General features: G+C 22.4%; 6 protein-coding genes across 11 annotated transcripts; 2 read left to right on the plus strand and 4 right to left on the minus strand.

Annotated features, from left to right (window-relative positions):
* Positions 1 to 6,689: 6,689 nt before the first annotated feature.
* On the plus strand, positions 6,690 to 19,043 carry LOC129611485 (homeobox protein H2.0-like). Its single transcript, XM_055524663.1, has 4 exons — positions 6,690 to 6,786; positions 7,249 to 7,324; positions 18,531 to 18,735; positions 18,831 to 19,043. Exons 1-4 carry the CDS (start codon positions 6,690 to 6,692, stop codon positions 19,005 to 19,007), a joined length of 555 nt encoding a protein of 184 aa, XP_055380638.1. The 3' UTR covers positions 19,008 to 19,043.
* Positions 19,044 to 20,154: 1,111 nt separating this feature from the next.
* Positions 20,155 to 21,988, minus strand: LOC129611486 (acrosin-like). The gene is made up of 2 exons (XM_055524664.1): positions 21,264 to 21,988; positions 20,155 to 20,192 (listed from the first exon to the last, which is right to left on the minus strand). Exons 1-2 carry the CDS (start codon positions 21,937 to 21,939, stop codon positions 20,155 to 20,157), a joined length of 714 nt encoding a protein of 237 aa, XP_055380639.1. The 5' UTR covers positions 21,940 to 21,988.
* Positions 21,989 to 24,149: 2,161 nt separating this feature from the next.
* LOC129611320 (nuclear factor related to kappa-B-binding protein) lies at positions 24,150 to 31,513 on the minus strand. Its single transcript, XM_055524403.1, has 8 exons — positions 31,249 to 31,513; positions 30,240 to 31,170; positions 29,976 to 30,152; positions 29,177 to 29,876; positions 28,263 to 29,123; positions 25,088 to 28,194; positions 24,619 to 25,026; positions 24,150 to 24,552 (listed from the first exon to the last, which is right to left on the minus strand). The coding sequence occupies exons 2-8, from the start codon at positions 30,975 to 30,977 to the stop codon at positions 24,352 to 24,354; spliced, it is 6,192 nt and encodes a 2,063-aa protein (XP_055380378.1). The 5' UTR covers positions 30,978 to 31,170; positions 31,249 to 31,513; the 3' UTR covers positions 24,150 to 24,351.
* A 2,707-nt stretch (positions 31,514 to 34,220) lies between these two features.
* LOC129611334 (zinc finger FYVE domain-containing protein 1-like) lies at positions 34,221 to 43,290 on the minus strand. Of its 3 annotated transcripts, none has more exons than XM_055524426.1 (9): positions 42,190 to 42,297; positions 37,001 to 37,444; positions 36,724 to 36,934; positions 36,181 to 36,626; positions 35,949 to 36,112; positions 35,286 to 35,484; positions 34,991 to 35,186; positions 34,833 to 34,934; positions 34,221 to 34,759 (listed from the first exon to the last, which is right to left on the minus strand). In XM_055524426.1, the coding sequence occupies exons 1-9, from the start codon at positions 42,193 to 42,195 to the stop codon at positions 34,455 to 34,457; spliced, it is 2,073 nt and encodes a 690-aa protein (XP_055380401.1). In that variant the 5' UTR covers positions 42,196 to 42,297; the 3' UTR covers positions 34,221 to 34,454. The 3 variants fall into 3 exon arrangements, with proteins under 3 accessions (XP_055380401.1, XP_055380399.1, XP_055380400.1); XM_055524424.1 differs by lacking the exon at positions 42,190 to 42,297 and adding an exon at positions 38,854 to 39,008; XM_055524425.1 differs by lacking the exon at positions 42,190 to 42,297 and adding an exon at positions 42,863 to 43,290 and having other exon boundaries at positions 34,222 to 34,759.
* A 688-nt stretch (positions 43,291 to 43,978) lies between these two features.
* Positions 43,979 to 48,082, plus strand: LOC129611327 (uncharacterized). 4 transcript variants are annotated; one of them, XM_055524411.1, is made up of 5 exons: positions 43,979 to 44,045; positions 44,096 to 44,261; positions 44,325 to 45,459; positions 45,525 to 46,701; positions 46,755 to 48,082. In XM_055524411.1, the coding sequence occupies exons 3-5, from the start codon at positions 44,331 to 44,333 to the stop codon at positions 48,046 to 48,048; spliced, it is 3,600 nt and encodes a 1,199-aa protein (XP_055380386.1). In that variant the 5' UTR covers positions 43,979 to 44,045; positions 44,096 to 44,261; positions 44,325 to 44,330; the 3' UTR covers positions 48,049 to 48,082. The 4 variants fall into 4 exon arrangements, with proteins under 4 accessions (XP_055380386.1, XP_055380389.1, XP_055380387.1 ...); XM_055524414.1 differs by having other exon boundaries at positions 43,984 to 44,261; positions 44,325 to 45,275; positions 45,333 to 45,459; XM_055524413.1 differs by having other exon boundaries at positions 43,988 to 44,045; positions 44,131 to 44,261.
* Positions 48,083 to 57,154: 9,072 nt separating this feature from the next.
* LOC129611356 (activating transcription factor 3-like) lies at positions 57,155 to 72,809 on the minus strand. Its single transcript, XM_055524458.1, has 4 exons — positions 72,361 to 72,809; positions 70,901 to 70,990; positions 58,206 to 59,079; positions 57,155 to 58,131 (listed from the first exon to the last, which is right to left on the minus strand). The coding sequence occupies exons 1-4, from the start codon at positions 72,664 to 72,666 to the stop codon at positions 57,404 to 57,406; spliced, it is 1,998 nt and encodes a 665-aa protein (XP_055380433.1). The 5' UTR covers positions 72,667 to 72,809; the 3' UTR covers positions 57,155 to 57,403.
* Between the last annotated feature and the right edge of the window lie 71,370 nt (positions 72,810 to 144,179).

Consider the following 144,179-nt stretch of genomic DNA (forward strand, 5'->3'; position numbering starts at 1 on the left):
GATCTAAAGAGTGTCCCAAAATTCAGGCAAGAAGTAATTTTGATAGAAAACACAGGTTTATAATTAAAAATTGTAAATTTTTTAATTGATTTAAATACAATATACAGTATAGGGTTAGATATATTGTAATAGCATATTGGAAATCTTCAAGAATTTGCTGACACATACGCACTCTTTTGTTGAAATTTTTCATAATTTTTTTTGCATTAATATGGCTGAATTTCGTTGATGCAGCGTTCAATTTCCTCTTCCAAGACGTAGGTGTCTAATTCGAATCTCGTTTCAATTCGTTTGTCTATACTCAAATACATGGTGCATACATATTGCATACATAGCCTGCTTTCAAAAATTTTATAAACCGAATTTCAAAAAAAAACTAGCAAATTTTGATAGAAAATTGTTCGGCTCTTTCTATTCATAAATCAGCCGTAGAGCCAATTTTAATTTTTGAAAGATAAGATGATTAAGTATGGCTCATTTAGGGTCACGGTTAAAAACTTCAAATTCCTGAGTTTTTCATGAAAGTATAATCCTTTAAAACTGAAATATGGTTTGGTTATGGTCTTCATATCTCCATTACAACAATTAATAAGAAACATTCTTTAATCAGGATTTTGGCATTACAAACGAAATCAAAATTTTCATATACCACGTATTCAAAAAATTTTATTTTATTTTTTTTTTTGTATTTTGAAAATATGATAAAAGTTCTTGTTAAAAAAAAAATTTATTTTTGAAAAGTTTTCAAGGAAATTTTTATAGCTTTTATATTCTTTAATTAAACATTTTTAGTGTGTAACTCGAAAAGAGAAGACGTTTCGTTTCCCTGCATTAAATAATATCATTTAGAATTTTATTTAATCATTTTGTAAAGATATTTTGAGAAATAAATTCTGTTATATATAAAAATGAATAAATCAAAAGTTAAAAGAGTAGAATATGAATTAAGTAATAGAAAACAAATTTATTTATTAAATGGTTATAAATTTCGATTAAAACCAGAATTAAAAAGACCACAAACATTTTCAAAATCAATGTCAATTAGATTTCGTGTTACACCTGATACATTAATAGAATTGGCAACTGATGTTGTTAGAAAATTTAAATTACCAGAAGTATTTAATTGGAATTGTGGAAATGTTTGTAAATGGATTGAATCAATTGGATATCCAGAATATAAGGTACGTATATATTGATTCTTCAGGAAAGTTATATAAAATTTTATTTTGTTATTCCTATTAAATAATTTGAAATTTTTGATTTAGTTAAAAATCACATATAAATTTCAAAAATCCCTAATTAATTCCTAATTAAATTTTATGTCATATATAAGAACGATTTTCTATATAACAATTTTCTTGTATGACGTTTACATTTCATCCTTTGAACACTTAAATAAAGACCGAAAATTAATGTAACATTTCTGAAGAATCTTGCCAATATTAAGTGATTTTAAGCGAAATTATAAACTATTTTTAATTTTCTTATTAATTTTAAATATAGGAGGCATTTAATCAAAATTATATAAATGGTCATATGTTATTATTAATTGATGCATCAGCATTAAGTAGAATGAATATAAAAAATTTCTCACATATACGTCATATAACAAAATCAATACGAAAATTATATGGTATTGATATTTTAAATTATTTTCGTAATATTTTTATACCATTTCATGATTTATGGATAAAATATTTATTACATTTTGCTAGTAGAGCACCACAAAGTCAAAAAATAAATATTATAGATTTTTGGAAAAAATATCAAATTATAAAACCAATAAAAACATCAACATTGGATGATCATTGGAAAATTTTAGAAATATGGTTAAAAAATCCAAAATTATTAGAAACATCAAATCAATATTTTATTGGTTGTGGTATACGTTCTAATTTATATAAAAATACTGATTTAATAACAGGAAAATTTCAAAAAATGAATACATATGAAAATAAATATTTAAATTTATATGAAAATTCATTGAATTCATCAAAAAATAATAATTCAAATAATATGTTATTTGTTAGTTCATTAGAATATAATAAAAGAATTGAAATGATTGAAAAAGCAAAATTAATGAAAATCGTTAAAGAAACAAAAAAAATGTTAAAAAATCAATGTATTTGTGATGAAGATCCATGCCGATGTCTTTCATATAAAGATTATCGTAATTATATACCAATACAAACACAACCAAGAGGTTTTATATTAAGTACATTTACAAAAGAATGTAAAAATTTGGGACGACGTGAAAGTAGTAAACTGGCAACAAATAATAGTAGTAATGAAACTGTAAGAGAAAAATTATTAATGGTATTACCAACTATAACAGATAACGGAGATGATTAATGTAATTAATTGTAAGTATATATATTTAATGTAGAAAGTTTTATGATATATCTGGTTTTGCAACATTAAGTTTAAATTTACCGAATTAAAAATTTTTTAATTCGGAAAATTTCAAAATTACGGTAAATAAAAAAATTCTTGTGATTTGATTAAACTTACATATTTGATATTTGTAGTTGAGATAAAACAATTTTGAGCACTCGAAATTGCTTTATCTTTGAGTTTACCCCAAATTTATCTTTGTTCGCTATAGTCTCAAATTTGACTATGTGCAAATTGAATGACAAGATTTGTTTTTTGATTACAAGAGAAATTGTTCATTACTAAATTATTTTAATCATTAAAGAAATTTAATGTAAGATTGAAATAATATTTTAAATATTATACTATAATTTTCTGACCATATAAAATATTACAGGATCATTTATAATTAATTTTGCAGTTAAGTAGCAGCTTTTAAGAAATGTTTATTATGTCTTTCAATTCGAATTTTTAATTGAAATTTTGAAAAATTTTTATATAAAAATTAAAACATTATTTTTACTTATTATATATTAATTGTGTTTCCTTTTATTTATGTACTTTAAAAATTTCCTTTTTCTTATTTTAGATAATCATACAATAAATCGAATAGATGCCTATAACAGTTTTGGAGATAAACACTATTTTCTCATCCTATTAATATCAACAATTAAAATGCATCGTTATATTTCGAAAATTGTTATATTCAGCTAATGAGTTCCAAATCGTAAAATTATAAATATTATATTAATATTATAACATTAACAGGCACAAAATAAGAAACCAATGAATTTGGTAATATAAAAAAATTGCAGCACAATAGGCGCTTCTAATAATTCCATTATAATTTAATAATAATATTAAGTTTTCTTTTAATTACTAAAGAATTGTTATATAATCAAATGCAAATTGTAATTATGCTCAAATAGACGTACTAATTTAAAAATATTATTGATTATATGAAATTTATTATAACGAAATAATTATTTACAAAAAAAAATTTTTTTTTAATCATTCTTTTTTATATTTCTTAATTATCAATAAAATAGCTATTATAAAAATTATAATCAATTAAGTTTTTTTTGTCAATTCTCTTATACATGTATACATATATTTATTATTAATCACTGTTATAATAATTTATTATTATTTAAATTCATGAAGAATTTCTATATAATAAAATAAAATTTATTGACTTTTAAAAATTATTTTACAAAAAAAAAAACAAACAAGGAAAAAAATTATCAAATCACATAATTATTAATTTTTTTAATAATTTATAATTAATTAGAGAGATTTCTTCCTCTTATACCCAGATATAGTATTTGCTTATTTACGTATATAAATTTGATACGTGCTTATATACTCATAATTAATATCATATATACCAGACCATACCATAAATACCAAAAACTTAAGCAAAAACAATAAGAAAATAAAAAGAAAATGCATCAAAATTTAGAAAACTCCATTTCAAAAAATCTCTCACATTAATTTAATGACACACAAAAAAAAAAATAAGAAACAAATGATGTTAAATACACACAAAATCATATATAAGCACCACATGTACATATATACCAAAGTATATATTGTATTGTATATAACAATGTCTTAAATATATAAAATCTCTTAAAGTTAAAAAATTCGTATATACAATATTAAAATCTTAAGAAAAACAATTTAATATTTTTAGTCCCGCAGCTATAAATAAAAATAGCCAATGAGTATCAAATGTGTTAAACCAGTTAAACAAAGAAAAAAGTATATACGGCCACGCCTCTTATCATCCAATAAAATATTTATATACATATATGAAGCTGCGTTAATAAAATACAATATGAAAGAAAAAACAAAAATAAAAATAAGAAAAAATTTTTTTTTCCGTATATATGAATGAAAAATAATTTTAAATGCTGGGAATCATTGAATCACATTAGATTATAATAATAATATACATATGAATGTATGGATGTGTATAACAGTAATAAGCACATGTTATACATATAAAAATTTTTTCATTATTACTCTTCTTATTAGTATACCTATAGAGTTATTATTTAATCATTGTTTACTTATGCTTTTACTATAATACTTACTCTCTTATTGTTGCTGCTGCTGCTGCTGCTGCGGTCCATATTTTTGTATAATAATATGTATAAGAATTTTTATTTATGTTTATTTATCTTTTATATTATTATTATTATTATATTCCTTTTTGATTACAACATTCTTTTTTCATTTTCTTTGTATATAACAAATATAAATTTAAATATAAGAATATTAAAAAAAAGAAGAGAAAAGAAGAAAAATTCAATTTATATAAAATCAATTGGAAAATGATCAGTCTTACCGGGATATTTGAATCGATCAGTATAATATTGTGTATGAGTATAACATAGTGTATATGTTAATAATTAAGGGTATTTTCGAATGGGCAACATACATTTTTTTATATTATGAGTATTTGCTACGTGTAAATATGGAAATATTGGTTATTTAAATTTATAAAATTATGGATACTTATAAAAAGCAATAATTATATTAAATGGATATTTTAAGGAGTATATATATGATAATTGGATATTTAAAGAATTTATAAAAATTAGTTTACAATATTGTAATATACCAGTATTTAAAAATTAATTGTATTGCGTCGGATTAATTATTAATTTAAATACCCTATAATATTTAATGAAAGAGAAGATTAAAAGGATTTTCATTTAAATCGATTTTGTTAATTAATAATGATCGTATTAAAATAATAATGATATTATATATTTTTGAAAATTAATAACAAATATTATTTACCATTTTTTAAATAAATATTGTACATTCAAATAATTTATAATTTAATTAATATAAATTTTATATTAACACTATTAAATTACCGCCTAATATACGTGATTCATAATTATATTTGATTTTTAAGTGATTGATCCTGTAATTGTAATTAAAATTTTTTTTTAATTAAATAAATAATTTTAAAATAAAAACCGGGACATATAAAATTTCAACAATTAAATAAAAGAGAGAGCAAAAAAATTAATTTTCTGGTGTTTTTTAATGAAAAATATTTGTAATTATTAATATAAGTGTATCTATATATACACCTATATATACGTATATTGTATAAATATATCATATAAAAAAAAATTGATGGTGAAGATAAATTTATAAAAAAAAAAAAAAAAATTAATTTTTTAAAATAAATATTTACAATTATTATAGATTATAATTTATTGGAGACTTCAAAATTACAATATATATATATACATAATTTTATTATTAATATAAACTTTTATTGTATAAATACGTATGTATAAATGTGGTATATACAATATATATATATATATATATATAGATAGGAACGTCCGATTTATTTAATAGATTTAAGAAATTTTTCAAAACACTGCAGGGTGCACTTTACAAAATAAAAAAATAAAATTCTTTTTCTTCTTTAAAATAAATCTCATACATATATAAATATATAAAAATCTTTTGAGATACTATTTAACCGCATATATATTTATATACTCATATTAACATTATACTTGAGGATAAAATCAAATTAATCATTCATCAATCAACTTCTTCAGATTCTATATTATAATAATATATGTATAAAAAATTGGTATATATATATATATATATATATATTTATAAAATTAATGAATATTTAATATATTACACCTAATATACAAATATATATATTCGTATATGATAATGATATATGATAAAATATTCTTTGAAATCATTCAAATTAATATAGAAAAGTAATAAATTTGATTATAATAATAGACAAAAAAAAAATGTTAAATTATATACAATATGGGATCCTATATAAAATGTTACAGCAATAATAATTAAATGATATACTCACTTTTTGTTTATTTAATATTTATACATATTTGTATGTAAGTATGCGATACTTGTATGTGCATGAATATTGTAAATTTATAATATAAATATAATATGATTTTCAAAGATAAAAATACATGTATATGTAAATGTATAGAAAAAAAAACTACATGGGTGTTCTTATATTAATTAATTATCGACAAATGAGTGAAAATTATTTTAATATGATAAATGCAACATTAATTAAGGAAGAGATCTCTGATTTTACAGATGATTTTGAAATGAATAATAATAATAACACTAATTTATTACAAACAAATTCTCAATATCAATTACAATATCAAAATAATAATGATAATAATCTTATTATATCAAATAATAATAATAATATGATAAATAATATTAACAATTTTAATGTTAATAATAACAATAATAATAACAATAATTTAATAATAATGGCTACTGCTGCATCATCATCATCACCATTATCGGGAATAACCAATACATTAGCAACAACAGGAACAACAACATTAATAACAAAAGATCATGACAGTGATAATGATATTGATGATAATAATATTGTAGATGATGTTAGCAATAATAATAATAATAATAATGAAAAAAATATAAAATTAAGTTTTAGTGTTGATCGTTTATTAAAAACGGATAATAATAAAAATTTTAATGATAATCGATTAATAAATATTAATAATAATAATAATAATAATATATCATCAAATATAATTTGTCATTCAATTTTAAATAATATTAATAATAATAATGATGATAATATTAATTTTAATAATAATTATAATAATAATATAGAACAACAAATTAATTCAACAATAAATTATGATTGCTGTAAACATTTTGAGCAATTTAATGAAATTTTTAATAATATTAATGTTAATAATAACAATAATAATAACAATAATAATAATAGTAATAATATTAATAAACAAATAAGAGAATATAAAAAATTTCAAAATGATCATAATAGAATTGATGATATAGATAATAATAAATTCATAAATGATTTAAAATATATTGTAAGACCAACTCCTATAAGGATATCAAATAATATTGGTGAGTATAAATAATGATTATCACACGGAGCTTTCTTTTTTTATTAAAAAAAGGCATAATTATATTTTAATTTGTAAAATAAAATTAAAAATTACTTAAACTAAAATCCTAATAAAATAAAATAATATAAAATTAGAAAATTAAAATATTTATCAACGAAAAACCCCGTTAATTAAATAATAAAATTTTCTAAATAGCTTTAAATAGTTGCAAAATTCAAAACAAAATTATCAATACGTTTATATTGTCCACAAATCGAAAGGCAGGGTCCTTAGTTGATATAATTATAATACATAACTACTTACATTTACATAGTATAGGTGCAATAAAAGGAAAATGAATAAATAAATTCGCCCATCAGTATGCAATTTTTATTTACAATTAAAATATAACATATGTTATGTATACATAGTTCCATTTTGAATTAGATATTTAGAAAAGTAATTTAATACAGAAAAATTAAGATTTATAATATTATGATATGAAAATTATGATAGCCAACCGACATGTTAGCATAACAAAGCAAACGAAGTAGATAGACCTATATTCTTTGTTGAGATATTAAATTACATATTGAAAAATTTCTTAGATTCAAAATGAGCCAAAAATCACTATACAAGATTTCATTTTAACAGGAACTTGGAATTTGAACCCAAAAAACTATTTTTACCTTATCCAACAGGAAACTTCAAATCATAATAGAAATCGGAGTAAAAAATTTTGTTATATACGATACGACGATATAAATTAAATTCTCTAGATAGCTCAAAATATCTCGTAGTTCTAAATCAAAAGAAGAATTACTAAAAATGCCATTTATTACTAAAATTTGTTTAAACAAAGTACAAATAATTTTTAAGAGCACATGAAATATTTAATATCGAGAAGATTTCTATATTTAGAACTTAAGTATATATTAGTCACTAACTTTCTTAAAAAAATACACGCAATAAAGTACTCATTTAAATTATAATGGTAAAAATTTTAAATCAAAATTTGTTTCTTTTTTTTGGAAAAAATTTGATATTTAAAAATTTTTTGAGTAAATTTTGGATTAGATTAGATTAAATTAATTAATTGAAGGCCTGGTTCTAGTATTTACAAATCAAAGCATATCAAAAATTTTTATGATAATTTTATTTATTAAAATTAAAAGTTTAATCACAAAATGATAATTAAATTATCAAAGCTATTGATTATGTTTGAAATTTGACTATTTTTTCTTATTTAAATTTAAGTAGCCAACACAATTATCTAAAAATTGTGCATTTCAAAATAAATTGACTTATTCAAAAGGTTTTCCCAACCATATATACAAGGGGTCTCGTATCCAAGTGCACTGATATATTTCATTTAATAGGTCTTCATTAATAAGTAAATTTTTTGCATAAAGATAATGTTCACAGCTCAAAAGCTTCTAAATTCAGGGATTTAAAGGCAGTCTCAGCGGTTTTTTTTATATTTTTAATTTTTAAGTATTAGTACATTCCTGTGTCAGATGGTAAAGATATTAAATATGATATGAAAATTTCCTAATAAGGACTTTCTCGTGAATATCTACATTAGTTGAAATATTTCAAAATTTCACCTTCCTATTGGAAATATTAATTTGTACGAAAATATATACATATATTAAAATACGATTATGAAATTTTATACTTAAAATTAGTTTTATGTACTAATTTTTAACACGGCTGAGTAAGTTACGATTTCAATGGGCTTATAGATTATTAATATTATTAGATTAGTGTAAAATTTTTAGATAAATTTCAATGTTCTGCATGTAATAAAATTCAAGGATATGTGTGTAGTGTATTTTTTTTTATCATATTTCCAGAACAAATTAATTTCGGTCCGGTCCTGTTGTTTACAAAACTTATAATCTAGGTATAAAGCTGCAATTCTGTATACAAATACTTTGTAATCAATAAATTATTTCACTAAAACAAAATTTTTACGCTTAATCCCTCTCCAAGCTTGCAAATTAATTGCTATTTTAAAGGAGTTTTTTACAAATTTCTCTTTCATATATGGCATCAGGGATTACTCAAATTTTAGCAGTTTAAATATTTATCAAAAAAATTTTTATTTCATTATTTTCTCTATTTGACAATGTCGGTCCATAGCATGCTGGCTGATCCAATTAATTTTTATAACAGCACGGATATAGCAATGATCATCCCTTTTTCAAAAAAATATACCGTTAATCTGTAACTATGGTTTAGTTTTAGCAATAAGCCAATCGAATTCAATATTACGCTTTCATTCTATAGAAAAATAAAATTAATATGAATACAATATCATGAAATTATATTGTACAACTTAAAATTTTTCTATCCATACAAAGTATTCATAACAATATTTTTTGTTGCAGGCGTAAATGAATAAATAAAATTTTTTTAAAAAAATTACTTCCCTTACTTAATCAAAAAATAATTTTAAAAATTAATTTTTTGTAGTTTTTTTTCTCGTAAATAAATAAAATATCTTAATTTATATCGTGTATAATAACAATTCTGATTATAGTATGAAATACAAGAGCAATATTGTAATTTAGAAATAATATAAATATTAATAAGCAGATATAAGCAATATAAATAGTATGTAATAATGTATATATATATGTATATATACAAAATTTCCAATACATAAACAAATAATGTTGTGTGTTTATATAAAAAAAATCTTATTGGTTTTTTTTCTCTCTCTCTTATTCAAAAAATATTTTACAATATTAATATGTAGACAATTTATAAAGAAGAATAAAAGGAACAACACAACTATTTTAATAATATTTATAGCTTTACAAAACACTTTATTACAATTTTAATATTTGTATATGGAAAAAAAAAAGAAGAAAAAAAAAACAAATTTAACACTCCCACCCAAACATCTTCCTTGATCTGTAAATTGATTTCAATCATCATTTTTAAAATTATACTTGAAATATTTTGTACTATTTAAGAAAAATGTTTACACTTTTTATAATATTATAATTGAAACATTTACAAAATTTCAATAGGTATAAAATGAAAAATAAAAAATATAAAAATAAAAAAAAATTCTTTTAATTTTTAACATAAACCAAATGCTAAAATAATTTTCAACTATCTATGGTTTTAAATAAAATTAATGTATTCTTCCTTGTTATTATTGCAATTACAACAAGTAAAAATAAAGAAAAAAAAATTTTTTTTTAAACAATATTTTTTTTTCTTCAAATTAAGTTATTGTACTTAAATATTGCTTTTATCTTGTACACATATCCTAAAAAAATACGAGGGTAATTTAAAAGAACTCTTTGTATATACAATTTGTACAAAGTGAAATTCTATAAACATTGTTGCGTGTTTATAAAATTTTTCCCATTCACAACTTTTTCTGAAATTTGTTGGAGTCCTTTTAATAAATTAATTAAAAATGAGATTATCTACTAGTATATACGTTCCTGATTTTAAATCATGCACTTTGATTAAAAAAATTTCTGAATGAACAACAATAATTGATACATCATGTCACTATAATTGACATTAAATTGTAGTTTTGCAAAACAATTATAAAAGCAATTATGAATACTATTAAAGCAATTAATGTCTAGGAATTACTCTTATATAACTAACCATAAATAAATGACAAGCTAGCAAATTGATTCCTAATTCAAATTAACAGTTATCTCAAAGTATTTTTTAACAAATTTACGAAGCAATTTTTCTTCTACACAACAATTCGGATTAGTCTCAAATTTTAAACAATTGATGATAAACATTTTAATTTATTTGAATAAAATATTTTTGTAACTCCTTTCCCTCTAGATTTTTAATCCCAAATTTAATCATCAGTTTTCTATTTATTTAGTTAAGTTATAAAAAGAAGAGTTTTAATAGTAATCGTCCTGATATCCAAAAGTTAATCATTATATGCTTTAACAAAATTAATTAGAAATACAAATAGAATTCCAGAAAATGAAATTAGTATAAATTTTTCGAAAATTATAATATTATATACTAAAATTTCTTTCAAGTTCAAAATAATATGGTTATCCGAAAATTATTTCATTAAACTGTTATCATTATATTTAAACCTAAGGGAACTATTAAGGTTAACTTCCGAAATGCAGTAATACGGTATTACGGAATAAAAATATTCCTCTTTTGTTGAAAATTTAAAAAATAATTCAATATAATAAAACTAAATGTAAAGACAATTTCAAATTCTATCAATTTTATAGAACTTATTCTGTTACATCTTAGAAGCTACTGTGGAACAAGATGAGTCCTGGATTTGAAAAAAAAAGTAAAAAGATTTTAAAAAACACTTATATCTTCTACAGTTAAGATATAGTAAAAATGCTTAACGCTATAATATTAATCTCAATATCTTAACACTTATTTATTAAATTTTTAAAATTAGTTGCATTTTTTACCCTCTCATTTATATATTGATTGCCCCTCGTATTGATTTTTGTAAATTTTGTATGAAATTTTTACACCTTTTAAAATATACAAAGCGGAACACGTATATTTATAGTGATCGGATCATGTTAATTTCATATTACATGCATATATATTCAATAATTATCATTTTAAATTAATTATTTCACATCTGATTTTTTTTTAAATTACCATATTTTACATGTGGTAAAACTTAAGCTTAATTATATTTCTTATTCATATATATATTTTATTTAATTCTTTTAATATTAAAAATTTCAACAAAATATATATATATATACATATACCATAATATAAATAAACAATATATATATGTATATATATTTATATATATATGTATTTCGCCTTCAATTGATATATATATATATATATATATATCAATTGAAGGCGAAATCCGTTTAATATTCTAATTCATTTAAATTTTTTTTTTCAATTTTCTAATTAATTAAGAAAAAAAAATTTAAATAAACAACGATAATTATTATTATTTTAAAATGTAATCATGTTGTTTTTTGGTGCGCGATATATATAATTTTAAATAGAAAATAATATTAAATATATATTTAAAATCATTTGTGTACATATATATATATTATATTCTTGCATAGGTTATAATATTATAGGTATATATATAATGTGATATATTACATTTAAATCTATATGGTAAATAAAACAACTTAATTTGAAACGAAATGTGAATGTAAATAAACTTTTTATTCGATTTAATTAGCGATATATATAAGTAAATACCCAATATTAGAATTTTTATAATATTTATTCAGTATATTAACAAAGTTCATTAAAATATTTTTAAACAAAAAGAAAGTGTTTTGATAAAGTTTTTTCAATTGAATATAATTATGTATATATCTTATTTACACACATATATTATGTAAATTTATAATAATGGTTAATATTAAAATTTAAATACGATACACGTTTATTGTATATATACTTGCATGTAATAAAATATATTCACGCAAACAAAATGTATTGGTAAACAAAATTCCTATAATACAATTAGTAGCATTATTTATGTATAAATATTTGAAAAAATATGTAAATTAAGCATTCCAATTAAAATTATTTAGAATTTTTAAGATTATATATAACCAAGGGTAAACGCAAGGTCCGAATATTAGAGCAATTAACACTATTAAATAGAAGTCATATTTAAATTTGAATTAGAATAATGAAGTTGACTTTCACAAATAAATGTAGATAGGTAATTTGTATATAGAATTTGTATATATTAAAATATATACAAATAAATATATATATTTAGGTATATATTATATATGTATCATCATTTAGGGTATCAAAAATGAGTAAAATTTTTATTCAGAACTATAGGCGTCAAATCTCAACGGTTTACGAGATACAGGGATTTTAACGAATTTTCACGAAATTTCTATTATCTCAAGTTTTTTGCTAATAATATTAAATATACGATAATAATATTAAATTACTTCCCTTCAAAAAAAAGATAGAAGCTTAAAGCAAACTGTTTCTGAAAGAGCTATTAAAGGACTTTACTAAAAATTTGCTATAAGGATCACAAAACTTATTGAAGTACGAATTTATTTTACCTTCTGCTCAACTGAACTTATTTTTGATAAAAACCATTAAAAAAATACTTTTTCATTATTTGCTTTATATTTAGTAGTTTGCAATACAGTCGCATGCTGATAATTACCTCTCTAGATTTTTTAAAGAAAAATTAAAATTAATAGACATTTATATATGTCTTTCGATACAAAGTAATGAAAACCATTTTCAATTTTAAAATTCTAAAAAAAATTTTTGAAATGTGAACTTCAAAATAAATAATTTATTAATCGAAAATAATTTCATATGTTTTTTTGATTTAGAATAGTAAAATTTTACAATCAAACGGGAATTCATTGAAACGAAAAGTTTTAGATGTACCTATAATTTAAATACAGATAACAAATTTGCTATGCTTTTTGCAGCAACAAAACGAGTTTAGTACATATATCAGGAGATCACTGTAAATGTTGTTTTATAAGCAGACACCCAATATTTTCTAAGAAATAGTAATTTGTAGAAGAAATATTATTATAAAGTCAATAATGAATAATAAAAGGTCATTTGATATTATTTATATGAATTGAATTTTAACTGAATAAAAAAAAATGTAGTTAGAAGTATTATCAAAGACCTTATTCAGTGCTCAAATCCTTTTATAGGCCATTACATAAATTTATAACGTATATATTTATACTTAATGCTCAAATATATAATTTTAAAAATTATATATATTATATATATAACATTTATAGTAATAGATATATATATATATATATATATATATATATATATATATGTCATATATATGTCATATTCTATACATATATCTATGACATATGACATATATGTATATGTCATGTGTCATAGATATATATGTCATTCATATATATATATATTCATATAAATATACATGAAGTAAATAAAACTATTTAATATAAGGTGTTATATTGATATTATTGCTCATTTTATGTTAGATGTATCTACATGCTATGTAAAAGCATTGATTGAAATGATACTTTCATAACCAGTTAGCCACCGATATGATTGTAGCATGATAGCAAACCATTTCACAATAGAATGTATACAGATAATTAAAAATATTTTGAAAAAGAAATTTTGATTTTTTTAATATAACAAATAAAAATTTTGAAACACCTTTTAGAAAGTAAAAAAAATTTCAAAAATTTAAAAATCTTTTAAAAGCAATAACGAACAAGAGTTAAGTATACTCGGAAATTATAAATTGTAACAAATTTCATAATGTTTTTTAATATCGATAACCTGTAGTTCTGTATATACAATAGTAAATAATTTGCTTAACAGTACAGTTTAGTAATTTTACGAAATAAATTTTCAAGTACTATCTAAAAGAAATTGCCTATACTTTCTATTCTGAATTTTTTTAAAAATTTTAATAAAATATGTACTATACCATAAAATTACATAATATTCTTCAATATGAGATTGATTTCAATTTTATATACCATTTCATAATGTAATATTTATTATATTATATACATAATAAACTTTTTGTGTCTGTGTGTATGGTATCAATATACACACAATCGTTTTAAATAAACTTAATTCTATTGAATACTTACAATTATTACAAAAAATATTTTTGTCCGAAAAAAAATTAGATTAAGAAAACAAATAATAATATATAACAATAATAATTATAACAATAATAATAATAATTTTCAAATAATTAAAACAAATAATTATTATTTGTAATAAAAAGTAATAAAATATTATAAAAAATTGATTTTCAAATGATCAAAGAAAATAATATAATAGTTTTTTTTTCTGTTTATCAACATTAATGTACATGCACACACATATATATACGTAATTTACGCATAATATCGAACAAATTATTGTTAATATAAACGTATGTACGGTATATTTATACACTTAAGGTTGCTAACAGTTGGATTTTGGAATAGAAGAACAAAAGAATTAAAAAAAAAAGGATTTTTTATAATTTTTTTTTTTATTTTAAAATTATTTGTATAAACAAACAAATTTAAAATTTTCATATTAACAATAACAATAATATTTAAATATAATCAGGAAGAATCACTTACATATTTTTTATATGTAGAAACATTTTTGTCTTAAAATGCCACTTATAGAAATTTTTTTTGAAATATAATTGAATGCTATAATATTAGACATGTGAGTAGAATATGGTATATATTTTGGGATACTATACAAATAGAAAATAAAAATTATTTTATGATGACTGGTACCCCGACCACAAAAATAGAATTTTTATTTTCTATAATGTGTTATACACATATTTTTATAGAATATATGTATACGAGTACGTATATGAATTAGAGTTGATAATAAATTATAATTTATATTAAATTTTTAGATAAATCATATTATAATTAAATTGTATGTACGTTATACGTGGAAATAAAAAACAAAAAATTCTTACAATTCTTAAGAATGAAAATATTTTAAATCAAATAAAAATTGAAGGAGAATTGAATGAATTTGTATTTTTTTTACTTTGTTTATTTTTTTTTTAAAGTAAATTTTTAACTATAAAGGTCTTTTTCAAAATTATAAACGAGAGGTTTTCTTTCAAATGTTTATGTATACAAAAACTAATATAATAGGAATTATACAATAATTATTATTAGTTTATTTTTTATAAACAAAGATATAAAATGAATTCGACCATGAAATAAAAACAATATAACAGTTTTTTTTTGTTTTTTGTTATGGTTCTATAATGGCTTTAATATTTTTGTGTTGTAAAACAAATAAAATTTGAATTTGTGACTTAATACCCATTTTTAGGTATACACACCAATTTTAAAATCAAAGATCACATTAAATTTTTGTTATACATATATGTATTTAAAATAAACATTTTGGGCAAAAAAATTAAAAGATATGCTTGCTATATTGACACAGGATATAAAATATCAATTCTCTTTATTATTATTATTATGTTAATTAAATATATCAGTTAGAAAAAAAAATAAAAATCATAATATAATAAAATCATATTTGTTTATTTTTAATTTTATTGATGTAGACAAAAAAAAAATGTTATATAAAAAAGCAAATTTTGCATAAAATATTTTTTATTGTTCTAATATTAAAAAATACGAGTAACATTTTAAACAAATAAACAGTGAATAATATGGGCAATAATTTTTGATAATACTATATACATACATACATAAGTATATACATCGATCGATAGTAGTGTTATAATTAGATTTTTAGGGTTCTTTATTGTACACAGATACATCAAAATCTATATATGTACATATGTGTCACTATGTATAGAAAGTCTTATTTATGGAAAGGAAATTTTTAAAATTTAAATATTATTATTCTTAAAAATTTATATATTCATGAGTGTATATACCTAGATATAATATGTTACACATATAGATACTATAGACACTATATAGACCCAAGCAAAAATGACATTTCGAACTGATATCTCAAAAAAAAAAAAATAAAAAAAAAAAATTCAATAGGCACATAATTGATAATTGGTTATGAAAAACGATTTTTCTTATATTTTTAATTATAGCAATATATTGATATATATATATTGTTATTAATTTTGTTATATTAAGTTCAATATTATAGCCTGATCTATGGTTTGTAATACAGTATTATACAGACTTCTTTATGGGTCAGAAATGGTTGTATTTCTTTAAATACAATAAATTTTTTTTTCTAATATAATTAATAAATAATAAAATGCTATGTATATTAATTTTGAGGGAATATACGACTTCGAACTAAGTATAGTTTGTATAAGTCCAGTCCTATTTTATATACGTACATACAGAAAAATTCTGTTATACATATTACTATGGAAAAACTGTAACCAATATAATAATTTATATAATGAGGATTTGATGTTCATTTTCCATATAGAAATATGAAGTCATCTTAGCGGAAAAAAGATGCCTTACTTATGATCTCAAATACTCTTCTACACAATGTTATATACAGCTAGAATGTTATATATTTAGAGTAATTTAAAGGATTTACATATATAGTTTTAAATGGAACACAAAAGTTTATTTATACAAAAATATTATTTGTTTTTGCCAATATTCAAAATCTTTGAAATGAAATATTTTTTTGAAATAGTAAAAAATTCTTATTTAAAAATTAAAAATTATTTGGTAATAAGTCTATATATTTTTACATAAAATAATGTATGTATATATAAAAATAGGAGGCAAATGTATGTACATATAATTAATTTACAAATAATCTACAGTTTGTGAATATGTATAAGTAATATTTCAATTTTATTATTAGTATAACACTTACAAAATAATTCTTGTACTCTTATTAAAATTGATAGAACGGTTTTATTTTTGATTGATATTAATTTTTTTTTAATATTTATGTATGTTGGGAGATTATAATAAATATATGTAATTATAATTGAGAATTGGAATTTCTTATAGTGTTTCAGGTTTCCTATAGCTTTAATTTAACTATATATGTATGTATAATATACATTTAGGGACTCTATATGATTTATGATAAAATTTCCTAACGGCACATTCCATACCATAGTTCAATTTAATTTTGTTATATTATTAAAATGTAAAGAGAATTTTTAAAAAATTTATTAATAAATAATTTTTAAACATTTTTATGTATAGTTTACACAAAAACTCATCATTTTTGTGTAAACATAAATAATAATTATACTAAAAATTTTTCACATAAATTATAATTTAATATTAGAAAAATAAATAAAAAAAAAAAGCATTTAAATATAAAAATTTTTTAAAATTAACAATATTTTCTTTTTCTTTTCTTTCTTTTTTATTTCATTTTGATTTATTATACATATATATATGTATATATATAATAAAAAGCATCATCACATTCTACAACAACTGCCAATATTATAAATAATTATCAAACAGTATTAAAATTTCATCAGCTTGCAAATCAATTTAATATGATGAATCCATTACATAGTCTTAAATCACTTCAACCAACCGATATAACATTTAATAGATCAAATAATATTCAACATAATATAAAATCATTTACAAATTCATTACAAATGAATAATAATAATTGTCAAATAGGATCTACAACAATACAACAATCTCAATCAACAACATCTTCAACATTATCGAATTCATCTAGATCAAATTCAACATTAATAAATAATTCAATACATCATAATAATAGTAATAATATAAATCAACATCATCAGAATGGTGGTATAGCAACAAGTTCTAATAATAATAATAGTAAAAGGAAACGTTCATGGTCTAGAGCTGTATTTAGTAATTTACAAAGAAAAGGATTAGAAATACAATTTCAACAACAAAAATATATAACAAAACCGGATAGAAGAAAATTGGCTAATAGATTAAATTTAACTGATGCACAGGTATCTATATATAAGTATATGTATATATTTTGAATTTCTAAGTATTTAAATAATATTGTGTATTTATTTATTTGTTTTTTTTTAATTGATTTAAGGTTAAGGTATGGTTTCAAAATAGAAGAATGAAATGGAGGCATACACAAGAGAATTTAAAGAGTGGCCAAGAAAAGCAAGTAGAAAATTTTAAATGTAATTTAAGAAGAATAGAAGATACCAATAATAGAACATCAAGTGATGAAGATGAAGATGAAATTGATGTAGTAGCTGAATAAAATGAATATATGTATTTTTTTTTTTTTATAAATCGAATATTTTTTAAATAATTTAAATATGTATTAGAAAACAGAAAAACATGTTTTAAAAAAGTTATTTTAATTGCATTTCAATTTTGTTTTGATTTTATTGGTTTTAAAAATGTTTACTAAATTAAAATGGAGCAAAAGGCATTTATAAGAGCTTAAATTGTAGCCTTACATTATTTAAGAATAACTTCATGTTTTAAGTTACCGACGGGAATGTCATTTTGCAGGAATGTCATAATTTAGTTTTAAATTTATGTATAACTTCAACAAAAACCTATAGTAAAATCAGAAAATACTATTTTTAACCACAAGAATAAGTAAAAAAATTAAACTTATTAATTAATTTTTAAATTCCTAAGAAATATTTATCAAATCAAATACTTAATTATTTATTTTTGTTTTCTACAAAATTAATACCCACTTTCTTAAATTGAAAAATACCGAAAACTGCTGATTTGCAATTTTCAAATAATTATTAAAGCTTTATTAATGAAATTTTTCGAAAATTAAAGAATTTAATCATTATATATGTACTCAATAAATAAAATTATGCTGACCAAATATTTTATAAAAAAAACTTTAATATTAAATTAGTAATTCTAAATTAAAAATATTCTTTTGCTTTATTTTTATTCCACTTAATTAAAATGTACTTACATACTTTTTTAGTAATATAATAAGCTGATCGAATATCGTATGTTTTTGCTGATCGAAATCGTAACTAATTTATTTAAAGCAGTTTTTAATCCATGCCACTTATACCTTTATATACGATAATAATTGAAATGTTCCTTTAATTTTAATTATTATATCGTATATTGATATTTAATCAGCACGTTTCTACTTCGTAAATAGTTAAAGAAATAGAGATTGCTTATAGTAATTTAAATTTATTAAATTATATCTAATGTAAACAAATTTTAATACACATATTTTATTTTAAACTCTTAATTTAATTTTAATACTTTTTAGCTCTTAAAGGTTTAATTTAACTTAAATTAGAATTTTTACTTTTTCATTACACTTACGAGAAAAAATTGAAATTCATGCTATTGTTTGTTCATCTCTCTTTGAAAACTACTATTGTGGTTTACCATTCAACTGTCTTTGAAAACTACTATTGTGGTAATGGTAAAAGTGGATACTGTATTGAGACTGTAAATTTTAATAATTCTTTTTTTAATAAAATTTTGAGCGTGTTAGAAGACTCAAGGTGGGTACCAGCTTTTAATTAATAAGTACCTATTATTAATTTGCAATTTTAATTAATTAATGAATATACGAAAAATTATTGTGTTTAATTAGATTTAAAAGGTAAATTAGAATTTAAAGGTAATCAATAAACGTTTTGCGTTCATTCATATGCAAGAAAGTACATACCTAAGATTAAATTGAAAAATTTGCAAAAATAATCCCTGAAGTGCCCTAGAGTTTTGCTACTGAACTCAATTAAATATACTCGCAATGGTTTATAAAATATCTTTAAATTAAAAATGCCATCTCATTTTATCAGACCTGTGGAATAATCAGATCTGTGTATTTTAAAATTTGGTACCGAGTGAACATAAGTATGTACATATGCAATTCAGAAGAAGTTAAAAACCTATTCAAAGACTTATAAAGTTTAATTATTTAAAAATTTTTATAATTTTGGACCTTAAAAGAATAATTGGGCCGAATTCACTTATATAAATCATAAATAAAGTTTTACAATTCTTCAACAAATATTTTAATATTCTCCCTTTACCTTGTAGTTTTCATTACAGAAACTTATTTTTGCAGAATACAAAATATTTTTCAAATCATAAAAAATGTGAAATTCTTCAAAAGAACAATAAATACTTTTTAAATAATAAATCTATATAATTTTACTCTCTTAGTAATGAGAGTTAAATTTCTGTAGGTACTGTAGTTGAACTAATATAGGAATCAATAGTATGTTATTCTATATAAAGTCAAATAGTATGTTGTTCATATAAAGATGTAGAGATCAGCTATAATACAATTCAAACACATCATTAAAGGTTTTACTCATATTGAAATAAGTCCTTTACATATATGTAAGTGATATGTATAAAACAAAATTATATTAATTATTTTATAATTATTTTATTTAATAAATAAATTTCTTACATTAAATTCTCATTTCTTATTTTAATTATACCTAATTACATAATTATTACAATTAATTTAATTTTTGTTTTTCAAAATCATTTTTAACATTACTAATCCAATCTAAGAATGATGATACTTGTACAAAAACTGATATACTTTTATTATCCATTCTACCACATGGTGGACCCCATGAAACAACACCAACTATTTCTAATTCATTATTAATACTATTGTTTTTTACTAATGGACCACCAGAATCAGAACTGCATGCACTCATTCCCATTGGATCAACTGTACAAATATTTGTATCATGTACAAGTTCACCAAATACATCTTTACTTTTACATACTTCTAATGGTATTATTGGTAAATCTGCAGTTTGTAAAACATCAGGAAATTTACCATTTTCTGCTAATAAGCCCCAACCATATAATTTAGCACAATCAGTTGCAACTTCATTTTGTATCTTTGGTAATGAAATAGGTTTTACACCATCAGTCCAATTAAATGGTTCTTCAACGTGAATTAAAGCGATATCAAATGGTGCAACAACACTTCCACCAGGATATTTTTCATGATTTTTATAATAATTAATTTTTCTATGTTGTGCATATTCTTCATTATCTAATTTAATATGATGACGTCCAGCTTTTAACATTGAATTATATGTTCTTTCATCATCATGTAAACAATGGGCAGCAGTTAATATCCAATTTGAATCAATAATAGCTCCACCACATGAATGATGATATTTTCCATTTCCAATGTTTACTTGAATTGATACCATATATGGGGCACTATGTGGTTTTGCGTCATATCCTTGTGCAATACGTCCATTAATATTAAATGATTGAACAGAAACCAATAATATTAAAAATGAAATTATTTTGAAAATCATATTATTATTTTATTTGCCAATAATTTGTTTAAGTATAATTAAATTTTTTAAAAAATTTTAATTTTTACTATTAATAATAGTAATTTTTATTATGAATACAAATTGCATACTATTTTAATAAACGAAAATTACTTACTTTTATATTGAATTTATTCCTTGAATTCATAAGAAGAAAAAAGGGCAGTTATCATATTTTGAATATTGTTAAAAAAAAAATTTAATCTATGCGCTCGATAATTTTAGTCCGATTGGTATTGTCAGCTTTTATTGATAACTTCTAAATTGAGTGCGTAACATTTGATCATTTTGGATTTCCCTTTTTACGATTTAATTAAATTAATCAGAAAAGTAATTTGAAAAATTATACATTGTACTTTAAATTTTAGATAATGTACAATTTTTTTAACATAGCTTTTTAAGATTTCAAGAATATTGATATTAAATACAACTTAAAGATATTACAGATAATTTTTAATTCCGACAAGCTTAAAAAGTTATTCATATTTTATAATTATTTCCTTTGAAGTGTATGTAGATTATATCAAATTAATGTTAAATTTTATAATAAAATTTTCCATCTTCGTAAAACGTACTATACTTTAAAAATAGATTTCGCGTACGCGTTGAACAATTCCGATTATAAAAAAAAGATTTTGGCTATTTAGTAGAACCTAGATGGCAATCCAATGGCACGCGTGCCAAGACTGGCACGTTTCAAATTTTCCTTGGCACGCGAGAAATTTTCAACTTTTCATATCGAATTGAAAAAAAAATTTTTTCATCTTACTGATCCCATTACTTGAAAAATTTAAAAATAAACAACCAACCATTTATTATCTCACGAAAAAAAACTAACGCTTCAAAATTTCAACGGCTTCATGAAAAAAACTATCGATTTAAAATTTCAACGGCGATGCCCAGCAACCATTTCATATAAAATTGAAATTTAGTTTCCAAAGGAAATTTATTCGAAATAGTTAATTTTATTTAACTCATATAAAAATTGCTTTATAAGGTTGAAATATTCCAGGAAAACAAATATTTATTTTCATCAAAGTCATATCGAATTAATTTCCTACAATCGACATTGATTCATTTCATTAATTCATTGACCAAAAAAATGTTCTGACATTTTTTCGCTGAACCCTGGCACGTTTGAAATTTTATCAATTTTTTTTTCCAAAACTGGCACGTAGGTTCGTTGGGTCTTGCCATCTAGGTAGTAGAAAACCAGAACGATTTGGTTTTATTAGTAGATATGTATATATATATTGACTACACTTCAAATGAAAAGATGTACAAAAACAAGGCCAAATATATTTTTTATTGTATAGTAAGTTAAAAATGAGTATAGAATTTTAGTGTGCCACTAAATATGTCACAACATAACCTTTTTACACTCCTTATGACATTCTTTTTGTTCAAAATTATGATTATTTAAATAAGATAGATTGATTCGATCTTAAACATCAGTTAAATAGCAGATATTAATTTCACTTTCCAGATAAAAAAATTTTCCGGGTAAGTTTTAATTAAGTACCTAGATGAGTTTAATATATTAATTAAATATATTGTGAAATGCAAACAAGTAAACTGGAGTTTTCTATATCGCCGTGCAATACCGTAACTTTCATCACAAAGTTATATTTAGTTTAGAGTTTCACAAAGTTATATAAATATTATAATAAAGTAATAACAAAATCCAAATCCGTAATAAAATTCAAAAAAAAAAATATTTTGACAAATTTAGACATATTTTAACATATTTATTATTCGGTTTATATAATCATTATATTATATAATTACGCTTCTATATAATAACTTCATATTTCTATTTACATTTAATTTAATTGAGAAATACATAACTACAAAAAGAAACTGAATAAAGGTTAATTCTATAAAGAAGCTTCTTTAAAATATAAACTACTAACAAAAAAAAATGAACCTTGGTTTAACCTAATATTTATAATTCTAATTAATTTTTTTAAAGAAATTATTTATAATTTATTATTCATTATTTAATTACATATATATTTATTTTTTGAATATTTAAAATTCACATTTTGTTTTTTTTTTTATTTTTTTTTTTTTTTTGTAAATTAAAATTCAAAAACCAACTTATTTTCTAAATAAACTTAAAAATGAAAATTTATTATAAGTATAATAAAATTTTAAAATTTGTTTATGTACATAATATAATATAAATTTTTAATTTTGGAAAAAAAAAAAAACTAAAATTGTAATAAGTTTTATTCAAATTTTTATTTGTTTTTTTCTTAATTTCTAAATAAATTAATCAAGTTAATTTTTCCCTTTATTTTGTTGTTGAGATTGTTGGATAGTTTGTTGTTGATTTTGCTGTCCAACTTGTACAACTTTTAAACCTTGCAGTGATTTTAAATTAAGTGATCCACCTTGAAAACCAGGTGGCAGCAATATTTGACCACCTCCTTGTACGGCTAATACAACTCTTTGTTGACCTGTTGTTTTCAAAGGCGTACCCTTTGATTAAAACAAAAAAAAAATATTACATTAAAAATTATTTCAATATTTTAACCATATTATTACTTTTATTGGATGCCCTAAAATTATCTGTTGGTTTTGTTGCTGAATCCCACTTGAGTTATTACTATTTCCTATAGCAACAGTTTGTATTTGGCCTGATTGGACTCTTATTGGTTGACCGGTAGAGCCTAATACAACTGTTTTATTTTGGATACCGCCTGTATTTTGACTGATACCAGCCACGACAGTATTACTACTATTAACAACCATAGTTCCCGAATTTGTGCTTGCTATTGACGTTAACGTATTTGTTCCACTCAAAGTGTTCGTTCTGTTATTTATAGAGCTACTTATTATATTTGCAGCAACTGTTTGCCTGACATTTGGTGATTGAGCAACTTTAAGAATTTGATTACCTAACATAACCGCTTGAGGTTGTGACGAACTCTGATTTAAAACTTGAATATTTCCCTAAAATATAAAAATAATAAAATAAAACTATTTTAACTTTGAAGTAATTTTTGAAAATTACTGGTATCATGTTTCCTTGAACTTTGAGAGTTTGCCCACCGATTACAATATTTCCGGAACTAGTCGAATTCGCACTATTAACAACTTGATTATTTTGTACTAATTGTACATTTTGGGCTGTTGTGTTGTTCTGCTGAGTTCCTTGCTTATTAGTTATGATAACAGGTTTACCTCGTAAATTCGCTAAGTTCATTCTAATATTACTCGTATTATTTTTCCCCAAAACTTTCGCACTTACTATTTGTTGTGGTGTCAGTTGGTTGGCATTGATAATTTTTGACACACTTTGTACTGGAATTTGATTTCCCGAACTTGTTGCAGTTGAGGCGCTTATTGAAGAAACTGTTTTAACATTTGAAACTGTACTGTTAGCTAAATTTGTTACAACAGTATTTGAAGCTTGAGTTGTTATAAGTCGTTGGGGTGTTCCAGTCATGGAAATTAAATTTCTTCCTTGAGATACAACAGCGTATTGTGTTACAGGTTGTGTTATACCATCAACAATATTATTATTATTATTGCTATTTGATTGCTGTTGATTTGTTAACTGTATGATATTAGTTTGTCCACTTTTCGTTCCAGCAACTCGTAAAGTCGTCCCAGGTGCGATACCTTGCTTTTGCAACAAACTTTCAAGTGATATAATTTGTCCTGTATTATTTGTGATTACTTTAGCCATAACAGGATTTCCTGTGGAATTTTGTGTTCGAACAACATTTCCAACCGAAGTTTGAACAATTTGATTTGATTGTAATACTGGGTTTCCTACACCACTAGAAAGAGACTTAACAACCCTTGTTACTGTTTGCGATTGCTGTTGTTGCAATTGCTGTGGTGACGAAACAATTGTAAACTGCTTATTTTGCTGTTGAATTATATTTGAGTGCTTTACAATTGTTTGTGGCGAAGTTTGAATTATTGTTCCCGGGGCTAGTGATGATGAATTCGCAGTTATTATGTTAGTAGTTGTTAAAGAAGGAACATTTTTTCCAGAAATTTTATTAGAATTCGTTCCAATCGAAACCGTCCCAGTATTTTTGCTTATCCCTATGTTTTGCTTCTGCTGAATTTGCTGAAGCATTTGTTGTTTGATAATAATGGGTTGCTGCTGATTTCCTTGTGTGGAAATTGGACTTTGCAAACGTATATTTTGCGTCTTGAAATTAGGTAAAATGTTAGCATTAAATGTTTGTATCTTAGCAGTTCCAGATCCATTCGCGCTAGCACTGCTAGTTGGTGGGTGAAGTTGTATAATTTGGGGCGAAATTATGTTAGTTTGCCCTTGCGTAGTTGCAGTAATTAAATTTTGCAAATTTGCTGCCGACACATTGATAATTTTTTGAACTTGCTGTGTTTGTGCTGTTTGCTGTTGTAGTTGATGTGCTTGTTGAGATGTTTGTTGTTGAAGAATTACATTTTTCGTTTGAATTTGTTGATTTTGTTGATTACCAGATATTACTAAAGCGTTTTGTTGTAACAAGCCAGATTTTTGTAGCGGTTGCTTCTGTTGAACTTGTAATATTTGCCTTGGCTGCGTTATACGCACATTTTGATTGTTTATTAGAGACAAACCAGTTGTAAGGGCTGTTTTTGTTAGTTGAGGGCGAATCATTACAGTGCCTGTAGATATTTTTTGTTGGACGTTAGTTGCACTACCCTCTTGATTGAAACCAGATGAAGTATCCCCTGTATCAACCTCTAATTGTAAGTTATTTACAATTTTGGGTTGTTGATGAACGGTAATTTGATTTTGATTCAACAAACTTTTTCCAGCAGCTGAAGTTGTAGCTATTCTAATAAATTGCTGTTTACCAGTTATAGGATTAGTTTGTTGAATAATTGTTGCAGGTCGAGATACTGCAGTCAAAGCTGGAGGAGAAACCTGGTTTGCTGTTATAGTGGCCGATTTTAGCAGTTTTGGACTATTAGCTGAACTAGAAATCAGAGCTGATTGATTACTGTTAGAAGAAACTTGAGGTAGTTGATTAGAAATAGCTTGAAATTGATCCGAGTTCAAAGGAATTATGAACCCTTGTTGTTGTCCTTGGGCGTTACTTGGTCGAATTTGGGTTATTACTTGTTGACCATTATTATTAGTACTCTGAATCAAAATTGGTTTTCCAGTTTTATTAGTTTTATTCGTTACAATAAACTGAGTATTTGATGCAGATATGGTTTGTTGTGGTTGTTGAGTTGGACTTGCGAGTATTTGCTGTGGTAGCGACGAAGATATTGGGGATATAATTTGTGATTTCATTTCTGTTGTGCCACATTGTTGATTTATTACACTGTTTATCAAATTTGTTCCACTTTGATTCGAGCTTCCTATCAGTTTCTGGTTTTGTTGCAAGTGTAAGTGTTTTATTGGGGTATGTCCAGCAACATTTGGTGAAATGCTTGCTACGCTGATAGTTTTATTATTGGAATTTAACAATTTTTGCGAAAATTGCTTTTGTACCAAAAATGTTGTAGTTTCATTCAAATCAACTACAGCGTCATCTATATCTTGTTCTGTATCCAATATTAACTGGGGTTGAATAGTTTTCAAAGGCACTAATTCTGGTTTTGCCATATTTCCAGAGCCCTTTTGAGGAGAAATTTTCAGAGGTGCAACAACAGCAACTTGGGGACTGTTTTGAGAAATCGTTTGAGTTTTATTAGTTAAAGGATTTACGTTTTGAATAGAGTTCGAAATGGAGTTGGTTATTGCCTGTTGTGTTATATTATGCTGGCCTTGCGATATTTGAAATTGACCACATACAGACAAAGGCGGCAATATTGCCTGAGGTTTTGCTGGATGTTGATTTTGAATAAGCAATGAGTTTTCCGATTTCAATTGCTTATGTTTCAACTTTCTAGTAGTAGATTTCTTTTGATTTTTTGTTACACCTTGATATTGCTGGTGTACTCTTTCAAATTCCTCTTCCGTTCGATTGCGGTGTAAGTAAATCCAAATTTTTCTTTTCGCATCATAACGTACACAAGGGTCAATTTCAACATGCATTCTGTCCAAAGCTCCGCTAACAATAGTTTGAAGTATGTTATCGGATGCTTGTGGATTTATATATTGAGAGCATTTAAGAAGCTCGCAAATATCGGCACGTGTACCTAAAAGGTTTTAGATATATATACATATTTTATTAAAATTTATTATTTAATGAAATTGTGAAATATACCTTCACCGTTTGGTAACCTTGCTGTTGCATCGCGTACTAAAGTCAGTATCGTTACAAAGTTTGGACGATCTGCCGTTAACATATTGTGACCTCTCGCTTTTGTTAAAGCTAATATTTGTGTATATACTCCTTTTACAGGGCCAACTACACTTTCGTATCCATACATCCGATATGTGAAAGCTTTATGTGGATTTTCGAAGCGCTGTCGTTCCTGAACACGAAATTCTTCAATTTCTTCAGCATTAGCAGGTTGTACGGTCCAATTAGTGGGGCATCTTGGAGGAGGCGGGGAGAGTGGTTTTTCATTTATTAAATTATCTTCATACTCATATGTTTTTGACTCAACGGCACGAACTTTTTCTACTTTAGGTTTTGAAGGTTTGATGCCCATTTCATGTTTTCTGGACAACCAGTATTGGCACAAGTTCAAGAGATGAGAATCCGAATCACGTCCGGCACCTATCCATTGATAAATATTTAACTGGGTTTTAAATTCTATGTAAGGAACAAATTCTTCAGGTTGATCAGCAAATTCCCCTGATAAAAAGTGTATTGCTGATGGCAGTAAATTTAACCAATTATCAGCTTGATTATACCAATCATTTAGAGCTGTTATGGGGTTTGAGAGCCATAAATGTATTTTTGATTTCAATTCATCTAATTTCATTCGATGGTCAGGTGTAGAACAAAATATATCTCTTATGAGAGATAAATAGCAAGCATGTGTTTCCTGCATCAATTCTGGGCTAATAGTGATATTGGATTGTTGCTGGGGAATATCAGTGTTGCTGTCATGTTGTTGTGTCTGTTGTTCTTGTCGAGCTTTCCTAATTATTGGCATTCCTTGATTATTTTTAGTATCTGAAATAAATATTGATTTTAAACTTTTTTTTTAGAAAAATAGATATCTTTACCTAATGTGTAATGATTTGCATCATGCACAACTGTTTCTTCGTTAAGTACAGTATCTGTTAGACTGACTGGAAGATTAATCATATCTATTCCATCTAAATCGTCTATAGACATCGGGTGAATTTTTGTAAAACCATTATCCATACATTTCTTGTCAACGTCTTTATTTTCTATATTATTTATTCGCTGGTTATAATGTTCAGCGACTGATCCTGGTTTCTTGCAAACAATTTTTGGTTTTTTAATTAAATCTTCATTGGAATCGCGTGTTATATTTGGTTTTTGTTTCGGATTGTTTATACCCATTGAACGAATGGTTGGTGGATTTGTATTAAGCACATCCACATTGATTTCATTTTCGCTTTCACTTGAAAGTTGTGCGTTGGAAGTTATTTGTTCCTTTTGTGGTCTTACTGTATTCTTTTGATCTGTTGGTATCACGACACTTTTTAGCAAGGATTGTTGCTTATTTAATTGTTGATTACTGTTGCCGTTGTTTATTAGTTGAGATTTCTTTAATAAACTAAACTGATTTTTATGAGCAGTTATATTTCCTGAATTCATTGAAGGAATGGATTTTGTAATCACTTTTCTTATTTTCGGTGGAGCCAAAATTTCTTTTCTATAATTGCTTCCAGTCATTTCTACCCTGTTATTAATATCAATTAATCTAACATCACTTGTTTCAAATTCTGGTCGATCCTATGAAATGAAAAAAATACAAGAAATTTATTAACAACCATAAGGAGATAGGATAAAAATTTGGTTTTTATATATATATAATTTATGAATATAACACACCGGCTCCTCCATTTTTCTTCTTTTGTGTGTAAATAACATTTGTCTTAAATGATTATCGTGCATTGAACCTGCTGGTCTTACTTTAAAATCAGTAATTGAGGACCCATTAAATCGACCCCTTTTCGTCATTGTTCCGATTATTTTAAGTTCATTTGCTGGGTGAAGTGGGAAGTTTCCCTGGAATAAGATTCATTGTTAATTTTGTATCAAAAAAATGTTAAAAGCGAATAAGAAAAATATATTTTAGTATTTTTCAAAATATACCAAGTTTTTTTTAACAAAATTGTCTGCTTCTAGTAATTCTTCTCCTTCTTTTATCTCATCGTCTGAACAATCACTTAAACCAATTTGTTTTGCTAAACTAGTAATTTCGTCGTAATAACGTTTTTTAGCTCTTAACCCAGCAACATTTCCGTCTAAAATATTTGTAGAATCATGTAATGTTCTATCAACTTTTATTTGCTCTCCTGGCGGAGTATTATAGGCTGCCCTTAATAATTTCTCACGGGAAATCATTAAGGTTTTAGATAGTTTGCTAACTCTTTCACATTCTTTAAATTTATTTTCAATGCGCTTGGATTTTTCAATGCTTTCTCTTATTTTTATTAAATCCGGTCTATAATTTCCATCTTCTAAATTCTTTTGCAATATACTCAAAGGGGATTTGTTAAAACTATTGATTTCATTGTTAAAAAGCATTTTTATGGTTTTAGTTTGTTCCATTTCATTATTGGCACCTTCAGGAAAAACTGGTAAAAATTTGTTTTTCAAAAATGCTTGAAAATTTGAAGGAACTTGATTCCAAGTGTCTAATGAAAAAAATTCTTTGAAAATATCTTCATTTTCACACAATCCTTTTGGTAAATGCAATGTTTGGCCACATATTTTAGCCAATTCCAAGGAATTATCATTTTTTGTTGATTCAGAGGAACTTGAACTTGATGAAGTAACGCTACCGGAGGAATCTGAAAATTCAGAATCTGAATCTTGCATTTCATTCATCTTACAAATTGACGCTTAAATCACTCTAATTAAACGAATGTTTATTTTTTCAATACTACTTAATGGAATTTAAGATTAAAATTTTCAATTAAAATTGGTTTTTGCGAAAATAACATTTTATCAAGTATGTGTCCATTATAGGTAACTTATAATCAATGCAATAAAATTGTTTCATATTAAATTTCCTTTCAATCTAAAAATAAATATTTAATTTATTACAAAATGCTCAGTTAAAAAAATTCAATAATTTTAAAGCAAACAAAAAAATTACCTTAATTTAAAAGCAAGCAATACTTATTTAAACTTCGAATTATATTTTTATCTATGTTTATTTTCTTTAGCTTTTAGTGTCAATTGAATTTTTAAATTATTCAATACTACAAAATACGTATATATTTATCTCAAAATGAGCTCAGTTGCCACTTATTTCTGAAAATTTTATTTAATATTTGAATGTTCTTTGCAATGTTTTGATATCAACAAATATACAACATTCAATAGGTTACATCACATTTCCCTACTTAGTTTTACTATTTATAAAGTTGGGTCAAACCAATGGTTTGTATTGTAGCACTTTTCCCTTCAACAAGTGAAAATACTGCTTTTAAAAATAGTCTATGTATATCCACCACACTATTAAAATTTATTTTCATTTATAAACGAAACTATTTCTAGGATTGCATATATTTAGGATGAACCATTTATGCAGTCTTTAAAATAAAGCAAAAATTAATATAAACAGGGGTTAACATAATGCTCGATTTTAAGGGTTAATTGTGTGAGTTAAGAAAAATAATTATATTTTTTAGTGTCATGGAATTTACCGTTAACTTTTTGCGTTTATAGAAATTTGAAAAAGCTTGCGGTTTCAAAAATATAAGGTGTCAAAAATGCAAATTTTACAAATTTCAAGAGGCCATAACTTGAGAGGGGGTGGAGATAGAAAAAAATTTTCTTCTAACGAAATGAACTACTTGTTAATGTCTAAAAGCTCTTAAAATTTCAAGCTTCTACAGGCTGGGGTCTAGAAGAAAAACGACATCAAAAATTTGGAAAAAAAGGACTGCAGATAACGGTAAATTTGAACGGCCATTTTGTTTTTCTAAAGTTTAGCTATAGTATACCGCGGTAGGGGAAGCAAGCCACTGCCTTTCTGCGTTTGAAAAATTTCAAAAATGCTTATGGTTTCATTGCAATAAATAGTTAAAATAGGCCATTTTTAGTGCTTTAGGGGGGTATAACTTCTATAGGGGGGGAGATAGGTAAAAATTTTGTTCTACGAAAATAAGTATCTAGTAAAGATCTATGTACGTATTAAATTTCAGCTTTCGATCTTTAAGAATGTAGAAGTTTTGTAAACAGACACACGGACGGACGGACGGACGGACGGACGGACGGACGGACGGACGGACGGACGGACGGACGGACGGACGGACGGACGGACGGACGGACGGACGGACAGAGTGAAACTAATAAGCACTTTTTTTCAAAAAATTTTTGGAAAAGTGCTAAAAATAGAAGTTTATTATAATGAAACGATCATAATCAAACAATTTAATTTGTGTGTATCACAATACCCACTAAATATATTTCTCTGAATTATTGGTTCACTTAAAAATTATTGCTTTTAAAGAGGAACGCCTAAAAATTTTAGATATTTTTTAAGCTAATCAAGTGTCAAAACATGCTTTGTGTCAAAACAAAACAGATTTTAAGCGTTTATTAAAATACTTTTTAATACTTTTTTAAATCGTAATGGCGATATATTACAGAAATAAATTTATATTTCACGCGATGTAAGCTTATGCTTTATATTTTCTTAATTGCTCGTTAGAGTCGTCGCTACTTGAAAAAAAAGTAAAAATTTTAATGAAAAAAGTCGAATTTTTTCATACAATTGACAACTAAATGACGTTTGACGTTTAGAAATAGGAATTTTCAAAAAAAAATTGTGCCATCTATTGCTAGATAAAACAATTTGAACAAATTTATTCTCATAAAATTTTTTTAATAAGGGGAAAGTGAATTCCTTTTTTTTTTATACCGTTTGTTCATAAATTTATCCAACCGATATAGAACACTTAGTTAGTCAAATTCATTGTATGATACTAAATCTTTAACCTGAACTCTTCCACACGTGCAAAAATTATCAAACATTCTTGAAAACGAAAGACCTTTTGATTATGATTTTCACCTTCTTTATCAGAAAAAGTGGTTCAAATTATAGTTTGAAATTTTTTTTATATATACAGTAACACTTTGTAAATTGTTTTGCAAAAAATTGATAATACAATCATTTTTTGAGTATTTCCATTAGCTGTGGTTCCATATATTTAAATGTGTGTCACCAAACTTGCAGCGGGAATTGCAAAAGATTAGATTTTCCAAATGTTAGACTGGAAATGGGAACTAAAAAAGTATTTTCATTGTTTTATCGAAGCATCAATTATATTATTATTCGCTGTACCGACAAGGCGATAGCTTTGATCACTGCATACCGCTTACATCCGAGCATTTTCTCAACCAGAGTCGAAATCGAAAATTACTGTTACAATTTTATTAGCAAGTACTGTAGCATTATGCTGTTAATAAAAAGTACGCAATTTTGACATAATGACCATAGACTGAGTTGCCGTTTATGTTGTAACTACTAGTAGTAGAATTTTAATATTATAATTCGAATTTTCACAATATGGTTTCTAAAATAAATTACGAAATTATGTACAACAGTATGTGTGTATAGCATTGACACACTGCTGTGAACAGATTTAGTAATTCGTATCTGATACCATATGAAGTTCTATTAAAACTTGATAAGCTGTTTTTATGGAATAAACCAGCCTAGTTCTTTTTTAGCGTTATAATAAGTGTCCGGTCACACAGTTTCACTTCTTTTTATGAGCCATATTTACCGCATACGTGTGTATGTACCTTTTATATACAATATGGTCATCTAGTTTCATTAAAAATTTTGCAATATACACATATTTTGAAAAATTTATCGTACATGTTTCCAAAAACATTTTATAATTAGGCAACCTTAATTTTTTTGTGTTTTACTGATTAAACTGGTAATTACAGGAAATCATGTAATTTTTATACATATATGAGCTTTTATGTAAAATCATGAATTCTTATGTAAAAATCTAAAAAATTTAACCAAAAGAATTAGTAGTAGTTCGCAAAAATCTAAAAAAATCAAATTAGTTTTTAATTTTATATTTTTTTATCTCATTTTTCGTAAATAAAATGTTTGCAAATATATTTCTAATTTACATATCACATTATCTATTTTATCGTTTGAAATTTTAAATAAGCAAACTAGATAATAAGACTTATTTTTTTAAATAACACCATCACCTACTCTAAAAATCATACTGTGCTGTTTTTTAGTAACATTTTTTTATTTTTTTTTTTTCATATTTAAAAATGGAGCAACAATATAATGTATTTAATTTTTCAGGTTAAATTTAACTGTCAATTCATTTTTGCTTTCTCTTTATAGCACACATCACAAACACGAACATCACCTGGCCAGTTTCGTTCTGGTACCGGTCGCCGATTCATTGAACAATTATCACATACTGCTTCACCACACTGTCTACAATGATGCCGCCAGTTATTTCCAGGAATTTGCCTTACAGGCTTTTCTGCATTCTGACAATTTTTTGCAAATTTTTCCAGCTCTTCCGCAGTACCAAATAATATCTTACATATTGCACAATTTGGTGCATCAGAATCTTTTACCCAATAGGAAGGTCGTGCACTATCTTTTATAAAATCTATAAAACAATAATTGAATTTAAAAATAACATGAAAATAGAAACTAAATTATGAGTAATTAAGAAATGTTACCTTTCGGATATTCTAAAACTACTGCTACTTGTGATAAAGCGCTAATAACTGATTCCCCATATTTACGAACAGTTATATCATTTTCGTCACCATTTTGAGAATCTTAAAATAGATATTTTCATTAAAAATGTTTATGGTAAAAACAATTTGTTACTAACTAGATATTTTGGAGTCCCCTTTAATCAATTGTTGTCTGCATTCATCACATACACGAACATTTACATCCCCCCAGCCTCGATGAGGTACGGGCATTTTGTGCTTAGAACAATTATGACAAAATCCTTGTCCACAACAACGGCAATGATGTTTAAGTAAACCAGTTTTTTCAAAATTTTTCCGACAATTATGGCAGTGCTACAAAAAGATTAAACTTATAAAATCCTGTTTGTATATTTGTATTTGGGTAAACCTTATTTAATATTATGTATAAATTTAACGAATCCATATTCTTACCATGATTTCCGAATTTGGTATCCAATAACTCGGTGCAGTCTTGTCAGCTACCCAATCAGTAATAGCTTTTGTCGGTTGTTGAACAACATTACCAATAGCTCCACTAATGTAATTCACACTGTCAAGTAAAATTTGACCAGAAGGTACCTCATCTTTTGATTTGATACTTCTTCCTTTCCAAACATGAACTATTTCGGATCTAAATAGTTTAAAATAAGTAAGTTTGAATTAAGTAAATTAATATATATTGAAGTTGGAAAAATTAGAAAAAAGTTAGACAATAATTTTGTCAAACATTTTTATTGAATATTTTTTTTTATCAATAAAATAAACAATTATTTAAAAAAATATATACATGTATGTATATGTATATTTTTGCGTAGTATTTTTTTAAAAACATTTGCGTCATTAATATTATAATCATTATTACATAGGTACAAATAAAGTTAGCATGTATTATTTACATACTAAAATATATTTGTATGTAAATCATAAAAAGGAAATATTGAGATAATGTAAAATGATAGATTTTCATCAAAATAATACATAAATATAAAATACATATACATAAGTAATATACATATATTAAGTAATAATAATAATACATATATATATGTATGTAACATTTAAATTATTTTAAAAACTATACAAAGTTTTTTGTACCTAACTGCAATATCCTCTGGCGACTTGTTTCCATACCAATATTGTCGTGATCTGTAAATTTCTCCACAATTTGGACATTCAATTACAGCACCTTTCCATGCATATTTAGCAAGTCCTGTCCATGAACTCTCTGTGCTTGATTGGAGATTACTTGTTACAATAACCTAAAAAAAAGACATTTTTTAAATTAATTTTCTAATTCAATTCGTTTTCTAATTCAACAGTAAAATACCTTTTTACCATTTTTGTGACATTTTTTACATAAATATACTTTATTGTCCAATTGATGTTGATACACACACAATTGTGAGTTTTCATGTTCTTCTCCATCATTTAAATGACCCATTGAACGTTCGCATCTTTTATCACAGGATTCACATTTGTTATTACAAGAAAAATATTGCTCTGGAAATGGATTTATATCTCTATCAGCAATTTCCCCAGAAAATTTTAAATTTAATGCACGTATTGCTTTGAAAATAACCTTTGGTTGTCTATGAGATCTTACTGTTGTATTAGCTATTTCAGCTTTTATAACATCTTTTATTCTTTTATAATTTGTCGATTTAGTACCTTCAGTTTGAATACCTATATATTGTAATGAACTAAACGAATCTATGTTCATATTTAATTTACGAAAATTTGTCCTTATTTGATCCTCAACACTTTCACTTAATGCTTAAAATGTAAAAAATATTTATATAACATACTTTATTATAATATTTTTCGTACTATATTAATGTTTATAAAAAAAATAGATAAAAAAATTAATTACTTGATTCAAGAGGTTTTGTATATCTAGTTTCATGGAATATTATAATGCCAGGGCCTAATGATCTTGGTGATTCCGAAACATCTAATGATTGTAAAGCTGAGGTAAAATGCCTATGAAATGCTTTTGAAGCAGTGTCTAAAAACTGATACATATCGCGACGTAAACGTTCACAACGTGTTCGAAATATTATAATATCTGATATGGCTAAAATCTATAAGATAACATTAAGATAGAAAAATAATTTTAGTAAAATATTTAGTTTATATAAATAACTCACTTTGAGAAGCATTCTCTTTATACGATCAGGATTCGAATTTGTACCTAAGAAACCTTCAGTATCTATGCATAAAACACCCATTCGACGTTGCATTGCCGCCATTACTCCAACAGTACACGATGTTTGATCCGATGAAGTTTTAAAAATCTCTTCACCATCAAAAAATATATGATTCATGGTATGAGATTTTCCATCACCAGTATTTCCAAAAATTGTAACAACTTTAATCTTATCATTTTCTGTACAACGTAATTTATTATAAAATTCTTCTTCCGTTGTAATTAAAAGATTTTCATCACGCCCCATTAAATGAAATGATAATTTCATTTTACCATTACTACTATGAAGCGAATGTAATGCTGTTTGATCCGGTGGTAATATTGGTATTGAATTAAATTCAGCATCGTTAACAAGGTCCGGTTTTATTGCATCCGATATTTCAGTCTAAAAAAAAAAAAAGAAAAAACAAAATTATATTTAAAATTAAAAACAATTTCAAATTTTACGTTTTGTTTAATAAATTCCATTACAAATTCTAATTTAATTATTATATTATGTATAAGTATGAAGCAACATTTAAATATCATAAAGAAATCTGAAAGAAACCACGTAGTAAATTAAGACAAAAACTTAATATTTTCCAGATTTTTTTTTTAAATAACAATGAAATTTTAATAACATCATACAACACTATATATTTATATAATTATGAAGATCTGGAAAAATGCAACTATATGAATTATGAAAGGCAACTATAATATGGTAACATGTGAATTATTACTGCAATGATTTATTAGCCTATTTGGTAACTACAGTGTAAATTGAATTTTATTACGAAAATGTGTATTTAAATAAAAAAATTCAATTAACAAAATTTTAAATTAATTTTATTATATGTTACTTTCGAAATGCTCTAATAATAATTTTTAATATGCATTTTAGAACCTACATATGTACAAAACAAATTTTTTTATTTATCGAAATAAATTTTATTTCCTTTTCGAATCGATTCAATTACAGTAGTACCTCAATAAGCGAAACACTCAATAATTTACCTTAATTTTATTTGATAAATTTTTTTTTATCTCATTATAGAGCATCATAAATTAGCTCAAATTTTATTATTAATTAGAATTTATAAATATGAAAATTTAACCTATTCTCACTCATATAAAGGTTCGCAATTGTGTAAATTAAATTAAATAAAATTACAAAAAAAAAAAGATATTACTCAATCGTAAGTATATTAATTATAATACATATAAAAAATATTGAACCGGATTTTCAAATTTATTTGATAATAAAAATTTTAATTAGAACATTAATTGAAATGATTCAATTTGAATCATATATTAGAATATTCTAATTGAACCATTTTAATTTATATATTAATATCACCCATATTCCGGTAATGATATGTTATTCAAAAATATAAGAATTATCAGTATAGAATCTTAAATTTTGAAAAATTAATTTTATTGTGATAATTTATTATTGCATTTTTACGCAACTAAGAATCATATTACATCACATCAACAACTGAATGCGGCTCCAGAATAGTTATACATATGTGAATAATATTATATATTTCGAGTATTCTATATTTCGGAATCTCAGCGTATGATAGTTAAATCTTTTGGAGAATTAATTAATTTTTTAAAAAAATTTTAATTTTTATTAAATAATTGCATTCATTATATTTTGGCATACTTGTACATTTTGCTTCACATTATCATTTCTAAAATCGAATTAATCAAAAAATTAAAGAGTAACTCTAATAATAAAAAAGTTATTTAAAAAATATATTTTTCATGATATAAAAAAAATAGTGTATATATTTATTAAACAACTACCCATGTAAGTGGTTTTAAAAATGCCATATTACTTTCATCTTCTTGTGGAAAGTCTTTGTATTTTATGCTTTGTTGCTGTTGATAAGACATGTGCGAAAGAGAGTTTTTTTTTAGATTGTAAAAAAAAAAAAAGAAAAATTTGAAAACGTGATTTTTGTTTTTTTGTTTTTTTTTTTTTTTCAAAATATTTTCTATATATTTAAATAAGGGAAAATATAAAAATTATATATACATATAAATATTTGTTTATTATTATTGATATTTAATTATATTTCTTAATATTGTTGTTTTTACTTGTTTACAAGTAATTGTTGTGTAAGTTAAGTAAATATTCACAACACTATTAAAGCTTTTGTTTTTGTTTTCGGTGTTTTTTTTTTAAATTGCAATATTTTAAGTATGTTATTATTTTTAATGTGTTAAATGAAGAAAAAATTTTATAGTAATAAAAAAAAAATTTTTTTTTAAATGCGTATTTTACGATGTTATCACAGTTGTGTTTTTAAAATTATTTATTTTCTTGCTTTTTTTTTTGTTTCTTTTTTTGAAACAATGAAAGATTAATAATATCATCAATAAAATAAAATTATTCAAATATAAATGATTTCAAATATACCACATATGAAGTAGAAATTATCAGGAGTTTATTCTTATTTTATTCTTCTTCTTTTTCCTAACTTGTTCTTTTTATTTTATTTTATACCTATATTATAAAAGTACAGAAATTAAAAAAACTATGCATGTATTTACAAATTACATATACAAATATTTTTAATTAAAAAATAATTTTTTTTTTGATTATCAATAATAACATTAAAAAAAATATATATAAAATTTTTAATATTGAACTTGAATTTCTATATTCTATATTATTTTCTATCTATTTCTGAATTTCTATATTCTATATTTACTTTTTATATTTTTTAAATTTTTTTTTTATGTTTTGAATTCTAAATACCGTGTAATACAATTTAATTTTAAAAAATTATAAAAATATATTTGGAAATATTAAAATATAAAAAAAAAAAATCTTAATTCATAATTTCGATAAATAATTTCATAATTTTTATCAATTCTTAATTTATTAATTTTGAAAATATGTATTTCATGAAGAGATCTTTTGCCTTATTCAACACAAAAACTAAATTGAGAGAACATTATAATATCACTGACTAATTATTAACATTTTAAATAAAATCGCTAAACAAAAATTAAATCTATATAATATAGAATATTTTTTTTTTCTATATGTATAGATTTTCATATAATATGTATTTGTATTAATGAGTATATTATAAAAAGAATAAAATAATATACACAAAAACGAATTGGTTGTATATCGTATATACAAAAATGAAAAATATATATATGTATACGTGTTGTGTGCTTGCTCAAATATTTCAATTATAAAAATTTTGACAGGGATGCTAATTAATATTATTGTTTTGTTTAAATTTTTTAAATTTTAAAAAGTGTTTTGTACAATTTTGGATACAATGTAGTTTATTAGTTCAATCATAAAACTTTTAAATAATTATGTAATTATACATTTTTATAATTTTGTTTTTCAATATTTTCTAATTTTTTTTCAATATTTTTTTAAGATTTTCAAAAACAAATGAAGTACTCGTAATAAAAAAGATTTTAGTTTGTAGAAAGGTTTTTGGTTTGAATGTCAATTAATATTACTCAAAATTTATATTGCATAATGTAATAAATGAAAAAAATTACTTTAAATATTGATATATACCTATATTCTTTTTTGTTTTAATTGCCAATTCTAGTAATTTTAGCTTGAATAGCTGCTACAATTTAAAGAAAATTGACATATACCCAAGTTAAAAACAAAAGAAAGGAAAGTAAAAGGGAAATGTAAAAATAAAAAATTATTTCCAGTTTGATAAATTTTAGTCCAGAATTTTTTAACAAAAAAAATTTTTGTATGCAGTTTTTGCATATTTCATCTCATAAATATTTATTTTAAACTGTTATTAAATATATCTGCTTGAATAATATTTAAAAAAATTAATGAAAATATTCTGTTAATATTTAATAATTAAAACAAACTAAATTTCAATCAATTTATTTATAATTTCATTTTAAATTAAATTTTACAACTAAGGTTAAAAAACCTACCTAATCGAAATTTTTTTTTTTTAAATTAAACTTATTATAGTTTAAAATTACATAAAAATTAATGGTGAATAAGATTTATTATATCGTTTTTATATTTATCAGTCAGGATATTAAAAAAAAAAAAACATCCCTGAAAATTATCTAAACAAGCTATGTATAAGTATGTAAACCAATTTGATTCTGTAATTTAATAATGTGAATTGACATAAAGTCGGCGGCAGGTATGTACAGAAATTAAATAAATTGAATATATGCTTTACGTGTACATTGCATTGAGTACACGTAAAGTAATTCGGTAAGTAATAATTAAAAGGCACATGTACGCCAAATAATATTAAGATATATATATTTAATATTTAAACAATTATGCATTTATTTAAATAATATATTATTAATATTCAATTTAATACTTAATAAAAAAAATTACATTAAATTGAATATTAATTAAGTAAATATTCACTTAAAAAAACAAATTTTTAGAACAAAATAAATAGTGAGTCACATGAAAGTATAAAGATAAACCTATACTTATATATCTGAGTGCTTTTTTTTTTGTATTTTTTGGTTGTTTTTCTTTTTGTTTTATAGTATTATTTAAAGTACGTCGTAATGTGAAGGTACAATAACCTAAAAGAAGAAGAATTTTTTTTTAAATAAGAAAATTAATATGTCATTTGCTTTTTTGTATTTTAAAAATAAAAATAATTACATCCGATACATGCAGGTAAGTAAATAGATATATACTAACTTATAGATAAAATTATTTTTAGGCAAGTTTTCGAAATAATGTAGTTATTTGATTCCAAAACATGTAATGGTATTAAATTTCAAAAATGGAAAAGTGCGCTTTTTTAAACTGATAATTTAATAATAATTTAATATCTATAATTTAAACTAAAATATTTTAATGAATTATATTAATTCATATATACATTATAGCTAGATATGTATTACTATTCAAATACCTATTTAAGAATTACAAATAAAATTATTTAAGAAACACAATGAATAAATATATGTACGTAAAAAAAATTTTTTTGAACATCTCTTTAAATTTTTTTATTGTTTCAAATTATGAATGATGGAAAATTTAAATTTTTGATGTTTTATATTTAAATATGTATGTATGCATGTATGTATGTAGTTATACATATAATATGTATGTATTAATGTACTTATTTACATTTATTGCGTATTTACTTGCATGTTTAAAAGATGTGACTATATATTTTGTCCCCCCAAAAACTATTTAAAACGAATTTTATAAAATTAAATTATTTTAAGCACCATAAATTTACAAAAAAAAACAAGAACAACTTTAAAAATAAGACGAATTAAAATTAGTTTGAAATTAAATTATTGATAATTAAGTATTTAAAAATTTAAGAGATTATTATTATTAGTAAATTTTAACGTCTTGCTAATTGCAAATCTTATTCGAAACAAAGAAAAAAAAAAAGAACATTTTAGCAAACTTTAAAAGCTTTTTAAATAAACAGAAACAAAATTTTTATCGCAAATTTTTGTTTCTTTTTTATTTTGTTTTAATCAAACGACTTTTATAGTCAAACAAAAGTTTATTTCAATATTGATTTCGTCATTTAATAAGTACCTACATATTTAAAAGGCAAAAACCTGTTTGAACAAACTATTTAGTAGCTCCTTCAAAATAAATGTATATAATATGATGTACATAAAATACCTTACTAAAAATAATACGCATTTTCAATTTATTGAATTCCAAGGATATCGTAATTTTCTCCATAACGAAATTATTTTGCAATTTTATTATATGTAAAAGAATTTCTTTACCTTATAGAATATAAACATATAATGTGTATACATATGTATAATGAATATTAACATTTTTTACCTTGATTGTTGTTAAGGAGTCCAGCGGTTCCATAATTGATGGATCCCCATAACTATCAATATTATGCATGTTAAATTTCATAAAAATTTAAACGCTTAATAATTTAATTTCTTTTTGTTTGTTGTTTCGTTATTGCAATAACAAAATTCATCAACTCTTATTGTGATTCTTTTATTTTGAATAACTCCAATCGGAAATTCGTATTTATTGTGTCTCTTTTTTTAAAGTTATTTATAGTTTTTATTTAAAACATTTGGTCACACCCACATAATTTTTTTTATTGAAAAAATTATATTAGCACTCTTCCCTTTTTATATTATTAGAAAATTTTTCTAATTTTATAGAAAAACGGAAAAATACATTATTATTTACTTTTTTTAATTTTTTTTTTCTTAAATATATAAAATCAACTAATCAACATTCTATAAAACGACGGCTACTTTTTTCCGACGACAATAAAATGTGAAATATATACATATCTACAAATATACATATGTAAATGAACTAATTGAATGACATTTATATGTCATTTAAGAAAAAACGTGATAAATGTCATTTCCTAATATGAGCATATTTTGAAGTTTCGTACAATGTTTAAGGTGAGTTTATATTAATTTTTCATTAAATTTCACATTTGATATATTTTCAATTTTTGTATTATATTTTGTAATACAAAAATTGAAAGTAAAATATATTACATTTTGAATTATGTATACATCATCTTGTTGAGTGAAGTCAAAAAAGAAATGATAAATTTTACAATAGATTTGTTTTAATTATAATTAAAAATATTTAATAAATATTTTGGATTTAAAATAAATTTTTGACATTTGATTATTGTTCTGAAAGTTCATTTACTTCCCAATAGGGGAAATTCTATATGATTGTTTATTTTTGTTAAAATCATAAAATTTTATTGCATAGCATTTTGAGTTAACTAAAAAGGTTCGCGTAGTTGATAAAAAAAAATGTTCATTGTCGAGACTCGATGTTTTTTTTTCAATTGTAATTAGTATGATAGGAATAGTGTATGTATGTATACTGAAGATCTTTTAGCAAAAATTGGATTTTTATGTTTCAGTAATCAGTATAAATTTTCTATTAGAGAAATACGGTGGAAATTCCCATTCAGTTTATTATATGGGAAGAGGTGTATTAAAATGGAAAGGAATAACAGAAATATGTATTAAGTTTGGGATTTGTATTTATCTATATACATAAGTATGTATGCAGATGCACATAGAAGTTTATCTCTATGATTTTACTAGTTAGAAAGAGTTGCAAGTGTAGATTCAATGAGCCCAACAGTAATATAACTCAATCATTGTTTTCAATTTCTCAATCAACTCAATTTGATTGTTTGATTCCTATAAGAATTTATGTGATTAAGTTTGGATAGGTACATAACTGCATACAGGTAAGAAAAATTTAACAAACCACTACTATAAAGATAGTTTTTTAGGTAATAATGACAGCAGATTTAATTTCCGATTTGAAGACCCTAAAAGATCCTTTAGTGAAACAATCAATTAAGCTTAAAATAGTAAATGAAATTACAAATAAATTAAAAAACAATAAATACTCACAAAATCAAATAGAGGATTTTTTAAAACCAGAAAATGTAATTGATTCTTGCTTTTTTATCAAGAGACTTTATGTGAATTTTCTAATCGAATTAAAAAATGATGAAGTATTAATTCAATCGTTATTATGTGAAAACGATGATATCATTGAAGATATATTAAAACGTTGTAACTATATATGGAAAAATCCGAAGAAACAATTTAACCTGCAATTTCTAATACAAAATGTCTTTCCAAAGATATCTTATTCACACAGAAATAAAATAATTAAATTATTGGCAATAAATACTACAAATTGTGATGAAGCAAAGAAGTATTTTGACGAATTATTTTCTATTTATAATATTTCAACAGCCCGTGCCTTTCTAAAACATTGTGATTTGATTACGTGGATTAATATGATAAAAATTAGTGTATTTTTGAAAAACCGAGACTTGGAAGTAATTTTAAAAGAAAGATCGAGAGATATTATAACATATTTTGAGAATTTGTTAGAAACTTTTCAAGACGAAGAATTACCGAAAATTTTTAATCATCGGGATTATAATTATTCAAAAATAATCTTGAAATTATATTCCTCTTACCCAGAAGAAATTTTGAAATTAATAGAAAAAAAATTCAGCATTTTCCGGTCCTTTAAAGCAAGTAGAAAATTTACAAAATCTTTGATAAAACATTCCGCAGATTTTGTGATATCAGACGCGGAATCTGATAGGTATAATAAATTTGTATTATTGAAATACTTTAAAAAGGAGGAAATGGAAAAATATTTGTGCGAACTATTCCCTGAAGAAAAAGATATTACTGACATTCCTAGTATAAGTTACAAAGTTAATAATTTTTGGTTTTTATTCAAAAGAGATGAAGATAAACTAAATATGTTACAGAAATGTTATAAACGTGTTTATGGAAAAGAGCTGTTAGAAAATAACAAAAATATTACTTTTAATTTATTATTATGGATGAAAGATAACGAAACGAGACATAAATATGCTTTTGAAAAATTTGAATATGGTACGTTTCCTTTTTGTTTTCCAGAATATGTACTTATTTTAATTATTTGTTTTACTCTATTTTAGGCTCGACAAATAAAACAGTAAAATCTATAGATTGGATTCCTTTTATGAAAACTAATGTATCAATTCCCAAATTAAATGAATTACTTCAAATTTCTGTAGATGCCGAAAATCGAAGAAAATTTCTTAATGATTTGGTTCTAACTTGTAAACTAAATGAGGATTATAATTCCCTATTAGAAATTTTGAAATATTTCAATATGAAGCATAAGAATGAGCAGTTGTCAGTTAGAAGTAGTTTTATCAAAAATTTTGTAGACACATTAGATTCGAACCTATCGAAATTAAGTCGGTTACATTGGGAGGAACTATATAACATTATATGTAATTTCGACATGAAATCTGAATTAAATCATCGCTTTTTAAATATTCCAGATATGTTATTTGTTGAAGCATTGAAATTTTCAAAAAATGATAAACTATTTTTTAAAAATTGGTACAGTTATTTTGTAAAGTGGGTTGGATTTAAATTTCACTGGAAATTTTATACTACGCTATCGCAAGCTAATAATAAAACTGTATTATTGTTGGCTGCTGAATTGACAGAACCTTCGTTTCATGAAGATTTGCTGAAGAGCTATTTTGATTATAATACGGCAAATCCTAAAAATATTATAATAATAGTTGAACAAGATTGGGTTTTAAAATTTTGTGATAAAAAATTGACGAAGACTGATAAAACTCACATATATGAGATGGAGGAAACAATATGTTTGATTGAAAATGACAATGGTTTAGCTGAATATTTTTCTGACCGTTTAATAGAACTTAAAAAACAGATTTTAAATATCTGCGATGATTTGGATAAATTAAGTTATTTCGTGCAATACCAGTCATACGAACCCAACTTAATCCCAGATAAAATTACAAAATTTTGTGATTTATTCTTTTCCTTTTTGAAAGATGATACAAATTCTTTTTACCATAAAGTTGATAAATTAAAAATGTTGAAGCGAATACCAGGGTTTGAAGAGTTACTTCATAAAAAATGTGATGAAATATTAAAGAATAAGAAAACAGATGAATTAAAAGAACATGCCTTGTGGATTTTATTACCGTGTATGTCTGGCAGTCAATTTTATGAAATAGTTGAATCATATTATCCTGAAGAAAAAACTGCATCAATTGGGAGTGTAGAATGTCAATACAAATTTATGTTTCAGAAAAAAATTGCATCTAGGTATATATTTTTTGTTTTATATGTTCTAAACTTTTATTTTGGTATATTTGCAGCTTAAAATATTTCAAATCAAATCCAGAAACTTTAGTAGCTCTAAAAAAATTTTGTTATGGTGATTTTCTTCAATTAGCTGTGGGTAGTTTGAATAGTGTTTGTTTAAAAATTCCATGTCATAAATCGAAAAGGTTTTTAGAAAATTCCTTCAATGCACCAATATCATTTAAAAAACATGTTGTTAGATTACTATTATTGATCGAAAGTAAAATATCAATAATCAATCTAATTAAGGAAATTTGGTTAGACAATAGAAGTCCAATTATTCGAAAAGTGTTGTTAGATATAATGCTGAAATATTTGGTAACAGATATAGATGCTCACATTTGGTGGGAACTAATTGAAAAATTCATCCAAGAACTTAATTATAAAGATAAAGATGTTATTGAAAGTTTTAGCAATTTAAATGGTGTTCCAAAAGAATATTTATCCCATTATTGCAAAGCAATGTGGTTTAAAATTTTACAAGTTGAAAATGAGCTTCCATTTTTCCAAGAGAAGCGTTTTCAGATGTTAGAAGGGATAAATAAAAATATTAATCATATGGAGAAGGATTTTATTGAATATCTTTTAGAAGACAACCTTTTTTCTATACATATACCTGAGATAAATTCTGAAAAATGTTTAGTTACAGCTATAGAATATATGTTGTTGCACAGAAGTACAGAGGAAAATATACAAGAGAAGATAAAATTTATTGTTACAAAACTAAAATTAAGTTTTAACAATCAGTGGGATTTTTATGATGAAAATGAGCAAAATTATACTTTGAGAAACATTATTTCGAAATTCTTCAAAATATTTTTTTTTGCAATTATAAAACGAAATACACAGGATAAGATTTTAATAAATTTGATAATAGAAAATTTTGTTAAATTTTTAAAAGAAGTTTTCAGTTCGTCAACATATTTTAATTTATATTATATTGTATTCGAATTTATTTTGATATATTTTAATACTAATAAAAATTTAATGGAATTGGGTAAACAAATTCAAAAAATTATTTACACAGAAAATGAAAGAGATCCATGCATGGCACCAATTCAATTAATTAAGAATTTAGAATATTTTGCAAATTTACTTTTGATGGAAAACCGAAATATTATAATTGCAGATATAGTAAGTGGAATATTAAGCGATCCATTAGATTCAGAAGTCTGTAATTTAGTAGCTTGTCTATTTATAAATGAATATAATTTTATTGATAAGAACAAAAAAAATGAATTTAATAAAATATTATTAAAATTAAACAATAAGCGTATAAAATTATATTTGAACAGTTATTTTAAATAACTGTCAAAGTTCAAAATCAAACAATATTTATGAGAAAACTATTATAAAATATTATATGTATAATATGATTAGGTAATAATAATAAATTATTTCGTATTTCAATATACATAATTGAAATTCGAAAAAATGTACATTAATAATTAACCAATACTTTTAGCATTTTATACCGTTTTCAAATAAAGTTTAATAAACAAAGTATTTGCTATTGTTTTATATAATTTATTTCTGAAATGTTTTAAAATGTTTACATGCTTCTTTTTTTTTATCTCAGAACTTTAAATTCTCTTTCTATGTGTTATACATTTTGTAGTATTTTCATGCCATTTTATGTTAAGGTAAAGGAAGTTAAATGCTTTTTTTTTGTAAAGTGCAGTGAACATTACAATTTCTTTAGTTTTAGTTGTTCTTATTTTTTAAAGTATTTGAAAAAACAACATAATTTTTAGGGATCAATTATTTTCATAAATGCACAAGAAAATTTTTAAGATCTTAATATCTTGTGGGGAATTGATAATATGGGTTCAACTACAAATCAACTTCCATAATTGAATATTAGAAATACATCGCTTATATATGAAATTTGAAAACGTTTGAACCAGGTGTTTATGTTTAAAATAAAACTCATTTCTTTACAGGTACATATAAGTATCATTTATTTTTTTTTCTCTTATCCTTTTCTCTTTCATTAAATTAAGTTAAATTCTGTTTTATTGTATATGAAATAAATTAATTACAGATACCAAATGATCATCACAAAATGCATTTAATTTTTTTGTTTTAAAAATTAAAATTGAAAATAAAGGGTTCATCATTAAGTAATTCAGTTTTTTTTTTTGAAATTATTTAATTTTAAGTTTATCAAAAACAAAAAGCGGTTATTTTTTTTTTTTTTCAAATGTTATTTTATATATTTTTTTTTTTGTTTTATTTTTATTAACAATTCTTACAATATTATATTGTTATAATTATTTGTTTGATTTTTTAATTTACAATAAATTTCTTTTCTTTTCAGTAAATTTTTACATTTTATATTTATTATATTAATTTTACATAAATATTTATAATAATATTATATAATATGTAGGTTTATATATGCAAATATATTTCGATTTTAAGTTATTATATAATTATTATGATGTTATTCTTGTATTTTAATACAAAATTTTAAAATTTTTAAAATTCATGTAGGTTTTTTACTATGTATAATAATATATATAAAAAAAATAGTATTTAAATAAATAAATTCGGCAAAATAATCGTAATAAATATTAAATTTTTAAAGGAGCTTTCTTATTATCTTATAATACACTTTAATTAACTGAATTGTAGAAAAGTAATAATAACAATAATAATAATTTAAAATCATTTTAAGAATTCTGAGAAGAATGCTAGTAAAAATTATTAAAAGAATTATAGGAATTATGGCCTTAAAAAGGATTTTGTTTTTATTTTAAATTTTATAGATTTTAATTGTTTTGTTCTGGAATTTATTGTTGTCTCGTATAAGAGTTTTAATTTTTTTTTTCAAATTCATTTTATTCAAATATAAAAAAAAAATTAGTATCAAAGTAATTACATAGAATTAAAGAGTTTAAATTAATTATTCATAAATATAATTATTAGTTTAATAATTTATTAGTTTCATATTTTAAATTAAAGAGTTTGTGAAAAAATTGCATCTAATAAGGGATTACAAAAATTTAAAATTAAAACTTCTTAAGCTTTTTAAAATCAATTAAAGATAATTACATTTAATATAAATTCAATGAAAATTAATTCTTATATTATTGTTATTATTAATTATCTAATTCAATATGAAATTGGTTGAATTTTGAAAATGAAAATTATATAGAAAATTTAATTTTTTTTTGTGGTTATTCGATGTTGCTTTCAGCAAACAAAATCTCAAATTTAAATTCAAATTAAGAAGGGAGCGACAAAAATATATTTAAAAAAATATATTTAACATTATTTATAATGGGAATGTTACAAATATGTTTTCAATTTTACAATAATTACAATATCAATTAATTTAATTACCTAGGAATTTGTATGTTTGAATTTTCTTGAATTTTAAATTTTTATTCGTATTTTTTTTCTCTTTTATTTTTTGTTTTTGTTTTTTGTTAATTAATCACTTTAACATTATTATTTAAATATTCAATATAATATTAATTATTATTTTTTTCTTTATTTTAAGAAACAACAATTAGATTTTTTTTTTGTTTTTTTTTTTCTTTAATTTATTTTCATCAATTTATTTCTTTAAGTGAGGTATTATTATTTATTTTTTTATTCTTTGTATATATGTATGTAAATTTAATAATGCACATTTAAAGCCATAATATTTTTTTTTTGTTTTTATATTATATAATAATAACATATACAAATATATAGGAAGGCATTTTTTGTTTTTTGTTTAAATATTTTTCTTTCTAATTTACTTTTTTTTTTTTTAGTTATTTAATTATTTATTATTATTATTGCAATATTCATATCTATTTGTTATTATAAATTTTTTTTTCCTTATTAAATTTCAAATTTAAAGTATTTTCAAATTAAAAAAAAAACAAAAAGAAATTTAAAAGAAAATATAATATTAAATATTTTAAAAGGGTTTAGTGATTTCGATGTTCTATTGAAATATGACGTAATTTTTCATAAAATAACTCAATTTTAGGAAATTAAATTTAAAGAAATTTTAGGAAATTAAATTCAATTCATTCAATTTTAGGAAATTAAATTTAAAGAAATTTTTAAATGTTATTTTTTAATAAATTTTGATTAAGATTTATTTTCAGATTTAATATTGATTTGTGTTTGGAAATTAAAATATTCTAGATTGTCTATTTTATTTTATCCAAGTAATTTAAATTGTCTTATTGAATAAAGTACCTATGCATATTAATTACAGGTCCTTTTTATTAATCCGATAAACCTTTTCTTAAAAGCATTTGATTTTTGTGTTTTGTTTTTTTAGAATAAATGCGTTCCATTAATTTTTGAATTTTTCACAATTTGTAAAAAGTTTATATCTTTTTATTTAAATTTTCCTTTGATCTGATTTTATTAGGAAAATTTTAAGGCATATATTCAGAATTTTAGAGATATTGTTCATTTAGAGATATTAATTGAATAAAAGGACATTTATGGGAAATATTTCGGGAAATAGTCATAATAGTCATTTTTTTTTTATCAAAAAATTGTAAATCTAAAATAGTTTTTAAATGTTTTAAAAAAGAAATTAAAAAAAAAATTAATATTTAAATAAAAATTTTTTTATTATTTTTTTTTTTTATTATAAATTTCCAAAATTATTTTGCTTATAAAAAAAAATCATTTATTATGTCGAATTAATTTTGTTTTATTCCATATTTTTAATTAAATTTTAATTAAGTATTTTTTATAAATGATTTTATTTTTTAATTTTTTTCAATCACATCAATTAATATTAACATTATATTTTCAAAGTATTTTAATTTACAAAAACAAAAGAAATTAATTTTAAAACAATTTTTTATTCTTATTTATGAATTTTGTCTTTCGTTTTACAAATTTTTGTTTTTTTGTATCATTTACTTACACTTTTTTATTCTAGAAATTATTTGTGGATACCAATAATTAATTTTCCGAGAGAGAAAAACAAAAAAAAAAAAAAACAAAAATTATTTATTTCTAAAATAATTTTTATAATTTTTATTTTAAATATTTTTGTGTTTATACAATTAATCGATTTTATCGTACTATTTTCATGTATGAATATTTATGTATATATATATATATATATTTTGTATAAATATATTATTTAATAATTGTAATATTGAAGTTTCAAAACGTTTTTTGCTGTAACTTAATAATGGATATTTGGGAATGAAATATTTTTTTCCAATTAAAAATTTATTTAAACTAGAATTAGAATTTAGGTTGGTATAAAGTTAACATTTAAAGAAAAACCTCCCTTATATTGTATGCAATGGGGTCGGTAAAAATTGATTAACAATAATTTTAATAATATAAAGACACGTTCCCCCTTAAAATATACAAATAATCTCAAAGTACTATATGGAAAATAGGTTAATTTTAACCTATTACGCCAGTGATGATTAACCTTTTGTCTAAAAAAATTAATTGAATATAAGTATTAAGTTTCAATTAATATTTTAGTTTCAATGATTTATGACAAAAAATTACATTGTGTTGATAATAAAATTTTAGGAGATGAATAAAAATTTAACATCATATATTTTGGGTAAAATATTATAGATCTTTTCATAAATGCTGTATGTTGCGATACATGATGAAAACTGCTCGATTTTTGTTTTCATAAACGAATGTTGCAAATCTAATTTCTTCATTAACATTACTAATTTTTCGTATAATATAGCAAAATTATAGTATGAGTGGCGCATTCAAATTGTATTAGCAGTTTTAATTTTATAGAACAATCAAAAATGTATTGCATATTCATCTCGTTATGTTTTTACAGTATTGCGTTAATGAAAATCTTTATTTTTTTTGAAAATACAATTTTTTTTAAAATGATCAAGTTTTCTTCATTTCGGAAATTTTATTGAAATTTACAACATTTTGGCTATATATCTGAATTACATTGATTTTATATTAACAAATTACAAGTATACATACATACATTTATATATATAAATATACATACATTGTTATATTAATTATTATTTAATTTAAAAAGAAAAAAATAAATAGGTAATTAAAAATTAAATTAATATTTTTTAAAAAAATATTAAAAAGAAATAATAATAATAAAAAAAAAAACGATTGCAATAATATTGTGATAAATTTTATAAAACTATTTCATAAAAAATAATAAAATGTTAAAATTATAAAAAAAAAAAAAAAAACAAAAAATTAATAATAATAATTAAAAAAATAAAAATAATTAAAAAAAAACTGTTTATTTTTTTTTTTTCTCTTTTTTCTGTTTTTTTCTTTAATAATTAAAAACAACATTTTCTTTCTTATTTGTTTAAAATTTTTAAACAATAAAACTATACAAAAAAACTACGGACATGATTTTTATACATTTAAAGTAAATATATTTTTATATTATTCGTTAAATTAAAAAATTAGCAAAAAAATATATTTTTAATTTTATGAATTTTCCTTTTTTTTTTTATTAAATATAAAAAAAAATTTTTTTTTGTGTTTTTTTTTTTTTAAATTTGTTTTTATACAATATTAATTAAAAAGAATTAATAATGATAATAATAAAAACGTTAGTTAATTTGTTTCTTTTTTTTTAATATCTAAGATACGGTAATAAAATTTACATATACATATATATATATTTATAATAATTTTTTAACATCAAAAATTTTGTTTTTTTTTTTTTTAAATTTTTTATAATTTTTTTTTTTTGCATTTTTTGTAATTTTTTTTGTTTAATTTTACAAATTTAATTTTTTAAAATTTCTTCATCAATTTATATTTTTTGTTTTTAATTTTTAAATAATAATTATAATTAATTTTTCTTAAATCTTATTATCACTTATATGAAAATATAACTTTCTTTTTTTAATTTTTATTTTTATTTTTGCGTTTTATATTAAATTTAATTTTGTTTTTTCTTTTTTTTTTTTCAAAATGTTTTTAGAATTTTAATTTTTTTTTTTTCGTTTTTGCCCTCATATTTTAAAAATTTTTTTTCCTTAAATCAAAAGTTTAAAGTAGAAAATGTATATGCGAACATATACAGTTATGTTTTATTTAATATAAAACCATATATAAAATTTAATTGATTGAAAAACACAACTTTTACCACCTTCAAAAAATAAAAATTTTAAAAAATGTTTAAATTTCATTTTATAATGATTAAAATTCTATTTCATATTCTTGTTTATTATAGGATATGAAGTTCTTTCAATTATTATTTGAGAAGCATCTTGGTTCATTTTTTTTATATTGTGTAATTTATAAGTTCTTTAAAATTTAATTATAAAATTTTTTAAGTTTATTATTCCATTAATGTCACATATTTATTTTAACAATAGTGTGTTTATTTGATATCACAATATTAAAAGATTAAATATTTTTAAAATATAGGGATGACCAATAAATTTTAAAATAAGAATCGGGAAAGTATTAAAAAACAATGAAAATATTAAATCAGTACTCTTGATTAGAACAAAAAATCTAGTATATATTTAGAAGAAAATAGTGATATCTTAATATAATAAATATAAGATTATTTAGAATAAATAAAATATTGTTGAAACAAATTATTTTTCTAATTATTACATTGTTTTTTTTTTTTTTTAATATAATTTTAGATATAGATTATATAGAGGAGGGGAACCTATGGCATCTAAGCCTCTAAGGGTTTTTGTGCGACCCCGCCCCGACAGTTCGTATTTGTATTTGTATGCCCTTTAAATATTTAATTGCTTTCAAGTAAAAAACAAATGCAAATATCTCACTAAATATAATCTCAATTGAATTTGATTTATTAAACAATGAATTTGAAGTTGTTCTTTTTTTTTGTTATTTATGTTACTTTTCATTGAACTGAGTTGTTTTTTATAATAATAATTTTATTAATTTTATTAATTTTTTTTGTTTCATAAAAAAAAAATTAATTTGGAATGGAATTTGCACAGCAATAACTGTACAAAATTTACATTCATTGGTATTGAAACTAATGCGACCTCTTTAGTTATTATTTTAAATTTATATTATTTTAAAAGGTTTCCAAACTCTGTGTTATACCAATCAAATTAAGGTTTTCAATATTGAATTTTAAATTTAGATAAATTATTATTGAAGGTGGTAAAAAAATTAATGTTACGCATTATACAAATTTTCTTTATTTCTGCCCAAAAATTCAAAATGATTATTAAAAATTTATTTTTTAGACTTACAAAATATTATTAGAATTTTATGCGATTTCGAAAATATGAATTGTCTTAAAAATAATAGAATTACTTGTTTTTTTTTTATTACATAATATATATATATATATTTAAAATATATATATACTTTTTTAAAATATTATAAAAATTTTTTTCTTAAATAAATTATGTGTCGTCATTTTATTTCTTTTTTTTTTTGTTATTCTTTCATATTTTATAATATTCTTAATTTTATAAATAATTATTAAAAAAAAAAAAAAATATTCGTAAAATCGGTTTGGTTTTAAGTTTCTTAAAATATTACACAAAAAAAAAAAACATGAAAAGCGAGAATTAAAATAAAAATTAAATTAAAAATTACAAAAAAAAAAAAATTATTTTTTAATTTGATAAAATCAAATTTTTAATGTTTTTAACATTTTATATAATATTTCATGGTTTCCGTTTTTTTTTAATACTTTTTAATCGACAAAAAAAAAAAAAAACAATAAAATTAAAAAAATCTTAAATTAAAATTTTTAAACATTTTTCTTAAATATTTTTTTATTCAATTTATTAAATCTTGTCAGATTTTTTTTATAAATTATTTTATAATTTTTATTTTTATTCAAGAATTGATCATTTATTTTTTAATTACATTAAATAAATTTTTATTTTTTTACAATTTAACATTGTAATCTTTTTTATTTTTTCAATAAACATTGGATTTTTAAGGAATGCATTACTGGTAAATTTTATTAAATTTTTTTTCTTTTCGTATAATGTTCTCGTTAAAATTAATTTTTTTCTTATTTAATTTTGTTTTTTTTTTTTTTTCAATTTTGGTTATCTTTCAATTTAGAGATTGTATTGGTTTTTAAAAATCGATAATTTTTTAAAAGATTTGTCAGGAAATATTTTTATTATTTATCAATTTATCATTATTGTATAATGAAAAGTATTCACGCTTATAATACCATATTCAATATAATTATTTAGGAATCGGTATGACTGCAACTGTAGTCTGTTACAGCTTTTAAACATCACGTTTGTTGTTCAGAAATAGGTGATGATATTATTTGAAAAAAAAAAAAAAATATTTGCGTATTAATTTGAATACAAATTTGATTGCTTTTGAATGAGCTCATTTCAACAGAACAAAATATGACGTATTGTTTCTCTTAAAATCAATGATCTTTTAATGTCAAAACTCTAAATAAATGTCATGTTTTGTTCTAAATTAAAAATTTTGTGCTAATAATTATTTAATAATTTTGTAATAAATAAATATAAAGTATATTTTGGTTACTTAATTTTATTATTAATCAAATTTATATACGATTTATATAAATTTTCACATTATCCATCACAATTTAACATTATAAATTTTGACATTTAATAATAACATTTTTGATTAATAAATTTTTGACAATTAAACATTTTATATATATGAATATTATTTTCAATTACATAGAAGGCGTGAATACTTTTTTATTATAATTTATTTAATAATGATATATTTCTATAAATTTTGTTCAAATATCAATAATATTTTTTTCTTTTTTTTGGATCAAAATCATAAACATTTTCGAATGTCACATATACATACATACATACAAGTAAGTAAATATATTAATTACGTATATATGAATTAAATATTATATTTATATATAAATTTATTGCAAATATAAATTTAATAGTATAAAAAATCGAAAATTTCTTAAAATATTGAAATTAATTTAAAACTGGGACCATAATAGGAATACTCGTACACTTAAAAAATTTACTGTCATAACAATTAAAATTTACTATCATAATGAAAAGATTTTTTTTTTTTTCAATTATAAGCCAAGTAATTAAAATAAATGTGTGAGCATTATAAAAAATAGGTGAATTTAATATTAAAATATTGAAAATGTTAAAAAAATTTAAAATATAAAAAATTATCAAATTTTTATAATTTAGTCTAAAATAATTTAAAAATAATCGTTTCAAAGAGTATTTTAAGAAATGAAAATGGTTTATTATTATAACAAAATACCTATAGTTCATTATTATCTTAAAATATAATTTAATTATTAAATACATAAATTAATGAATTTAATTTAAAATTACATAAGATTTTTTTGAGTATATATAATATTAAAAAAAAAAACAATTTAAAAATTTTAAAAATTTAAAAAAACAAATTGTCATTCTATCCTAATTAATATTTTCTTCTTACATTTAAAATGGTATTGTATGTATGTATACAAAATTATAAGAGATATCGAAATCGTATTTGATTCTAATGTAATTCATGAATTATCGTAAGCCGAACCATGTATTTGTAATACAGTACTAAAATTTCGATATCAAATTATTATATACTTATGTATATAAGTATGTATATTTACTTGCATGCATTTATATGTATGTATATAAATATATTAATATTCATTTATTAAATAATTATTATCATATTCTATATATATATTTGTATTTTTCAATAAATTTCACGCAAGACAACCTCCATTTGTTATATTATGAACATATGAAATACCTGTATCTAAATCAGTAAATTCAGAATCTGGACCATCACCGCACATTTCTGTTAATAATTCTTCATGTGTCAAAAAATCATTTTTAATATTTAATATATTATCATAACTATTTGAACAATTTAATTGGGCATTAAAATCCAATGTACTATGATTATTATTATGACTATTTAAATTATTATTATTATTTAAATTATTACTATGTTTAATATCAAATGTTGTATCAAAATTTGTTTCACATAAAAATCTTTCAGCACTTTTATCAGTTGTATATGGGCTATCAGCATATTCACTTTTTAATACAAAATCAGCTGTTGTACTATCAACAGTTGGTGTATCATCATTAATAATATTATCACGTGTTGTTGATATTGTTGTTGTACCAACTGGACTCTGGGTTGTTGGAATGTTATATGGTGAATCAGTTTTTAATAATGTTCCTAATTGGGTTGTTTGAATTTGTTGTTGTTGTGATTGCTGTTGTTGTTGTTGTTGTTGCTGTTGTGTTAGACATCCATTTGTAAGAGGTGATGTTGCTGTTGGTGTTACTACATTTGTTATATTTGTATTTGTTAAAATTTGTTGTAAATGGCAGGTGCTTGTTACATCTTGTGTTGGTGAATTTAAATAACCAAGTTCAGCTGTTGTTGGTGATGCTTTACAATATCCATTTGGTAGCATATCTAAAAAAAAAAAAAAAAATGAAGTAAAAATATAATATTTATTTTTTATTTTTTATAATATATATTGATAATACCTAAATGAGTTGGGTGAGTTTGATTTAAAATCGGTTGATGTTGTTGTTGCTGTTGTCTTAAACCATTTATTCTTGAATATTTAATTGTATCAACAGATGGAATAACTGTACGTGTTGTTTGTTGTTCAATTGAATTATTTATATCATCATCATTAGATAAACCTAATGCTTTTAAATATTTATAAGCTGGTGATTGTAAAAATTTATTCGGTGGTTGATATCCATTTGGATGAAGGCAACTATGAATTTGTAACATTTCAAATATTCTTCTTCTTTCTATTTCTAAACTTTGAACTTGAGATTTTAAATCAATATTTTGTTTTTCTAATGTTTCCGATTCTGATATTAAATTAAATGTACGTTCACGTTTCTTCATACGGCATTTTGTTGCTGCAATTTTATTACGTTCACGACGTCTTCTTCGTCTATCTTCATCTTCTGGTGTTAAACCAGTTGATATTAAATGAGAATTTGTTTGTGGTTTTTGATCAAATTGGCAATCATCTTCACTTGTTTCACCATTTGTTCCATTATCATTTGAATATATTGATGAACCACCATTACAATATGTTTGTTGTTGCTGTTGTTGTTGTTGTTGAATTTGTTGGTGATTATTAATACAATTTATAGTATTATTATCAATAACATTATTATTATTATTATTAATATTATTATTAATTATATTTGCATTGTTATTATTATTATTATTATTGTTGTTATTATTATTATTTGTGGCAACTGAATTTGCATTTGATGATTTTCGAGAATATTTACGTGATGGTTGTTCATTACCAGAACTTGAATCTCCACTAGACATTTTACGTTTACTTTGAATTGATAATTTAAGACCAGCTTTTATCAATTGAGAACATGTCTGAAAATTAAAAAAAAATACATAGATTAAATTTTTATATTTTAATAAATTATTTAATTGAAAGGTATGGAATGAAACTGTGATATAAATTATTTTGTATGTAAGTATAGTAATCATGACATTTATGAAATGCACCTATTTTCCTATACATGCCAAATAATGTGCAATCTACCTTATTCAGCACAATTAAAATCTAATCAAGTTACAAATCAAATTACCCTCAGTCCCGTGGTTTTGTATAGCTTATCGTGTATTTCATGGTCGGGCAAAATATATTTAAATTTAAGAAAAACGGCGTCTACCAAAATACAGATCTAATGTCAACATAACTTGTTTAGTTGTTTAATTGTAATTCCTAAATGAATAAAACTGACGTCAGAATAATTGCACTCAAAGGTTTCTTTATTGCGTAAATTTAAAGTTTTGTATATATAATCTCCCATAATATTACTAAATATTCGACCTAAATAACTTATTTTTCGAATAAAGATATGTACATAATATGAAATTGATTTATGAATTTATTGGTATTTTGAAATGTAATAGTTTTTAAATTCTTTTTTTATAACAAAGTTCGTATTTAATATTTATCTCTAAATGGTGTCTTAAATTTACAATATTAACTATTTAAATTGAGAAAATTTGTTATAAATTATGTAAACTAAATGTACAGTACTAAATTTAAATTTAAAATTTTTTTTTTGAAATATATGAAAAAATAAGAAACAACGAAATAAAAATAATCATGAAACTTTATGTACAGAAAATTTGTCTAAAAAGGATGAAAATATTTTTATTATATGGGGAAACTCATGTCATGGGTGCTACATATTTAAAAGATCAAGTTTGTTTAGCTTATTTTGGCAAAATCATGATTTCAAGCTTTTATTTTTTTTCGATATTTTTATTTTATTTTATGCATTTTCATGTCATCCATTCTCTTCAATCCAATTATAGGATTTAAATTTTTATTTTAGTGATTTTATTTTGCGTTTTGTTGTTTGTCATTTAATAAAAAATAATAAGAAATCAAGTTAAAGAGAAACATCTGAACACAAAATATCATTTAGCACTTCTATGATAATTGTACAAAAATTTTTTTTGGAGAAAACCAAAACTAAAAAAAAAAAATTTTTTTGTGGTATATGGAAGATTTGTTTTTTTTTTTTTTATAAAGAAAGAATACAGCATGAAGCTGTAAAAAAATGCCAAAAATGAAAAATTCTTAATGTATTCAAAAATAAATACAAAAATTAAATTTAACGCAGTGTATACGAGTATGTATATAAGAAACCGCCAAAGAGTGCAATTTAAAATTACTGTATGGCGCTTGAAAACTCCATATAGTTTATAACTATACCAAAAATATTCGATTTTAACTCGTATGTGTACAAAAAACAGAAAAAAAAATAAAAAAAATATTTCATATTCAGAGCTCGTTTTCATAATTGAATAATAAACGTGATTTTCTGCGAATGCAGTATAAATAATATGTAAGATAAAAAAGAAAATATACACAATATATAAATAAAAAATTAGTTATAAAATAATATATTCGTAGTAGGTACATATTGGTCACAAAATTCACATACTTATTTGGAAATACAAAATATAAACCTTTTACTTAAAAAACTAAAAAATAATAATAAAAATATTGTGTTGTATACCCGTTGTAATAATATATGGAACTCTAATAATATTTATATGTGACTTGTATGAATGAAATATCAATGAATATAAAATAATAATAATCACTTAATTTTTTTTATATATACAATAAGTTTAAATAGTGATGACTTCAAAATTGCAGTAATATATTATAAAATGTGTTAATAGCCCTGTGTTACTGTAATTTATATATAAAAGTTGGAGAAGAATAACTGAAACTGTAAAGATTTATTGTAATACTCGTAATATAAATGAGTGAATTGAACTGCAATGCGTAACTTGCGAAGAAATATTTTATATTTTAATATTATTTCATTAATTTTAATTTATTTTATTAATTTATTTAATATTATAATATTATATTTTAATTAATAAATTTGTTGTAGTAATTTTCATGTAATCGAAAATGTAATATATGCAAAAGCAGTACTATTGCGTATTATTTTTAACTTTAATATTTATTCAGTTATGAACTTATGTAATCGTGCGTTCATTTAAAACTAGACTATACGCATTTGCAATAAACCTCTAAATGACGTATTCCAAATACAGATTTAGTTGTAGTGGATGGCGTCTGTACCTGTATCTATTCAGCACAAAATTTTGTTCATAATTAGGCACTGGATATAAGAAGTAATGCCTTGATATCCGAAAATGTATATTTCTATTGTATCACAAAAAAACTCAACAATATGCGATTTTCGCAACAATTTCATATAAAGTTGAAAAATTTATTTAATATTATCTATATGTCAGATGGTTTTTTGTGGAACTTATTAAAAATGCATCATGCAGTTTTAACTTCATAATGCATACTGTTATTTTTAAAATTGGATGCAAAATAGATTTAATATTTTATTTAATAATTCTTTCTGCTCAATATTTCTGTAGTTCGCAATTGACCTTATGACTTTTAATTGCTAAAATAATGTAGCAATACAATGTTGCTGCATTTTTGAAGTCACGGAATGTAAACGTTTATGTATATCTTAAAATATTATATGGTATTGTACCATTTTGATTTATTTCTGATATAATATACAAGTTAAAGTGAATAAAAATAAAATAATCTGTTATTCATGAAATTTTTAAATCCTTAAATGAATATTTGATTGAAAATAAGAACAATAAAAATTAAAAAAATAATAACAAATATTTAATTTTTTTTTTTGGAATTCAATTTTTGGAAAATCCAAAATATATTCACAATATTGAATCAATTTTTTTTTTTATTTTTTTTTTGTTTTTTTATTTATTCAAAATATCTCAGCAATATTGTCCAATTGAGACGGTCAAACAAAAATTGCAATTGTTTTTTCTTTATTTTTTTTTGATTATCTTGAATTTTCCTAAAATGGTAAGTTGTGTTTGCCGACTTAAGATGAATTTTTTAGTAAAACTTTTTTGTATTAAATTTAGTGATAAAAATTTTGTTTTCGTTTTCTATTTAATTTTTTAATTACTGCCAAAATTTTTGTTGAAAAAATTGTAAAATATTTTATTTTATTTTTTTTCATTTAAATTGTGAAAGTGAAATTATAATTTTTTTTATTTTAAATTTATATTGTACCCCTCTATATTTTTTATATAGACTTTTGTAAAAGACAATAAAGTAATTTAAAAAAAAAATGGTAAAAAAAAGGAAAAATTAAATGAAAAAAACTGAAAATGATTTTATTAACATTTTGTATGAAAAATGAAGAAGAAAAAAATTTATGTAGTTGGAGTAATAAAATAAGTAGGTCAGTATAGTTTTTTTTTTTATTTACAATTTTTTGTTTTGAGATTGAGCGAAGGTATATCATAAAATTTTGCACAGATTTTATATAAAATAACGGTATGCATTGTGAATAACTAATCGTTAGCATATTTAAAAATGAGAGGGAATTTAAATCGGAAATACACGAAAACAAAAAAAAAAAAATATTGAAAAACCAGCTAAATTTAAAGAATACCCGTTCGTGTTAATGAAATGAATAATCAATGAATGAAGAAAAATTCTATGGTTTTGAGAGAAAACTGCTTAATTCAAAGAAATGTTTCCGAGAATACAATGTTTTGTTTTTATTTAATAACATTTTAATTTTTTGTATTTTTATAAATTAGGTAATACTAATTAGTGAAATTTTGACACTACATGGATAAGGAACTGCTAAAAATTGATTTAGGTAGTTGTTACTTGTAACCACAGAATTTTAAAAAAAATTTTTGAGACATAATTTTTTACGCAACTAAAATTTAATGGAATATAGAAGAAAGGAGAAATATAAAATTTTGTTATACAAGGTTACTCTCATATTTTGCAATTACAAGATGAAATTATATCTACTTGCGCATGCAAACTAGTTGATTCACATTTGTATATTTCATTTTACCTGAATTCAAAATTCAATTTAAGTCCAGTATATTTGTAAATGATAAAACTGAACTAAATCGAGACTAAATGAATTGAACTATGACCTAAAAATGTCAATCAAATTTTACTAGAATTTTTTAAAATTAATATATATATATATATATATTATACATTATAGTTTGCGATGAATAATTTTTGGTTCTTGTTATATTACGAAATTGTATCACTTAAATATAAGATCACTTTATCAAAAAATAAATTTATGATCAAATGTTTCTGGAAAAAAAAAAAATAAAACGTATTTTTTTTATTGGTTTTTTTTTTGCTCTGGCATGTTAATTTTAAATTTACGATATTAACTTAAAAATTTTGTAAATATTTTCATTAGGAGCTATATAAATTTTAGCAAGTTATAGTATAGAGACAATATGTGTGTATGTTGTATGTATCTGGAAAATTCAAGTTTGAGCAAATTTTTATGTCAACTTATTTAAAATTACAATCATTAAAAAAACATGATATTTTCTTGTTTTAAGTTTCTTTTATTAAAAAAAATAAAAAAAATAAAATTGTTTTGCCACCCAAGTGGTAAAGAAATTTTTCTGTTTTTTTTTTTTTTATTAATAAGACTCATTATAATGATGTCAAAAAATTAATTTAAAAAACAAAATTATGCACCTATATTTCATTTTCCATGTTTATTACATTTTTTTTTTTTTTTTTGAAAATATTGCGACGGTGGATAAAATACAAATAAACTTTGAAATAAAACTAATTTTTAAAAAAAAAAATATTTTACGATATTTTAAATGTCAATGTCATTTTTTATTTTAATATACTTTAGTTAAAATTAGATAGGAGAGAAGAAAGTAAAAATGGTGCAAGGAGAAAATTTAATAATCTTTATTTTGAAATCATTTTCAATGATAACAAAATGAAATACATAAATTTATGACATTTTTGACATATGAATGGAAAATCGTAAATTCAACTTTCAATTGTGCATTATGATAAAATTATTCATATTAAACAAATATTACATGTAAAATTGCATTTACATTTTATTTCACTTAAAATGTCCTTGATCGTTAAATATTGTAGAGAGGATATCATCAAAATTTACGATCAAGAGAACAATTATACTTAAAATTTGACATTTATTTTCATTAATTATAAAAAATTGAAGCCATCTATTCGATAAATATTCTTAACTCTTTTTTTTATATAATACTGATGAAGTTTGAAGTGTTATACACCTGGCGTATGTGTTATGCGCTTAGAGTTTTATATGTTCTTGAATCGAAAGTTACTCTTACGTTTTTGCAAAATTTACTTGACATTTTTTTCATATTTTCCCTATATAGAAATTTCACTGTGTTATTGTTTATCAACTTTGTTTACAAACTGATATAGATATGTATATAAAGTATATAATACAAAAAGGTACTAACTTGCATGAACAATTTTTATGATAAAATTACAATATGTGAGAATATGCAAGCTTTCGCACAACATGTCTTAAAAAAAAAGAGTAAAATTTAATATTGTTATACAATGATTTGTTGCAATTATTGAATCAATTGTGACCGATACCGCTGTAAAATAACTCATATACATTTTTATATTGAATGTATGCGCATATGTATATATTTATGTTGTTCATATTAATATGTATTTACAAAATGTCACAATTCACTTTTCAATTCATATTAAAAAATTATTGAATGAAAATAAAAAATTTCATTGCATTGTCATCCTATATCAATTTTTTGTAATTTGTGTTTTGTTATTCTTGATTATAAATTTTCTTTTGTTTTATTTTTTATATTTTCAGGTTTCAATAAGTAAAAGTTTAAAAGTCTGTAATTTCGTGCGTATCCTGCCACTTAATTTCATTTTTATATGCTCTCATCTTGTGTCTCTTATTTTATTTATTTATTGTTTTTCTTGTTTAAAAATTTAAATATGTACTTAACATTTAAGGAAGCGCAAAACTTTTATTCATAAATGATCAATGATTTTGAAATCATTGAAAGAAACTTATGATTAAAAACGGTTTTTTTTTGGGGAAAAAAATCTCTTGTTATAGGCCAGATATGCGATACGATTAAATAATGAAGTTAAAACAGTGAGAAAAATACAAAAAAATCAAATGTAAAAGTTGAAAATATTAAAAATAAGTAAAATTAGCATTAAATGCAAATAAAGTATCATGCGATGACCTGATTTTTTATCCTCCCCCATATTGTTTGCCACGACATCGAAGTAAATATAATGCAGTGTGTGTTTATTATTTATGCGAGAGAAAAAATTTTAATTTTATTGGTTTTGAAATTCTTGGTTTTTGTTTTTCGAATGGGTGATATTAAGGTGAAATTTTTTTTTTTTTTAATAAAACAAAAATATTTTTTAATAGTCTAACAATATTATTGTTTCTTTTAAATGGTTTTTCTTCGGAAAATGAATTTTAATCTAATGTACACGTTTATATAAAAATCTTTGATGAAAAACCTGGCAGTAAAATGATGAATGTGGCATTTTTTTTTTATTATAAACTTCCTTTTAAATTTATTTTGAATTTTGATGTTGTTATGTGGTATAAATTTGGGAGGTTTATTATATTTTTTAACATAATAATATTTTATTATAAATTTTTTTTTTTTTTTGAAGAAAAATATTAATAATTTTTTTATTTTTAAAGGGGGGCATAATAACCAATGGCGCCAGGAATTCTGAAAAAAAATTTTACTTTTGCTAATAAAAAATTATTGGAAATAAAGTTTAATTAAAATAATTGTTTGTAAAATTCTCTACCTTGAGCCCTAAAAAGTCACAGCACAAATTCATGTCATAAAAATTCACATATTACAATTTTACAAAATTACTTCAATTTTTACTACGGCAATTTTCTTTAATTATTTTTCTTATGACATCTTCTAATTGCATACATTTAGGAGCAGAATTTAAAGTTCAAGTAGAAAATACAATAACAAAATAAAATGATTAATTAGGTAAATTAGAATTTATGCAATTATTCTTATTCTTTTACTTGGAGATATTAATTTATGGTTACTCTTTTGCTTTAGTTAAAAATTTATTGAAATTTGTTACAGTTTTCTTTAAGAAATAAATAGCTGAATATCGAAATTTTACCAATTTTATAAGGTTATATAATTTGGAAGGAAGAGCATATTAGTATTAATACATTCTTAGCTATAAGACCCAAGTGTTGTATTCATATACCGTAATAAGTTAGGCATTTTGAAATTGATTTTCCAAAATTTAATCTAATACAAAAGTATAAGCATGTTCAAGAACAAAATATTTGGCAACATTTAGAATTTTGAATCAACTCTGGTACAATCATGAAATACTTAACGACAAGTTATCCAAATAATTAAGGTTCAATTAACAGTTTTAATTGAAAACTTTATTAAAGATTGTGAAACATTCAAAAAAAAATTTTACTCATTATAAAGAATTATTGAAATCTATGAAAACTTTAAAAAATTTTTTTTGCTATATAAAAAAAAAATTATATATACCTACATACGTATATAATATATAACTTAGGTTTCAATCAATATTTATGTATATGTATATCTACGAGTATATATTGTATACGTATCTACAATTAAGGTATTAAATAAATTGTTAAAAAGGAAAACGTGATATTTAAACTTTAAAATAATCTTTTAAATTATTGAAGCGTAATATGGAACGCACATGTAGCTTCATTGAACCGAATAATATTTTTGTAATTAAGCTTAAAATATTTAGACGTATTATAAATTCTTAATAATATTATATATAAATAGGTGCTATAATATATATATATATATATATATAAATATGTATGTAAATAATATTGAATTTTAATTGAATTTTGTTTTTGTTTTTTCAAATAATTTTACATAAAATTTATATGTACGGGTATAAGAAAAAAAATCTGTGAAAAAAAAAAAATTAATATCGCGTGCTTCAATAGGGTGTTAAAAGTCTGAATAAATGAAATTTTTAACAAAGAAATAAAATAAAATCTGCTACTTGTTGTTAATATAATTATGTATGTACAATATGTGTATGTAATTAGCCATGTAATAATATGTACATATATTTATGTTAAATTTTATTATGTACACATAATGTTAATTAGTAAATAATTTTTTAACATGTGACTATATTTAGTGTAAACTACACGTATTCAAATATACATTTGAACACGTTCCATATAATATTATGTACAAAATTTGCAATATATTATTAAAATATATTTATTTATAAAAATTTGTTTATTTTGTAATAAAAAATTATGTATTAAGTGTTGCTGAAAAACACGATTTTTTACATACGATATATGTACAAAACACGATATGTATACATATACGGTAAAAATTCATTATAAAATCTGAATAATGAATTTTATATGTATAACACTTTTGTATATTATGTAATTGCATTAATTGTATATAAACATGATATTAAATATTTTTAAATTTAAATTTTTTACAAATTTTTACAAATTATTTTAATTTTAATACCTGACCAATTAAAAATTTAAAATCGAACCTAAAATTATTATAGTTTTGAATTAAAATTGAATTAAATTGAAAAAGTTTTATTTGAGGCTAAAATAAAATTTCTAGAATAGATCATATTTATTTTTTTTTTTAATTAGAGATGAATTTTCGTGTTGACTTGAGGTAGGAAGTTTGCTATCAGCTTTTTTTTTTATTTAATTGAAATTTTGAATATTATTGCGATTTAGTATGCAATATTGGATAAAAAAATCACTTTTCTCATACTGTAACAGAAATTATATTTTTCTAAATAAAAATTACAGGTTTTTGTTATTTTGAAGTTTTTGTTACAAATTTCCAATTATATAATTAATATTTAATTAAAATATGCATCATATAATGTAGGGCCATAAATTAAGGGATTAATTATTATTTTTAATTTATTATTTAAGTCTACTTATTCCTTTGATATTAAGGACATATAGGTTATATTAAAATGTATTTCAAAATAGTGTAATTATTATATTAAATTAATATTCGTAATGTTCTTTTAATATTCGTAATAAACATTTTCTTAATCTTAACATCCTCTTTTAATATCGTATTTTAATTAGTATTAAGATTTTAATATTATATTTCATCAGATTCCGAGTAAATTATTGTAAAATTTTTCAAAAATTAGAATATATTACAAAACTGAAATACCAATGTTAGGGCTAAGAGTAAAATGTTGTTTGATACATACATATATGAATAATATTACCTTATGTTCTTGGGGCAACGAAAATTTTCAATATAACAAGCTCAATTCCACATTGTACAATTGAATTTTTGTTTTTTTATCAGAAATTTTTCGATTATTTTTGCAAATATTATTTTCAAGAAACAAAGTGTTTAAAATGAAATAAAATTATTATTTTAAATAATCACAATTTCAAAATTTCATTCATAACTTATAAATTGAATTGTGAATTAATGCAGTATTATTATTGCATATTGCGAGTAGGGTAATTAAACAAATGTTATTCTCTTTATAAATAATTGCACCTTATTTTTAGCAATATTATACAATTAATATTGATTTATGAATTTGTAAAGAATGCATCTAATTGCTTTTCATTTAATTTCCCTTTAAATATTAATTTTTCTATAAAAGAAATTGCAAAAATTTTATATTAACCCCCGTTTTGTTTTTGAATCAGAAAAAAATGTTCCTAATTATAATGATTTTTAAAAATGATTTTTTCCAAAAAAAAAGAGTTAAAATTCAACATTCTTTATTTACAATAAAGCAATTGTATAGTTGTGAAGAGAGAACAATTTTTTTTTTTGTTAGTACAGTCGAATGCTTTTTAACACTTTTTTCCCAACTCTGTACCTATTGAATTTGGGTGTTCTTTTTTTTTTTCTCTTATTTTTTAAGTTGAATTCGGACTTTTGTTACGTTTTATTATTATTATTGTTTTTTTTTTATTATTTTCTGATTCTTTTCATTAAATTTTGTTTTTGTGTTAAAATTTCAAAAAAAAAAAAAATAAAGTACTTAAGTAGATGTGAAAAATATGAAAGTTCTTGGCTGTTTTTTTTTTGGAGTGGTTGTGTTGGGTTCTTAAAAGGAGAGTGGTGTTTTTATTTTTCCCCCTATATATATATATATATATATATATATTATACAGGGATTAAATATTTTTTTGAGAGAAAAAAAGGAGTGCCACAAGCAATATTTTTTTTCTTTTTATATTTTCATTTTATTTTTTTTTTATTTTTATTTTATGGCGAGTTTGTTAAAAAATATAAATTGCTTTTTCATTCTTAATAATTTTTTAGGCTCTTTTATTTTTTTCGTTTCTTCATTTTTATTACTTAAAAAACATTCATTCAAAATTAAAATACCAGAATTATATGTACATTTTGTATATAAGAATTTATATATGTATGTGTAAGTGTTGTATAGGTAAATAGATATATTTTTTTTTATTATTTTTTTTTACATAGAATGAAAACATGAAAAGAGTGTAAACATAAAATTGCAATAAAACTTTTCAGACTTTTATTTCTTTTTGATTTGCTTTGGATATTTTATTTTTGAAGATTTGTACAAATTCTGGAGAGATGATTGACAGACCAGACTAAAGAATTAAGTATTAATATATATATATATATATTTTTAGCACTTTTCCAAAAAATTTTTTGAAAAAAGTGCTTATTAGTTTCACTCTGTCCGTCCGTCCGTGTGTCTGTTTACAAAACTTCTACACCCTTGAAGATAGAAAGCTGAAATTTTATATATACATAGATCTTTACTAGAAACTTATTTTCGTAGAACAAAATTTTTACCTATCTCCCCCCCTCTAGAAGTTATACCCCCCCAAAACCCTAAAAATGGCCTTTTTTAAATATTTGTTGCAATGAAACCATAAGTATTTTTGAAATTTTGCAAACGCAGAAAGGCAGTGGCTTGCTTCCCCTAGCGCGGTATACTATAGTTAAACTTTAGAAAAACAAAATGGCCGTTGAAATTTACCGTTATCTAAAGTCCTTTTTTTCCAAATTTTTGATGTCGTTTTTCTTCTAGATCCTATATTCTAGAACTTTGAAATTTTAGGGGCTTTTAGACATTAACAAATAGTTCATTTCGTTAGAAGAAATTTTTTTTCCATCTCCACCCCCTCTCAAGTTATCACCTCTTGAAAATCGTAAAATTTGAATTTTTGACACCCTATATTTCCGAAACCGCAAGCTTTTCCAAATTTTTATAAACGCAAAAAGCTAACGGTAAATTTCGTGACACTAAAAAATATAATTATTTTTCTTAACTCACACAATTAACCCTTAAAATCGAGCATAATGTTAACCCTTTTTTATATTAATTTTTGCTTTATTTCAAAGACTGCATATATGCGTCATCCTAAATATATGCAATCCTAGTAATAGTTTTGTATATGAATGAAAATAATTTTTATAGTGTGATAGGTATACATAGACTGTATTTAAAAGCAGAATTTTCACTTGTTGAAGGGAAAAGTGCTACAATACAAACCATTGGTTTGACCCAACTTTATTTATATTATATATTATTATATAGGCATTTTGAGAATCTTATTATTTCTGTATATTCGAATGGAATGTGCATTAATTGTGAAATGAAAAATATGATTTCGGTTTTTAATAAAAGAGTTAATTTAGAATTATGTATAGATTTAATTTAAAAATCTCTTATACAGATATATATATATATATATATATATATGTATATTTGTAATATTTTAAAACTTACTTGTTGAACACTAGGTGTCGTTGATGTTCCTGCTGGTGAATCAAGAGGTGATCCCGAACAACTGGAATGACTACTATCTTGAGATATGAACTGAAAAACAAAAACCAATCCAAAGAAAAAAATATTAAATAAATTTTTAAATAAATTTTAAATTTAATTTTATTTTGTTAATTTTGAAAAATTGTTAATTTAATCATGGTAGGTATATATCTAGCTGTGTATATTACGTTCCATGTACATATAGGTAGGGATGATTATACGATAATAATCATGATATTTTATTGAAATTATTTTATAGAAAATAAATTTGTGACAAAAAAAAACGAAAGAAAGAAAGGTGTTTATAATAATGTGCATATAGGTGTTTAATATTATAATTTGATTATATGCTTATAATTATAATGAAATAAAATTTGTTTTTGTATTATGTTTTAAAAATATATAAAATCAAAACAACAGTCTGATATTAGTTTTCATATCACTAATTGGTATATATGGTTTATTAATTTAATAATATATATAATTATGGGGAATATGATACCAAATAATGCAATATAAATTTGTGAGCATAAAAAGCGACTCTAATTACATAATCATCTCTTTTGATAATTGCGGTGCATGTATTGTATAGATTGTATCAAGATTTTTCCTGAAAACAGAGTATGACAAAATTTTTCATTTTTTCCAACGTGTGTTTCAGAGAAATTACAGACAGATTGTGTTTGTGAAATGAAAATATCTTTCTTTGGCTACCATTCCAGATAGGTATAATTTCAGTTTTTATATATATATACACACACGTTTCATTCACATATTTTGAATTCCAGACAGACACGATATCTGTTTTAAAACATTTTTCGTTTGTTTAGCACCCATTTAAGTAGAAGGAAAGTATTTCAATTTTCAAATATTTTTTTTTCCGTATTCTGCATTAAGTACAGACTTAATTTCAGCTTTTTTAATTTTCGCTTTTTTAATGTTTTAGTATACATGAATATACATTGGAACGCATGCGTAAAGCATATTACATATACTTGAAGTAATTTAATTTTAATTTAATTCTTTTTCAATTCAAATTCAAATATGATAAAGTAAAAATTTGGGTTTTGCATATGGATGTGCAAAACAAAATTTATTATTTACCTTTATAACACAATAATTTAAAATATATATTAAATATATATAGTTCTATATACATATCTTTAAAATTAACCTTGAAAAATTCTAATAATTTAATATTCAAATAGAAAATAATAGTTATAGAAAATTATATACAAAAGAATAATATATATATATATGAAAAATAAATATAGAAAAAAAAAATTCATAATAATCATCCCCCACAATAATTATAATGATATTATATCCAAGTATATATTAAAATACATGTATATAGTAAATAAATAGAATGAAAATTAAAAATATATATATATATATATATGTATTATAATTTTTCTCACCTGTTGATTAGCACTTCCATTAGTTGTTTTATAATTTTGTTGAATTGTACCAACAATACCAGTTCCTATTTCATTATTATTATTATTTTGATTATTATTATTATTGTTATTATTATTTATATTACCGTTATTTATAATAGTACCATTAACTGGTGATGTTACATTTATTGTTGTAAATGTATAATTATCTAATGGACTTTGCATTGCTATTAATGTATTAACAATTTCTGGTGTTTTTGGTGTTGAACATAATCCATTACCATCAACACTAAGTAATGATGCAGCCGGTATATTTAAATTAAACATTTTGATTGATTTTTTTTTTCTTATTTTTATTAAATTAAATAATTATAATATAATATAAATATTGTATTTTGCTTTTTTTTTTGTTTTTGTAAATTAGCACACAAAAATAATAAACGCACAAAATATTATATGTATTTATTGATTTTATTATATAATTATTATATTTTGTTTATGTTTAAAAAAATTATTATATTTTATTGTTATACTATTATTATTAATATTATATAATATTTTAGAAAGTTCTCTTTTAATCACAGTTGGAATATTAATATATACATGCATATGCATGTATATATATTTTATATCATTTAAATTTTATTTTTAATTAAATAAATTATAATAATTTATATATTAATAGTAATTTTTTTATTTTGTGTTTATGTGCATGTGTTTGTGTATTTTTATATCAGTTTTTGTTTTTTGTAATTTTTTTTTTTAAATGCTGATTATTTGAGTATGAATGACATTTCACAGATTTTGTTATTATTTTTTTTTATATTATATTAATTATACATATGTATATACCAGTATATATATTTAATAATTTGTTATACTAATTTTGGTTATTTCGATTTTATTATTATTATTTATATATTTTCCAATTCTTTACAATATTTTATTATCAATTTTAATTTTAATATTTATTTGAAATATTTTTATATAATAGATTAAATAGAATTATTTACACCTATAGTTTTAATTTTATATAATAAAAGTTTTAAATACCTATACAATTTTTTTTTTACCAAAAAATTTTCATTTTTTATATTTTTCTGAAATTACGAATATTTTTTCAATGAGTTGTAGTTAATTTTCAATTTGTTATTCTATTATAACTATATTAATTTTTTACTTAATAAATTATTAATATTTATTTTATACACTACACATATAATATATATAGAAATCACAAGAAAAAAGACAAAAAATTTTTAATATTAATTTAATAATAATTATTAATTTTTTATATTTATAAAATATACAAAAAAAGAAACACAAAATTATTGGACTGAATATTCTTATGAATATATTTTTTAATTAATAATTTTAATATATTAAAATTTTTAAAATGTTTCTTTTATAAGGCAATTATAATTTTGATTATTTGATTTTTTATTCCAACACACATCAATTGTATATATATCTATAAATGAAGTATACGAAGAAGTCTTTAAATTTAGTTTTTAAATTTTTAGTTTATTTTTATTAATATTTATAGAGGTATATTTATGTGTATATATCAATTTACAATATTATTATTAAAATATATTTATTTATATAGTTAATTTATTGTTCCTATCTTTTTGTTATGTATATAAATTCTATTAGTGTTGGTTTTTTGAAGGCCTTTAATATTCTGAATAGTTCTGAAATTAAAAAAAGAAAAAAATGATAATAATTATTAATTAATTTGTTAATTATAAATTTAATTATTTTACAGTAATAATTTATTTATTAAATTTTTTATTTAGATTTAATTGTAAAATTTAAATTAAACTCATATTATAAAAATAAAGTATGTAAGAATGGGCATACATAAAAAGAGCACTCAGTGTATAAACTCAGAATATTTATTATTTTGAATCTTAAACTTCATTTATTGGCGAGTCAAAATTTACAGGGGAAGAGCATTAAAATAACAAAATTATTGCTAGAGTTTTTATAATTTTTTGTAAGTTTTTGTAATATTTGAAAAAATGTAGTATACCTGCAACATAAGCCAATAAATAAGAAAGTAAATTTGAGTTCTTTTCGGTATAGGATAGTAATCGGAAGCTTTATGGTAAAGAAGAACAAGCTATTACACCTTAATTATAATGTTATTCTAAATATTTATTCTATTCCGCATTTTTAGTCAAAAACAGCTGATTTAAGGAAATATATTAAAAATTATTCAAAATTTTCCTTTTATACTTTTGCAGTTTTTATTTTGAAATTTCGATTTCTTGAATTAATAATTAAATTACAGTTATTAATTTCGTTTTTGTTTCCTTGTTTTTAAATCTTAATACGAATTTTTTCAAATTACAAAAATAAAAAAATATTTAAATATTATGATGGAAATGCCAAAAATGACATTTAACGTCGATTAATCGATCATTTTTGGACATAAAAATCGTTTATTATAATAAAATTATTCTATTTATAATATTATGTTAAATTATTTTAAATGCAATAAATACGGTATTAAATGAATTTGTTGTTTATGATAATTACATGTTTGTACACATATATGGAAGCATATATATAGGGTTGTAGTTGTTTAATAGTCAATCATAACATCGAAAATATTCGATTATATTTTATTATAGTTCAAAATGTTTTATATGTTTTGATTTGACGGATTTTGTAAATGTAATTGAAATTGATTCTATGTTAAAAATTTAATAGAGTTATAAAAAAAAATCGGAATATATATATATTATTAAATATACTTGTTATATAATTAAAAATTATTTCAAATCATAATTATTTTAAAATTTTGATAAATAACATTTACTTTTCATATGTTTCGACTATAATTAATTTGTTCAATTTATTCTAAAAGCATATTAATTTATATATGTATACAAATTTAAAAATATTATGCTAGAATTAATTAATTTTTGATTTTTATATATATCAAACACTGGAACTGGAAATATTTTGAATGATTTTTTTTTTACCAACTCTAAAGATTTATTACATTATTTTTTTAGTAAATTATTAACTAAATATTTAAGGTTATCTATATATACTAGTAATAATAACAATAATATGGTAGTAAACAGTTTTGTTCAACAAATTTAACGAAGAAAAAAAAATTTCTTATATTCTTTTAAAAACTAGTTAAAAGTAGTTTAATTTTTAACTTGAATTTTTGGTGATTTATTGGAATAGAAAATGTTTTTTTTTTTTTCAGATATGGTAAAATTTGTATTTAAGTTTCTTTCAGATTAATTAAGATAAAAAATAGGAACTGGATTCATAATATATAATAATAATAATAATAATAATTATTACCTATTGATTAATAACCATATATAAATAGTTAAGTTACATCTTAATTAGCACATATTTTATTAAAAATATATGAAGAACTTTTAATATTATATTGAATTTTTATATATATTGAATTTCATTATTATTTTTTTTTTTATACGGAAATTATAGAATTGCTAATTAAATTACGATATTTAATTGATTGAAATCATAAATATTATGTAGGTAAATATTTGTATTATGAGAAATATATTTTATATTTGCAATATTGTTATAAACTGATAACGTTTGAAAACTTTCATAGAATGATATGTATATGGTCTTTTAAGATTTGAAGAAAAATTATAAAGATGTTTGTGCTAGTTAGACAAATAAATATTGTAAAATGACAGACAGCTACACCTATTGAATTGTTTGATTTCAATTATAAGTATTCTCGATATTTAAATTTTTGGAATACTTTTTACGATATTTAGTTATAAATTATAGATAGTTCACAAAAAACAGGCTCCATTTCATAATTTACTATAAAATGTCGTAGAATATAGCTAATACTTTGTTTTAATTTAGAAGACCTTACTAAAATTTTATATACTCTTAATAGTTCCTAAAAAGGGTAGGATTTATTTAATGCATAATTTTATTTTTGGAGACTATTAATTTTATGAATTTAATATATGATACAATGTTCATTATGTGAAAACGAATGTATAAACTCATAAATTTTTTCCAACTTCATAACCTACATGTGTTTATACTGAACATGAGAGCATTGAATATTTTAGATAGAATTTCGAATAAAATAATAAAATCAAATGAAGTTGTTAACCATTTTTCTTTTATTAATGCATTTTTGTTCTCATTGCAGAATGCGTGACCATCAAACTTTAATATTATATTTTTTTTTTATAAATTTTATGTTTTATATAAACACTATACACAATTATGCATTAATTTATTATTCATAACACATATTTTTATGTAATAATATTTGTAATAAAAAAAGAATCATTATTACATTTAATGCAAACTTAATATACAAACACGTAAAATAATAAAAAAAAATTTATTATAGACACTTACACATTTACAAATATTTTTGTGACAATTACAAGCCCATATGTTAAAAATATGTATGATAGTGCTATATGCGATAATACTGTGATTATTTTACAATAATGATGATGATTCATAAAAATTTTTATGCATTTTTCGAAAATTTCGAAAAAGTTGTATACGGTTAATTTATTAATTTAAAAAAAATTTTGAATATTTGACATTAGTTTCATGCCGCCTTTTATTCAAAGACTTTAAAAATACTGCCCGATTGTGTGAACGTACGTGTAATTTTGTACACGTACAATATACTTATGTACAATTTATTTGAGAATATTAAAATTGCTATTAGAATGGATGATTTTAAATTCTTACTTTCGGTAAATTTCAAGATGTGCAATGTGTACTAGAAGGTGCCTATAAATATTTAAAATAATTAGTGACGTTGAGCTAAGTCGAATAAGGCGTTACATTGTATGGAATAATCTATTTCTTTTAGTTATATTAATTTTGCATTACATGTATACCGTATATAATCACAAAAATAGATAATTAAGTTTTAAACTATAATTTAATGGAGACAAAATGACCTTGGTATCACGAACGAGTTTGCTCGCTCTAAATGTATCCTTAAGTGAGCTGCTTCTGCCGTATATACTTAGATTATAAAATTGGACAAATTATCATTGTTACAGACAGTTAGCATAATATAACTTAAGATTTTCAAACCCACTAGAATTCATTTACATTTAATTAAAACAATAAATTTTTGCTTTTTAATATAACCTAAAGTTGATAAGATCAACTATAAATTTCTTAATTTTTTTAATATGTTAACATTCAAATAATAAGAAATAAGAAACTATAAAGAATAATGTAATATATCATAAATTTTATTGAAACGACTATACCGGAGCATATTATAATATTCAAGTCAGTTGAAAAAAATATTAAAATTCCAAAAATATTATTGTATAATGAAAGAGTATATAATATGTTGGTATTTTTTTGATTCCCATCCTTAAAAAATATAATATTTTCGGTTTTATGTTTCGAAAGTATGCAATAAAATTTAATGATTTTTAACACATATTTTATGTTATTGTGAATGGTAGAAATTTTTTAACATGTAGTTAATATTTTTGAGCGACATGGAACTAATTGCGAACAATTGAAAAATTTAAAAATTATTTGTACTCTTTTTCATATATTTAATAATTTTAATGAATTTAGAAATTTGTTAAATGATATTGAAAAAATTTATGAATTATATTAAATCTATGTGAGGATTACTTTATTTACTGTAAAATAATTAATTATTCGGAAATTATCAGTTTTATAACACATATTTTTAAATCAATAATAGTCTTTAGCCCCTTAACATTCTTTAAGAAGAATGTTGTTTTCAAGAATTCTTAAAAATTTTTAAAATTATGTAAGTTTTTAATAAAAATTATGCAAGATATAAAATTATAATTAATTGATAATGTATTAGAGCAAATCTTTTAAATTGTGAAGAATAACTAAGATTTTAAAATTAGAATGAATCAATTGGAGAATTCATGGTTTCGGTTCGAGCGCAATCTGATGGTAATCTGTGATTTAAACCCCCATATATGTCGCGAATTTTATGTTCCTTTTCAAAATTTCTTCTTAGGCAGATTCTTCTTACTAGATTCCAGACTTATAAATCTATAGTTAAAAGCTCAAATTAACGTATAAGTGTAGCAGGGCAGATAATATCAAAATACGGACAATCCTATGCTCATATTTATTTATTGCTAGAAAACCATTTATTGCTGTGTTTATTGCTGTGTTATTTTTTATGTCGTTACGATGTAATCTATATGACTATATTGGGGTAGGTATAAATTTAGATGGGACTTTAATTAATAACTTTATTTTAATAATTATGATTGTAATATTATAAATAATTAATTTTCTTTAATGGACTGTCATGCTCTACACGTTATAATGTATACCTAAACGAATTTGTTATGCATACTTATAAAAAGTATATATGTGTATCCAATTTCCATAAATAAAATTTTTATTTTAAAATTATTTTAAAAAATATTATTTTATATTTCCAAATAATCAATTTGTATATGTATATAAAATATAAATTATTCAATATTATTCAAATTTCAACATATTGTTTTTATCATTTCTCATACACACATCCATTGCTCATTTATGTCTGGCTGTTGTGGAGCAGTTTTGTATAACAGTATCATCATACTATATACATATGTATATGTGTATATGTAATATATATTATAAGAATTTTAATTGTACATAATATAATTTCTCGTATGATTTTGTAATTCAATTCGATATTCAAGCGAAAACCAAAAATCTGATTGATGTTTTTCCAGAAAAAAAAAAAACAGAAAAAAGAAAGAATTTTCCAACATTGTAAATTTCGTAAATTAAATTTTTTTTTTACGTTTCTCCAAAATGAAATTTGGCATAAAATTAAAAATGAAATTAATTCTATACGAATATTAAGAAATTAAAAAGAAAATTTTTGAAAATTTTAATGGAAAATTTTTTTTTTGTTTCCAAGTTATTAAAATGTAGCAAATGTATTTAGGCATAGTTTTACTACAATAATATCATTTTGTGATTGTGTATGTAATATATGTGTACATGTTTTATTTTATAGTTTTGAAACATAATACATACATATATATCAATTAGTTAATGAAAAATTTTTAAACATAGGTCAGAAATTGCTTATTTAATGTATGTATGTATATACAAGTATACATGTAGTACTTTTATATAAAATTTATTTTCCTGTCCTATATTTCGAATTTATTAAAAATTTTAAAATTAACCAAAAAAATTTTAATTATAAATTTTGTAATTATAATTTTTATTTTTATATTTTTCAAATTTATAGATTAGAATTATTTTCTTCATCAAATTGATTTCATCAATTTATGAACGTGCGTATACGGTATTTGCATATTTATGTAAATGTAGCGCGTATTAAATGATGAAGACAACGAGTAACGTAAAAGTAAATTAATTGTGGAAAATCTATGATTTTTGTATATGATTTCTATGATTAGCATTGAATTGTATTATTAACATATTTTTCTAAAAGGTGTTGAAAAATTCTCAATTAATAAATTTGAATTTAAGCTATCACGGAATTCGAAAATCAAATGGGTATTAAAATCAACATCAAAATTATTTTTATCGTAAAGCTTCAAACTATTTCGTATCCCAAGCTTCAAACCATTTCATTGTTGTAATTCAAGAAATTATATTGTAAACTTAATATACTATTGCGACTCTATATAGTGATAATAGAGAATAAGGTAGTGTTTAGTATAAGAGTCAAGAAGAGACGTACGGCTTTGGATTATAGATAGGAGAGAATTTGCAGGAAGAGTAAGCATATTTACACTTATTAGATTAGACAGAATGTGCACGCAGATAAAATACGAAAAAGCGCGAATATGTTAAGCGAGTTTGAATCAAGTCGGCTGTTACAAAAACTTGATTACTTTGATAGGGTTTTGCATTTAAGTCACAAATAAATGATTTAAATTTTTTTTAACTTATCTGTCAGTTACTAGTAATATAATGTGCATACATATATAGAAATATTGCATTCACCCAGTGATTTTGATTGAAAAAATTTGGTAACATTTCAAAATTTAAAAAACATTTTGTAAATATGATCGAAAACAGAAAACAAAAAATTATTAATTTCCGGAGCAAATTTTCATGCATATATTCACAATAATTGTTAATACAATAATGAACACGTTTAATTTAAAAGAAAATTTGTTTTGAAATAAAAATTAATTTTTTTTTTGATTAAAAAAAAAATTAAACCGCAATTTTAAAAGCTCCCTTAATTTGCATTGCAATCAAAAATCAAAGTAAGTAAGTAACTAGGTAAGTAAGTAAGTAAGTTGTTTTAATGACTTTAACCTAGTAAGTTTATTTATAGCTTTTAATAATAATAAAAAAATTCTATTTATTTTCTTTTTTTTTTTTGCTATTTTAATTTTCTATTTACATTTTTATACTAATTTTATTATATACATATACAAATATACCTGTATACAAATATCTTTATTTGTATATATAGTTTACATTGCAATTCAACTTAATTATATTGTTCATAAAATAATTAAACAAACAGAAATAGAAAAGAAATAAAGTTGGGTCAAACCAATGGTTTGTATTGTAGCACTTTTCCCTTCAGCAAGTGAAAATTCTGCTTTTAAATACAGTATACATATATATACCTATCACACATTCTAAAAATTATTTTAATTCATATACAAAACTCTTTCTATAATTGCATATATTTAGGATGATACATACATGCAGTCTTTGAAATAAAGCAAAAATTAATATAAAGAGGGGTTAACATAATGCTCGATTTTAAGGTTTAATTATGTGAGTTAAGAAAAATAATTATATTTTTTAATGTCATGGAATTTACCGTTAACTTTTTGCGTTTATAGAAATTCGCAAAAACTTGCGGTTTCGGAAATATAGGGTGACAAAAATTCAAATTTTACAAATTTCAAGGGGCGATAACTTGAGAGGGGGTAGAGATGGAAAAAAATTTTCTTCTAATAAAATGAACTATTTGTTAATGTCTAAAAGCTTCTAAAATTTTAAGCTTCTACAGGCTGTGGTGTAGAAGAAAAATGACATCAAAAATTTGGAACAAAAGGACTTTAGATAACGGTAAATTTGAACGGCCATTTTGTTTTTCTAAAGTTTAACTATAGTATACCCCGCTAGGGGAAGCAAGCCACTGCCTTTCTGCGTTTGCAAAATTTGAAAAATCCTTATGGTTTCATTGCACTAAATAGTTAAAGAATGGCATTTTTAGGGTTTTGGGGGGGTATAACTTCTAAAAGGGGGGAGATAGATAAAAATTTTGTTCTACAAGAATAAGTTTCTAATAAAAATCTATGTACGTACAAAATTTCAGCTTTCTATCTTCAAGGGTGTAGAAGTTTTGTAAACAGACACACGGACAGACGGACGGACGGACGGACAGAGTGAAACTAATAAGCACTTTTTTTCAAAATTTTTTTGGAAAAGTGCTAAAAAATAAATTCTAAAAAAAAAATAATAAAAATAGCAAAATTAAAATTTGTAATTTTGTATATATTTAATGTACTCATGTATGTATGTAATAAATGATTTGAAAAAATGAATCATGTTTAACAAATTTGCACATACTATACATACATAAATGCACAAATGCAAATTATTTATTTAACTAATTTAGATAATAAATGTGAATTAGCATTCATACATATAATTGATATACATGTATTTGTATGTATGTCTATGTGATAAAATAAAATTAACCTGTAAAAAATGGAAAATTATCGAATTACTAAACAAAATGAAAATAAGAATAAAAAATATAAAATTCTTATAAAATTAAATGCGATTATATGCAAAAATTATATTTTGTTTTTAATTTATGCTCGAAATTAATGTGTTGTTTTACATAATTATAAAAATTTTTTGATATATTTAAAATTTTTTTTGCGCTTATTTAAAAATAAATAATTAATATATTGAAAAATTTGAATTCGATTAAATTCAATTTATTAATTTTAAAATAAACGAGAAAAAATAGAGTTGACCGTGTCAACTCTGTGATACCCGTACGAATTTGTTATCCTATGTGCGAATAAATATACCATAGCTGACTATGGGACATACTATGACTTTAAATTACCATATTACCGTATTAATTTATGCAAAATTACAGTACTGTGTTTTCAATATTTTCTAAAACATGGCCAAAATACTATTGAAGCTGTATGGCAGCTTACAGAAAGGGTCAAACAATTTTAACGAATTTTATCAAATACATTGGTCTTACTAATATATTTACTTGTATGAAATTTCAATACTATACTGCTTTTACAGTTTTTGAGATATAGTGAAATAAATTTAGAAGTTGTATGACAGCTACCCGAACTAGTACCCTGATCATATCTAATTTAAAAAGGGTTTTGGAATTTACTATAATTAATCATTTGTGAAAGTTTCGCGGACTTAGCTCAGTTAGTTTTTGAGTTATCGACGAACAGACAAAGGTAAATTGTCTCAGAATTCGACGCTGATTAAAAACATACATTTGAGTCTATATCTGAGACCATATTTCTTAACGTTACAAACGGTAAGGCAAATTTAGTATACCCTTCGAACATACGTTCGTACGGTTATAAAAATACAAGTATTTTGAAATTTAATTTTTTAATTAATTGCATAAATTAAGGCAATTAAATATTTTAAGATTATTTGATTATTTTACAATTAATTAAATAAATTTTGTATATTTTTTTATTTAAATATCAATACATATGTGTGTATATGTGCATATGTAAGTCTTAAAATAATTCTGTATGTATGAATGCCAAATGAATATATCTTTCACATTAATTTTCATAAATTCATCCAGTTATGTATATTGAATTTAAATTAATTATATTTTTAATTTTTAATTAATTTTATTATACATATTTAAAAGTAATTAAAGAAGAATGTGTATAAATCGTATGAATTTTCTATTGTACGAATTCAAGGAACATGAGGTTTATTGTTTACGAAAATAAGGTTCATTTTCCTTGTCGAAATAATAGTCCATTTACTGGAAATATTTGATTGTAAACAATTGTAGCAGAGTGTTAATAACAAATAACATTTAATTATGTCACAGTTACTGTCCCGATAGTAATAAATTTAAATGCGGCATTTACTATTAGTCATTTGTTGTGATACCATATGAAAATTTGATGTTGTTTTGTGAATCGAGGAATAGTTATAATTTTACGATATATATTTGAAAATACCAAAATAAGAATGCTAAATGGGAATTTAATAATAAAAACAAATTTCCCTGAATCATCAGAGAAAAATTATTTTTTAAATCAATATATAAGAAGTAAATAAGATAAGTAGTTGTTTAAATTTATAAATAAATTTGTAATTTATTTGCACAAAAATTGTTTTCAAATAATATTGTTAACTACGAAATAGATAACCAAGAGTATAATATATTCGATAAGGAATTTTTAATATTTAATATTAAATTTTAAAAATAATTGAAATTATAAACAAGGACTATAGTGGCACCAAAACAGGCACCGATATTCTTACATGCCATGTGATCAAATTCAAATAAAGTCTCCTCACAATTTTAACAGCCCGATTACGTTATTCTTGTCGGCATATAACCTGTAGTACAAATATGCCTCAATATTTCAACATAAGTATATAGCTAGTTTGCAATCACGTTTTTTTTTAATTTCACGTTTGTGTGCAATTGTAATAAAATATTATAAGATTTAACAATATAATGACTAAAACTGTTTAACTTTTATATATTTTAATTAAAACCTCACATTTCATTACACAATAATTATTAAATATATACCTATATATTTATATATATATATATGTATATGAAAGGGTTATTCATAGCTTTTATATTTTTTAATTTTAAATTTTCTCTATTTTTAGAAACCGCATATAACTACGAGTATTAAAAAAAAACCAAAATATAATAATTAGTAATATTGCATATTAAAAGAAATTTCAATTAAAAAATTTATGACTGTTAATCAATTTCGCACAAAAAACAATAAAATATTGAATTTAATTAATTAAATTGTTTAAATAAATTTTAATAAGAATAATAAGATTTTCAGAATTGTTAAAATAAGGTGGAATTGTATAAAGTTTCAAGCAAATTGTATTGATTTCTTCTCTATGTCCTCTTAATTGTCAGATAGTTCATCAAGTAAAATTAATTTTCAAGAATCATAAATTTTAAAACTCATGTACCATCATAAAATAGAAATAATTTTAAATCAAAAATCTTGCAATAAATTTTTAAAATAAATTTTAATCACACATTTTTTTAAAAAAATTGCTATTTTTCATAAAATATACAAAAAAAAAATATTAAGTGGAATCATAAAAAAAATTTAGATTCAAGAAATGAGATTTAAATTCATAATTTTCTTAAAAAAGAATACGTGATCTAAATTATATAAAAAAATATTTTTAATAGAATTTTTACTGTTTTCACTTAATAGGGTTTAGGGCGGAAGGGGTTTTGTAATTACATTAAACGTTTTTATAAGTAAAAAAACAAAATTTTAATTTAGGCTTTTTGCACTAAAATTGTATAAAATAATAAAATTTTTTTAATGTGCATATTTATAGTTCTAAAAAATATTTTATTATATACTTCCTTTTAGTTAGAGGATAATTTTTCATATTATATAACTGGGGAATAATAATTATGGTAAAAAAATGGAGGAGGCATTTTGTTAAAATTTTAACATTTTTTTTTATTAACAAAATATTTACAATTTATTCTACATAATATATTATATATACAAATATTTTTATTAAAGTAAAATATTTACAAGAACTCGTCATACAAATACAGTAATACCCCGCACTTACGTACCCTTTGGGACCGGAGCGTGTACGTAAAACAAAAATGTACGTAGAATGAATCTACTACTTTATTGATGAATAATATGTTTGAAACAAACTAAAACAATAAATATATAAATAAAAAGAAAAAGAGGGATATTATGTATGCAGTTTTATACTTTTATTTCATACGTTTTTATACTATATTTAACACTTAACGTGTATTAAAAAACAAAACAAAAAACAAATTCATATACATATATAAATATCAAACAAAACTGAAATATAAAACATAAACTTCAAAATTCATCAATACATAATTTAAATATAAATAATATTGTAATTGTTACGCGAGAGCTCAGAACACTGGAGCTTGGATTAGCCCCGGGAGAGGAATGTTTGAGAATGCCGCCAGACCAGTCCAAGTTACCTCCCTTTAATACCGCCATCATTCCCAAAGAGGAAGGAATGTTGATAACGAAAAGTATTTAAAGAGAATAAAGAGGGGAAGGGACGGCAGGAGGAAAAAGCTGAGCGAAGAAGATCTTTAATAAAACTATGACAAAAAAGAAGATAATTTTGGACAGCTTTCCTGAGGATAACAGTAATTCAAATTTAATTGCTCCATGATGTAGAGAATGATGTATCATCTTCATCTTCATTCACTTGTTTTGACTTGTTTCTACATGCATTCACTCATAACAAAATTTAGGTTTCATAGAAATAATGTACAGACATACAAAAACACGTTGTTACAAGTGTACATTCTCAATTTGGTATACATAATTTTTTTTTCCATAAATTTCAAAACCAGAAAAAATGTACTTGTACGTAAGTGTGAATCATTGTACGTATAATGGGCAATTGGGGACAAAAATGAGATGTACGTAAGTGCGAGGGTACGTAAAACGAGCGTACATAACACGGGGTATTACTATACAAAATTATGTGAACGCGCATTATATAATTGAAAAATAAATAAAGAATAGGAAAAATAATAAAAATTTTTATAAGAAGTCCCCATTTATTGGACATAATAATTATTTGAATGAAATTCATTTAAAGCAGAGAATAAGTATTTTAAAATTCAAGAAATGAAAATGCTATTAGAATTTATTCTTCAAATCTCCGCATGCACTAAAAATAATAAATGTATGTATGTATGTCTGTTTAAGGATATAAAAAATATATCCTTTTATAGAAATTAATTTGGCGTCTTAAATATTTTAGAAAGCAAAAATTCTAAATGTACAAATTATTTAAATTTATTAAAACGTGATTAGTTTTAATTGAATGTGAACAAGAAAAAAAACTAAATTGAAGTTTTTTTTTTCTGAAAGAAAATTGTTTGAATTTTTAATTATATAAATTGTAGTTATTATGCAATAATATGAGATAATTATTTTAAAAATATTTTAAATAATTAGACAAAGACTATGTAAGTATATATAGACGTACATATTTTTTAGTTAGACTATAATGGTCAGTTAGACAATAATGTCCCGGAAAATTTATGATAATTTTGAAAATTATAAAATTATGGGATAGAACAATGGATTTTGTCGTAATCAATTTTGAATAAAGGTCCCTTTCTTATTAAATGGAAGTTGCTAGAATTAAATAATTTTTTTTTTATTAAATATATGCTATTAGATTGTCCATTTAATTTTCGAATTATTACATACGAGAATTTTAATTGTGAGCAGTATACCATCATTGGAACTGTTTCAACTAAAAACTTTAATGTAACTAAATAATTGAAAAGAAAGCTAGCCATAATTAGCATATGATTTATGTTTAATAATCCAGAAACACAATTTCGCATTAAATTAAGTGAAATCCTTATATTATATTGTTCTGGACCCTAAATGTATCCCATGTTATTAAGCTGAGAATAATATCAATGAGAAAAAATTATTAATAATTTTTAAAACTTTTTCGATTTTCAAAATATAATGTGAAAACTTTAGAGCTTACAATTTCTTTTTACATAATTTGTATTTGTTCGAAAGTGTGATTTAAGATTAATTTGTGAATAGAACAAAAAAAAAGAAACTAGAAAATTTTTAATGAAAGTGAAATCAATCATTTTTTTTTATATTTGCAAATATTTTTTTTTTCAATTTTTCCCCCTTTTGAAGTTAACAAATTCATTTTATTTTTTTTTACATATTTGTTTTTAATAGATTATATAACACTCTTACTTTATATATATAACAGTCCTTCTAACATTTATTGTATTTCTATACATGTGTGTGTTTATCCTTATATTGTTGTCTTTTCTTTAAAAAATAAAGTTGGGTCAAACCAATGGTTTGTATTGTAGCACTTTTCCCTTCAACAAGTGAAAATTCTGCTTTTAAATACACTCTATGTATACTTATCACAATATTAAAATTATTTTCATTCATATACAAAACTATTTCTAGGATTGCATATACTTAGGATGACGCATATATGCAGTCTTTGAAATAAAGCAAAAATTAATATAAAAAGGGGTTAACATAATACTCGATTTTAAGGGTTAATTTTGTGAGTTAAGAAAAATAATTATATTTTTTAATTTCATTGAATTTACCGTTAGCTTTTTGCGTTTATAAAAATTTGGAAGAGCTTGCGGTTTCGGAAATATGAGGTGTCAAAAATTCAAATTTTACGAATTTCAAGAGGTGATAACTTGAGAGGGGGTGGAGATGGAAAAAAATTTTCTTCTAACAAAATGAACTATTTATTAATATCTAAAAGCTCCTAAAATTTCAAGCTTCTACAGTCTGGGGTCTAGAAGAAAAACGACACCAAAAATTTGGAAAAAAAAGGACTTTAAATAACGGTAAATTTGAACGGCCATTTTGTTTTTCTTAAGTTGAACTATAGTATACCACGCAAGGGGAAGCAAGCCACTGCCTTTCTACGTTTGCAAAATTTCAAAAATGCTTATGGTTTCATTGCAACAAATATTTAAAAAAGGCCATTTCTAGGGTTTTGGGGGGGTATAACTTCTAGAGGGGGGGAGATAGGTAAAAATTTTGTTCTACGGAAATAAGTTTCTAGTGAAGATCTATGTACGTATTAAATTTCAGCTTTCTATCTTCAAAGGCGTAGAAGTTTTGTAAACAGACACACGGACAGACGGACGGACGGACGGACGGACGGACGGACGGACGGACGGACGGACGGACGGACGGACGGACGGACGGACGGACGGACGGACGGACGGACGGACAGACGGACAGAGTGAAACTAATAAGCACTTTTTTCAAAAAATTTTTTGGAAAAGTGCTAAAAACAGTAAAATAATAATAATAACAATACAATTAATATTAAAAAAAAATTGTAAGGAAGAAAGAAGAATATATATATATATATGAACCACTTGACCGCATTTTCACATTTTCTCTCAATAAACCACATATAAAATATGAAATGTACAAGGAGGAGAAGGAGAAAGAAAAGAAAACAATAGAGAAATTTCATACAAAATTATTATATTATGTAGTTGTTGTACATTAGGGTAATGGCATGATGTTTATGTGGCAATCAGGCAAACCAGCTGAATTCGGAATTCATAGTTTTAAGTAAATCAAGAATAAAAAAATTGGAACCGGTAAGCATTAATATGGAGGCACACTATAGTAAGGCTATGGTAATTTATGTGGCAATGAGACAGCCCAGCTAAAATTAGAATTATTAGTTTTAAGTAAATCACTAGTTTACGCTAAATTAAGTTTAAAGTTTTAAAGCTCTTTTTTGAAACAATTGCAACCGACAAGCATCAATATGGAAATAGTAAAATTTGATTAAATTTTATGAGAATTTTTAAGATTAAATAAATTTATGAAATCTTAATATTCCATATTCGTTATAATATGTATATGTTTTTTCCAAAATAATATTAATTTGGTCCAATGTCTGTGTTGTGAAGTTTTCTTATATTAATTTTAACACTTTTTTTAGTCCAAATTTTATTAAGTCGTGCTGGATTATAAATTTGAAAGAAGACAATTTGAATATAGTACCTCAATTTTTTCAAATTAACTTTGGTATTGTTTTGTTTTAGCTCTAAATTAACTACTAACTGATTAGAGTTACTGACGCGACACTATAACAGCTGTCATCCATAATATTTGATTAATTACTGTATTTATGATCTTACTCTTTTTCTTTCTCTTGCTCTCTTAACGTATTCTATATAAAAAATGTGTCCTATAAAACGGATACTCTCAATAAAAGTGGCGTATAAAATTAATAATTTTAAATTTTTTTTTCTCAAGTTATGCTTAATATTATTAACTTGTCCTATAATACCATACCGGTTTGAATATACAATAAAAAAAAAATTTACTTGTTTATAAAAAATAATCATCATCACCCTTTAAATTATTTTTTTGCTTTTTTTTTTTTGTTATTCCAAAAAAAAAATTGCCTTCCTCATTTGGATACATGCATAGATATATGCAAACATATATATATAAGTATATGCACATATGTATGTGAAATATATGGAATAGAAAAAGTTGATGCCAGCGACACCGCCGCCAATTTTATTATAATATTTTAAAAGTTTTTTGTCTTTAATGTCACGCCACATCAACAGGATAAATATATATGTATATACATATACGTATATATATATATATATAAATTTTTTTTTTGAACTACAATAAGAGGGCAACAGCAACAAACATGAACAAGGGCAAGAAAAATGTATATATAATAGATAAATTGAGCATACATATATAACAAGTTTCATAATAATGCTTACCACGTATACATATATTCACACACACATACGTAAATGTATATAAATATATGTTTACAATATAATATTATGCTTTACAATTTCAAATTGGTTTTTATTTTTATTTTTTCAATTTTATTCTTTTAATAAAGTGTAAAGGTTTGAGTATTATAGACATTCAGACGCCATCTATAATAATAATAACTTGACAACATCCTTTATCATCTTTTATATATATATATATACATATATGTATGTATATATAGTAGAATGCTTGTTAATGAATTGTATGCGTGTGCATGTGTGTATATATTATATATACAGTATATGATAGCCATTAAAAATAGTAAACAAAAAAAAAAAAAAGAAAAAATAAAACAAGAGAAAAATTGAATTTTTTTTTCTCTTGATGTCCTATTACTATCGCCCACGCAACTAGTTTTTATTTCTTTTCTTGTTTTCTTATTATCGTTTTAGTTTTTTTTATTAAGAGAACTATTTAGTTGTGGTGGGAATATTTGTTAAGTTTGCCGAGAAATGTTTTCTCTCTCTTTCTCGCTTTTTGTATTATGTTTGTATAAATTTTTGTTCCATTTTCATTAAAATTTTTTTTTTATTTTGTTCAATTTTATTTGTTCATTTATTGTGTGTACGTTTGGAGCCAACAAGGACTTTATTATTTTTTTTTTCTAATTCTCTTCTTTTACACTTTCTCTACATTTTTTTTTTTATATACACAAGAGTTTTTCTTACATAATTAAATGTTTGTATAAAGTGTGAGTGTAATATGAACGTGTGTAAAGTCCTTATTTCAGAAAAAAAAAAAAATTTTTTTTTTGGAGTATGATGAGAATAACTTTTATTTCGATAGGATATCGATAGTTTATTATTATTTTGAATTTTAATACATATTTGGTTTACATTTATATTAAGTGTATGTGTTAGTTGTGTGGGAGTATAGATTAATAAAGGTTACCATATTCCGTAATAATAATAATAGTGTTCAATAATGTTTTGAATTTTAAGGAAATTTTTTAAAATACTGAAAATCTGAAAATAATGTTTTGAAATAATAAAATTAATAACAAATTTGAACCCAATAAAATCTGTGCGAATTCGGATTTTCAAAAAAATTTCCCGAATTACCTTCTGTGTAAGACGCGTGGTACTTGAATGAATTCATTGTACTGCATACATTCAATAGCATTTTCGAATTTTGTAATTTGCAATCGTAAACAGACTTTAAAAGAAGACTTCGGAATTCAGAATTTAATATACTCTTGTAGTGTTTCAGAATAAAAAATTCTGCACGGGTGTACGATTGATCTGATACGAGTAATATATCAGAGTCAATGAATATTACCAGTGAGATATTTAATAAATACGTACATACGGTTAGAGCACGTGTTAATATTATTTAGATAAGTTTAGCATTCATTTGCAATACTATACAAGCTAAGTTTTTTCGGTGAGTACTTATAAATCAGTTATACAATTGCATTATGTTAGACTTTGATATTGTATATCGATTTAATGCATTGGATTTTAAGTATTTTAAATCTATACAAAATATTATCAAAACTTATGTGAAATTGAAATGTTGGTATACTTTACATAAATTTCTTATACTTTCCAATTTGTTTTTAAATAAATTATGTACCTACTCTTCTTTAGTTCCGTATTCATGTATAATATAATAATATATACATATAAATCAATGTACAAGTATATTAAAAGAAAAATTTAGTTTTTATAGAATTTTAGACATCTTTTATGTTATCGAAATTATACAGGATTTTTATTATTTCATATATTTCTATATATGTATTAGTTTTAATATGCGATGAATATTAAATATGTATGACATTCAAAAAATATATATGAATTTTGTAAATAAACTGTTATACTTGTGTATAATCTATACATTTATACGTATATAATCTATATATATATATTTTGTGATAAAGTGCTAAACGGTGTTTTTGTTAGGTTAATCTCTTTTAAGTATTTGTATTCAATTAAATATTTGATATATTTATTTATATAATATAGAGGAATAAGAGAGAATACTAAAAATGAGACAAAATTAAAATTGAAATAAGTTGTGAAGTCAATTTATTTCTTATATTATAATGATTATTTTCTATATATATATATATATATGTATATATAAATATTTGAATTAATTTACATATAAATTAATATTTACATATAAATATATTTTGTTTGTATATAAGTAAATGTATAAATATGATAATTATTTTGAAATAAAAAAAAAAATATTTTATTTAAAAAAAATTATTTATACTTGTATTGTGATGGTCAGGTTTTTGTTCTTTTTTTTTTCCATTAAAATGAAGAGTATGTTAAGAAGGTTATTTAGAAAGAAATCTTGAAATAATTTTATTTAATTTAAGGAGAATTATATTATAAATAGAATTTCAATCTTGAGTATAATATATCAGTAATTTAAGTAGCACAAGAATGTCCTAAAAAGCATTTGGCGACAACATGCTCAAACCGTATGTTGAATTTCATTTGCAAAGTTAAAACTACTCGTTTTTGAACTGAAAGAATAAAATTTAAAAATTCTACAACTCATCTGTGATAATTATTAAGAGTATCCTTATTATTTTTGAAAAGCGTCGAACTGAAATTATACAACAGATATACTTCTAAAGTCTCTTAACTGCATGCACTTTGTTTAGGCAACAATCGGATGGAATGTAAAACAGAAATGGATTACTATTCGGGAGTAAGGTTGAATTCGTTTTTCGCCCGAGAATCTTCAAGATTCTGAGTTGAAGAACGTGATATATTGTCTGATCAGGTTTATTTAAAAAAAATTATAACAGGGTATAATTGAAATTTATTGCATAATTATAGGCGTACTAGACAATTAGAGAGTATTTATTCCGAAATACTTATGTCATATTGTAAATTCATTTTCATAATTTAATTAATTTCTATTGTATTAAAAATTTTTATATTAAAAACTAGATAATTAAATGCTTTTTAAATCATGGTTCAGTTATTTAGTTTGGAAAAACAACAAAAAAAAATTTAATAAAATATCAAATTATTTTTACAAAATTTTTATTTGAAATGTTATTTCCGGTGCAAAAAATTTTTCTATAAAAAACATAATCATCTACACACTTTGTTAATTTTATAAATATAATATGAGCAAAAATAATTTATATATTGAATAGCATGTAATAAAATGGTCTCTTTGAAATAATAAAATGTCATTATTTATTTCTCGATTTTCTTTTTTTAATTTCAATTTGGATTGCAATAAAATTTTTAATGATATTTCTATAATAAAAATCTATTGTTTATTAAAATACAATTAAAATTGTGTATACATACAAAATAAAATAGAATAATTATTCTTTTTACTTTCGTTTAATAAAATTTAGAAATGGCGTAAAGAATACTAAGAGTAATTAAAAATAATAACTTATGTATTCGAAAAATAAAGAAGAATCATTAAAATGGGGGAATGAATTATGAATAAATATAATAGTATAAATTACTATTAAGATTTTATAAAATAATTTATGTCGTATTTGGATTGAAATAATACGACATTTATTGTCGTAAAAAAGAGCGGTAAAAAGCGTAGTCTTAATATCCAATAAATGAATTAATATCCCTGTATTAATAGTTCTTGGAACATTTTTCTATAAAAATGATTAACTGATTAATTGATTGCTTGCAGTTTTTATAAAAAAAAAAAACATGCTACACCTCGTCGTAACCTTGTCGTAAACCTTGTTATTTTAAAAGAATATTCAGCACTGTTAAATATATTTGAAGTTTTAATGAAAAATGTTATTATTTTAATTGGAGTAGCGTTTGGTAATTGAAAATTTTTGCTTATTATTTAAACATTCGCTTATACGACTCCTCGAAGTGTACAATTAGAAAATATATAACTATTGTGTCAGATATATTTGTGTCATATTCTCATATTAATATTCTGCTATTTTCATGAATCGGTTAAAGTTTTCATCATTTACATTTGCTTACAAAATTTGGTTATAGCTCTCAGAATATCCCATTTAAATTTTAAATCAAATTAAAATTTAGATTTTTAAATTTAATTAAAAGCTACTAATATTATATATATTACTTTTTTTGCAATTTAATACTATACACAAATAAAATAAAATATTATACATTAATAACAAAAATAATCCTTCCATATTTTTATAGTTAATTGTATGTAAAATTATTTGTTTCATAAATTACACATATATAATATAGGTATAACAATATAAATTGTAATAATAATAATAACAATTATATCAGAATATATACATATAACAATTTTAATTATAGTAGGTCAGCAGTATTAAATTTTTCTGTTTTTGTGGCGCTAAAATGGGTGACACGACACTATATTTCCATATTAAAATAGTGAATTATTTAATGACACTAAACTACATTTATATACGAGTGTAAAGCAAATGACAGACCCAGACAGTATCGTTTTGTTTTTTTTTTCTCTTTTATATTATTAAAAGTGAACATAAAAATAAAGCAATCACATGATATGAATATTATAAATATACCTATATTATGTACTGTACAGTTTCAGTTATCATAATATTATGCTCTTCTCTAATAGTATAAAAGAGCATGTTATTATTTTTCTGTGTATGTGTCCATTACAAACTATTATTGGAATGGAATAGGAGTAATTTTTAACAAAATAATTAATATCTCATTGAAAGCATTTTATAAAACTTGTACAATACAATTTTAAGTTAGAATATACAATGTATACATTTTATATAAATAGGTACTACAAAATATTTTTAATATTAATAGAGATCTGTTTCAAAATAGAAAACTATTACAATCTGATACGGTTCAGAGAATTTTATTGGAAATGATTAAGATTAAAAAAGTTTAATAAAAAAAAAGAATATATGAACTACAATAATAATTTAGTTATTATTATTTTTTTCTATAGTAATTATAAATGTAAAAAAGAGAAGATGTACATTATATTTCTTCACCAGTCATACCATTATTATATTTACAACTAAACTACAATACATAAAATTGTAAAAAGTCATTGTGGGAAGGGCTGATGATACCAGATTTTGTTATTAAATTGAAGGCAATTAAATAATATTTTTGAAGAAAATGAAATCAAAAGTTCATATATTGAATTTTATAATTACACAGTATACGTTTTAAGATTTGTCCGTCTAGAATTGAATCATAAAAAGAAATGAACTACTAAGGCAATTAAATTATAATAACTGGTTTATGTGGAGTTTGTTAGAAGAAAATTACATTAAAAAAATATGTAATTTATTAATTAATATTTGAAAATTATCAATAGAATTAAAATTTCTTAAAATTTTTAAAACAATTTTATTTCGCAATACTTTACGTAAAATATAGTTAAAAAATATATATCAGAAAGAGAGATTAATTCTTCCGGTAAGCTATTAATAATCTTGAACCGCAGCAACCGAACTTCGTTAAGAAAACAGACTATTACCAAGTCTACGAATGCGGATATTGTTTCTATATATGATGAAAAATTATGGGAGTAACGTAGACATTAAAATTATCCAATCTGTTAAACACCTTAGATACAAATAAAACCTGCTGAAAATGCTATATATAATAAATAGAGGCAAAATAAGATTAGAAGCCGACTGTGCTATACCTAAAGTGGGTCTCAAATATATTTTTTAAAATTTTGTTTTGGGAGACTTTTAACCCTCGTACCACAATTCCACACCGCTGTACCATTAGAAAAAACAGAATATGTAGATTAACTCATAGTACATCTTAATTTAATTAATTTAAACATGAAATATTGTGAAAATTAAAAAAAAAATCATATGAAGAGTAAAAGAAACAATAATTTTATCAACAACAATCTGAATAATATTCAGATATTACGACAATATTATTGTGGATTACGTAAAATAAATAATTTAATTAATTTCTAAACAATAATCGAATTTGCGCTGAATTTCATAAATGCTGATTTTTTACAAAAAATTCTTAAACTTCAGTTCTTGAAATGGAATATCGTTATTCTGTTTAAATCAAATATTTTATTTGTCATAAAGTAATAATATTTTATTTCTGCCACAATTAATATTTTATTTATTATTTTTGAAATTTTTTTTTTTATAAAAGATTTAATTTTATTTCAATTTCTATATCGTCTATAATTCTTATACTCGTATAACATATGGACAATGTAAAATTTACATACAATTTGTTCTATACATATTATGTATTGTATATCGTAAATAAAATCAATTAAAAACGATTTCCCATTAACCTAGATTAATGATGATGAAGAATTGACTTAGAAAATAACACTTATATGACATATTGGTGTTATATGGTTACATAAATATATTGTAATTCTTATCCTATTATATAAGTTCCTATAATATACTAACATACATACATTACTTTATGCTTAAATATATTGTTATAAAAATATATCAAATAAAAATTCAAATAAAAGAATTTTGAGAGAGAGAGAGAATGTTTAAAAGAAGACGAACATAACACCCAAACACGGGGCTTTTAATAATCTTTTTTTTTTCATTGTATTTTCATTGTTTTTGTATATTTAGGCGGCGGCAAGTTATTGTGTGCGGCTCATAGTTAATGCAAAAAGGAAATAAATATGTAATTAGTTTTTTTTTTTGCGCTCTTTGTTTTTTTTTTCTATTTTTCTTTTTAATCTTTCTATATATTATTTCTTTGCTCTTTTTTTTCGCCCTGTTTTCTTTTTCTAATTTTTTCATAATCTTATTTTTTTTTGTTTTTCGCGTTAAGGTTAATATGGGCGCATTCATTAAAGTACTTTTTGATAAAAGTATGTATTTATGCAAAAAAGAAAAAAAATAGTTGATAATTAAAAGTATAAAGAGAATGGGCATGGTCAAATTAGTAAGAAAAAGTGTATAATAAATTCCATTTTTATGTACGTAGATACTATGTTTCTTAATGAACTCTGCCATTATTTATTAGGTTGTTAGGCGCAAAATATTCTGTATTAATGAGAATTGAATTTCCTTTAATGTTATAATTATGTAGAATTTGGAAATATTTTAGAAATTATTGCAATTTAATTGAAATATTTTAGTAGTATTTAGAAATAGTTGAAAATAGTTCGTACTTTATTTGAAAAATTTATTTAAAATTTTACCATTTCTTTGGCTTTTATATTAAAGATCAGTGATTGAGATTTGTAAAATATCAATAAATGTTAATTATGAATTGAGTTTTTTTAGAATTTACAAAATTATTGAAAATTTTTTTAAATTTAATTTAATTTAAATTTGTTTCAGTTAAAATACTGCTCTTAAATAATTCGGGAAACTTTTCAATTCGAGAATTCAACTCTTAAACTTTCGAGAATATTAATGTAAACAATTACTGGGTTTAAGTGATTCACCCCACATTATTTGGGCGGAATAATAGATCTTTAGATAATAGATGGTGGTCGCGATGCACTTTTACCCTTTCTTTGCAATACACAATCTACTATGCTTAATAAAATAGGTAATTTTTTATAAATCTGAAAGTAGTTCGTCAAAAATGTTTGTATTAAATTTTTAATACGTATATTAATTTTACCTAATTTTGCTTATTGCACAATTAAGACAGTATTCCGTATAGCGATCCTTACCTGTAAAGAAAAGAGAAAATATAATTAGTAAAAAAAAAGTATTTTAATTTTAAAATTATATTTTTAAATTTGTTCATTTATTTTCAATTAGTATACTCGTTTTGTCCATGTTTGTATTTATATACAGGAAATTTTAATTTGATTAAGTTCCATATACATACCTTAAGTTTAAAGAATAGACTATCCTCAATTCGAAAATGAGATATATGTATATATATATATATATATATTTGTGACATACATTATATGTAAATTAATAATACATTTTATTATTAATTTAATATTAATTTACATACATAATTATGTAAATTAATATACCTATTTAATATGGATATTAAATGTTTACATAATTTTTCATGTTTACATAATATACGTACGGGGTAATCTATACAACTTGACTATTTAATTTTTATTTTATTATTTTTATAAATTCTGTACAACAACCCTTTTTTTTCATTCTTGTTTTCTTTACATAATATCCGTTTCTTTTCTGTTGTTATTTTTATAATTATATTATACAACATTGTTGATAAAATAATCTTATATATATACATAATAATCTTACAAAAGAAATGAATACATTGTTGTAATATCATAATATAGTGTACATATTATGAGTATAGAATATACAATCATTCAGTGAAATTTTAGTACATTTTAAGAGTTTTTTGGGATGGTGAATTTAGGTTTGCAGAACAGAAATTTTTATAATTACTGTAGGATTCAAATTGAAATTTGATATTATAACAAAAAGAAGAAAAATATTAATTAAAATTGAAATTGTATTATTGTGTCGATTAAAATTATAAGGGAAATTTACACGAGCAGATTACAATTGGTCATCCTTTGTCTTGCTGGCAGATTTTAAGCGATGAAGAGGCCAACGTAAGTGGCAAAGTTCTTTTGAGCAATTAAAAATATATTTTTTTAACCATTTTTTATTAATATTACATATTGCATACTTTTAGGTTGCACATTGCATACTTTTAGGTTGCACATTGCATACTTTCAGGAGAAGAACATGAATTAAGGGCAGTATCAATATAATGAAAGGTGAAATTATGAAATTCATTATACAAGTTTAAATATATTTTTTATATTTTGTCACAAGAAAACATTTACCGTTACACTTTGGCTTTTATTAAAAAAATTAATTAATTTGCTAATAATTTAAATTTTGCGATTGTTAAAGCCAATAATTTAGGTCTGAAATTCGACACTTGGACTTTTATGAAATGCAACATTGAGAATTTTAGCTTTAGTGTCTATACGATTACCATTAGTAATTCACAATGAATTAATTCTCAGTTTTATAAAAATATCAAAATGATTTATTGAACAGAATTTGAACTGTATATTTTTTCAAGATTTCAAATTAAAGAGAAATTTTATTAAAGAGAAACTTTTTCTTTCTCTCATTCAATAGATTAAACAATATTTTATGACTCTTATGTTTTATAGCACTTTTTATTTTAAGAAAAAGTTCTTGATATTTCAATTTTCAATATTGCAAAAAAAAAAAAAAAAATTTGTAAACTTTAAAAACTCAATTTTAACATGTAAATATTTTGTAAAAGTATGTTTGAATAAGAAGCAATAATAAAATAATTTTCCCTACATAAGAGAAAGACGACGACGAGTTTATTGACAACTTGCATATAAGCAATTTTTTTTGTCTTTGTTTAATTTTATAACTTTATAGACATTGTTAACAAGGATATTCAACATTGTATAATTTGTATTATAAAATCATAAAATATTGAATAAATTCAATAAACAAAAAGAAAAAACTCTTGGATGAGTACTTTATAAGTATATGTAGGTGGTGCATGGGAGGATTTGTGTAACTAAATTTTCTTTTTCTATTGTTATACGTTTAAAATCATGAAATTTAAAAATTTCATTGTAATGAAATTGAAATGTAATTAATGTAGTTATTTTTTTTTATTTAATTAAAAAAAATTATTTGCAAAAGATTTTATTTCCTTTCCCGAATTTTTGATTTGTTCTAGATATCTACATATAGTTATATAAATAATATTTCTAAATATGTGTGTGACTCATGTGTGACGAGGCTGGACGAAATATTGAAGATTAGTATCAGGGACTTAGGTAGATTTCTCAAGAGAATCGGGTGTCTTAGATAATCCACCTATAATCATAGGCTCAATGACAATCTGGTAATCATTCAGTCAAATGACAAATAAACAAACCAACCAATGAAGAAAATACATTATGAGGTATTAATTTAGTGATTACGCCTGCAGTTATGCAAAATTTAATTATTAAACAAACACTGAAATGATCATGCAATATAATGATAATAGTTATGTTTTGTAGATTGTCTTGCAAGAACGATTTGAGTTTTCAAGAATTTTCAGGAAGTTAATGAAAATTTAATTATTAAATTCAAAACAATATTAAAATTTTAATGTTTTTCCAGAAAAAAAAGATATTTTTTTTATAGTCTTGCACCAAATATTCTCATTCTCATTTTAATAATTAAAATTCGTAATTATTATAAAAAAAATATCAAAATTAATCTAAAATAATCAAGATTTCATATGAAATTTCAATAAAACATTAAGGTTCTATAGTACTTAAAATAATTGTACTTCAAATACAAAGACTGAAGGTTGAAATTAATTCTAAAATTCTGTTTAATTGCTTGATTGCTTACAATTTTTTTTTTTTTTGGCGGCAATTAACAACAATTATTATTTTTATAAATTATAAAATGAAATTTTTTAATATCATAAAAAAATTAATTTCATTTTTCATGCAGGAAAACTAATTAAAAATTTTATAATATTAAAAATTTTATGTTGGTTTTTGCTTTCCATATACACAAATAATAAAAAATTATTAAAGTCCGGGGACACTTTTTTTTTTAAATTTTTTTTTTTGTGGGTAAAACATAAAAAAAAGGAAATTACTAGTTTTTATTATTTTATTGTATTTTCTGATTAAAACACATTCACACTAAAAATAAAGCAATGTCATGTTGAATACAAAAATATTGTTAATAAATTTTTTTAAATCTAAGTTATAAGGAAAAAAATTTTATATGAATATTTTTATAAAATTCTAGTATTAACTATATAGGAATTTTAAAATCTTCAATTGAATTGTTGTAATAATAGGAGTGAAATTTATATAGGAAAACTTTTAAGAATTTAAAAATGTAAATTGCATGAAAGTGCTCATTTTCTACCTATGTAAATATAGTACAATATGTCCGAATACTAGTACAATAACGTATGTATTTCCATTCCTACCGAATATCGGATTGTACTTTTGTACCAAAAATAATGAAATTGTAAGCAATTTGACATTATATGGATAAAATTGAAATTTCAGTTTAAATTTTTGCGGTGTACACATTATCTGCGTAAATTTATAACCTTATAAGGGGAATTTAATTAGATTTAAAATTACTATACAAAATTAACTTTACCAGTTAATTTAACATTTACCTGTTCGGGAAATAGAGTAATCAAAAAACAAAACGTAAAAATTAGACTGTTTTTACATATTTCAATTTTAAGGCCCCATAATTTGAGAAGGGGGGCTAAATAGTAAAATGCCACTAGATGTATTTTGTTCGCTTGAAGTAATTTTATAACTCTACTTTGAGAATACAATTAAGTCTCAAATAACCTATATAAATGCTTAAGAGATAGGACGATGTTTGAAAAGATCAAATCACTTAGGTGACACATCACTAATAATTATTGTAATTATCAATTGCAGATGTTGATATATCTATGATACGCAATAATTATTGCAATTGTTAGCCAATTGAATTTTTCACCAGCAAAATTTTTACCAAAGAAACAAATTAAAAAATATTGCTTTAAGTAAATTTTAAATTTAATATAATCTTTAAGCAAAAATTTCAAAAATCACTATAAAAAATAACGTGATAATTAATATTTTTATTAACGATTCATAAATAAATTTTTTAGAAAATTTTCTTTTGTTTTTAGAATACAATGTAAATTTTAAGTATATTGAACTTTAATTAACATAATTATTAATTAATATTTGCATACAATTTGTCATGAAGAAATTTTTTAATATTTCATCATAATTTTAAGTCATTTCACTGATTTTTTTGAAATTTTACTGAATTTTCTGTTAATTTATTATTTAAATTATTACAATTATCAAGTTTCAGACAAAATACCATGAGATATTTTTAAAATACAAAGAAAAATTAAAAATTTCAATTTTATTTAACTTTATTTATTTATTTACTTTGCCAAAAATTGCATTCATAAAAGAATTGCAAGTTTTTAACTTTAAATTTATTATTTAATTATTTCCAAAATTCACATATGAATGAAAACCACAATATTTTGTAAAGTAGACTTGAAAATATTTATTTTTTTTTTTCGCTTGAATATAAAATAAATAAATATCATAATATTTATTTTATTATAGTTATTTAGTTGCTCAATATGTGCATAAAGTAAAAATAAGCAAAAAAAACTACATATATTGGTTACGTTCATTGATTGAAAAAAGGTGACAAAAATTACACCGTTTCACTTCAACTATCAACGAAAATTCCATGTAATCACTTATCCGAGCATATTTGTAAAATATATAACATATATGTGAATATATATATATATATATATATAATTCAATATGACAGAAAACCACTTAAAATTTGTCTATATATACTTCATGCCAATTTAACTAAAAATTTATCATTATTTATGGCGAGGCGAACATTTATGACGAAAATCAATATTTGGTATTGATAACTCTTCGAATTACAAAAAAAAAACAAAAAAATTACAAATCATAAATCAAATAAGAAAAAATATCAACAATAAAAAAAAAAATACCAAAAAAAAAAAATTGTTAAACTTTTCCAAATCATCCAAGTTTTTTTTTAAGGTTTTTAATTTTGAGTTTTGTTGTTCTTTTAGTTAAAAATTTCATTTCCGATTGACACAAAACTGAAGAGTCATTTGTTATACACAAAAAAACATGGACATAATATGTATATATATGCATATTCTCACTTATATAGATATAAAAGTATGTAAATAAAAAAAAAATTTGTAAATAATAATCATTCATCAAGTTAAAAAGAATCGTACACGTCTTTTCCATATTAGTCGAAAAATATATTGAAATTAATAATAAAGATTGATATCTCTAGAGCGTATACAGGGTGCATAACATTAAAAACATAGAATGCATTAAGAATTAGTATTTTAATAAATATGCAATAAAGAAAATAGCAACATAAAAAAATAAATGGCATATCATTTTGCAAATCTGTTCTTCCTACCTTGCTGAAGAAAGATGTCCTAAGCGCTGCTTGGGTTTTTAACTGGGCATAGTCCGCTCAAATATCACTTGCACAAATTGGAAAATCGAATTCCTTTTTGTGTATATTCTTCAGGTACGACGAGAAGACAGCCATACATATTATGTATGACTCTATCCTGCTCTGGCTGTCAGGAAGTGCAGATGGTTTTGGCGGGGATTTTTTAGTGCTGGGCAGCTCACGTGCAGCGCCACGAAGGATATCTCCGGGTATTTACTTGGAACTGGGGTAGTTTAAGCGGATTATGGAATGCCTACAATAAGACATGGTTGACTACCGTAGTCGAAGAGAGGAGGAAATTCTTTGCCAACATCTCTCTTCAGCAATCTACAATTTACTCCCAAATGTATGCAATAAAAATTTCTAAGATTAAAAAATTACAAAAAGTGACGGAAAATATGTAATTATTACTAATAAAATTGTGTTCAAATTTGTGGTCAAATTTATTCATACATTGTGTTCCAAAGATTTGTATTGAAAATTCGGTAAGAAAATTTCTGGTATATGTATCAAAGCGTTGAAATCATTATACAAATCAATAATATTACAAAAGTTTAATACTGTTCATCTATATATAGAAAAAGTTTCTAATCTACATGATAGATGCTTATAAATATGAATTGGATATCGAGTATAAAAATTTGCTTTAAAATTTGTAAAATACCCTACCCTATATACCCTATATTTGTGGATGTATATACATATGTTTGCGTTACTTATACAATATTTGTATATATGTATGTAAATTGCAAATTCAAAATAAAAAATAAACCAGATAATATTTTACTAAAATTTATTAATTTTCTTATAAGTAAGGAAATAGAATTAAAGTAATAAAATACGATAAAAAGTTAATAAGTGATCGAAATTTTCAATTTTTTTTGTTTTGTTATTCTTTTTTCGCTTAACCATCATCAACAACCTACACAAATTTTAAAATCCTATAAAGAAAATATGACGAAAATTGCGAAAAAAAAAAATTATTAAAAAAAATAAAAATATACAATCGCTAGCAATATAGAAATACGAGCATACAATGTGTAACAGAATACTTATGACAAAATAAAGCAGGTGATTCAAAAAAAAATTTTAGTGTAGGTTTGTTATATGTGTATTATATAGTTTACAAGTATGGATTATAAGAAAAAAATTGTTTATTTTTCTGTTCCTTTGAATATCAAAAAAAAAAATAATCATTATTAGGATTTTAAGTATTTAAAAATGAAATTTATACATACTATGAGTAATAAATTTAAATTAAAAAGTGTTATAATAATAACTATAGATCTATAATAAAATAAAGGTTTTCCAAAGAGTAGATGTAGTTTGGAGTTGCGATTGAAATTTCTTTTTGCAAAAAATTTTTTAATATCTGCAAACAATGATAACAAGCAATTGTTTTTGTTTCTGTCATAAGAAAGCAGTTGTCGTTGTAACAATATAGCGCTAAATGCCCGCCAACTTTGATATTTCAACAATTTATAAACCCTCAATAAATAGTTTAAATTGGATCATTTCATTTTTATAATAGCAAAGTAGTTTACTGTTACTTTTTCTCATCTTATTTAATTCAATTAACTGTATAGCTAGTTTAAATTTTTATATTTATAGATACGCCTTTTAATTTAGTGCTCCCCTAAAAGTATGCAATCACAAGCTTTAATGATAATATTAAAGATAAAATGAATAAAATACAGATTTAATTTTTTTAGTTGTTCTATTCTGAATTTTTTTTGTTCAATATTATGTCTTTCAACTTCAATAATTATTTAGGAAATATTAGTACCAGCTACTTTAATTCTAAAATATTAATGAATGATTTTCAAAAAAAAAGAAATGCTCAATTTTCTGTAGAATGATAATGGCCTATAGTTGTGCTTTTGTATGGAATTTCAAATTTGGTTTACTTTCATTTTGTAAATGAGTTCTGTATATGCTCTTATTGTCAAAATTGTATAATAAATCATGAAATCAAAATATCCTTTTAACACTAAATGTGAATTATTAAAAAAAAAAATTAAAAAAAAAAATTTAATTCATCGGAACTACAAAAAAAAGAAAAACTATTTTTGATTAAAAAGGAAACCAAAATACAAAAATTATAATTAAGGATAGCTATTTTATGTAAAATTTTCATATACACACAAATATCGAAATATATTAATATATAAATACATTCTTGCCAATGATATTTCCTGTCATTAGTGATAGTTTATTAGATTATACGGTTATATAACCCTTTCTATATATGTCAATAAAACAAAAAATGGAACTTTTAGAGGAAAATTGTCTTTAAATTTAAAGAAAAATAGGAGAGAATAAAATAAAACCAAAAAGAACTTTAAAAAAAAAAAAGTTCAAAGGAAAAAGAAAACGGGCTTGGCATTAAAGATTTTACCAAAAAAGAAAAAGAGAGAAGAAAAGGAAGTTAAATAAGGTAAATTTTTTTTTGTTTTTTTTTTTTTTATAAAATACATTTAATAGCTATATTTATGAAAATATATTTTTATATTATATTTAATTCTATTATAGTAGAACATCAGTGGCACACCTATAAAACCCTGAAAAAAGGACAATACAAAAAATAATATAGAACAAATTGTTTTTTTTTTTTCCTTTTCTTCAAATACAAAACAACGCTAATATTATAAAGTGTACAATATATAGGAAAACATAATGGCCCAGAGAAAAAATTAAATAGAAAATGTTCAAATGTGAATGATGAAAATATTAAAAGAACACGCAAATGTCGTATACAAAATAAATACAAAAATATCCAAATAGTTTAGTAATGAAACTACTCACCTACATACTGGTTATGTAATAATATGATTAACATGGAGCTGTTCTTATTCATCAGAATGGATTTTAATATAAGGTCAAATTATAAAATATTTAAAATGTTGCAGAAACATTAATAAACTCATAATTCACAGTAATTAAAGTGAGATTTTAAATCAATTTTAATTGGAAATTGTAAGAATTGTAAATTAATGAATTGAATTGCTCAGAAAGAAGAGAAACAATGAGAATATTTTATTATATTATCGCTCATTTACGAGCTCTTTTTATTCTCTCAAAACTTAATAACATAATATTGACTCGTTCTATATTGAGTTATTTTATATTAAGTTCGACTCATTTGGATTGTGAAATAATTAAAAATTACTTCAAGGAGAGAAATTGTTTTTAATACTTTTTAGTGCTATTATTGCAAGTAATAATGGTTATTATTGTGAATTATTTGGTTGTCATAGCGGTAAAAATTCAGCACGTAATTCACAAAAATAAAATAATTGTCGGTTTTTACAAATGAGTAAGAATTGTAGTTTTGGGAAATTTTTAAATTTAAAATATGCATTTGTTATATCAGAAGAAGAGATGTAATTGTATACTGAGCAGTAATATAACTAGAGAGAACGTATTTTAGTGTAATGAGAGGAGAGCTGATCGTATAATTTTCGATTATACTGTTAACTTTTATTACTCATTCCTTTTTATTCCATTTCAGTTTCGTTTTCGACTTTATTATAAATATATTTATTATTGAAAATTTATTTTCATTATAGTTTTCCCTCATTAAAATTATATTTATATATATATATACGTTATATGTATATATTTTTTTCGTTTCTAACTTTCTCTTTATACAAAACTAATGAAAATTATAAAAAACAAAATTAAAATAAAAAATTATAGGAAATATAGAAAAAAATAAAAGTATAAAAAAAAAAATGACCATGAGATTTAATTGGTGTTAAACAGGTTTTAGGGTGGGCCATAATGATAAATAGATCTGGAAATATATAAATTATTGTGTTGTTTTTTTTTTTGTTTTTGTGGTCTTTTTTTTTTAGAAAAAAAAGTTAATATTTCCCTAAAGTATACTTTTTCTTTTACATACAAGTTGTTTATATTCACATTTATAAAGGAGAGTTGAAATTTATTTGACAAAAGAGTTTTTAGTTGTTTTTATAATGTATAACAGTTGTATATATAATATATAACTGTTATACATTATAGATATAAATTAAATATATAAAATATATTTAAAATTTAATTTTATTTTGTAAATATTATTGATATAGCTATGTTTTTTTTTGTTTTTTTTTATTTAATTTCAAAATGACCTAAATTATTTTATTTACTTGGAATTTGTGCATTTAATTAAAAAATAACTAAATATATTATATTGTTATTGTTTGTATGTATGTATATTGTAAGACAAATAACATAAATAATACATTAATTTATTATGCAATTTAATAATTTAATAATTAAATCAATTGCCATCTCCAGTAAAATTATTAACCATAAGCCACCAACATTTTGCATATAGATACTAAAATAAAATTTGTATAAGGTATGAGTGTTTGTATATCATTCACAATATTATCTATTACTAATTTTATTAAAATATTTTTAAATGTTATTTGATAATTTCATTAGAATTTAAAAAAAAAAAATAAAATAAATTTTTTAATTTATTAATATTGCTTGTTCATCATTGCACATGAAGAATATTAACTTGGCGATTTTATAATTTGTAAGTAAAATAAATAAAAATAAAATAAATAAATTAATAAAATTAATTAATTTTTGTTTTTCTGATTAATGCCGCAAAATCAATTAAAAATCTAAACAAAAAAAAAACATTTTTCTCCCTCAAGTGATAAAAGTTCAATTTAATTAAAAACTAAAAATAAAATCAAAAATTAAATTCAATTAAATAAAGAAAAGATGTATAAAAGTAGAAAAATAAGTGTATAAATACTTGTACATATAAATTAAAAATAATTATGCAGAAGATGTAAAGTCAAATAATTTATTTCCAGGGTCGTTGCTTTATCGTAAAGCACAAGCTTTAAAACTAGACTGTTATTCAAATTCTTGTGCATTGCACTGCCAAATGAAATCACATTTTTCTGTTTATCAACGAAACTATAGCTGGCAAGTATTTCAGGAAAATTGAGATTCTCTGAAAGCGAATCTCTGAAAGCGAATCTCTGAACGAATCGAATTCAATATTTTACAGAGAGAAAGATAAAAATAAACTATTGCTCAAAATCTTATACACTGCACTGCTAAATGACCTGATAACACATTTTTCTGTTTATCAACAAAATTTATTGGTAAGTGTTTCTGAAAAGTTGAGACTCCAGATAACGAATCTTTGAACGAATCGAATTAAAAATTTTATAGAGAGAAGATTATCAGCTTTTCTGAAGTTTGAAATATGTGTAGGTGTTTAAAGAATGTTTTAATTTTGTTGTGACGATCAACCAAGTCGGATTTGTTTTTTTAATATTTCAGTTTATTCAATTGCAACTTAAATACATTAAGCATAAAATTTATTTTGTAAAACTTTGTATTTATACGGTAATCATCCGGTAAGGCTTCTTTACTTACACACACATATATACTTATACATTCTTCACTTAATTTTATTAAAATATTAGTAAATTTTCAATATTTTGTAGATATTCTTATTATTTAAAATCGATTGAATATTAACTATATATATAAAATTTTTCCATAATTTAATTATACAAATTTTAAGTTTTATATATAAAAAGATTAAATTAAATAAAAATTATTATATTGTATGCATATATGCAATTAAAATTTAAATATATTCAAATTGAACAACAACATTTATAAAAGTATATTGAAAAAGAAAAATTAAATTAAAAAAAAAAAAACTAGAAAAAAAAAATTTAATTTAATAGCGGAGATACGCCGCCGCGCTTTTGCTAAAAATTAAATATTTTCTGTTTTTATTTGATGCGTTATCAAAAGCCGCAATCGAATTATTAAAAATAAAACTAAAAATAAAAAGAATTTAAATGAAAATAAAAAGAAAAATTACAAAATAACAAGCCGGACTTAAGAAAAGTTATTCAAAAAAAAAAAAATACAAAAAACAAAAATTTTAAATTAACATCCATGAGAACAACAACAACAAAACATAAAATTGGTGTCAATTAACCAATTATGAGAAATAGTAATAATTTTTTTTTCATTTATTTTGCATATACATACATAAATACATATAAAAAATTTTGCACAACAGATAACCTTTAAAATTTTCAGGCATTTAATGTTTTTTTTTTTTTTGTATTTTTTTTGCAATTTTGATAAAAATTAGACTCTTTTATAAAATTACATTAATGAACAAAATTAAGAATCTAGTTTATTATTTTAAAATTGAAAGAATTACGTTCTGACTAGCACAATATAAAAATTTATAAGAAATAATTAAATTTTGTATTAAAAATTCGAGCCGAAACATGGCTATACTGTGGTATTAAGTGTTAATAAAGGCGACACATTTGATTATTATATGTATTTATTTGAACATGGAAAAAATGGCGCCCGAACAGTACGGTATAAAAATTTTAAGGAAATAATTAAATTTTACAATGTAAAAATTTGTGCTGAAAAATGTCTATACTATGGCTATACTGTGGTAAATGAATAATACAATTAATTTATGCGTCGTGCAATTAAAATTTGGGAAATCAGTATATAAATGAAAGATTATGTGACATTTAATGAATAATGCAGAACTTGAAATCAGGCGAGGTACCACACTGAATTGCGAATTTTTAATGATTATGAACAGTTAGGCGATTATATTCTTCATTTTGCTGAAATTGTATAATTATTTCCCACACCTTGTTGAGTACTTCGAAAATGCATATTGCTTTGGTTAGAATGATAACAAATATTTTAGTACACTATACAAAACCAAGAAATTTTATAACTATTCGTTTTATTCTGTACATGTAGGAAAGCGAATTGGCAAACGCACTAGAATTAATAGATCGTATTATTTTCATCGCTGTTACGCATTGTTGTGTTTATGTTGTATTGTGTTTGAGCCATTTTAGTTGTGAACAGTTACTAATTCAGAAAGCATTATCTTTGAACACAATATATGATTTTGTCAGATGAAGAACTGATGCCATTATGTTTAATCGTAAGTAGAATTCTCAAATATATTTATGTAATCTTAATAAAAATTTGGATTAAGTTTAATATTTTTGTAAAATAATAATTTGAATTATTTCGATCAATTTTGTATCGTATTTACTGTTATAGCATTTAATTTTCCACGTTATTTTATTAATGTTGTTCAAAGTAACTAAAATGTTGTACTGATATTTAGGTATGTTTCGGTTTTTTTAGAAAGTAATGTAATTAAAAAAATTATAATCATTTTACTCATGATTTTTTCATATTTTTCTGTATTTTTAATTTTAATTTTAATTTATTAAACAATTTAATTGAAACATGGAAAATGATACCAATAAAATATCTTTTAATTACTATGACATTGTAACAATATATATATATATAATAACGAGTACATATAATGTACAAATTGTACTAATTATTGTTAATGAATATGTAATTAGTATATCTGTGTGAAAATAAAATTTAATATTAAATAAAATAAAAGGATTTTTTAAATTTATAAAATTGCATTTAATAAAATTGAATAAAATCAGAATTTGAATTAAAAATATCTTTCTATAATAATAATTTTAAATTTCATTTATTAAAATTAGATTTAAATTACTCGCGAGGTTATTTTTTGTTATTTATGGAATTCTTTTGATGAATAATAATTATTTATGATTTTATTCAATTTATAATTATTATAATTTAAAATGTACTTTTTAGGTTGAAGAATTCAATTCTATATACTTACTTACTTGTATACGATTTATTAAGATTTATTTATTAATGAATTAACCTTTATTGTTAGATTATAAAAGATAAGATTAGATTTAAGTGATTTATAATATAAAATGTTAATGAGAAAAATGAATGAAATTTTTTTTAATTTGTAAATATTAAGTGATATTAATTAACTATCTGTATTGATTTGAATATGAATTTATTTTTTTTATTATTTTAATTATTAATATTAATTAGTCACATTTTATTTGACTACATAATTTTGATGAGATTTACTAAAAGTGTTAACAAATTAATATCTATTGCATAATATTAATATTTTATTTAATTGATTGTGATTTTTAAAATAAGTTGGTGTTAATTGTTTTTGCAAATTTATCTAACATATTATGTACATACAAGAAAATTTTGATGTTTTTCATTTGATTGTAAAATTTATTTAAAATAATTTTATTGGAATAAGCCTTATAAGCTCATTTGTTACTATAAAGACGCTCTAATAAACTAGTTTATTAAATGTGTCTGATTTGTTTAAACAACGTTTGTATTAGTATGAATGTGTTCGTATAATATTTAAAGTTTATTAACCGGTTTTAATTATTTTAATGCTATGGTTTGTGTTTCTCAATTTAACAACTCTTAGTCCAATTTCGATCTTGAATTTAATTGTGACTCTCGATTCAGGTGTCGACTCTTCTTCTGACTCAGACTCTAATGCTGACTCTGGCTCTATCTTTGGATATCTGAATCTGACTGCGAAATCAACTCCAACTTTAACTCTAACTCTGATTTTCACTCTACTTTCTCTAATTTCGACTTTGATAGTTGTTCAAAATTCTGATTTACCTGCTTTTATTATTTTTCAAATTCTTTAACAATTTCGACTTTGATCTCTTGTAAATCAATTGCAATTCTATAATTGTAGCCCATAAGAAAATTATTAAAATTCGATTCCCAGTCCGCTTTACTTTTACTCCTGGGCTTTGTTTCATATTTTATTTGGGCAAATAAAATAAATGTGCCTTCTTATGTACATAGAATTTATAATATTTCATGTACATACATAATGCTATTTCATAGAAAAATCATAGATCCGGTTGAATTTAATTTTCTTTGACAATAAATGTTATGTTTTAAAAATTTTAATCATAATTGCTTTATGTCGATAAATGTAAAAAAATTTGCTTATTTTTTTTTCGAAAATTTTAATTTTTTTTTTCTACCCCAAAATATTTTCATATTTCTGTTCACAATTATTTTTAAACGCACAATTTACATATGTATTTTAGTGTCAATGTAATTTTTCTTCATGACACCATTTTTTTTATTTTTCCATAACATTTTGAATTGTTAATGTTACTCATGTATAACAAGTATAATAAAATATTATACAATTCAATTTAATAAAAAAATATTTAAAATTCTTAACAAATTTCTTTAATTAAATCTAGGTCTAGATAACACGATTGAATATTAAAAACAATAAATAATTTTGTTCAAAAGAATTTCAACAAAAAAAAAAAAAATTAAATTTCAATAACAAATAAATTTAATTTTGTAATAAAAAAATTAAAATGAACAAGCAATTTAAGAATAAATTAATTTTGTTTTTTATAATAAAAGCGGTATGTAATACAAGTAATATCGTTCACACTTGTATGAAACAAATGAAAAAATAAAATTGACATTATTTTCACACCTCAGTAAAATCAATTTAAAAGGTGTAAAAAAATACATAACAAATATAATTGTGTATTGAATATAATTTTTAATTAAAATATTAAATTTAATAATAATAATAATAAAGAAAAAATAGTAAATTAGGTAATTTGCTTCTTTTAATTTAACAATTTAATTGTCAATTATACAAGATAATTTGGTGGCTTATATGTTGCATTAAATATAGGTTATTAATATTATTTAATTTTCTTAAATATCAATAATAATTAATAAAAAAAATAATAATAATAATAATTTCATTTTAATAGTTTTATTGTTATTAAACACTTAATAATCATACATTGTAGCCCCCCGAATGATTAACAAACAATTAAAATTAATCAAAAACAAAAATACCATTTTTTTTTTTCCAAATTACAATAAGCAGGTATACACTCAGGTATTGCCTAAAAATATTTAAAAATATTTTTACCAAAAAAAAACATAATTTTTTTTTTTATTTGATTTAAATTCAATGTTGCGTTTTGTTGAATGATTTTATATTAAAAATTCAATACGGTAAGTCTCTTTTGTTTTCGTATTTTGTACTTAAATGCACGTAAACACATTAAATTTAATTACTTTATTGTTTTAAAATTTTTAAATTATTATTTTTTTATTTTAATTTTTTTTTACTTTTTATTTCAATTCAAATCTAAAGTAGGTATATTCAGTAATCTATAAGAAATTATAAACAGAATATGTAAAAATAAAATTAAAAATCATAACCTTAATTTTTAAGCAACAAAATTTTCAAAATTTTCACATGTATAGGCAACTCTTTTTTTGCCTTTCTTATAGTTATTATATTTTTATTTTTTGGAAATTATGTCAATACTTGTACAATTTTTGATTAGAATAATTATTTTTAAAGAAATAAAATAATTTTTAATGGCACAATTATGGAAAATTTTAATCTACTTCCAGTTTTATAAAATATTTCTAGTTTTAATAGCCATCTCAATGCAGTATTGTCGAAATATACTAATGAATTTATGAAAGAAATTTGTAGCAGCAATTTATTATACATATAATAATATGTACTTTTAGCTAAAATTTGAAAAAATTACCACCTCTCCGTAATCAACACAATTAAATCAAGAAAAAGGAGGCACTTATCCTATATTAGTAGTCTTTTAATTTACTGTTTCATGTGATTCATTTGGATTGGAAAATAATGCACTCACTACCACTACCAGATTTCATTATTTACATTACCTTCCTTTTTATTTTCAAAATAAATTACCAGAAGGCATAACATAATTATGTTAGCTATAACTACTGGGAGAGTGGGTTCGAGTTTCTTGATATATCTTGATAAACGTGTTTCTTAATTTTTCCGAATGAGCTGTCTATTTTATTATGGGTACAGTTGAAGTATTTTAGTTAAAAACGAAACGATTTTTAAATTAGAAAATTTAGATTTAATTTACGAGTTACGTTTTACTAAAAATTCTAGTTCAATAAATATAAAAAACCTTTTTAAGAAGAAGCCCTTCTCTAAATTAAACTTCTAAATTTAATAAAAACACGAAACAAAAAAAAAAAAATACTAAATAAAATCAAAATTGCATTTTATTCCAAAAACTTTTTAACATTATCAGAATTTTCTTTCTTAAATCTAAAAATAATAAAAAGAAAACAATAAAAGTCAAAACTAAAATAAACAACATTTTTCCATTTTATAAAATAATTTTACAATAAAAAAATAAAAATCTAAAAAAAACAAAATTTACAAATTAAGAAATGAAAAACCAAAGAATAAAATTTCAAAATATGAAAAAAAAAAAACAATGAAGTAGGGCAGAAAAAAGACGATGAATTAAATTTGATTTTTCTATCCCTTATGCAGTGGTAGTAAACTATCAAAACTAGACAACTTTACTAAAATTAAAACAGTCTCTTGTAACGAATTTAAGCAAATGAAAATTTAGAAGTCTAATTAGTACAGCTCAGGAGAAACATTAATATGTAAGGTATATTTGTAATTTGTATGTAAATTTCTTTGAGAAATTAAATAATTTCAACGTAGGTTCAGTTTAGTAATAGTATCGGAAAATAAATGCAAGAGATTACTACAAGAATTCATTGTTGCTATGAAATTAGAAGTGGCTTCGAAAATACTTGCTTTTTCCAAAATTTTACTTTGGTTAACTTTGATAATCTAACATTAAAAATTATGCTACTCAATATTTTGTATGTAGATTATTCATTTTATGTTGCCTTTAAGGTTCAAAATTCATTTAAAATATTTTAATTATTGCATTATAGGCATATTTTATTGTATTTTTTTTTTTAAATATTTTTAATATTTCACTAAATATTTAAACACAATGATTTCAAACTTTATCAGATTAATATTTTTATCTAAAGATAACTTTTAATGGGTTCACAATGACTGAATACAGCATATGATATTCTATGTATAAATAATTTTATTATTCATTCACAATAGTTGTTGTTGCATGAATAAAAAATAAAAAATACAAAATAAAAAAATTAAAGAGAGGAAAAAAAAATTCCACACGAATGTCACACAATTTTTATTACTCTTCGTTCTTCTTCTTTTTCTCTTTCATGTTTTTTTTATTGCATATCTTCTTTTGGTATTCAATTTACAAAATTTTACATGTAAAATGTATACAGAATGTATTTATTATTATAGCGATGCATGTATGTACATATTATATACGTACATTTATTCACTGAAAAAAAAAATATTGCTTATAGCGTGTCAAAATATTTTTTTTTTGTCTCCGTTATCCTTACAAAAATTTTCCTCATAACTTTTTCTTTTTTATGTACTTGTGTTTTTCTTTCAATTGAATTTCTCTTTTTCCAATGTAATATTCGAACTAAAAATCTTTTATATTTTATATTCTAAAATAATGTTGTTCAAAAAAAAAAAAAATAATTTATATAAAATTAAGAAGGTATAAAATAACATTAAATAAGAAGAAAAAGGATAAAAAAAAATTTGCCATGAAAATATTTACAAGGATTTTTATTTTTATTTTTTTTCATTTTTGGGAATTTCCTTTGACTTGCACTTGTTTTTATTGTCATCGCTTGCAAAAAATAAATGGTTGTATTAATATTCAAAGTTACAGTGCACAATTTACAATTACATATACACATGTATTTATATACGATATATTTAGGTATATTGCATGTAAGCATGTTATTGCGAATAGTTGTAATTCGAGTATAAAATAAAATATGATAAAGAAGATGGTATTTTGTTTATAGTGCACAATAATATTTTGTATATTGTGATAATTTGAGAATGTGCCAAAAATGATTTTAATCTAGGTTTTCCATATTATTTTGGTTAAGTTTTAATTTACCATATTTTTTTTTTACCAATGTGTTTTTAAAAATTATAAATAAATAAAAATTGATAGTACACTTTCCTTTTTGGGAAAAAAAAAATTTTGCCAAATCTAATTGGAATGTTTTAAATATCGTAAATAACGAAAATAAAATTAGATTTTGCGTATGAATTAATGTGATAAATTAAGGAAATAAACTAGTGATTGCATAGTTATAGGGGTTAGAATAAAAATTTGTTAAGAATTTAATAAGTATAATTGATTAACTATAATTGAATTCGAAATTTTCCTTTATAAAATTCGGGGGAAATTATTTAAATTTCTGTATTACAATAATAATTGCATACAATTAGGAATCCAACTAAAAAATTTATTTTTATTTTATTTAAGTAAAAGAAGCTATAATAACAAATATAAGCCCAATATCCGGATTCGAAAAAATGTAATACGTTATTAAATACTTTCAATATAGGATTCTTGAAAATTATTTATAAGATTTTTGAGAATAGCTTATATTATATTAATAATTGCATATTTTTAGGGGATTAATTTTAAAAAGTTTCAATTAAACAAAAGTGGAAGAGCTATACAAAAGATGTACAAATAATGTTTGATTTCGAAAAACGATATATTTTGAAATCACTTTTATTTTAAAATATTTACGATATTAAAATTTTATTATAATAGCTCTAGCTATTTCAATTGTATTTTATTGTATAGCCTGCTTCAGAATGAAATATAAAAATATTACTCGGTTTATTAAAAATAAGGAAGAAGAGAGAAGGAGTTTATGAAAAGAACAGAGAAGAAAATGGTATGAAATGTAAGAGCTAAATTTAAAATAAACTTGAGTAGCCGAATAATTTCTGTATATCAATATTTTGCGAAAAATAATAAATTTCTTTAAAAAATTATTTTAAAATTAAAAAAACAAATATAATTAATTTTTAAGAGAATTTAATTCCATAAAAATGATATTAAAAATTTATTTTTCAATTTAGAACAATTTTTTTTTTTGTGAATTTTACCGCATAAATTCTCTTTTTTTTCCATACCAAGGCTATTTATATATATATATATATATATATACATAATATAAATATATTTATATATATATTATATATAAAGAATAATCTGAAAAGTAAAATAATTCAGTCTTGCATTTTTATAAATTATTTATAAAGGATTTTGATTGACATATAAATACATACTTAGCCTTTGGTCAAAATTATATTTTTTTTAAGCTTAAATGCTATAGCTAATATTTTGTTCTTTATTTGTCTAAATAATTTTAGTAATATTGAAAATTCGAAAGTTTTCATATAGCTATGTGTATACATAGCTATAGTTATCCATATAAAATTCTTATTATGGTTTCTAGGTCACAAAAAATTGATTATTTTTTCTTATTACTTTTAAGTTTATAAAATTTTGTTACATTTATTACTCGTATAACCTTAAAGATATAAAATGTGCAATATATATGTATATCGTAAATTTTATATAATCACATTCACATAGAGAGCAGTTGCATTTAAAATGCAGAACTGTAATAAAAATTGAAAATTGAAAGTAAATTAAAAATCTTAAAATTTTTATAAATTCTTAAATGATTATTTTATTGCCAAATATTTAATAATGTATTATCGTATATATATATATATATATATATATATATTTTATTAACGAATTCTCCAAGGACATTCAATTTAATTATTTAATAAAAAAAAAATGTGAATGAATATAGTAATAAAAGTAGGTATTATTAAGAATTGCCAAATGCATAAAATAATATTCAGTAAAAATTATAAAGCTTAATTGTTTTCAAGAATTTTCGGAAAATTTAAAAAGAAATTTTCAGAAACCTACTACTCTTATTTAGTTTAACATTTAATTTTATTTTTGAATGTTAAAACTTTTTTTTAAACAAAAAATTTTAAAAGTTAACATTTACGACTTCAATGTTTTTTGTTTTTTTAATGTAGTAATAAAAGTGAACTTTCTTTTACTAGATACTTACTTTATAATTGGATACGATATGTGATACAATAAAGAAAAGCTTGTACATACTATGAGGTTGTCATTAAAATGATCGTAAAAACTTAATTAAAATTTCATTTTAACTTTATTAAATACTGTATATAATATAAAAAAAATGGCAAAGTTTATAGTGTTACCTTCCAGTATCACTGAAAATGTTTGGTGTGTGAGTTCTTTCAATTATATTTATGTGTTTCTTGTGATTTTAATGATATTTTATACAAATGTATACGTAAGTACAATACGTTTTAAGTTAAAATTTATAAAAAATATGCAATATCGGAAATATACAGACAGGGTGTGCTCAATGCAATAGTGAAATAATAATATGTATGCTAAATTTTCGTTACTGTTCAATAATTTTATGAATATTATGTCGAAGATCTCATAATGTGGATCAGAATGTGAAAACTCTAACTATTTTATTTCTTAAATATAGAATTGCAACTGATGTAGAATATTGTGGATTTTGTAATATTCTAATTAATTGTATAATATTTATTAAATAGAACAAAATGTAATTAAAATATTAAACCCAAATTTATGACTCCTTCTGAAATATTTTTATAAATTTATCCCAAAATTTCTCAAATCGAAGTTGAGAACTCAACTCTAATCCAACCTCACGAAGGAACTCGAAGTTGGATTAGATGTGCAAAATTTTCAAAATATTTGACCGGTTTTCTTTTATAGTCACACATTTAAATAAAGCATTTTGTTTAATTATAAATTTTAAGTATAAAATAAAAAAGAAATGGCAAAAAGTTTGCAAAAAATTTTCAATTTAATGTTGCGGATTTATGTGACTACAATGGTTTTTAAATTAAATTGGACCATATTTCAAACAGTATAACAATATATATATATATATATATACATTTTATAATATTATACACATACGTATAATTTTATATATGGTACAGTTTTTATTAAGTTTATGAATTTATCTATTCTATATGTATATAATAATTATGTTTATGTATATGTAGTTAACATTCAACTCTAATATATAAAGTAGGTTAAAGAAAATCATTTATTATACTATGATTATAATTGTTATATACGAGCAATTAAAGTAATTTGTACTTATTTTTATTATATCTATATATTATATTTTTATATATGCATATATATATTTATTATAATGTGTGTGCTAATATTAAATGACATAAACTATAAAATTTTCAGTAAATTAATCCTCTGTATAACAAAATTTAAATAAACATAAATTTAATTAAGAAATAATTGCACAAAAAAAATATTATTGATGTGATCAGCAAATGATCGATTTTGTATGTTTTTCAAATTATGTTTACAAGTATTAAAAAAAAATTACTTCAAGGAATTATTAAAAAGTGTTACACGAATTATTTAATAGTTTTATATGAAAATGCGGGAATGTTTTGCATCAATTTATTTGGAAATTTTAGGATTATTGCAGCTTATTATCGAAAATCAACCAATAAAAATTGAAAAGTAGATAAATTCATTAAACAAACAAAAAAACATTTTAAATTTCACCTGCAGGTTTGATTAAGGTGAACTTTGAACAGAACGTCAGATTGGAAGACTAAAAAGTAAGTCAACAGATCAACATCTTACCAAAAATAGTTTTATTATATTTTCTTAACTTAGACGAGCACATTATCATTGAAAACTAGATATGTGAAATTCATAGCAATCATAATACCTCCATTACTGCATGCCATGAGGGTATGTAAAAAATACTCTTCTTATTTAGCACTTTAATGTTATTTGAGCACTATTATTAGAGCTGAAATCCTTTTTTTTTATTTTAAAACAATAATTTATAATATTATTGAAATTTGTATTTGGCAGACGAATGCAATAGAAATTTATGAAAATGTAGATGAAAATCAAAGTTCATTATGTCAAAGTAGTTGTACTTTACTAGTACTACATTTGGAGCTGTTTGGTTCACAAACTGTAATTTTCAGAAAAAGTATAAAATATTGTTCAAAACTAGAGTGGTGAGCTACAATATACCACGTATACAGAGAGATAGAGATTATATAACAGGGAGATTATCATTTTCGAATTAAAGGCGTAAAAACAAAACCGATGAGAGATGTGTAATTCATAACACTTTATTAATCCAAAAATTGCGTTTATAATTTTTTACTAAATTTTTTCCAAATCATCTTTATTTTTTTTTTCACTTAATATGGAGACAACCATTAATTATTAAAATTTATTATATTATAATATTTAAAACTTTTGTATATATTAACTAGTTCATTCCGGAATTCATAATTGATTTTTGTTTTCCTGTTGAATAAAATTCGATCTTCGAAATCATTAATTTTCGTCAAAAATAATAATTTTTTTTTTGTGTGTGTTTTTTTGTTCATAACAATCTATTTTTATCGATTTAATTTCAATAATTAGAAATCTTCAATTCAAATTTTAATTTCGCACAAATTTAGTTTATTTAGAACATTAAAGTACAATTGTAAATTTTCGCGAAAAAAAAATATTTTTGCAAATTATGTTTTAGAATAGTTTGTTTTTTTTTTCGTATTTCTAAATGATCTCAAATTCTTATGATTAATATCGAAAATATTTAAATATTCATTAAAACAAAATGAAAAAATAAGATGAAATCGTTTAGAAAAAAAATTTTTAAATATTTAATTGAGTTTTTTTGCCCCAGTGTATACAATGTACGAATTTAAGTTAATAATATTTGTTAAATAGAGAATGGTACGTCTGTGGTCATAAATAATATTCGGCAAAAAATTTAGAATTAAATTAAATTAAGAATGCCAATTAAAAAGCTTTATTGAACACGTTTGTTAAAATTGTATTTGGGTCAAAGCAGTTAAATTTTTTAATTTGTACCTAATATTATTCGGGTGTAAATTAATGTATGATGTTCTATTCTGAAAATGTGAACTAAGAAGGCAATTATAATTTGTACGAAAAAAAAAAAATCCTGTTTTTTATATTCAAGGTTCAAGAAATTGAAAAAGTAAATACATACAGCCCCGGATCCAACATATATACAAATTAAGCTTTTGTAAGGGGCGCGTCAGAAAACCGGGGCGTCACTGCAAACATAAAAACAACTAATTTCTAAAAAATTAAATTTTTTTTTCCGAAATCAACTTGATAGGGTGTGACTATATATAAAAATTGTAAAACAAAAATTCTGAAAGTTTAATTCTAGGCTTTAATTCTATGACAAAACTTGTACTTAGTATGATCAAGTTAAAAGAAAGTGATTTATTGTGCGGACTATACCATGTTCATTGTATATTGTTCAATGCTTTGATAGTGGATGAGAGAGGGGGACGCACATTTTGGAAATTGCGTAGGGTTGCGTACTCAAAATTCAATTTTCATAAAATACAGAACCTATGTCTTCATACAAAATTTTAATTTCTTTTAACTAAGTCCATTTCGTATCTTCCACACAAATTTTATAGAAATATTAAATAAATTTTTTTAATAATTTGTGACCACAGATTAAAATCCATAATTAATTATTATTTTATTAATCATAAAATAATTGATTTTCAATTGGTTCGTTAGTTGGAAAAAAAATTTTTTTTTTTTTTTTGAAGAATCATACACAACTTAAAGAAGAAGAGTCAAAAATTATGGGTATACTTGTATAAGATTGTTATTATTTTAATATTATTGTATTATTTTAATTTATTAAAAAAAATTATATGTATGTATATATATATATGATATAGGCCATTTATGATGAAAAACAATTTAAGTAATTTAAACAACCCAACAAGTTTTGGTGGTGGTCTTTACATATTGGGTACATAACAGCTAGAATTATAAATTGTCATTCAACAATTTTTGACAGATATCATACCCAAGTATATAAATATGTACATGTTCATATATTATATATGGATATGTATATGTTCATATTTTGTAAGTACAGAATACATAAAATTTGTATTAAATTTGATTAATGTTTATTAAATTGAATTAATAGACGCCTACACTTTACAAAAAGCGTGTATATATACATATATATGTAAGTATGTATGTGCATTTATGATTATATAAATTAAATGTGTTTTAATATATTATAGATATTTATTTGGTAATTAACAGTCGCCATTCATTTAGAAATTTGAAATAAAGAAAAAATTAAAAAAAAACAAATTCCTTTAAAAGTCACAAAAAAATTCTTTTTTGTACTCAATCAATTTTTTGTAGAGAAAAAAAATGTAATTGAAATAAAATAAAAAAAAATAATTAAATGATATTTTTGGTAATTATTTGCTATTTTTAGCAATTTTTTATTTATTTTTAACTTAATAGATTAAATTATACAATAATTTAAAGACTTGAGAAGCTAGAACGTGTAAAATAAACTTCCACTTAAATTAACTAAAATATTTGAGTACTAAAATTTAAATATTAGCAGCTGGTTGGTTTTGTGGGATCACTCGAAAATTATTTTTCAAATTCTAAATATCAAATAGGTAAAGAGTGACAAATGACAAGAGCGAGAAATGACGTTTTTCGCTATTGTCTGTCTCTTTGAATGAGATGACATTTCTCGTTTTTGTCTGTTTTTCTCATTATGTCGGCATAAAAGTAAAATCTACAATAATAATTTTTCAAATTGCACGCCTTATTACATAGTTTATTATCTATTATTCACAATAAACCAGATATTTTGAAGTTATTTATTTGACAGATGAAGAGAGTAATTTGACAGCCAGTGACTGTTTTGCATCGATTTGTTTTCATTTTTTTGCTTTTCAGTCAATATAATTTTCGTAGTTTATTTTTTTTTACTTCACAGATAATTGTATAATAACTTCTCGTTTAATCGGACTTAAAGAAATAAAAAGATGTTTCCGCTTCTTAAACAAAATATAAGCTAAGTATGTTGTATAAGACATAAGGAGAGAAAACGAAGATGCAGATGATGAGTACAGGTAATTAAAATTTTTTATAATTTTTATTATATTTTGAAATTTCTACATTAATTTATTAGCATTAAAATTGAAGCCCACAATTTTTTAAAATTTCAAAATCTATAATATTTTTTTTCTAATATTCTAACAAAAATTATTGTTAAAGTGTTAAATGATTTATATGAAAATATTTTTTCTTTTTTATATACAAGTATTCACAATATATATATATATCCTTAAGTCATATATCATAAATATAGTTTAACATCAATTGTATATAAATCTTATATAATGTCTCAAATCACTTGACAACACTATTGTTCAATGAAATGTCTTGTGCTCCTATATACATAGGTATATGTACATATACTACATAAATGTATGCAAAATGAAGCTTTTTAAACGAATGATTCACTCTTTAAGTGTTATTTTTTTTCTTCTTCTTCTATTTATACTTAAAAAAAAAATTTTATTGTATTGTTGATTTGAACTTTATTTACAAAATTGAATTGCTGATGAGCTGCTTATGTTCAAATTATACACACGTTTTGTTTTTAATATATATACTTAAGATACTGAGCAAGGTATGAAACCATACATATTGATATACACGTATATGCATATATATTTATGTATGTATATACATGCTATTATTAAAATCAAGTTATAATGTCTTAAGACGACAGGTAAGTTACATACTGGCAAAAAAAATAAAAATAAAATTGATGTTGAAAAAATTTTTTAAAAATTTAAACTTTTTTTTTTTGCTTACAATACCCAGTAGGTATTTGTGAAGACAAGCACGAATTTTACATCTAACTGTCATTATGAAGTAATCCACTTGATAATAATTTAAAGTCAAGTTCAATATCAAAAAAATATTATGAAAACTTCATGTCTAACCTTATAATAATAATGATAATGAAAATAAGAATTGATATTACAATAATAACAATATTATAGAATCGACGAATGTTAAAATAAAATCGAAAATTGATTTCAATTCAAATAATTACGAATATCATGTCAATTTATAAGTATGCATACAAACGTGTGTATAATTTCAGCTAATTAATGAAATGGAAAATATATATTTTTTTTTCTTATATTCTGTGGTCTATTTGAATATTAGAATTAAAAAATATAAAAAAAATTTTGAGTGCTACTCAGTTATAGTTACTCCTATATAGTTCGGCAGTTTTATATTATATACGATTATACATATTGTGTCCATTATAATTGATTTGAAGTGGATGAATTATATATAATTTGATATTGATTAAAATATAAATGAAAATGAAGGCATTTTATAAGATTTTCAATGACTTTTATTTATACAGAGCTAATGTATAAATTTAAATTTCATATTGAATTTTTTAATTATAATTTGGGAATATTTGGAGATTTTCAAATTCATTATTAATATTAATTATTTCAAATAACATCAGTTTAATATATTAATAGAAATATTTTATGTAGGAATCGAGTGACCACTCTAATAGACGAATATTATTTATATAATGAATTGAAATGAATATGATTTGAGTCAATATTAATTTATAGTTTCAAAATATTGCTAATTAATTTTTTATTCAAATATTATAGGGAGCTACTATAAATTTTATAATATTTTGTAAAAAATTCTCTAATTTTAATAAATATTAAATTTTTCGGAAATAAATAATTATTAAGAAATATAATTGCCGCATATTTCATATTACATACGAAATATATTGCCATCAATTATTATTGATTAGTTTATGGTTTCTTTGTTCTTAAACAGGGTAATGGAGTTTTGGATTTGAAATACTGTTTTAGAATTATAATATTTATTATGTAAATTCTGTTGTAATTAAGTTCTGTGTATTCTAATTTCCGAATTTGCATAATTACAAAATCCGAAAATTTGGAATTTATTCTTAGTATTGGAAAATTCCAAAATTTTATTAATTTTGTAAAATTCAAATTTTTGCTACAATTGGAATAATAGTTTTTTGCCGATTCTCAAATTCTTATTTTGCTAGAGATTATTAAAATTTATAAAAATAGGCACCTTATAGTAGTAAGAATTTTGTATGTAAAACTATTATACTAATTTTTTTATAATATTTTCAATAAATTTTTTTATATTTAAAAAGCTTTAAAAAAGCATCCATCTTTAAATTGTACAAAAATTTTTTTTTTGTTGCTGTTTTATTCATAAATGTTTTCAAATCTGTTAAAAATCTTTTCTTTTAATATCTTAATCTGTTTATTTGTTTTTTACATACATACGAGTACATTATATTCCTTAATATATCATCTACTTATAGCTTATTAATATATTTATATATTCTTGTACATGTTATTATAATATGTTAATTAATTATGACTGTCAAATACGACTGATTTTTTTTAACACTACATTATACAAAAAAAAACAAAAATTTAAAGCTTGAGGGGGCTAAGCGCAATAATCTGTACTATATTAATTGAATATACTTATACTCGTATATATATTTACATATAAATGTATTTATATGAATTTTAAGTATATTTTGATTTTGGAATCAAATTCCAAATGAATCACTTGCAAAAAATACAAAAAAAAAAAAATGAAAGCAAATCATTTGAAAAAAATTAAATGTATGTATGTAATGCCATAAGTAAATCTCCTTAAAAATTATAAAAAATTGGTAGTCAATAAAATTTATTTGATTTAATTTTTTGGTTTCCTCAAAAAAAAAATAAGTTTTTGTTAGCTTAATTGAGATTGAAATGGCGTTATACTTAATATAACATTCTTATTGTATACAAGGTATTCCAGAAAAGATTTAACTCCAAATTATGGCTAATTTTTCATTTATTCTGATTTTTTTGTATTTTAATTTTCTATTAAAATTATTGTTTTTAGCTAGCGTTTAAGATTTGTGAGTATTATAATCACATTGTAGCTGGTAACTTTAATGTGGTGCTGGTAATTTTAATGTCGGATTTTATTTTATGGCAGCTCTTGTAAGTATACCTAAAATTCTATATTTATTATTAAAAATTTCATATTAATATTATTTTAAATTATATATTAATTCACTTGTATACCACAATTACTGCAAAAAGAAGAACATCTAACGGGGTTTTCGATGAGAGGAAGCTTTTTGCTGTATACTTTTTTGGCTATTTTCTCAATTATCATTGTATAAAATTTTTCAATAAAATTATTAATAGAAAAAACACAGATTTCATTAAGAATAAGAAAATTTCAGTTAGCAGTCTAATTAAAAGTATTTTATGCCAATTGTCTCAAATTCCGAGTCTTTACGATACTGAGAATATTGATTGTCACTCTTATGTTTTCGATTTACGAAAGTGAAAATACAATTAATTTAATGGAACATGTGTAAACTTAAAATGAAGCAAACCACAATTAAATTCTTAAAAAAATGGTTTCATACCATTTCAAAACTATTTGAATTTAAATTGTTTTATAAATTTTGATTTTATAAACAAAAAAAAAACAAAAAAATTTATTTGTTTGCAAAATTTTCCAATATTTTTGGTTTTCAAGTTCATTCAAATTTAATGGATTCTGATTTATTTTCATCTTCCGAAATTTTCTTAGTTCCATTTTTTCTTAATTTTTTAAAAAAAAAATTAAGTAAAATGTACTTTAGCCTTTTCATTTGTGATTGTGGTGGTTGCCTAAAATATGAAGTTTTTGATACGGAAAAATTGTACGCGGACGCAGAGAACTTATTTTTAGAGACTTTGTACAGAAAACTGAAAAATCATAGTTTAAACTTCTGGTTTTCCATTTACTGTATGAAAAATCAGAAGAATAAAATCTGATTTTGTTGGGAAAATGTTTAGAAATTGTTCATATCCCTTTATTCTTTCGAATTTCTTTTTCTTAATGATAGAAGATTTCAATTCGTTCAATTCAAGTTAACAATTTGCCTTGCCATTGTATACCAATAAGACGTGTCTATAGTTTTTGCCAAATTTCATTTTGAAGAATCAAAACCTGTTGGTAGCACATTTGATACATTTGTAAATTCATGTGTAGTAAAATTTTATTTGTATTACCCGAACTGTTGAGATTCTTAAAACATGTTTCTTGTTTTTGTTGTTTCTCCTCTAAATCACTTGTTCTTTTTGTTTTTTTTTTTTGCTGTTGGCTTCTCAACTTTAAGTAATCAAAATAAAAACCAGAATTTTTAAGATTTTTTTTTGCGTTTGCTTAAATTTCTGCACAAAAAAAAAAAAAATTTATTTTTTGTTTTCTTAAAAATCTTTTTGGTTATAAAAACGATTAAAAAAACAAAAAAAGAACTTTAAAATCAATCTGATATGGAAAAGAACATTAAAAACAAAAAGACGCACAAACAACAAAAAACCAAATAAAAAGGAGCAGAAGCGCGAAAAAGTTCCAGAATAACAAAAAAACACAAATAAGAACAAAAAGGCAACAAAAAGTAAATTTAACATTTTGACAAAATGCCACTTTATTACTTTTTATGACTCCCACACATTCATATTTTATATTAGGCGGTCCACATACTTATATACATATGTATATATGCGTGCATTTAACATACATATAAAATTTAATGAATGTATTGTGAACTTGAAAACGAATGAATTTTAAATAAAAAAAAAAAGTGATTTTTGAAAGCACTTAGAAAAGATGCTGTCAATCATAAAATTTATGAACTAAAAGAGCCTATAAATAAAGGATATATTAAATTTTAGAAGAATTTTCTCAAATTTATATTGAATGAAATTTTGTAATTGAAGCGGTAGTTTTTCAAATAAAGCAGTTTTTCCAAAAAATCGTAGTTTTGCACTTTTACGGGATTAACAAGGATTAACAACTCGAACATACTGTACTGCTGCAAGTCTATATTTTCGTTTTCCATTTTCACTCCTAGAAGGAGCATACAGCTAGTGTATGATATCATAGGTAGTCATACCCATAGGTAGTTTCATTGTGTCATAGAGTTTTAGATAGATAGATAGCTAGCCTGCCGTAGTTTGCAAGTCTATGAGGATCTTCAATAATATTTAATTTTCTTTTTGAAAACCCTTCCGTCTTAGTCATTATGAGTAATTATTTGAATTTCTATATTTATTGCCAATAATCAATTAACTACCACAATATAAATCGAAATTTTAATAAAATATTCGTAATAATTTAAAATTTGGAGTTAATGTAGGCGTCAGAGTTCTATAAATCCATTGAAAATTATATTTTATATCAAACCAATTAGAACTGATATTAATCTCTAGTTCTTACTTAATTGATGGAAAAAATATTCCAATAAAATTAATTTCACAAAATTCCATAATTCTGTTAAAGTTATTTTAAAAATTTTCACTAATTACCAAATTAGTCAAAATTTAATATTTAATAATTTCTAATTTAATTTTATTTTCTATAATCTAAATTTGGCGTTTTACAATCAAACCAGCCAAATTTTGCAAGATTAAGAGATTTTTTAATAATCGTACTTATGTACGGGTGGAAATTGTAAAAATTCTAAATGAATATTTAGAAATTAAAATTTTTGGAAACTAAAAAAGAAAATTTTTATCAATTTTTAAATAAAATCATGTTGCTTTTTTTTTGTGTGTTTTATGGCGTGCAGCTATCTTCCAAACAAAACAATAATAATAACAATAAAAAAAATTAATATAATCATTGTTTATTGATTTAAAAAATGTATGAAAATTAATTTGAAATGTTTTTTTGTTTATTTTGATTATTTATTATGTAGGGTGACCAGATGTATACGTTTTTTATAAAACTTTAAGATGTATTTGAACATTATGTGTAGCTGCAGGAAAAAGAGATACACGATTTGTTGCCTTTTCACTTATAAAAACCAACTTGGAAATTTGTGGTATAAAGGTTTCTCTGACGTTATTTCAAAAAGATGCTTCTATAGAGATTCGCAAGATACACGTAATTTATATGATTTTGATATACACGTATGCGACATAAATATTCAGTTTATGAAGTCAACTAGCGATCCCTTCGAAATATTAATATAATGGGCCAGTTATTTAGTGAGATATATAGGGACTAGCAATTATTAATCAAGTTAACCAATTATATAATATAAGATGATTCATTTCTATAAACGACACATTTTTTAAATCTCTCATACAGAGTATATTCAAAAAAGTCACCAATATGATGAAATAAATATTTCTTTTTTTTTCCATAAAATCTGATATAAATTATTTTATAAATTAAAAAAGTTTTGATGACAAAAATTACAGGAAAGTTAAAATTTAGATGTCGTGACAAAGGTGTGTGTGGTGAGTATAAAATTTCTTGATATTATAATCTTTAAAAATATTTTACATTTTTATATTGCGCGGAATAGATATTCGTAATCAATTGAGAGAAACAGATGCGTACTTGGACTGAGAAGAACAATTGCTTATTGTAAATTGCAATAAGACGAATAGGTGCGTACTCAATTGAGAGGAATATGTACGCTTATTTAATTGAGAGAAGTAGGTAGAGGTGCTGAACTGAAAGGAAAAAATGAGCGCAAAATAGGGAAAACAATATACGGTAAGTTATTAAATGATAAATTCTCTATTATTTTCTCAAATAAAACTCATCAAATTAATTCAACATAGGTATGTTGACCAAATCCGTTATAATTAAAATTTCAACTTGGTTACTCTCTCAAATTTGTTTTAATAAAACCCACTCCAGAGAACACCATATTATTATTATTCCATTGAGAATTAATTTATTTTTGTTTTATACTTTAATTTCTTAAAAAAAAAAAAACGATACGCTATTTTTTTGTTTCACCACAAGAAAGAGCTGCTCGTTTTAGAATTTACAGTAGCCAAAAAGAGAAATAACAAAAACAAAATAAAAATTAAAAAAATTAAAAATATCAATAAAAAATTATAAACATTAACAAACAAAATATTTAAAATTAAATTCGGTAGATGAAATTTTTTATATTTTAAAAATATGCACATTGCCGTCTTCGTTGCCGAACAAAAAAAAAAAATAACTTGAAAAATAATAAGAATAAAAAATGAAAAAAAAAATAAATAAGGTGGCATCAATTAATAATAATAAAAATATTTTTTATATTTACACGGTTATTATTTATGTAAAAAAACAAAAAGCAAAAAAAAAAAAAATGGTTAAGTTTAGCAAATAACAAAGTTTTATAAATAATTTTTTTTTTCTATTTTAAGCATGACGAGGTCTTAGCTTTAGCCTTTTATTGTATATGTATGTATGTTAACATTTCTCATATCTTATATGATTGTCTATTTACTTTAATTTTAAAAAGGCTCGTAATTATTCTTATATACTAGTTATTTATTTACGATAATTGAATATTACAATTAATTAACCACAAATTACTTTTTTTTTCTTAACTACACACATATAATTTTAGTGATTCCTAAATAACTAATTAATTTACATTGAACTTTTCTTACATACATATATAGAATGTGATTGGAATTTTTTTTGAAAACTATAAAAATATAATTAATGCTAAAGTTTACACATGTCAAAATTGTTGTGTACGAGTACTCAGTACCAAAGTTAAAACTCATTAAGAATCATTTTCAAATTTTCGAGAAAACCACCATTAATTACGGTTTATAGTTTTGTAAAATCGGCAAATAAATTAAATTTCCGGGCATAAATTTAAAAGGACCGATTTAGGGGGATTAATTTGATTTTCAAAAAAAAGTTTATGATTAATGAATTTTATCTTTGGACCGACAATATTCGTCTAATGTGTATAAGATGCAAAAAATTGAAATCCCAATATTTATATTATTTTTAATTTTATATTTTAATAATTAAATCGTAAAATTTTTCATTTTCAACGATATTTTCAACGATTTATTAATATCCGATAATAATCGCTCAGTTTGCTAGAATAATATTCGCTAAGTTTTGATCTTAAATGAAGAATTATTGGAGAGAGAGAGATAGAAAGAGAACGGAAGAGAATATTTTCCGTCTTCTGGCTATGTTTTCGTTATCGCTTTCAAATCGTATTAGAAATGAACCTAGTACATATACATATTCCTAAAGCTTTGATTCAACAGCAACTTGCGATCAGGGTAGCGAAATACTCGTAGTCGAAAAAAATATTTGCCATCTTTTGCATTTGTTAAATTTTTTTTTTAGTTTTATTTATTTTTTAATGAAAAATCTATTAACAAACTCGTTAATTACTAATTTTTTTTTTGCTGTTTTGAAAAAAAAAAATTTCGATTTTAAAATTTTTTATAATTTTTGTTTTTCCGGTTCTTCTTCAATTAGTTAATTTTTTTTTTATAGAAGTTTTGTGTCATATCTAGTAATTATTCTTTTCTTAATTTTTTTTTTGTGTATTTTTACAATGTAATTAAAATTAGAAAGAAAACAAATTAATAATTTTTTTTTCAAATATATTTTTATACCAGTGTATTTGATTTTTAATTTAAAATTGTAAATAACAGATTACAAATTTATATTAATAGATTTTATGTATTCAGAGGTTTTCAAAGCTCAGGGGTGTATTCGTAAAGGTTTACACCCAGCTCAAATATTTCTTTGAATAAAATTTAATGAAAATTTGATATGTTAAATGTGTGTTTAACGGAAACAATATGCCTTTCTCAATTCTAAATAAAAAAAATTTATAAAAAACAGTATTTTATATTCACACCCGCTGTAAGCTTCACTGAGTCAATACGAGTTCATATTTTATGTTATAAGTTCTTATAACTGAATAGAACAAAAAAATTAATAAAATTCCATTTAATTATTAAATAATTTTATTTCGAAATATAAAATTATAATAAATTCTGACGACGTGTGGAGTTCGAAATCTAAACTCAATAACAGTAGGGGTTCTGTTCTACATTACCTACATACTTAAACATTATTAAGTTGAAAAGTTCATAATCTTACCCTTACTAGTTCTAAATTATACTAAATTCTAATAAAAATTCCTAATATTAATATTTTATTTAAAGAATCTCGAAAAATAAATATTTTTATGGTAATAACCACCTCCGAATTTATGTTTGTATATATGTAGACATACCGAAAATAAAAATACATATTTACCATTTATGCAAATTTATTTTTTCAAAGACGAATTTAATCGAATAAATAATTTTGATGAAAAAAATAAAATAAAATTACATTAATTATTTTATATTCGAATTAAAATTATGTAAATGAGATTTTTATAATAAATTAATGATTGTTATTCTAATTTTTTGTTTATTTATAGAAAATATTTAAATAGTTTTGTTATTTATTTTTATAATATATGTATGTATGCGGGAATATAAGTGTCGGAATCATTAATATTTTTAGTTGGCTATAAAATATTGTCCGGTATGTGATATTAAAGATTTAATTTTAATGTTATTCAAATATTTTTTATTACCTTGTCTCACAAATCTTTGTGAAATATCAAAATATGCGAACAATTTACGATTAATATCAAATTTATAAAGCAAATTTCTACATTTCGCCACTTCCTGCTTTTACTAATTAACTTTAACTAAAAATTTGTAATATTAATGTAAATATTATTTTTAATTATTTAAATGAAAATATAAAAAATTATTGTAAATATATTTTTTAATTTCATATATTTATGATATTTTTTTTCAGTGTATATTATTACATGAATATTAAATTTAAGATTGCAACGAAAAAAATTCGGAATTTAAAAATAAACAATTCTTTTGAATCTTTGTTGTTTGATGCAATTTAAAAACATATGATATATATCAATGTTTGTATACAGAGAAAAAATTTATTCAATTAAATCACTTGGTTTTTGCTTTACTTGTAGGTTGTCCAATTAATACATTGTTGCAAAAAAATATAAAGAATTGAATGAAGAAAGGCCATCAAATAATTTTATTTTTGTTATTTTCAATAAATTGTAATACATTTTTGTATTACAATTTGGGTGCAATTTAATTATCAATGCATTTTCTGTAATACCACACCGAAATTCGATTATAATATGTAAGATCTGTAAGTATTTTGACTCATTAGTCAAGAACAATGTATTACATAAATTTTTTTAGCTAAATATTATAAATTCTTTATTAATTTCATAAAATTAAATAAAAATTAATTTTAATATAAATTTTAGTTTTTATAAATTGCACCCCTACAATATTTCTATGTTATACAAACATACATATACATACAATAATTCATGTAAGTAAAATGTTCATATATGTTATTTAATTCTATAATTTATTTTCATTCATAATAAATTAGAAATATAAAAGCTTTTTGTATATATACTTATATATTATATATATTTAATTTACTGTGCCAAATATTTATTAATAATGGCGCTTAATACATATATAAATGTGGATATATTGTTATACAACTTGCATTATATTGTTATACATTTATTTAAAAATTAAATAAACGTAATATAATAGAAATATAATATACGTACATAATATTATATGTATATAGCATGTATATATGTATAAGTATAGATATTAAAGATTTTAATGTCAGAATATTTTGAAATTAACAAAATAAATATTAATAATTATAAATATTAATAATATAATTGCAAAATAAAAATTGAACAAGTACTTAATAGAAAATGGCGTCTATTAATATTTTATTTTGAATTTTATACTTATACATTGAAGTCAATTAAAAAAACAAAATAAATTTTCGGTATTTTTTTTTGGAAAATATTAATTTTTAATTGATATCATTGCAGAATAATTACAGAGTTATTTACAAAATTAAATTTTAAATCCAAATTAACAAAATTTGATTGATATTAAAATTTTATGATAGCCATATTCTAATTTTTAATATACTTAATGAATATAAATAAATAAAAAATAGGTAGTATACAAGTCACGATTTTAAATAATTTAAATGAAATATGCAATTGACTTAAAAGTAAATAAGTCAAAGAATTAATTTTTCCAAAAATTTTTTGAAAACATTGGAAAATTGAATAATCAGGAGCCTTGAGCGGCGCGGGATAAGACAGACTTGGGCCATTCTGTGATTTATCAGAATATTGTATACATATTAAAAAAGTAGGAATGGAGTGGTGGCGTTTCGATTTTGATATACGGTGAAGTCTTTCTATCCGGAATTCATCCTATAAAATGGTGAGTGGTTAAGGTAGGGTAAGGAGAAAATTAGAATGTTGTTTAATTTTCGTACTGACAAATGTAAGTCGGGCGATCATTTATTCAAATAAGTACCGTTTAAGTAGACTGCTTAGAGAAGTTCTTCTATGAAAAAGACAATGAAATTGAAGTCTTGCGAAAATATTTTTGGATATGGTTTGCAAAATTATATAAAAATTAGGAAGTGCTTAAAAATAAACAAAAAATCTTCGTTTTATTAATAAAAACCTTAAATAAAATTCATCATATTGTTTTTCGAAAGCTAAAATAGTTGTAATGAAGAGTAACAATTCATCACGCCCCAGAAGCACAAAAATAAAATATTCTTTTATTGCTTTTTATAGTTTGTTTTGCTTTTTACGACTCCCCCAAAAATTAAAAGAAAAAAAAAACAATTTAAAGAACGAACATACACATTGGTTTATTAGACAGTAAGCTCTAGCTATATACACACAAGTACACAAATTAATATTCAATAAAAAATTTTTTTAAATGCGTTTTTCGTGATGTTCGATCGAAAATGGAAAAAAAAAGAATTTTTTGAAACGAATTTAACCTTATAAGCGTTCTTAAAAAACCCTCCCTTCCCCCTCACCACCCAAGAAAAAAAAAACTCCGAAAAAACACAATGGAGTCAATTTTTCTGTTCTTTTTTTGTTTTTGGTTAAATTTCATTTAATATTAATTACGACGAGCGACTATACAATAATAAAACACTAAACAAACAAACAAACAACAGAGACATCACATTGTACAATAAAAATTTAGCTAAAAAAAACCAAAAAAAAATGGAAAATGAAAAGAAGTCAAAAAAGAAAACAACAACAAATACAAATGGTTTGTTTGAAAAATTAAGCTTTTAACCTTGGGACATCCAAAATAAGAAATGCAAAAAAATATATAAGAACAGGAAAAAATAAGAAAAAGAAAAATTTAAAAGTAAGAATTTATCAAAAGCGAAAACATAAAAAACCAAAGAACCAAATCGTTAAAAAAAACAACATGAATAAAATAAAGAAAAAAAATTATTATTTTTTTTTAATGCTGAGTTGAAATTAACGACGATTCCCGAACTTTTTTTCTACTACTTTTTGTCTAATTTTATTCATCATAATTTATTTGTACAAGGTGCTTTTAAAGTGTACATTCAAATATTTAAATTAGAAAAAATAGAGTTACTGACTCCTTCCCTTATTTTTTTTTCTTTTCCCGCAAATTAAGGAAATTGACAAGAATTTAAACTGCTGAAGTAAAAATCGAAAGAATTGTAACTCTATATAAAAAATCTGTATATTTGAATTCAGAAATTTTATAAATTCGGAATAAAAGAATGCTAACATATCGCAGTAATCGATTTCGGAATTTTAATAAAAACGATTTTACCTTGATTCCAGTAATTTTCTTTTAAAATTCAGATTCGAGTGATTCCGAAACAATTCCGAATTGAACTCCGAATTTTTAAAATTTTTAATTCCGAGTCCAAATTTATCTATTATTACGGGGTATTATTAAAACTCAGCCTACAACTCAATATTCTCGACTCCGAATGATTTATTCGATTGACTTCGACTTATTATTACTAAAAGGAATTTAAGCGTGTAAGTGATCTGCACAGACAAGTTTTAATAGAGAAAATTTTTAACAAATTTTTGATAAGTAATAGTATTATTTCACCCTGTATTTTAAATATTTACTTTAAAAATTTTACATATTAAAGTTTAAAATATATAAAAAGCCTTAACCATTTAAACACGTTTTTGACTTTAACTTTTATAATAAAACTTGAGCTTTATATTATGAATAAAGTAATAATTTGTTTGTTTTTTTCTATACAACTTACCTTTTATAATATATTCATGTCTACAAATTAGAATAAAATAAAAAAAAAAACTAAATTTATGTACTTATTATATAGAGTTCAAGAGTTAAATTAAAAAAAAAACAACAAAGTATAACTTTAAAATTATACATAAAAAAAAATTAGTTTGAAAAAAAAAACTATACTCTAAATGGGTACATAAAAATCGTGTTAAAAATATAAAAAAAAAATATTAAAATAAGAACTTTTATTTATCGCCATTTTTCAAAAAATAAGAAAGTAAATGCATTGTATATGTATATGCAAAAGTACCTAAATAACACAATAAAACTTTGCATATAGTTTCTTATACGAATTAATTACAAAATTCATTTTGTAACAATTTGGCGCTGTTTTCTTGTATAGCTTTACACATTAATTCAAAACTTCAAATAAAGAAATAAAAAAAAAATTACAAACAGCATGAAAAATTTTTATTTGAAGGACATTAAAGGATTTTTTATTTTATTTTTATTTATGGTTTTTTTTTCTCTGTGTATAATATAACTGCATATACACAAATTCAACTGAATTGCTAATATTTTAATATTGAAACAAAACATTTTTAATGTGAAATGTTAAATACGAAAAAAAAAATAAGAACGTGAAGGAAAAATTAAAGGAAAGAAAGAAGTAAATTAAAGGATCAAAATTAGTGATAATTTTAGGCAGTAAAAAAATATAGTTAGAGAAGTCTGAAGAAAAAATAAAACAAAATAAATTTTATCAATATTTTACGTACCCAATATGCTTATAATATAGAAGAAGGGAAAAAGAAGAAGAAGAGAGTTAAAAATTGTTATAAAAATGTGAGTTAAAATTAATATTAACCTTGAGTTGAAATAGACATTTTTTCTTTCTTCAAGGTTAAAAAGCTATATAAGACACAATATATATTAATAATATTTACTTGCATATATACAAAATGAAATTTTTGTTGGAATTGCCGTAACATATTCCAAAAATTTAAAATCTTAAAAGAAAAAAATATTCATATAAGATTAAATCTTTTATTTTGAGTAAGACTACAGATTCGGAGTATGAGTTGACGAGTGGGATTTGAAATTACTTAATTACCGGAATGAGGCTTGGAATTACGTATTTAATTTAAAGTAATTAAAAATTTAAAAAATAACATTATCGGAGCTAAGTTCGGTATCAAATTCGGAGTCAAATTTTGAAATAAAAAATAAAGTCGAAAAAGTAAAATTTTGGATTTTTTTAAAATTTCGGAGCTGAACAGAAAATTGGTAGACTGCTGATAAAAAAATTGAAAACGTAAAATTTTAGGATTGATTTCGAGTAGACTAAGGAATTATGTATGAAATAAACAATTAATTAAAAATTTTGAGAAATGGTATTAATCATTGAAAATTAATGAAAAGTCCACCACATTTGGAATTTAAATTTATTTATTTGAAATTTTAAAAACAGCTCTTGCGTATTTTTTATTAGACCTAACAATGACGTATTTTTGAAGTCACTTGGATAATTTTTTGTAGCAAATTTTCATTTTACATTTACATAGTTCTTATTTTTAAAATAATTGCAGTTTTTTTAATTATAAAGATTTTTTTTATGATTATAGGTCGGCTGGTTCGAAATTTTAAATTTCGATTATTTGAATAAGAACCCATACCATATTTTAACGATATAAAAATACAACAAACATGAAATATAAATAATTACGACAATTATTATTTTTAGTACAAAATTTCTTAGAAAAACCAAATTATATTCTAACTTTAATTCTTCTTTGCCAGTATTAAGTAGTTTTCTTTTTTTTTTTTTTTGACGTACAACATATTATTCTTTTACATTTTTTACTGTTTAGTAATAAAATTAACTTTTGATTTTATCATTTTATTTAGTTAAGTTAATTATAATAATAGAATGTACGTACGTACGTAGGTTTATTTAAATGAAGAAAAGAAAAAATTCTGTCTGATCCTTTTGAAAAATTACAGACTGTATTCAGCTTATATGGTATTATTTTACATATATATACAAGTAAAATATATGTAAAAATGAATTAAATAATAAAATATTTACTTTTTCTGTATATATATACACGTATCTGTTGTTATGTGATCAGGTGACAATTGCTTTTAATGAAATTTTTGGGTTGAAAGAATAAAAAACGGATTCAAAAGGATATTGAACCTAAATATTTAAAGTCAATTTTTTTTCTTTGTTTTTTATTTTATCGGCAAGGAGTGTTTGAATATAGCTTTTGTTTTATTAAAAGTGTATTTGAATGTTAGTTAGTATTGATCTCTTAATGATAAAAAATAGTTTTTTAATTGGGTATGTGAGTGAATTAGAAAAATAAATAAGTGGCTATTTTATAGTAAATACTGAAAAAAGTCTTGTCACGTAAATTGCATAGACACTGCTTTTCATATATTAAGACTCGTGTGGGTATTTAATTAAATATTCCGAAAATTGACATAAACAAGCTTTATGTCATCTAATTCGGATAGACAACCCATTTTATATATTTTAAATCATAATTACATCTCAGCTTTTTTAAATTAAGAAGATTATACTCTTTGCAATGGCATTTGGACGTCTCTGGAAGATCTGGAAATCTTCCCACTTAGTCAGATCAATAAATCTGAGAGTATTCAATAGCTGCGTCAAATCGTTCTTGCTATGGGAGTGAAACCTGGCTCCTACGAAAAAACGATATAGAGAAACTACAAAAAAATGATAAATAAATGCCTGCGAATTATCTGCAACGTACACTAGCCCAGGCAAATATCAAATACAGGACTATGGGAGATTACGAATCAGGAACCTGTGGACTCCACCATCAAATGAAGAAAATGGAAATGGATTTGACATCAACTCCGAAGGGCACCGACTACAATAGCGCGGCAGACGATGGAGTGAAATCCACAGGGTAAAAGAAGTGTGGGAAGACTACGACTAACGTGAAGACGAACAATCGCAAAAGAACTGGCAACAGCTGGAAAAATTTGGGCAGAAATAAAAATATTCGGCCAAATTGAATTCAATGGTGAAGCTTTGTGGCAGCCCTATGTTCCCAAACGGGATGAAGTAGAGTTTCGGTCTACAGTTCAATAAAAATTCCAATTTTAATTTTATTATTAATAATTAAAATTCGCCTTTGGCAACCAAAACAAAATACAATCAAATTTAACAATAAATCTAAGGAGTACAAGCACATGGATGCTACTAAAGATATCAGCAGTGAAAATATAATGAAAATTATTATGTGAATGTAAGCAATTTGAACAATAATTATTGTTATAATACTACTATGACATTCACATAGGCTCGAAATATTTATAAAAATAATATTGTTATACCATTTCTATTATCTTTCCAAAACCAATTTACTATATTTTGTTTTTCCATATTTTAATGATATTGGATATGATCGGATATCATGTTGTTATGTAATTTTCTTTAAATACTAAAAGAAATGGCATATTTTTAAAATTATTTTCATTATACAAGAAAATATCAATGATATTTTTTTTTATAAAATATTAATATATGCGATTATAATAATACTGATTATTAATATTATATATTCCAAAATGTTTGTATAATAAAATTAAGGCTATAATGAATATTTCGATATTTTTCTCGTATATTAAATAGCGTATAACACATAATACTCATCCGATTCAAATGCTTTTCTTAATGGAAAAACTGAAATATAATATGACAGAAGCTATTAAGTAGCATTTTTCTTTTATTCACGGGAAAAAAAAATTTCCTTTATTTTTCATTTTTTTTCCCCCAATTATCATTCATTTTTAGCAATTTCATACCGCAAAAGTATATTATTATAAAAGAGCTTAACATTCATTGAAAGGAAATGGAGCTGGAGGTTAGGGAGAAGGCAGAGCAGCAGCACATTTCAGAACAAAAGTGATAAAATAATTTTCCATTTAAAATGAATTTTCGATAATCATCGAAAGGATAAAATAAATAAATAAAAAATGGAAAAAGAAAAAAAAACAAAATTGATTGAACGATGACAAAAAAGAAAAACAAGAAAAAAAAAATATTTTGGTAAAAAAAAAAATTCGACTCTATACCTTGCCATAATATTAATAAAATTTTAAGAAAAACAAAATCAAAGAATAAGTAAATATCCTTTAGAGAGAAAAATAAGATAGAAACAAAAAAAAAAAATAAAAGAAATAAAAAAATGAAAGTATGGAAAAATAATAAACAAAAATAAAAATTGAAGTGAAATTGTCACTAAAAACCTCACCACTCTCCCTTCCAAACAAGAAATATTCTCATATAAGCAAGGAACAGAATAATTTCTATAAAAGCTTTCAACTTCTTTGATTACAACTAAAGAATAACACAAAAATTAGAAAAAAATATTGAGAAAAATAGCACAATATTACTTAAGGCCAAATTATATAAGAAAAACTGAAAAAGAATAGCAAAAAAAAAAAAAATTTGAGTCCTTTGTAAACAAAAACTCAAAAAATGGAACCATAAAAAGAATGATTCTCAAATGCTATTAGTATTAAATTACAATAAACATACCAAAAAGTTATTTTATAAAAAAAAAAAACAAAAACAGAAAGTGTTTTTCAAAGAAAAAGTATGAGAAATGAGAAATTTTTTGATTATTTTACTCATTCTTTTTCAATTTAAAGAGAAAAAAAAAACAAAATTATGGGTTTTTTTGATGATCTTACAGTAAATTTTTTTTAGTTTTTCAAATATACGGGCTAAAAATGATAAATACACCATTTTGGTGAATATTTTTAATTCTGTTATAGAACGCTTTTAATACTGTAAAAAATTTTTTTTCAATTAGTTAGTATACTGTAAATTTGAGGCGAAATTCTGTCTTAAACGTATTTTACTAAAAGGAAGTTATTGCCAAATTCTTAGCCTAATACGTTTTGGTGGTTTATCAAATACGATATGAAAAAAAATATTCTGAATTTCTGATTAATTTTGTTGTTAGTAAAATTTGAGCTGTAAGAAAAGGAATTGGAAAATTGCATACGATTTCTAATTCCGAAAATATGCGAATTTTTTTCAAAATAATAAAAAAATTTACTGAACATAAAGTTACTGAAAACGCCGAATTTTAGATTTTAGATCATAAAATTCATTTCTTATTAAGCATTAATTATTAATAAAAAAAATAATCATGTTAGGTCTTATATACTTATTAAATATAACAAATACTGAAATACGCGAAGGAATTTATCCTGTTTTAAAAAAAGAACAAAATTTTCAAAATCCATAATTGAATGGCGCCACCATTTTAAAATATTTTTATTGCAATTATTAAAATTTTTTAATTAATTTTTTTTTTCCATATAATTTTATTATTTTGTACGTTTATAATTCCTGTTAATAATTTTTTCCTTGAACAAAATAATTTTGTAAGAATAATTTGTTAGTTTGGTTTGAATTTTAACAAAATTTTATTTGCAAGGACTTTTAATAATTATTAAAAAATTTTCACTGTTATAATTAAATAAGAAATCGTTTAAAAATTTAAATTAGAAATTTTTTATAATAAAAGTTTTTACTCAATAATTTTGAAAATTTTTTCTTGATCCTGTTTAATTCGTTTAAAATATTAGAATCTAAAATAATCTTTGTCTATTTGCTATAAAATGACATTGAAAGTAGGAAAAAATTTCATTATTCTTATTAATATTGTGCTCTTATTCTTTTTTTTTTACGTTTTCAAGGACATTCTTTTACAATACGTATATTTTAAGAACCAAATAGCCTTCATAAGAAACTAAAAAATTTCATATTTTTCTTATCATTTCCAGCTATTTTTTTTTTATTTTCTAAAATGTTTTCCTCGCAAATACATAGACCATACCTTATTGAACTTTAATACTAACCATTATAGTTAAAACTTTCTTTTTCAAATAAATCTAGTTTTATTACTCGTTTATGATTATATTCTACTTTAATAACATTATGGCGGCAGTCGTATAAAAAACACAAAAAATAACAGGAAAAGGATAAAGAAAAAAAAAATATTATAAAATGTGAAGAGAACGAGAAAATATAATAATAAAAAACAAAAATTATTTCTACAAATATTTTGTAAACAGGCCTGGTTCTGAGTTATTCGGCACTCTGCGCGATTTTCAAAAAGTGTGTCCTACCACTTTCAAAAAAATTAACAATATGCAATGAACATTGAACATTGCATATAATAATTGCGCCCTTATATTTCCCTTACGCTCATTGAATATGCTTACTTTGATATATGGTAGATCCGGCACTGTTCGTATATGTATACATATAATATATAGAGAGAAAATAGTAATAATATTTAATTTTTAATAATGGTGATATATAAAAATTTCTCATATAACCATATAGTATATCCAGATATAGTTCATAGTATAGGGCATAATAAATCTGAAATCAAATATGTATTGTGTAAACAAAAATATGGTACACACATATATTTATATGTATACATAAAATGGTGAAAATAAAAAAAAAAAAAATTCGTCATTGGAAATAAAAACAAAAAAGGGAAATAATGGAATGAATTTTCAAGGATTCAAAAGAAAAATAAACAAATCAAGTAAAAAAAAAAAACAAATTGGAGTCCTATTTATCGTTTTCGAATTTGACATTCAGATTTCACCTAAATATTATTTTTCCCCACCGTCCTACTCCTTAATTTCACCCATTCATAATCTATCATTACTTTAAATCTATTAATCAATCACCGCCAAAATTCTACATACTTGCATGTATTTAGTTAATATTTTCTCTCCGCATACCTTTCACATACACGTATTATGTTCTCTTCTTCGCTCCCTCTCTTTCTCTGTAATTTAATTTGTTCCTCCCATTCTACTCTTCCTATTGACTTACTTCTATATTGTATTCCAACATAGTATTGTTAGGAAAAGAAGAAGATAGCTAGCAAAAAAAAAAAATTTTATATAAAAAAATAAGGATTGGTGCGCAACTAATACGCATGGTTTTCATGTCAAGGACACTTTTGTTAAAATTTATGTGAAAATTTATATATGAAAAAAAATAAAAATTGTGATTAAAATTAATTTATTTTACTTCTTTTGACTATTATTTATATATTTTTTTTAATAGAAATTAAAAAAATTTAACATAATATGGGATTAAGATATAAAAATTTTTTTTTATATACGCATAGGTATTGTGTTTGAGCTAAAATATTCAACAAAAATTTGTTAATGAAGAGAATAAAAGAGTATAAAAGAGAATAGGTTTACTCTATTTTTAGTTGTAGACTATTTTTAGGCGAAATATTTAATTTATGAAATTAATTTTAAGTAAGGTAATTTATTTAAAAAAAAAAAAATGTAATAGGCTATAATAATGAAAATGTTACGAGTAATAAATGTTCTCTTGACTTGGAATTAATTGATTATTACATGAAAGTATAGGAAAAATATTCGATTTTTTTAAATTAGTTAAGACATTTAGGAGCTCCAAATTTAAATTTCTTAATAATTATTATTGATAAATTAAAAATTGTAAATAAAATTAACAAAAAATTGACTATATAATTAAAAATCAATTTTATTTATTTAAAAATAAATAAGTTTTAATAAGTGAAATTTTAGAATTTAATGCCTGCCGCCTTCTTTTATAATTCCCACACGTATAAGATATGAGAATGAATTCTTATGAAAATGTATGATAATCATTTGAGTCTTTCAACCTAATCGTGTAACTCGCTTTTTTTACTCACTCTTTATTCAATTTCAAATCAGAATTTTCCGTTTTTCTAACTCATACTTATGGGTTACTCATTTTTTCAATTGGATTTTTGCATTTTTTCTCAATTATCGAATGAGCGGCTCACATTCAAAAATAAAATAAATAACTTTTGTATACATTTTACAAGAAAACGAGTTCTTGTCATTCGAAAATTACATTATACAAAATTATGATATAGTTACTCATTTTCTTCTCACTTGTCGAGTAAAATAACGAGAAAGACGATCAGACGCTTATTTCATACAAACATGTTTCGTTAATAACATTGGAATTGAAGTTTTTTTTTTGTCATGAATTTTATTTAATTTTTACCATAATATTTTCGATTAATGTTTGGGATTTCCACATATTTACGTACTATTAAAACTAGGATAAGAATATGTAAAAAGAAAAGCTCTGGAGGAATATCTCGTTCTTAAATTTGAGTTTCACAATAAATTTTTTCAAATTTGTTAACTTTTTTAAGTTAATCGGAATTTTATAGATTTCAAATTCTCAATTAATTATTTTTTCGGAAAAAATAATAGCAAAATATTTATATTTTTATAATTATCTTAAGATCTGTATATGAAGAAGAAAAATTTTAAAGTCTTACTTGCACTATATGCGCCCGTACACTTTGTTTGAATCCAAAAATTAAGCCCTTACCTGAAATAAAGAAAAACAAAACATACTTAATTAAATGTGTATATTTTAATAATTCGATTAAAAAATATTGAATTTTCATATTAA

This window comes from Condylostylus longicornis, unplaced genomic scaffold (assembly GCF_029603195.1).
Source record: "Condylostylus longicornis isolate FDR11 unplaced genomic scaffold, ASM2960319v2 ptg000049l, whole genome shotgun sequence".
Classification (NCBI taxonomy): domain Eukaryota; kingdom Metazoa; phylum Arthropoda; class Insecta; order Diptera; family Dolichopodidae; genus Condylostylus; species Condylostylus longicornis.

Coding starts and splice junctions, on each gene's coding strand:
- LOC129611486 (XM_055524664.1), bottom strand. CDS start 21,939: ATGGTATCAATTCAAGTAAACATTGGAAATGGAAAATATCATCATTCA. Junction 20,193..21,263: donor ATCATTCTTAGATTGGATTA/GTAATGTTAAAA, acceptor TAAAATTTACAG/TCTCAATACAGTATCCACTT.
- LOC129611334 (XM_055524424.1), bottom strand. CDS start 38,943: ATGTCTTATCAACAGCAACAAAGCATAAAATACAAAGACTTTCCACAA. Junction 35,485..35,948: donor CCAGAGGATATTGCAGTTAG/GTACAAAAAACT, acceptor TAAACTATTTAG/ATCCGAAATAGTTCATGTTT. Junction 34,760..34,832: donor AGTTTTAGAATATCCGAAAG/GTAACATTTCTT, acceptor ATTGTTTTATAG/ATTTTATAAAAGATAGTGCA.
- LOC129611320 (XM_055524403.1), bottom strand. CDS start 30,977: ATGAATGAAATGCAAGATTCAGATTCTGAATTTTCAGATTCCTCCGGT. Junction 29,124..29,176: donor TGCAAATCATTACACATTAG/GTAAAGATATCT, acceptor TATTTATTTCAG/ATACTAAAAATAATCAAGGA. Junction 28,195..28,262: donor AAGGTTACCAAACGGTGAAG/GTATATTTCACA, acceptor AAAACCTTTTAG/GTACACGTGCCGATATTTGC.
- LOC129611327 (XM_055524411.1), top strand. CDS start 44,331: ATGACAGCAGATTTAATTTCCGATTTGAAGACCCTAAAAGATCCTTTA. Junction 45,460..45,524: donor TTTTGAAAAATTTGAATATG/GTACGTTTCCTT, acceptor ACTCTATTTTAG/GCTCGACAAATAAAACAGTA. Junction 46,702..46,754: donor CAGAAAAAAATTGCATCTAG/GTATATATTTTT, acceptor GTATATTTGCAG/CTTAAAATATTTCAAATCAA.
- LOC129611356 (XM_055524458.1), bottom strand. CDS start 72,666: ATGTTTAATTTAAATATACCGGCTGCATCATTACTTAGTGTTGATGGT. Junction 59,080..70,900: donor CGACACCTAGTGTTCAACAA/GTAAGTTTTAAA, acceptor TTTAATTTTCAG/ACATGTTCTCAATTGATAAA. Junction 58,132..58,205: donor AACTCACCCAACTCATTTAG/GTATTATCAATA, acceptor TTTTTTTTTTAG/ATATGCTACCAAATGGATAT.
- LOC129611485 (XM_055524663.1), top strand. CDS start 6,690: ATGGCTACTGCTGCATCATCATCATCACCATTATCGGGAATAACCAAT. Junction 6,787..7,248: donor AATAACAAAAGATCATGACA/GTGATAATGATA, acceptor TTGATGATATAG/ATAATAATAAATTCATAAAT. Junction 7,325..18,530: donor ATATCAAATAATATTGGTGA/GTATAAATAATG, acceptor TCATAATAATAG/TAATAATATAAATCAACATC.